Source organism: Mustelus asterias, chromosome 1, assembly GCF_964213995.1.
Source record: "Mustelus asterias chromosome 1, sMusAst1.hap1.1, whole genome shotgun sequence".
Classification (NCBI taxonomy): Eukaryota; Metazoa; Chordata; class Chondrichthyes; order Carcharhiniformes; family Triakidae; genus Mustelus; species Mustelus asterias.
Window position 1 is genome coordinate 3115398 of NC_135801.1, and position 135639 is coordinate 3251036.

Below are 135639 nucleotides of genomic sequence, written 5' to 3' on the forward strand. Positions count from 1 at the left end.
CGGTGTGTTCTATAGCAGTGAGGCGGTGTGTTCTATAGCAGTGAGGCGGTGTGTTCTATAGCAGTGAGGCAGTGTGTTCTATAGCAGTGAGGCGTTGTGTTCTATAGCAGAGGCGGTGTGTTCTATAGCAGAGGCGGTGTGTTCTATAGCAGTGAGGCGGTGTGTTCTGTAGCAGTGAGGCGTTGTGTTCTGTAGCAGTGAGGCGGTGTGTTCTATATCAGTGAGGCGGTGTGTTCTATAGCAGTGAGGCGGTGTGTTCTATAGCAGTGAGGCGGTGTGTTCTATAGCAGTGAGGCGGTGTGTTCTGTAGCAGAGGCGGTGTGTTCTATAGCAGAGGTGGTGTGTTCTGTAGCAGTGAGGCGGTGTGTTCTGTAGCAGAGGCGGTGTGTTCTATAGCAGAGGCGGTGTGTTCTGTAGCAGAGGCGGTGTGTTCTGTAGCAGTGAGGCGGTGTGTTCTATAGCAGTGAGGCGTTGTGTTCTGTAGCAGTGAGGCGGTGTGTTCTATAGCAGTGAGGCGGTGTGTTCTATAGCAGTGAGGCGGTGTGTTCTATAGCAGTGAGGCGGTGTGTTCTATGGCAGTGAGGCGGTGTGTTCTATAGCAGAGGCGGTGTGTTCTGTAGCAGTGAGGCGGTGTGTTCTATAGCAGTGAGGCGGTGTGTTCTGCAGCAGAGGCGGTGTGTTCTGTAGCAGTGAGGCGGTGTGTTCTATAGCAGTGAGGCGGTGTGTTCTATAGCAGAGGCGGTGTGTTCTGTAGCAGTGAGGCGGTGTGTTCTATAGCAGAGGCGGTGTGTTCTATAGCAGTGAGGCGGTGTGTTCTATAGCAGTGAGGCGGTGTGTTCTGTAGCAGTGAGGCGGTGTGTTCTGTAGCAGTGAGGCGGTGTGTTCTATAGCAGAGGCGGTGTGTTCTAAAGCAGAGGCGGTGTGTTCTATAGCAGAGGCGGTGTGTTCTATAGCAGAGGCGGTGTGTTCTATAGCAGAGGCGGTGTGTTCTATAGCAGTGAGGCGGTGTGTTCTGTAGCAGAGGCGGTGTGTTCTAAAGCAGAGGCGGTGTGTTCTATAGCAGAGGCGGTGTGTTCTGTAGCAGAGGCGGTGTGTTCTGTAGCAGTGAGGCGGTGTGTTCTATAGCAGTGAGGCGGTGTGTTCTGTAGCAGAGGCGGTGTGTTCTAAAGCAGAGGCGGTGTGTTCTGTAGCAGTGAGGCGGTGTGTTCTATAGCAGTGAGGCGGTGTGTTCTGTAGCAGAGGCGGTGTGTTCTAAAGCAGAGGCAGTGTGTTCTGTAGCAGAGGCGGTGTGTTCTATAGCAGAGGCGGTGTGTTCTGTAGCAGTGAGGCGGTGTGTTCTGTAGCAGAGGCGGTGTGTTCTAAAGCAGAGGCGGTGTGTTCTATAGCAGAGGCGGTGTGTTCTATAGCAGAGGCGGTGTGTTCTGTAGCAGTGAGGCGGTGTGTTCTATAGCAGTGAGGCGGTGTGTTCTGTAGCAGAGGCGGTGTGTTCTAAAGCAGAGGCGGTGTGTTCTGTAGCAGTGAGGCGGTGTGTTCTATAGCAGTGAGGCGGTGTGTTCTGTAGCAGAGGCGGTGTGTTCTAAAGCAGAGGCAGTGTGTTCTGTAGCAGAGGCGGTGTGTTCTATAGCAGAGGCGGTGTGTTCTGTAGCAGTGAGGCGGTGTGTTCTATAGCAGTGAGGCGGTGTGTTCTGTAGCAGAGGCGGTGTGTTCTATAGCAGAGGCGGTGTGTTCTATAGCAGAGGCGGTGTGTTCTATAGCAGAGGCGGTGTGTTCTGTAGCAGAGGCGGTGTGTTCTATAGCAGAGGCGGTGTGTTCTATAGCAGTGAGGCGTTGTGTTCTGTAGCAGTGAGGCGGTGTGTTCTATAGCAGTGAGGCGGTGTGTTCTATAGCAGTGAGGCGGTGTGTTCTATAGCAGTGAGGCGGTGTGTTCTATGGCAGTGAGGCGGTGTGTTCTATAGCAGTGAGGCGGTGTGTTCTATAGCAGAGGCGGTGTGTTCTATAGCAGAGGCGGTGTGTTCTGTAGCAGTGAGGCGGTGTGTTCTATAGCAGTGAGGCGGTGTGTTCTGCAGCAGAGGCGGTGTGTTCTGTAGCAGTGAGGCGGTGTGTTCTATAGCAGTGAGGCGGTGTGTTCTATAGCAGAGGCGGTGTGTTCTGTAGCAGTGAGGCGGTGTGTTCTATAGCAGAGGCGGTGTGTTCTATAGCAGTCAGGCGGTGTGTTCTATAGCAGTGAGGCGGTGTGTTCTGTAGCAGTGAGGCGGTGTGTTCTGTAGCAGTGAGGCGGTGTGTTCTATAGCAGTGAGGCGGTGTGTTCTATAGCAGAGGCGGTGTGTTCTATAGCAGAGGCGGTGTGTTCTATAGCAGTGAGGCGGTGTGTTCTATAGCAGTGAGGCGGTGTGTTCTATAGCAGTGAGGCGGTGTGTTCTATAGCAGTGAGGCGGTGTGTTCTATAGCAGTGAGGCGGTGTGTTCTATAGCAGAGGCGGTGTGTTCTATAGCAGTGAGGCGGTGTGTTCTATAGCAGTGAGGCGGTGTGTTCTGTAGCAGTGAGGCGGTGTGTTCTGTAGCAGTGAGGCGGTGTGTTCTATAGCAGTGAGGCGGTGTGTTCTATAGCAGAGGCGGTGTGTTCTATAGCAGAGGCGGTGTGTTCTATAGCAGTGAGGCGGTGTGTTCTAAAGCAGAGGCGGTGTGTTCTATAGCAGAGGCGGTGTGTTCTATAGCAGAGGCGGTGTGTTCTATAGCAGAGGCGGTGTGTTCTATAGCAGTGAGGCGGTGTGTTCTGTAGCAGAGGCGGTGTGTTCTAAAGCAGAGGCGGTGTGTTCTATAGCAGAGGCGGTGTGTTCTATAGCAGAGGCGGTGTGTTCTGTAGCAGTGAGGCGGTGTGTTCTATAGCAGTGAGGCGGTGTGTTCTGTAGCAGAGGCGGTGTGTTCTGTAGCAGTGAGGCGGTGTGTTCTATAGCAGTGAGGCGGTGTGTTCTAAAGCAGAGGCGGTGTGTTCTATAGCAGAGGCGGTGTGTTCTATAGCAGAGGCGGTGTGTTCTATAGCAGTGAGGCGGTGTGTTCTGCAGCAGAGGCGGTGTGTTCTGTAGCAGTGAGGCGGTGTGTTCTATAGCAGTGAGGCGGTGTGTTCTATAGCAGAGGCGGTGTGTTCTGTAGCAGTGAGGCGGTGTGTTCTATAGCAGTGAGGCGGTGTGTTCTGTAGCAGAGGCGGTGTGTTCTAAAGCAGAGGCAGTGTGTTCTGTAGCAGAGGCGGTGTGTTCTATAGCAGAGGCGGTGTGTTCTATAGCAGAGGCGGTGTGTTCTGTAGCAGTGAGGCGGTGTGTTCTATAGCAGTGAGGCGGTGTGTTCTGTAGCAGAGGCGGTGTGTTCTATAGCAGAGGCGGTGTGTTCTATAGCAGAGGCGGTGTGTTCTATAGCAGAGGCGGTGTGTTCTGTAGCAGAGGCGGTGTGTTCTATAGCAGAGGCGGTGTGTTCTATAGCAGTGAGGCGTTGTGTTCTGTAGCAGTGAGGCGGTGTGTTCTATAGCAGTGAGGCGGTGTGTTCTATAGCAGTGAGGCGGTGTGTTCTATAGCAGTGAGGCGGTGTGTTCTATGGCAGTGAGGCGGTGTGTTCTATAGCAGAGGCGGTGTGTTCTGTAGCAGTGAGGCGGTGTGTTCTATAGCAGTGAGGCGGTGTGTTCTGCAGCAGAGGCGGTGTGTTCTGTAGCAGTGAGGCGGTGTGTTCTATAGCAGTGAGGCGGTGTGTTCTATAGCAGAGGCGGTGTGTTCTGTAGCAGTGAGGCGGTGTGTTCTATAGCAGAGGCGGTGTGTTCTATAGCAGTGAGGCGGTGTGTTCTATAGCAGTGAGGCGGTGTGTTCTGTAGCAGTGAGGCGGTGTGTTCTGTAGCAGTGAGGCGGTGTGTTCTATAGCAGTGAGGCGGTGTGTTCTATAGCAGAGGCGGTGTGTTCTATAGCAGAGGCGGTGTGTTCTATAGCAGTGAGGCGGTGTGTTCTAAAGCAGAGGCGGTGTGTTCTATAGCAGAGGCGGTGTGTTCTATAGCAGAGGCGGTGTGTTCTATAGCAGAGGCGGTGTGTTCTATAGCAGTGAGGCGGTGTGTTCTGTAGCAGAGGCGGTGTGTTCTAAAGCAGAGGCGGTGTGTTCTATAGCAGAGGCGGTGTGTTCTATAGCAGAGGCGGTGTGTTCTGTAGCAGTGAGGCGGTGTGTTCTATAGCAGTGAGGCGGTGTGTTCTGTAGCAGAGGCGGTGTGTTCTGTAGCAGTGAGGCGGTGTGTTCTATAGCAGTGAGGCGGTGTGTTCTAAAGCAGAGGCGGTGTGTTCTATAGCAGAGGCGGTGTGTTCTATAGCAGAGGCGGTGTGTTCTATAGCAGTGAGGCGGTGTGTTCTGCAGCAGAGGCGGTGTGTTCTGTAGCAGTGAGGCGGTGTGTTCTATAGCAGTGAGGCGGTGTGTTCTATAGCAGAGGCGGTGTGTTCTGTAGCAGTGAGGCGGTGTGTTCTATAGCAGTGAGGCGGTGTGTTCTGCAGCAGAGGCGGTGTGTTCTATAGCAGTGAGGCGGTGTGTTCTATAGCAGAGGCGGTGTGTTCTGTAGCAGTGAGGCGGTGTGTTCTATAGCAGAGGCGGTGTGTTCTATAGCAGTGAGGCGGTGTGTTCTATAGCAGTGAGGCGGTGTGTTCTGTAGCAGTGAGGCGGTGTGTTCTGTAGCAGTGAGGCGGTGTGTTCTATAGCAGTGAGGCGGTGTGTTCTATAGCAGAGGCGGTGTGTTCTATAGCAGAGGCGGTGTGTTCTATAGCAGTGAGGCGGTGTGTTCTAAAGCAGAGGCGGTGTGTTCTATAGCAGAGGCGGTGTGTTCTATAGCAGAGGCGGTGTGTTCTATAGCAGAGGCGGTGTGTTCTATAGCAGTGAGGCGGTGTGTTCTGTAGCAGAGGCGGTGTGTTCTAAAGCAGAGGCGGTGTGTTCTATAGCAGAGGCGGTGTGTTCTATAGCAGAGGCGGTGTGTTCTGTAGCAGTGAGGCGGTGTGTTCTATAGCAGTGAGGCGGTGTGTTCTGTAGCAGAGGCGGTGTGTTCTGTAGCAGTGAGGCGGTGTGTTCTATAGCAGTGAGGCGGTGTGTTCTAAAGCAGAGGCGGTGTGTTCTATAGCAGAGGCGGTGTGTTCTATAGCAGAGGCGGTGTGTTCTATAGCAGTGAGGCGGTGTGTTCTGCAGCAGAGGTGGTGTGTTCTGTAGCAGTGAGGCGGTGTGTTCTATAGCAGTGAGGCGGTGTGTTCTATAGCAGAGGCGGTGTGTTCTGTAGCAGTGAGGCGGTGTGTTCTATAGCAGTGAGGCGGTGTGTTCTGTAGCAGAGGCGGTGTGTTCTAAAGCAGAGGCAGTGTGTTCTGTAGCAGAGGCGGTGTGTTCTATAGCAGAGGCGGTGTGTTCTATAGCAGAGGCGGTGTGTTCTGTAGCAGTGAGGCGGTGTGTTCTATAGCAGTGAGGCGGTGTGTTCTGTAGCAGAGGCGGTGTGTTCTATAGCAGAGGCGGTGTGTTCTATAGCAGAGGCGGTGTGTTCTATAGCAGAGGCGGTGTGTTCTGTAGCAGAGGCGGTGTGTTCTATAGCAGAGGCGGTGTGTTCTATAGCAGTGAGGCGTTGTGTTCTGTAGCAGTGAGGCGGTGTGTTCTATAGCAGTGAGGCGGTGTGTTCTATAGCAGTGAGGCGGTGTGTTCTATAGCAGTGAGGCGGTGTGTTCTATGGCAGTGAGGCGGTGTGTTCTATAGCAGAGGCGGTGTGTTCTGTAGCAGTGAGGCGGTGTGTTCTATAGCAGTGAGGCGGTGTGTTCTGCAGCAGAGGCGGTGTGTTCTGTAGCAGTGAGGCGGTGTGTTCTATAGCAGTGAGGCGGTGTGTTCTATAGCAGAGGCGGTGTGTTCTGTAGCAGTGAGGCGGTGTGTTCTATAGCAGAGGCGGTGTGTTCTATAGCAGTGAGGCGGTGTGTTCTATAGCAGTGAGGCGGTGTGTTCTGTAGCAGTGAGGCGGTGTGTTCTGTAGCAGTGAGGCGGTGTGTTCTATAGCAGTGAGGCGGTGTGTTCTATAGCAGAGGCGGTGTGTTCTATAGCAGAGGCGGTGTGTTCTATAGCAGTGAGGCGGTGTGTTCTAAAGCAGAGGCGGTGTGTTCTATAGCAGAGGCGGTGTGTTCTATAGCAGAGGCGGTGTGTTCTATAGCAGAGGCGGTGTGTTCTATAGCAGTGAGGCGGTGTGTTCTGTAGCAGAGGCGGTGTGTTCTAAAGCAGAGGCGGTGTGTTCTATAGCAGAGGCGGTGTGTTCTATAGCAGAGGCGGTGTGTTCTGTAGCAGTGAGGCGGTGTGTTCTATAGCAGTGAGGCGGTGTGTTCTGTAGCAGAGGCGGTGTGTTCTGTAGCAGTGAGGCGGTGTGTTCTATAGCAGTGAGGCGGTGTGTTCTAAAGCAGAGGCGGTGTGTTCTATAGCAGAGGCGGTGTGTTCTATAGCAGAGGCGGTGTGTTCTATAGCAGTGAGGCGGTGTGTTCTGCAGCAGAGGCGGTGTGTTCTGTAGCAGTGAGGCGGTGTGTTCTATAGCAGTGAGGCGGTGTGTTCTATAGCAGAGGCGGTGTGTTCTGTAGCAGTGAGGCGGTGTGTTCTATAGCAGAGGCGGTGTGTTCTATAGCAGTGAGGCGGTGTGTTCTATAGCAGTGAGGCGGTGTGTTCTGTAGCAGTGAGGCGGTGTGTTCTGTAGCAGTGAGGCGGTGTGTTCTATAGCAGTGAGGCGGTGTGTTCTATAGCAGAGGCGGTGTGTTCTATAGCAGAGGCGGTGTGTTCTATAGCAGTGAGGCGGTGTGTTCTAAAGCAGAGGCGGTGTGTTCTATAGCAGAGGCGGTGTGTTCTATAGCAGAGGCGGTGTGTTCTATAGCAGAGGCGGTGTGTTCTATAGCAGTGAGGCGGTGTGTTCTGTAGCAGAGGCGGTGTGTTCTAAAGCAGTGAGGCGTTGTGTTCTATAGCAGAGGCGGTGTGTTCTATAGCAGAGGCGGTGTGTTCTATAGCAGTGAGGCGGTGTGTTCTATAGCAGAGGCGGTGTGTTCTATAGCAGAGGCGGTGTGTTCTGTAGCAGTGAGGCGGTGTGTTCTATAGCAGTGAGGCGGTGTGTTCTATAGCAGTGAGGCGGTGTGTTCTATAGCAGTGAGGCGGTGTGTTCTGTAGCAGAGGCGGTGTGTTCTAAAGCAGAGGCGGTGTGTTCTATAGCAGAGGCGGTGTGTTCTATAGCAGAGGCGGTGTGTTCTATAGCAGTGAGGCGGTGTGTTCTGTAGCAGAGGCGGTGTGTTCTAAAGCAGAGGCGGTGTGTTCTATAGCAGAGGCGGTGTGTTCTATAGCAGAGGCGGTGTGTTCTGTAGCAGTGAGGCGGTGTGTTCTATAGCAGTGAGGCGGTGTGTTCTGTAGCAGAGGCGGTGTGTTCTAAAGCAGAGGCGGTGTGTTCTGTAGCAGTGAGGCGGTGTGTTCTATAGCAGTGAGGCGGTGTGTTCTGTAGCAGAGGCGGTGTGTTCTAAAGCAGAGGCAGTGTGTTCTGTAGCAGAGGCGGTGTGTTCTATAGCAGAGGCGGTGTGTTCTATAGCAGAGGCGGTGTGTTCTGTAGCAGTGAGGCGGTGTGTTCTATAGCAGTGAGGCGGTGTGTTCTGTAGCAGAGGCGGTGTGTTCTATAGCAGAGGCGGTGTGTTCTATAGCAGAGGCGGTGTGTTCTATAGCAGAGGCGGTGTGTTCTGTAGCAGAGGCGGTGTGTTCTATAGCAGAGGCGGTGTGTTCTATAGCAGTGAGGCGTTGTGTTCTGTAGCAGTGAGGCGGTGTGTTCTATAGCAGTGAGGCGGTGTGTTCTATAGCAGTGAGGCGTTGTGTTCTGTAGCAGTGAGGCGGTGTGTTCTATAGCAGTGAGGCGGTGTGTTCTATAGCAGTGAGGCGGTGTGTTCTGTAGCAGTGAGGCGGTGTGTTCTATAGCAGTGAGGCGGTGTGTTCTATAGCAGTGAGGCGGTGTGTTCTATAGCAGTGAGGCGGTGTGTTCTATAGCAGTGAGGCGGTGTGTTCTATGGCAGTGAGGCGGTGTGTTCTATAGCAGAGGCGGTGTGTTCTGTAGCAGTGAGGCGGTGTGTTCTATAGCAGTGAGGCGGTGTGTTCTGCAGCAGAGGCGGTGTGTTCTGTAGCAGTGAGGCGGTGTGTTCTATAGCAGAGGCGGTGTGTTCTGTAGCAGTGAGGCGGTGTGTTCTATAGCAGAGGCGGTGTGTTCTATAGCAGTGAGGCGGTGTGTTCTATAGCAGTGAGGCGGTGTGTTCTGTAGCAGTGAGGCGGTGTGTTCTGTAGCAGTGAGGCGGTGTGTTCTATAGCAGTGAGGCGGTGTGTTCTATAGCAGAGGCGGTGTGTTCTATAGCAGAGGCGGTGTGTTCTATAGCAGTGAGGCGGTGTGTTCTAAAGCAGAGGCGGTGTGTTCTATAGCAGAGGCGGTGTGTTCTATAGCAGAGGCGGTGTGTTCTATAGCAGAGGCGGTGTGTTCTATAGCAGTGAGGCGGTGTGTTCTGTAGCAGAGGCGGTGTGTTCTAAAGCAGAGGCGGTGTGTTCTATAGCAGAGGCGGTGTGTTCTGTAGCAGAGGCGGTGTGTTCTGTAGCAGTGAGGCGGTGTGTTCTATAGCAGTGAGGCGGTGTGTTCTGTAGCAGAGGCGGTGTGTTCTAAAGCAGAGGCGGTGTGTTCTATAGCAGAGGCGGTGTGTTCTATAGCAGAGGCGGTGTGTTCTATAGCAGTGAGGCGGTGTGTTCTGCAGCAGAGGCGGTGTGTTCTGTAGCAGTGAGGCGGTGTGTTCTATAGCAGTGAGGCGGTGTGTTCTATAGCAGAGGCGGTGTGTTCTGTAGCAGTGAGGCGGTGTGTTCTATAGCAGAGGCGGTGTGTTCTGTAGCAGTGAGGCGGTGTGTTCTATAGCAGTGAGGCGGTGTGTTCTGTAGCAGTGAGGCGGTGTGTTCTGTAGCAGTGAGGCGGTGTGTTCTATAGCAGTGAGGCGGTGTGTTCTATAGCAGAGGCGGTGTGTTCTATAGCAGAGGCGGTGTGTTCTATAGCAGTGAGGCGGTGTGTTCTAAAGCAGAGGCGGTGTGTTCTATAGCAGAGGCGGTGTGTTCTATAGCAGAGGCGGTGTGTTCTATAGCAGAGGCGGTGTGTTCTATAGCAGTGAGGCGGTGTGTTCTGTAGCAGAGGCGGTGTGTTCTAAAGCAGAGGCGGTGTGTTCTATAGCAGAGGCGGTGTGTTCTATAGCAGAGGCGGTGTGTTCTGTAGCAGTGAGGCGGTGTGTTCTATAGCAGTGAGGCGGTGTGTTCTGTAGCAGAGGCGGTGTGTTCTAAAGCAGAGGCGGTGTGTTCTATAGCAGAGGCGGTGTGTTCTATAGCAGAGGCGGTGTGTTCTGTAGCAGTGAGGCGGTGTGTTCTATAGCAGTGAGGCGGTGTGTTCTGTAGCAGAGGCGGTGTGTTCTAAAGCAGAGGCAGTGTGTTCTGTAGCAGAGGCAGTGTGTTCTGTAGCAGAGGCGGTGTGTTCTATAGCAGAGGCGGTGTGTTCTGTAGCAGAGGCGGTGTGTTCTAAAGCAGAGGCGGTGTGTTCTATAGCAGAGGCGGTGTGTTCTATAGCAGAGGCGGTGTGTTCTGTAGCAGTGAGGCGGTGTGTTCTATAGCAGTGAGGCGGTGTGTTCTGTAGCAGAGGCGGTGTGTTCTATAGCAGTGAGGCGGTGTGTTCTATAGCAGAGGCGGTGTGTTCTATAGCAGAGGCGGTGTGTTCTGTAGCAGTGAGGCGGTGTGTTCTATAGCAGTGAGGCGGTGTGTTCTATAGCAGAGGCGGTGTGTTCTATAGCAGAGGCGGTGTGTTCTATAGCAGAGGCGGTGTGTTCTATAGCAGAGGCGGTGTGTTCTAAAGCAGAGGCGGTGTGTTCTATAGCAGAGGCGGTGTGTTCTGTAGCAGAGGCGGTGTGTTCTATAGCAGTGAGGCGGTGTGTTCTATAGCAGAGGCGGTGTGTTCTGTAGCAGAGGCGGTGTGTTCTATAGCAGTGAGGCGGTGTGTTCTATCGCAGAGGCGGTGTGTTCTATAGCAGTGAGGCGGTGTGTTCTATAGCAGTGAGGCGGTGTGTTCTATAGCAGTGAGGCGGTGTGTTCTATAGCAGAGGCGGTGTGTTCTATAGCAGAGGCGGTGTGTTCTGTAGCAGAGGCGGTGTGTTCTATAGCAGTGAGGCGGTGTGTTCTATCGCAGAGGCGGTGTGTTCTATAGCAGTGAGGCGGTGTGTTCTATAGCAGTGAGGCGGTGTGTTCTATAGCAGTGAGGCGGTGTGTTCTATAGCAGAGGCGGTGTGTTCTATAGCAGAGGCGGTGTGTTCTGTAGCAGTGAGGCGGTGTGTTCTATAGCAGTGAGGCGGTGTGTTCTATAGCAGTGAGGCGGTGTGTTCTATAGCAGTGAGGCGGTGTGTTCTATAGCAGTGAGGCGGTGTGTTCTATAGCAGTGAGGCGGTGTGTTCTATAGCAGAGGCGGTGTGTTCTATAGCAGAGGCGGTGTGTTCTGTAGCAGTGAGGCGGTGTGTTCTATAGCAGAGGCGGTGTGTTCTATAGCAGTGAGGCGGTGTGTTCTATAGCAGTGAGGCGGTGTGTTCTATAGCAGTGAGGCGGTGTGTTCTATAGCAGAGGCGGTGTGTTCTATAGCAGTGAGGCGGTGTGTTCTATAGCAGTGAGGCGGTGTGTTCTATAGCAGTGAGGCGGTGTGTTCTGTAGCAGAGGCGGTGTGTTCTATAGCAGTGAGGCGGTGTGTTCTATAGCAGAGGCGGTGTGTTCTATAGCAGTGAGGCGGTGTGTTCTATAGCAGAGGCGGTGTGTTCTATAGCAGTGAGGCGGTGTGTTCTATAGCAGTGAGGCGGTGTGTTCTATAGCAGTGAGGCGGTGTGTTCTGTAGCAGAGGCGGTGTGTTCTATAGCAGTGAGGTGGTGTGTTCTATAGCAGTGAGGCGGTGTGTTCTATAGCAGAGGCGGTGTGTTCTATAGCAGAGGCGGTGTGTTCTATAGCAGTGAGGCGGTGTGTTCTATAGCAGAGGCGGTGTGTTCTATAGCAGAGGCGGTGTGTTCTATAGCAGTGAGGCGGTGTGTTCTATAGCAGAGGCGGTGTGTTCTATAGCAGAGGCGGTGTGTTCTATAGCAGAGGCGGTGTGTTCTAAAGCAGAGGCGGTGTGTTCTATAGCAGAGGCGGTGTGTTCTATAGCAGAGGCGGTGTGTCATGTGTTCTCTGCACATTTGCTGAGTGTTTCAGTATTTTCTGCAGGTTAAACGGATTAAAGGCTTGGCCCTTTCCTCTCTGCACTGTCTGAAACTCTGAGTACGGATTTTCTGAATATTCCAGCTTTCGCTATATTTTTGTTCTGTCGTCACTCAGTCACCCTCTTGCAAAAACCGATTTGTTGCTTCTCGCCTCCAACAAAAGCTTTGTGAAGGAAGTGGAACACTGAGTTCTGCAAACTTGGTCAACCTTCTCGCAATTGTTTTTCCACGTCTTTACTCTCGAGTTTATGGGGGGGATGGAACCAGCACAGTGGCTGATTCTGCAGCTCTGAGCTGACGCGAGCGCTACATGTTATGGAGAGAGTCACTTGTTGCTGTTAGTAACCTGGAATCACACAGGCTGCTGTTCCATTGTGCTCCCTCTGGCTCCTGGCCACCTGTCTGCTGTCCTTGTCTCTCACATTCGGTGAAGCACCACCCATGTCATCAAACTCATTCAGTATAATCAGAGGTTTAGTGTCACAGGACTCGAGGGATCTGACTGGCTCCACATTTAGTAATAAACAGCAGGCAGTGTGTCCTTCACACACGCACCAGTACAGGGACTCAGGAATGAGGAGACAGTTTGTGTTCTTTGGAAGATTAATGGTGTGCTTTGACAGTGGATGAGCTGGACTGGAGGAAATGTGTGTCACAGAACTGCTGGAGGTACAGTAACTAACTTTAGTGAAACCAATCTGAAATTCAGTAGCCCGGAATCACAGAAAGGGAGATTACTGCAGTGAGAATTGTGCTACAGAATTAAACTGCGGGGAGGGATGGTTAAAATCACTGTGAGAGACTCCGGAATAGTACTGGAAATAATTGAATGTGTAGTTTGCAAATTGGAGAATAAAACTGCAGAATAAATCGGTCTTCGGGAATTTAACTTAATTACCTGTAAAGACTCGCATTCCAACCATTATCTTGCAATTGTGTCTTTGTCTATATATGCCGTGTTTGTGAAACCTACCTCACCACTCACCTGAGGAAGGAGCAGCGCTCCGAAAGCTCGTGATTCCAAATAAACCTGTTGGACTTTAACCTGGTGTTGTGAGACTTCTTACTGTGCCCACCCCAGTCCAACGCCAGCATCTCTGCATTATGGCAATTTTCTGTTTAAGGAATTTGCCATTGGGACAATGTCACTTTGGGAACAGGCATGTTGGCAGTATTTTTTTTCTATCTGTTGAATTTTTAGAAATTTGATTTTAAATAATTGAAATTTCCAAACTTGGCACTTTGTTTTTCTGGATTTCCAAAATGAAGAGGTCTTGTGGCACAGAAACCACAAGAGCCAGAAACTGCGGGTTCAAGTCCCACCCCAGGACTTGCTGGTCGAGGAAGGAGCAATCATAGCGCTGCCAAACCAGTTGAGTGTCAACCTGCAAAATCCTTCCAAACACTCGCCAATGGCTGGCGGTAAGAGGAGAGAGTGTCATGGCTGGCCATGCTTGATGGAGAGTGGCTCCCTACAAGCTCTGGTGACAGACTAATGACCTGTTCCAGGAAAAATTCACTCTGGGAGGTCTGCCTTTGTACACCACCAGGTGCGGGAAGAGAAACAACAACAACCTTTCCAGCGACGAATCAATTTGAGCTCTTGTGCCATTGAATGAAATGTTATGAACTGTTGGGGATTCTAGAAGCAGGCAGCAGGAGGGCAGCGATATGATGAAGGAAGATGCCGAGGTTTAGACTGCATCAGAATGGTGTTTCGAACACACTGTGTCATTGGAAATTAATGAAGTTAGGGGAGATGGAGGTATTTAATAGAGGCTCTCGAAATGGTGGCTTTTGATAGAAGAAATATGGAGAAACTGGAAAATGGACAAGCAGAGGTCACAGATTGAAGGTAATTGGCAAAAGAGGGGGTGATGAGTTTTTTCATACAGAGAGTTGTTGTGATCTGGAATGTGCTGCCTGAAAGGGCGGTGGAAGAAGATTCAATAATAAAGAGGGAATTGGATAAATACTTGAAAAGGAAAGCAAAGAGATCAGGGCAATGGAGATAGAAACATAGAAACTAGGAGCAGAAGGAGGCCATTCGGCCCTTCGAGCCTGCTTGCCATTCATTATGATCATGGCTGATCATCCAATTCAATAGCCTGATCCCGTTTTCCCCCCCATATCCTTTCATCCCCTTTGCCCCCAGATTTACATCTAATTGCTTCTTGAAAACGTACAATGTTTTGGCCTCAACTACTTTCTGTGGTAACGAAGTCCACACATTCACCACTCTCTGGATGGAGGGAGGAGTGAGACATTAAAAACTTTGGACAGGAACCACATGTAGGAAGAAAGACTTGCATTTCTATCGCACCTTTCACAACCTCAGGACCTCCAAAGAGCCTCACAGACAATTAGGTATTTTTGAAGTGTTGCCACTGTCATAATGTAGGAAGCACAACGAACTGTGCACAGCAAGATCCCAAAAGCAGCTGCGTGATAATGACTCGATGATCTATTTTTAGAGATGTTGGTTGAGGGATAAGTATTGACCAGGACGACGAGGAGAACTCCCTCGCTCTTCTTCAAAGTGGTGCCCATGGGATCTTTTACATCTGGCTCAGAAGGCAGATGTTGCCTCAGTTTGAGGGATGCCCCCTCTGACAGTGCTGCACTCCCTATATTGCACTGTGAGTGCCAGCCTGGATGATGTGCTCAATTCCTAGCAGAGGTGTATAGCCTGTTGACACAGTCTTGTTGATGTTAGCTGTTTATGTAGGGGAATGTGTAGCTGTTTGTGTAGATGCTGGCTCTCATTCTCAACCAGTTACAGGGGTTGGCAACGTTGTTCTAGTTAGTTTCTCAGGATTCAAATCGATGCTGTGTAGAATGGGCAGCACAATGGCACAGTGGTTAACACTGCTGCCTCACAGTGCCAGGGACCCGGGTTCGATTCCCGGCTCGGGTCACTGTCTGTGTGGAGTTTGCACGTTCTCCCCGTGTCTGCGTGGGTTTCCTCCGGATGCTCCAGTTTCCTCCCACACTCCAAAGATGTGCGGGTTAGGTTGATTGGCCATGCTAAATTGCACCTTAGTGTCAGGGGGACTAGCAGGGTAAATATGTAGGGTTACGGGAATTGGGTGGGATTGTGGTCGGGGAAGACTCGATGGGCCGAATGGCCTCTTTCTGCACTGTAGGGATTCAATGAAATGCTGAACTTCAACTGACTGTCAGAAAACAATCTACGTGTGTTTAATTGTTAATGTGGGAGTTCATTATCACTTCTAATGATTTGTTCTAAACTATTAAATTATTCTTCCTCAGTCTCATATAACCCACCGACAAAAATAATCATCTTCCTTAGATTGATGCTGTTGTCATTCCTGCTGAGAGGAGTTGAGATTGCGAGGTGTTTTGGGGAATTATTCAGGGGAGGAGAGTTAAGTGTGACACGAAAGCAGAAACCTCATTCTCAACAACAACATAATCTGTTGTGCTGAGCTGTAAGAAAGATACTCGGGGTGTGTGACTGGAGTTTCAAGGTGTTGATGTCTGTAATTCCATCAAACTCTTTATAACAAAGCTCAGGTTCCTATTGTAGGAGCACATTCTGATCCAGTGACTGACAGGAACATGTTTCAAAACAGACATCATCGACATCTGAACAGTCCACACCGGTTGGTATCTGTGATATTCTACAAAGGCCAGACATTCTCATTCATTGTAACAGAGTGGCAAATCATCGATTCTTCCAAATGTGAAGCTAAACCTTGAAGCTCCTCGACTGTGAAACATCTCAAACCCCTAAAATTACTAAGACTCAAATTTCCAATACTCATCCTTGGATTCAAATCCCTCCATAGCCGCCCCTCCTCATCTCTGTGATCTCCTCCAGCGAACCTGACCTCCGAGATCTCTGCACTCCACCAATGCTGGCCCTTCTCAAACATTCCCGATGTTAATCATTCCACCAATGGCAGTTCTGCCTCTAGTTGTCTGGGGCCTAAGCTCTGGAGCTAGAGTCATAGAGTTATAGAGGTTTACAGCATGGAAACAGGCCCTTCAGCCCAACTTGTCCATGCCGCCCTTTTTTTAACGGCTAAGCTAATCCCAATTGCCCGCATTTGGCCCATATCCCTCTATAGACATCTTACCCATGTAACTGTCTAACTGCTTTTTAAAAGACAAAATTGTACCTATCTCTCCCGAATCATCTCCAGAAACCTCTCTGCCTCTACCTCCCTCGCTTCCTTTAAGACACTTCTTAAAATCTGCCTTTTTGACTAAGTTTCTGGTCCTAATGTCTCATCATTTAGTTCAGTATCCAAATTTTGACCCAATCAATGCATTTTGGGAGATGTTATTAAAATCTTTGTATAAGTGCAAGTTGTAATGTAAAGTTGAGACTTATATTTTGCTCTTTTCTTGTGGGTGGAGCTCAGAAACAGGAAGGGCGCAGTCACTATGTTGGGGGTGTACTACAGGTCCCCCAACAGCCCAAGGGAAGTGGAAGAATGGATATGTCAGGAGATAATGGATAGGTGCAGGAAAAATAGGGTTGTTGTAGTGGGAGACTTCAATTTCCCTGGTATAGACTGGAAATCGGGTAGGGCTGGGAGTCTGAATGGGGAGGCATTTGTAAAATGCGTACAGGAAGGTTCTTTGGAACAATATGTAGATAGCCCGACTAGAGAGGGGGCGATACTGGACCTAGTACTGGGGAATGAGCCCGGTCAGGTCTTCAAAGTTTCGGTAGGGGAACATATGGCAAATAGTGACCACAATTCTGTTAGCTTTAGGATAGTGATGGAAAAGGATAAGTGGTGTCCCAAGGGTAAGGTGTTGGATTGGGGCAAGGCTAATTTTAGTGGGATGAGGCAGAAATTGGCAGCTGTTGATTGGGAGAGGCTGTTTGAGGGTAAATCCACATCTGGCATGTGGGAGTCTTTTAAAGAACAGTTGTTGGGGCTGCAGGATAGGCATGTGCCTGTAAAAAAGAAGGATAGGAAGGGTAGGATTCGAGAACCGTGGATAACCAGGGAAATTGAGGGATTGGTCAAAAATAAAAGAGAGGCGTACGTTAGGTCCAGGCAGCTAAAAACGGAGGGAGCTCTGGAGGAATACAAAGAAAGTAGGAAAGAACTCAAACGAGGAATTAGAAGGGCAAAAAGGGGTCATGAAATGTCCTTGGCAGACAGGATTAAGGAGAATCCCAAGGCATTTTATTCATGTTAGGAACAAAAGGGTTGTCAGGGAAAAAATTGGACCTCTCAGGGACAAAAGTGGGGAATTATGCTTAGAGCCCAAAGAAGTAGGGGAGATCCTAAATGAATACTTTGTGTTGGTATTCACAAAGGAGAGGGATGTGTTGACTGGGAGTGTCTCGGAGGGGAGTGTTGACCCATTAGAGAAAATCTCCATTACAAGGGAGGAAGTGTTAGGTTTTTTAGGGAATATAAAGACTGACAAATCCCCAGGGCCTGATGGAATCTATCCAAGGCTGCTCAGGGAGACGAGAGATGAAATCGCTGGGCCTCTGACGCAAATCTTTGTCTCGTCACTGGACACAGGTGAGGTCCCAGAGGATTGGAGGATAGCTAATGTGGTTCCTTTACTTAAGAAGGGTAGGAAGGATAACCCAGGAAATTATAGGCCGGTGAGCTTGACGTCCGTGGTAGGGAAGTTGTTGGAGAGGATTCTTAGAGATAGGATGTATGCGCATTTAGAAAGGAATAAACTCATTAACGATAGTCAGCATGGTTTTGTGAGAGGGAGGTCATGCCTCACTAACCTGGTGGAGTTTTTTGAAGAAGTGACCAGAATGGTTGACGAGGAAAGGGCTGTGGATGTCGTCTATATGGACTTTAGTAAGGCGTTTGATAAAGTTCCTCATGGTAGGTTGGTGCAAAAGGTTGGATCTCATGGGATAAAGGGGGAGGTGGCTAGATGGGTGGAGAACTGGCTTGGTCACAGAAGACAGAGGGTGGTAGTGGAAGGGTCTTTTTCCGGCTGGATGCCTGTGACTAGTGGTGTACCGCAGGGCTCTGTTTGTGATTTATATAAACGATCTGGAAGAAGGTGTAACTGGGGTGATCAGTAAGTTTGCGGACAATACGAAAATGGCTGGACTTGCAGATAGTGAGGAACATTGTCAGAGGCTACAAAAGGATATAGATAGGCTGGAAATTTGGGCAAAGAAATGGCAGATGGAGTGCAATCCAGATGAATGCGAAATGATGCATTTTGGTAGAACTAACGTAAGGGGGAGCTATACAATAAATGGCAGAACCATAAAGGGTGTAGATACGCAGAGGGACCTGGGTGTGCAAGTCCACAGATCCTTGAAGGTGACGTCACAGGTGGAGAAGGTAGTGAATAAGGCACATGGCATGCTTGCCTTGATAGGATGGGGCATAGAGTATAAAAGTTGGGGTCTGATGTTGCGGTTGCATAGAACGTTGGTTCGGCCGCATCTGGAATACTGCGTCCAGTTCTGGTCACCACACTACCGGAAGGACGTGGAGGCTTTAGACAGAGTGCAGAGGAGGTTTACCAGGATGTTGCCTGGTATGGAAGGGCTTAGTTATGAGGAGAGATTGGGTAAACTGGGGTTGTTCTCACTGGAAAGACAGAGGATGAGGGGTGACCTAATAGAGGTGTATAAAATTATGAAAGGTATAGATAGGGTGAACGCTGGGAAGCTTTTTCCCAGGTCGGTGGTGACGTTCACGAGGGGTCATAGGTTCAAGGTGAGGGGGGGGAGGTTTAACACGGATATCAGAAGGACATATTTTACGCACAGGGTGGTGGGGACCTGGAATGCGCTGCCGGGCAAGGTGGTGGAGGCGGACACACTGAGAACGTTTAAGACTTATCTAGATAGCCACATGAAGGGAGTGGGAATGGAGGGATACAAAAGAATGGTCTAGTTTGGACCAGGGAGCGGCACGGGCTTGGAGGGCCGAAGGGCCTGTTCCTGTGCTGTATTGTTCTTTGTTCTTCTTTGTTCTTTGTTCTTTTAGCAAGGCATGGATTAAATTACATATCTTATTCAAATATATTAAATTTTTCTGCTAATTACAACAGCAACTACTTGTAATTAATACTGAAAGTTCCCCTGTAATTCACTCACCATCCTTCCCTGTCATTGGGTCAAAATCCTGGAGTTCCCTCCCTAACAGCACTGTGGGTGTACCTACACCACATGGACTACAGCAGTTCAAGAAGACAGCTCACGCCACCTTCTCAAGGGCAATGGCCCAGTCAGTTGCCCATATCCAGCGGATGAACAAATAAAACAATGGAACAAAATGACAATCTGGTCAGTCTCACATTGTTGCTTATGGGGGAGTCCAGAATTAGGGGGTCATAGTTTGAGGATAAGGGGTAAACCTTTTAGAACTGAGGTGAGGAGAAATTTCTTCACCCAGAGGGTGGTGAATGCGTGTAATTCACTCCCACAGAAAGTAGTTGAGGCCAAAACGTTGTCTGATTTCAAGAAGAAATTAAATATAGCTCTTGGGGCAAAAGGGATGAAGGGATATGGGAGGAAGGGGGGGATCAGGGTATTGAATTTGATGATCAGCCATGATCAAAGTGAATGGTGGAGCAGGCTCGAAGGGCCGAATGGCCTCCTCCTGCTTCTAGTTTCTATGTTATGCACCAGTTGGCTGCTACATTTTCTTTCTTCTTGGGCTGTCCATCAGGATCGAGGCTGGTTTGCTTCCAGTCCGGTTTGCTGGGTTCTGAGATGTCTGATAGGTTCAGTGTGTGATCTATAGATTCTGTCGCCTGTGGGGCTAGTGGTGTTCAGAGGGTCAGTTAGCTGATTGTTTGCAGGTTTGTGCGCTTCCTCCAATTCCCCAACTTCACCTCTTCCTGTCCCTGATGAAGTCTCTCTCCGTGTTTGGTGTCTTAATGAACCTTCTCCATTTTGGTTGCTTACAAGTCAGGGTCTCCTCAGAGTCAGCAGGGATGTTTGACCTCTTTGGAGATGCTTTGGGGAGTGTTTCTGCTCGTCTCCTGGGAGTCTCCTGCCATGACCTAGTTCCAGGTAAAGCAGCTGCTTTGGGAGTCCAATCCTGCCAAACGGGACTGGTTTTGAGTGATTGGCGCCTCGATGCTGGGTGTGTTGACCTGGGAGAGGGCGCTGCTATTAGACCATCCTTCTTGGCACCGAGATTTGGTGAATGCAGCAAAAGCGCTGCTGGCGGTATTTCTCTGGGTTTTCACGTGTCTGCTGTAGGTTGTCCAGTCCCTGAAAAATTGCATTGGGGAATCGCGGCTGCCAGCTAAAGCCTGACCTCAGTCTCGGCTTTGAGATCCTGGTCTTCAATACTCTTCCTCAATTGGTCAAAGGCTGAGTTGGCACATTGGAAGTGTTGATGAATTTAATAGGATCTGTAAAATGATGAAAATGTTCGATTGAGTAGATATGGAGATGGTTCCACTTGTGGGGGAGACCAGAACTAGGGGGTCAACAATATCAAATAGTCGCTAATAAATCCATTTGTGAATTCAGGAGAAACTTCTTTACCCAGGGAGTGGGGAGAATGTGAGAGTGGGACTCACTTCTGTGGGAGTGAGAGCCATATTCTCCCCACTCCCCGTGGGAGTGACTTCCACATTCTCCCCACTCCCTGTGGGAGTGAGTGCCACATTCTCCCCACTCCCCGTGGGAGTGAGTCCCACATTCTCCCCACTCCCCGTGGGAGCGAGTTCCACATTCTCCCCACTCCCTGTGGGAGCGAGTCCCACATTCTCCCCACTCCCCGTGGGAGCGAGTCCCACATTCTCCCCACTCCCTGTGGGAGTGAGTCCCACATTCTCCCCACTCCCTGTGGGAGCGAGTCCCACATTTTCCCCATTCCCTGTGGGAGCGAGTCCCACATTCTCCCCACTCCCTGTGGGAGCGAGTCCCACATTTTCCCCATTCCCTGTGGGAGCGAGTCACACATTCTCCCCACTCCCTGGGTAAAGAAGTTTCTCCTGAATTCACGACTGGATTTATTAGCGACTATTTGATATTCTTGGCCCCCTAGTTCTGATCTCCCCCACATGTGGAACCATCTCCATATCTACTCAATCGAACATTTTCATCATTTTACAGATCTCTATCAGGTCATTCCTCAACCTTTTCCTTCAGTGGATAAAAGCCCCAACTTGTTCAATCTTTCCTGATAGTTATAAGTTCTCAGTTCTGGATATCATCTTTGTAAATCTTTTATTTTGCATCTTGTCCAGTAATTGTTTTGTGATACCATGCTTTAAAAGTTTAACGTCCCTGCTTTCCAACTCTAACCCCGTAGAAATGAAGCAAAGTGCTGGGTTTGTACTTGACTGCATTGTAGAAAAAACTAAAATATATTTTAAAGTCACGTTGCATCTTAATGCTTTACTTCCAGCCCACAGACTGATGTGAATCCACATGGAGAAGTACGAACACCTGGGGCTGGTGGGAGAAGGGAGTTACGGAATTGTAATAAAATGCAGGAACAAAGAAAATGGAAGAATTGTTGCCATCAAAAAATTCCTGGAGGACGATGATGACAAAATGGTGAAAAAAATTGCCATGAGAGAAATTAGGTTGTTAAAGGTAAGCTACCTCCCACATGTCAGACCATAACCAACAGCCACCTGACAGCAATAAAGGATCAACTTTCCTGCGATATGCAAAGGCAGAATGAGCCGGCAGAGAGTGACGGGGTTCTGGATCCACTTCCCCCATCGGCCGAGACAATGGCAGATAATCAGGGGATTAGGGGATGCAGTGTGAGTTGCAGATTGCCAGAACTTGATGGCTGATTTGGCACATTCTGCCACTTCATAGAATCCTGGAATCCCTACAGTGCAGAAGGGGGCCATTTGGCCCATCGAGACTGCACTGACAACAATCCCACCCAGGCCCTATCCCCATAACCCCACATATTTACCCTGCTAATCCCCTTGACACTAAGGGTCAATTTAGCATGGCCAATCCACCCAAAACGCACATCTATCAACACTTACACCCCATCATTGTTAATAGACCGACTCTCCATCTCATTGGCGAAGAATTGAAGAAGCACTGAGGAACAACCTTCATTAACTGCCAGGAACCATGGAGATTTAGCCAGTACAAGATAAGAAAGAAATTGAAAGTAATAGTTAGCATTAAACCATCATGAGCTGAACAGAAAAAAGGTAATTATTCCTTTTTGTGGGCATAAAGAGACATTGAATTGGAACAAGTCTTGTTGCCGAGAATTACTTGGAGCGCAGAAACACCATCATTCAGCTCAGCTGGTCCCTCTGGTGTTGATGTACATTCTCCATCATGACCTATCAGCATCTCCTGCCCTTCCTCTCTGTCACAAGTGCCAGCCTCACTCTAAATACATCTAAAATATTCACCGTAACTAATCTGCCTGAGAGCAAAGATATAACTTGGTTAAAAGCAAATCTCAAATTGCTGTAATAACGACCGATGAGGTGAAGGGGGTGGGAGGAAGGTCTTTGGGAGCATAATGATGGACTAAATGGCCAGATTCTGTTCTGTAAATATGATGTAATTCTACATTTCCAACTGTGAATTTTACTGGGACACAGCTAATACCTCACACTCCACAATGCGAGCACGAAACCTGTGATGAAGCACAGTCTCGAGGGACTGTCAGAGGTTCAGTACTGAGGGAGTGCTGCACTGTCAGATGGTCAGTACTGAGGGAGTGCCGCACTGTCAGAGGGTCAGTACTGAGGGAGTGCCGTAGTGTCAGAGGGTCAGTACTGAGGGAGTGCCGCACTGTCAGATGGTCAGTACTGAGGGAGTGCTGCACTGTTCGAGGGTCAGTAATGAGGGAGTGCCGCACTGTCAGAGGGACAGTATCGAGGGAGTGCTACACTGTCAGAGGGTCAGTACTGAGAGAGAGCTATTGGAGGGTCAGTACTGAGGGAGTGCCGCACTGTCAGAGGGTCAGTACTGAGGGAGTGCCGTAGTGTCAGAGGGTCAGTACTGAGGGAGTGCGGCACTGTAAGAGGGTCAGTACTGAGGGAGTGCTGCACTGTCAGAGGGTCAGTACTGAGGGAGTGCTGCACTGTCAGATGGTCAGTACTGAGGGAGTGCCGCACTGTCAGAGGGTCAGTACTGAGGGAGTGCCGTAGTGTCAGAGGGTCAGTACTGAGGGAGTGCCGCACTGTCAGAGGGTCAGTACTGAGGGAGTGCTGCACTGTCAGAGGGTCAGTACTGAGGGAGTGCGGCACTGTCAGAGGGTCAGTACTGAGGGAGTGCTATTGGAGGGTCAGTATGTTCTGAGGAGGTGTTGCATTATTGGAGTTGCTGTATCTCAGGTGAGATATTAAACTGAGGCTGCACCTCTGCTCTGGTTAACGTTTAAAACAAATTCATATTCTTTATTTTTAACATTCATATTTTAAGGGTGGCACAGTGGCACAGTGGTTAGCACTGCTGCCTCACAGCACCAGGGACCTGGGTTCAATTCCCGGCTTGGGTCACTGTCTGTGCGGAGTTTGCACGTTCTCCCCGTGTCTGCGTGGGTTTCCTCCGGGTGCTCCGGTTTCCTTCCACACTCCGAAAGATGTACTGGTTAGGTGCATTGGCCGTGCTAAATTCTCCTTCAGTGTAACCCGAACAGGTGCTGGAGTGTGGCGACTGGAGGATTTTCACAGTAACTTCATTGCAGTGTTAATGTAAGCCTACTTGTGACATTAATAAATAAGCTAGAAATTTGTGGTTAAATCTTGCTATCCCAGTCCCTCAGCTACCACCCTTCCCTCCACAGGTGATCTTACTGGCCATACATTCACTTATTGTGTCTGGAACATTCCTGCGAGCGTGTTACCTGCTGTGTGTCTCCGTGTTCAGACAGTCCACTGCAATTCAAAATGGGATGGAATTTCTGCAGGATGGGCTGATGGAATATATAAATACAAAAATCTTAGTAGTGTACAAAAAATCAATAATTAATATGAGAAGGAGATTACAGGGCTATCAACTAATTGCAATTGAGGTGATGGGCTAATTGTAGCAAATAATTCTCACCCAGTCATACTATCCAGGACAGGACAGGTATATCAAATGTTAAACTCTCTTCTACAATATCAACTTCATATTATCAAAGCTGAGGTTTCTTTTTAGGAAGGGAGGGACATGTTTGTTTACTGCTTTGGGTTAAGTTGATTGATTCTGGTGATGAGTTATCATAATGACTGATGTAAAGGAATACTTACCTGACTGTGTGGCAATTAATTTTGAAATATGAATGATTCTGCAGAGAATGGCACAAAGATAACGCCAGCTCTGCAGCGGTTACAGAAGACATTTATCTAACATTCACATGATATTTAAGCACTGTTCTGAGATGAATGGACAAAGCTCCTCATGCACTTGTTGTGAAAAGATTATGCACCTTGTATCTGTTTCTAAGTATTGGAAAACAGCCTATTGTTCTATAATTACTGCTGCCAGTATCACTGACTGACGTAAGCAGGACATACAAAGATGATATGGAACATTATACTCTTCTGCTCTTTTCTGATATCAAGTCAAGCCAGAAGTTTGAATTGCCAAGTATTTATTTAGCCCTTGACTAACAGAACAATTAATTTGGTGAACCATGTCTATATCCTGAACATTGAGCTGTTCAGTTGAGAACTATAGGTTTTAGTATTAAAAATGTGAGATTGCTGAGTGGAATAGACCAGTTCACAGGATCACTGACCGACCGGTGTCCGCCATCAAGTGATAGGCAAGTGTTTACATGCAAGATCTTCATTCTAAAAGTTTTCATAGCAAGTTAAGTGTTGACATAAAAGTGTGACCTAAAATCTTCATGGAACATGTTACAAGATTTGGCACGGCGGCACAGTGGTTAGCGCTGCAGCCTCACAGCACCAGGGACCTGGGTTCAATTCCGACCTCGGGTCACTGTCTGTGCGGAGTCTGCACGTTCTCCCCGTGTCTGCGTGGGTTTCCTCCGGGTGCTCCGCTTTCCCCCCCACACTCCAAAGATGTGCAGGTTAGGTGGATTGGCCGTGTAAATGGCCTCTTAGTGTCAGGAGATTAGCAGGGTCAATATGTGGGGTCACAGGGATAGGACCTGGGTGCGATTGTTGTTGCAGACTCAATGGGCCGAATGGCCTCTTTCTGCACTGTAGCCATTCTATGAAGGTCTTGGTCATCTGGGCGATGCTGGAAATGTCACATTTATTGCCCATTCTTTTTTAAACCCAACCAATGTGTGACTCGTGTCGGCCATGGTTCAATCTCACAAAGTCAGAAAACAGCGGATTCAAGTGTCTTTCAGGACCTGAGCTCATAGCCAGGCTAATACTCTTGGAGAGGTACTGAGGGAGTGCTGCACTGTCAGAGGGTCAGTGCTGAGGGAGTGCCGCACTGTCAGAGGGTCAGTGCTGAGGGAGTGCCGCACTGTCAGAGGGTCAGTACTGAGGGAGTGCCGCACTGTCAGAGGGTCAGTACTGAGGGAGTGCCGCACTGTCAGAGGGTCAGTACTGAGGGAGTGCCGCACTGTCAGAAGGTCAGTACTGAGGGAGTGCTGCACTGTCAGAGGGTCAGTACTGAGGGAGTGTTGCACTGTCAGAGGGTCAGTACTGAGGGAGTGCTGCACTGTCAGAGGGTCAGTACTGAGGGAGTGCTGCACTGTCAGAGGGTCAGTACTGAGGGAGTGCCGCACTGTCAGAGGGTCAGTACTGAGGGAGTGCCACACTGTCAGAGGGTCAGTACTGAGGGAGTGTTGCACTGTCAGAGGGTCAGTACTGAGGGAGTGCCGCACTGTCAGAGGGTCAGTACTGAGGGAGTGCCACACTGTCAGAGGGTCAGTACTGAGGGAGTGCCGCACTGTCAGGGGTCAGTACTGAGGGAGTGCCGCACTGTCAGAGGGTCAGTGCTGAGGGAGTGGCGCACTGTCAGAGGGTCAGTACTGAGGGAGTGCTGCACTGTCAGAGGGTCAGTACTGAGGGAGTGCTGCACTGTCAGAGGGTCAGTACTGAGGGAGTGCTGCACTGTCAGAGGGTCAGTACTGAGGGAGTGCTGCACTGTCAGAGGGTCAGTACTGATGGAGTGCCGCACTGTCAGAGGGTCAGTACTGAGGGAGTGCTGCACTGTCAGAGGGTCAGTACTGAGGGTGTGCCGTAGTGTCAGAGGGTCAGTACTGAGGGAGTGCCGCACTGTCAGAGGGTCAGTACTGAGGGAGTGCCGCACTGTCAGAGGGTCAGTACTGATGGAGTGCCGCACTGTCAGAGCGTCAGTACTGAGGGAGTGCTGCACTGTCAGAGGGTCAGTACTGAGGGAGTGCTGCACTGTCAGAGTGTCAGTACTGAGGGAGTGCCGCACTGTCAGAGGGACAGTACTGAGGGAGTGCTGCACTGTCAGAGGGTCAGTACTGAGGGAGTGCCGCACTGTCAGAGGGTCAGTACTGAGGGAGTGCCGCACTGTCAGAGGGACAGTACTGAGGGAGTGCTGCACTGTCAGAGGGTCAGTACTGAGGGAGTGCTATTGGAGGATCAGTATGTTCTGAGGAGGTGTTGCATTGTTGGAGTTGCTGTATCTCAGGTGAGATATTAAATTGAGACTGCACCTCTGCTCTGGCTGATGTTTGGGGTTAAATCAAAGTGCTGCACTGTTACGGTTCAGTCTTTCAGACAAGATGTTAAACCAAGGCCCTGTTTGCTCTGTCTGTATTGGAGAAGAGCAGGGGTGTAATTCCTGTTGTCGTGGCCCATGTATATCCCTCAGTAAAGATCACAAAAATACTGAATCTGGTCAGAATCACTTTCACAGAATCATAGAATCCGGACAGTGCAGAAGGAGGCCATTCAGCCCATCGAGGCTGCACCGACCACACCAACCACCCAGGCCCAACCTCAAAACCCCACATATTTACCTTGCTAATCCCTCTAACATACACAGCCCGGAACACAAAGGGGCAATTCAGCATGGCCAAACAACCTAAACTAACCCGCACATCTTCGGACTGTGGGAGGAAACCGGAGCACCCGGAGGAAACCCACGCAGACACGGGGAGAACGTGCAAACTCCACACAGACAGTGACCCAAGCTGTGAATTGAACCCGGGTCCCTGGCGCTGTGAGGCAGCAGTGCTGACCATTGTGCCGCCGTGCCGCCCCACTTTATTGGTTGTGAAATCTGTGCCTAACTCAGCTACTGCGTTTAAAGATTAAAACAGCGAGGACACTTCAAGCAGGTTTTGAGATATTTAAAAGGTGGAGAGAGAGAGCGTAAAAACCTCAGATTTAATAGGAGCAGGAGGTGGCCATTCAGTCCATTGAGTCCTTCAATAAGATCATAGCCGATCTGAAATAGCCTTAACTTCACTTTCTCCTCCGTCTCTCCATAACCATCGATTCCTTTCTCGATCAAAAACCCCCCTAACTCAGCCTTGAATATATTCAGTGACCCACGGCCCACACTGCTCTCTGGGGGTGAAGGGAGAGAATTCCAAAGACTAACGACCCACTTTGAGAGAAAGAAAATCATCCTCATCTCAGCTTCTCAAAGCAAATTTGACGGGTTTAGGAATAATGTTTCAAATAGAAATTTAGATACTAAATATTAATCCTGCTCAATAATGTTTGATTTGATTTATTATTGTCACGTATTAACATACAGTGAAAAATATTATTTCTTGCGCTCTATACAGAGCATAATGTTCAGAGAGTACAGAATGTTACGTTACAGTCATAGCTAGGGTGTAGAGAAAGATCAACTTCATGCGAGGTAGGTCCATTCAAAAGTCTGACAGCAGCAGGGAAGAAGCTGTTCTTGAGTCGGTTGGTACGTGACCTCAGACTTTTGTATCTTTTTCCCGATGGAAGAAGGTGGAAGGGAGAATGTCCGGGGTGCGTGGGGTCCTTAATTAATCTGGCTGCTTTGCCGAGGCAGCGGGAAGTGTAGACAGAGTCAGTGGATGGGAGGCTGGTTTGTGTGATGGATTGGGCTACATTCACGACCTTTTGTAGTTCCTTGCGGCCTTGGCCAGAGCAGGAGCCCATACCAAGCTGTGATACAACCAGAAAGAATGCTTTCTATGGTGCATCGGTAAAAGTTGGTGAAAGTCATAGCTGACGTGCCAAATTTCCTTCGTCTTCTGAGAAAATAGAGGCTTTGGTGGGCTTTCTTAATTATAGTGTCGGCATGGGGGGGACCAGGACAGGTTGTTGTTGTAATGTTCTCGCTAATAAGTTATACAAACAATCAGTTGATAAGTTCCTCAAAGAGCTGGTACAAACAGAATCGCCAGAATTCTACCACCCCGCCCACCACGGAATCGGACCGGGGCGGCACGGTAGCACAGTGGTTAGCACTGCTGCTTCACAGCTCCAGGAACCTGGGTTCGATTCCCGGCTTGGGCCACTGTCTGTGTGGAGTTTGCACATTCTCCCCGTGTCTGCGTGGGTTTCCTCCGGGTGCTCCGGTTTCCTCCCACAGTTCAAAGATGTGTGGGTTAGGTTGATTGGCCATGCTAAAAAAAAATTGCCCCTTAGTGTCTTGGGATGCGTAGATTAGAGGGATTAGCGGGTAAAATATGTAGGGATATGGGGGTAGGGCCTGGGTGGGATTGTGGTCGGTGCAGACTCGATGGGCCGAATGGCCTCTTTCTGTACTGTAGGGATTCTATGATTCTTCTAGGATCCTAGGGGCGGACAACAGAAATGTCCGTTGGCCTTGGGCGGGAATTTCCGGTCTCGCTCGAGCGAAGCTGTAAAATCTCGCCCAATGAATCAAATGACCGCCTTCTGGACCGAACGATTCGATGAATCTGAAGATGTCAGATGTGGAAAGAAAATGAAGATGTTAATTGAAGGCAGCTGGATATAATGAATTTAACCTTTCCTTCTGTTAATAAGTGTTATAGTCCAGTTGAATTCACTTCATCGGTTGTTATGTAACGGCACTCTGCAGTAGTTTTAACGATCTTGTTTGTTAATGTGTTGTTGAAGTTATTTTAGTCTCTTTGTTTAAAGTGTTCTTGATCCTCTGGACAAGCCTGGACAAGCTTTGGAATGCAGTTTGCCTGCCGATAAAGTTTGGTGTCTGTACTGATTAAGGGCTTTCAGATCTGCTTCAGTTTATTTGCTCTGTTTGAAGGGCACTGATTCTAATTCAGGAGTTGGGAAATTTTGTTCTCCATCGTTGCAACAGACAGGCCATTCAGCCCAACTTCTCTAAACCATGTTGCTGTTCCAAACAATCCTCCTCACATCATATCTAAACTATTCACCTCAGCCACTCTACATTTCATCCTTCACCATCTTGGGAACTGGAGATTTCTTGGCTACGATGTTGATATTTCCAAAAATATATCTTATAAATTCAGAATTTGTCACATTAATCTGAACACAAAGGCGGCGATTGGTTTCCGAGCTGCTTATTAAACTTTCCTAGGCACCTAATTCTGCCTCCAATCTGGAACAAATAACAGAACGCTCACTCATTGTTAGTGAGAGCCGGCATTCTCACCCCATTGACAGCGAGACAGATAACAAAATCCGGTAATCCGGGGCAGCACGGTGGCACAGTGGGTTAGCACTGCTGCCTCACAGCACCAGGGACCCGGGTTCAATTCCAGCCTCGGGTCACTGTCTGTGTGGAGTTTGCACGTTCTCCCTTTGTCTGCATGGGTTTCCTCCGGGTGCTCCGGTTTCCTCCCACTCCAAAGACGTGTGGGTTAGGTTGATTGGCCATGCTAAATTGACCCTAGTGTCAGGGGGATTAGTGGGGTAAATGCATGGGGTTGGGGGAAATCGGGCCTGGATGGGATTGTGATCAGTACAGACTCGATGGGCCAAATGGCCTCGTTCTGTACTGTAGGGATTCTATGGATTCTATGATAAAGAGATACATAACTTCCAATTGAGAAAAAGAGTGTGAAAATCCAATTGATAAAGAGAAAATAGGAAAGGATGTTGAGTTTCAATTTTGGCCTATTGCTTAATTCTGATGGAGGTCAGAGACATGGATGTTAAGCTCGTCTTTTCTCTCCACACATCCTGACCGAGCGTAAAAAATAGGAGCAGAACTAGGCCACTCGGCCCATCGAGTCTGCTCCGCCATTCAATCATGGCTGATATTTTTCTCATCCCCATTCTCCTGCCTTTTCCCCATAACCCCTGATCCCCTTATTAATCAAGAACCTATCTATCTCTGTCTTAAAGACACTCAATGACCCGGCCTCCACAGCCTTCTGCAGCAAAGAGTTCCACAGATTCACCACCCTCTGGCTGAAGAAATTCCAGATCATGGCTGATCTGATTGTAGCCTTGACTCCACTTTCCTGTCTGTCCCCTGATAAGCCTCAACTCCCGTGTCGATCAAAGATCTGTCTAACTCAGCCTCGAATATATTCAGTGACCCAGCCCCAACTGCCCCCCGGAAAGAGAATGCCGCAGACCAACGAGGGTCGCGAAACCTCATTAAAAATGCATTTATACAAACAAGTCCAGGAAACCTGACGAGGAGACCCTCCAGACATCCCAACATCAAGCTCACAAAAAAACTAGTTTAAAGTTTATTTATTAGTATCACAATTAGGCTTACATTAACCGTGCAATGAAGTTACTGTGAAAATCCCCCAGTCGCCACATTCCAGCGCCTGTTCGGGTAACACTGAGGGAGAATTTAGCATGGCCAATGCACCCTAACCAGCACGTCTTTCGGACTGTGGGAGGAAACCGGAGCACCCGGAGGAAACCCACGCAGACGTGGGGAGAACGTGCAAACTCCCCACAGACAGTGACCCAAGCTGGGAATCGCACCCGACTAAATGAAACTGAAGCCCTGTTGTACCTTTTTTCACAGTAGGAAGTCACACAACACCAGGGTAAAGTCCAACAGGTTTATTTGGTAGCAAAAGCCACTAGCTTTCGGAGTGCTTTAAGACTTGATTACCTGTAAGACTTGCATACCAAACATTATTCATGTAAATTGAGATTGTGTCTTTATATGCCCTGTTTGTGAACAGAACTCCCACTCACCTGACGAAGAAGCAGCGCTCCGAAAGCTAGTGGCTTTTGCTACCAAATAAACCAAGACCTTAACCTGGTGTTGTGAGACTTCTTACTGTGTTTACCCCAGTCCAACGCCGGCATCTCCACATCGTACCTTTTTTTAACATACAAATATAAATATAAATTAAACTTAAAGTTATATTTTGTTGCTACCACTTCCTCCCAGAAAAAGAAATGAAAGGGCACCTTTGAGAAGCAGTTTTATTTTCGATTGCAATCGCTTCTTCCCACTGGGTGGAATTTTACCGACACGTCCGCCCGAGTTTTGTACAATCCCGCCCGAGGCCAACGGAGAATGCCGTTCTCCGAACCTGGCCCACCCGGCGTGCCGGTAAAATTCCAGCCGCTGTTTCTGTTTGTACAGATTTTACTCTATCAGAAACAGTGTATTTACATCAAATATACAAGGACTTTTGCATAAAAATCATATTCTACACAAATCCATTCTGATCACAGCACCCCAGTTCCTCCACATTTACTTTTGATAAAACATTGAGGATGATATTGCATCAAAGCAAATTACTGCGGATGCTGGAATCTGAAACCTTTGACAAAGGGTCATCTGGACTCGAAACGTCAGCTCTTTTCTCTCCTTACAGATGCTGCCAGACCTGCTGAGATTTTCCAGCGTTTTCTCTCTTGTCTCTTCTCACTGAGAGAATGACTTTTATGGTTTAGTTGTAGCACTAAACGCCAACAAAATAGCTTGATTTTTAATATGAAACTATGTCAGAAAGGTTAAAAGCTTATGTCTGTATAAATAACAATCACTGTGGAATTTTAGGATGTGTAGATTTCAAAATGTTATGGAGTGAACACATCTTTTTCCACAGTTGAATATTTCTGCTGGGAAGAATTTAACTTTCGAAAGAAGTAACAGACGATCCGCACCTGGTCCTCCTGTACTGAAGCTGCACCAACACACACGTCACTGCCAGCAAGTGCCAGCTTAAATGTGGCCATGATGTGGAGATGCCGGCGTTGGACTGGGGTGGGCACAGTAAGAAGTCTCACAACACCAGGTTAAAGTCCAACAGGTTTATTTGGAATCACAAGCTTTTGGAGCATTGATAACCTGATGAAGGAGCAGCGCTTCGAAAGCTCGTGATTCCAAATAAACCTGTTGGACTTTAACCTGGTGTTGTGAGACTTCTTACAGTTTAAATGGTTTAGTATAATTTGGTGCAACTAAAGCTGGTGTGGTAGTCTGCACAGCTTTCAAGTTCTCAAAAGTACTTTGACACTTCTTTGTCTGTTCAAATTTCTCGGCCCTCTGGGAGTTTCTAGGCCCTCTGGGAGTTTCTAGGCCCTGTCACACAGCCTGACCAAAGCAAATTCCTTTCGCTTTGGCAAATTAACTTTTTGCCAAGTTTATGACCAAATTGGCGCATTGTAACCAATCAAACAATTTGTGCAGATGTTGTAAATGTTTGTTCCAGGTTTAGCTAAACACTACCAAATCGTCAATATATACCCCACAGTGACATCACCCACCCTTCAACAACCTGGCTGCTTAATCCTTCAGAACTTTCTGGTTTATTTATATTCTGAAAGGCATGACTTTACATTAATAAAATCCACACAGGGTTAGGAAAGGTGATATTTCTTTGGCTGTGTCGATTAATTGAACTTGCCAATATCCCTTCAATAAATACATTTTAGTAATGAACATGGCCTGCCTAACCTCCTCACTACCATCTTCCAATCGTGAAATTGGATGTGAATCTGGCTTTGAAATCGCATTGACTCTGATGATAATCACTGTCTAATTGCTGGGACCAACCTGGGTGCAGTACCATTACAATAGGTGACCTCCAGTTACTGTGACTCTTTTAAAAAAATTATTATTGTCACATGTATTGGTATACAGTGAAAATTATTGTTTCTTGTGCACTATACAGACAAAGCATACCGTTCATAGAGAAGGAAAGGAGAGGGTGCAGAATGTAATGTTACAGTCATAGCTAGGTTGTAGAGAAAGATCAACTTAATGCAAGGTAGGTCCATTCAAAAGTCTGACAGCAGCAGGGAAGAAGCTGTTCTTGAGTCGGTTGGTACGTGACCTCAGACTTTAGTATCTTTATCCGGATGGAAGAAGGCGGAAGAGAGAATGTCTGGGGTGCGTGGGTTCAACAAGGTCATTTTCCATCACAAACTTGATTGCTTCCCTCACTCGGTCTATCCTCTCTGGATTGAGTCTGTAAGGATGTTGCATTATGGGTGACGCATCCCCCACATTGCCGTCATGTGTTGAGAAAGACCTTTCTCCTGGCCTATCCACACAAATTGGTTTATGAGTTTGTAACAGTTTTCATTTGTCACCGGGACAGTTTTCTGGAAGATATTTTTAAAATATATCTGTCTTACCCAAACTGATGATTGGAGGGTTGACGTTAGAATTTGTGGCTCCTGATTTATTCTCAGAGTGTTCTGATATTTTTATTTCACTCGCTACATTTTTTAACCACTGCGAATAAACTCCTGTCCTGACTATCACCCCTGTCATTATATTGCTTTAACTTATCAACGTGACACACACGCTGATTTTTCATCCTGTTGGAGAGCTCCTGAGATCATTTACATCATTGAGTTTCTTTTTGATTTGATGAGGTCGAGTGAACCTTGCTTTTAACGGTCTACCAGCGACAAGTAACACCATCACCACCTCCAATGACGACGTTGCGAGCTTTAGCATTTTTATCTGCTCTAACTTTCAATTGTGTGTGAGTGCTTTTCAAATGCCCTTTGGCCAACTCACATGCTTCAGTTAGACTTTCCTGGACATTTGCTCAAAGAAGGAGCAGAGAGTGAGACCATTATGATAAAGGACATAGAAAGGGAAATGAGAGACAATGGATTGGCCAACTTTCTAGAAAGTGTAAGGAGCTCAAGAAGGATAATGAATCTGGCATGGATGCCTCCCAAAGGATTTCACTGGTGACTTAGACATCTATTATGGGCTGAATGGCCTCTCTCTGGGCTGTAAATTAATAATTCTTTATTTCATTTTCACAGAAAAAAATCATGAAATGCGTGATGACAGAACTGCTTTATCCAAATGGAATAAAGTGTGATCTTCATAACACTTTTTATACCTTTATTGTATTCTGTATTTGTTTTGTGTCTATATGTGGATAGTGTGGGAAGGACAGTTATTACCTATCTTTAGTCACCCTGGAGATATCCTCTTTTCTTAGACACGTGCCCTCTTCACTTGTTGCACATTACGTGTAGCTGTGAGAAAATTCCAGAGTTTTCCCGGAAACCTGCAAAGAGTTCAGGAGAAACCGATCTCTTTTTCCTTCTTGTCTTCTCAGCAACTTCGACATGAGAACTTGGTCAATCTGCTGGAAGTGTGCAAGAGGAAGAAACGCTGGTACCTGATTTTCGAGTTTGTGGACCACACGGTACTGGATGATCTGGAGCAGTCCCCAAATGGATTAGAGTACGACAAAGTTCGGAAATATCTGATTCAGATCCTGCGAGGAATGACATTCTGTCACAGCCACAATGTGAGTGTGGTGTCTCACTGTTCTCTCAATCTTCATTAGAGAGGATTCGGTCTGAAAACAGGCAAAACTGGTCAAAATCAATCTTTGCAAACAAAACACACATCATTCAGAATAATCAGTGAACTCTTCTGTTACACTCAGTATAATCAGTAGGTTAATTAAAGTAACACTCAATCCCTCTCACAATGTGCAAACTAACTCACCTCCTGACTCCCCAAAGCCTGTCCACCATCTACAAGGTACAAGTCAGGAGTGTGATGGAATACTCCCACTTGCCTGGATGGGTGCGGCTCCAACAACTCTCAAGAAGCTCGACACCACCCAGGACAAAGCGACCGCCTAATTGACACCCCATCCACCCCCTTAACATTCACTCCCTCCACCACCAACGCACAGTAGCAGCCGTGTGGACCATCTACAAGATGCACTGCAGGAACTCACCAAGGCTCCTAAGGCAGCTCCTTCAAACCCACTACCTCTATCTGGATTTGATTTTTATACATTCACACATTCTGAGGTTATCACAGATGACATCAATTCAAGTTTAAAACTGGAACATGCTTCAGTTTGACCAATTGACCGTGAGGAGTGAAGTCTACCCAGTGAAGTAAACCGTGTGCAGGTGTTGAAGGGGGAGTTGGGCAGATAGATATCTGAGGGAGCGACAGTGGAATAATGAGCTACTGGAGTACTCCGCCTGTTTAAACTACCATCTGTTTGCTTCCAGATCATTCACCGTGATATTAAACCAGAGAATATACTGGTGTCTCACTCTGGGGCTGTTAAGTTGTGTGATTTTGGTTTTGCGCGAACACTTGCAGCCCCAGGGGAGATTTACACCGATTATGTGGCAACCCGCTGGTATCGGCCCCCTGAACTCTTGGTCGGAGATACCAAGTACGGCAAGTAAGTATTCCAGCTGGCTAACACTCTGAGCGAGGAGATCACTCTTAAACAACCACTGTCCAAAACACCGACCACATTCTCGCTTTCTGCCTCTCTTTCTTTATCTTGCTCAGCATTTAGATCAAAGGAGTGCAGCTGGAGGGAGGGGACAGATACCAAATGAACAAACATAGCTTCATGGAACCTTAGTTAGGCCTCACTTGGAATATAGTGTTCAATTCTGGTCGCCACACTACCAGAAGGATGTGGAGGCTTTGGAGAGGGTACAGAAAAGATTTACCAGGATGTTGCCTGGTATGGAGGGCATTAGCTATGAGGAGAGGTTGGAGAAACTTGGTTTGTTCTCACTGGAGCGATGGACGTTGAGGAGCGACCTGATAGAAATCTACAAGATTATGAGGGGCATGGACAGAGTGGATAGTCAGAAGCTTTTTCCCAGGGTGGAAGAGTCAATTACTAGGGGGCACAGGTTTAAGGTGTGAGGGGCAAAGTTTAAAGGAGATGTATGAGGCAAGTTTTTTACACAGTGAGTAGTGGGTGTCTGGAACTCGCTGCCTGGGGAAGTAGTGGAAGCAGATACGATAGTGACTTTTGAGGGGCATCTTGACAAATACATGAATAGATTGGGAATGGAGGGATACGGCACCCGGAAGGGTAGGGGGTTTTAGTTCAGTCGGACAGCATGGTCGGTGCAGGCTTGGAGGGCCGAAGGGCCTGTTCCTGTGCTGTAATTTTCTTTGTTCTTTTTTCTTTACAACAGTAGAAGGTTATTCAGCCTCTCAAGTCTATTCCACCATTCAATTAGATCAGGATTCATCTGTACCTTGAATCCATTTTATTGTGTCTTTGCTCCCCTTATCTCACTAAAATCTCTCTGTCAGTCTCGAAAGCTCCAAGTGATACCTCTAAGCTTCTGTGTGAGAAAGTGCTTCACTCTGAAACTACCTATCTAATTTTACCATTGTTGGGGGAGAGGGTGGTGTGCTGGTAATGTCACTGGACTAGTAATCCAGGCTCAGGCTAATACTGTGGGGTCATGAGTTCAAATCCCACCATGGCAGTTGGTGGAATTTAAATTCAATTAATAAACCTGGAATATAAAGCTGGTCTCAGTAAAGGCGCCGGCGTTAACGCCAGCGTCTCCACATCATGACTACCTCAGTAAAGGTGACCATGAAACTTTCATTGATTGTTGTAAAAATCCACCTGGTTCACTAATGTCCTTTAGGGAAGGAAATCTGCCGTCCTTACCCGGTCTGGCCTACATGTGACTCCAGAGCCACAGCAATGTGGGTGACTCTCAACTGCCCTCTGAAATGGCCGAGCAAGCCACTCTGTTCAAGGGTAACTAGGGGTGGGAAACAAACGCTGACCCAGCCAGTGACGCCCACATCCCGTGAAAGAATAAAAAGGAAGAATTGTTCCCTCCGACAACTTAACACGGGCTCCCCTTGCCCCCCCTCCCCCCCATCCAGCATTTACTCTATCAATCCCCTTAATATCATCTAAACAGCCAATCAGTTCACTCCTGAAATGAACGCACTCCTGGTTTGAAACCAGACCCACACTAACCCGAGCAAAGCTCTTCTCGTTACTGTCTGTAAAAAAATTGTTCCTAATAAACACTCAACATCAAATTACATTTGTGTAGTGCCTAATGCGGTTTATTGTTGATAAATTACTTTTGCAATGTTGTCGGTGCAGCTGTCAATTTGCAGGCAGCAAACTCCCATACACAGCCGTGACCCGAGAAACTGGTTCTTCAGATGGTGATTGAGGGATAGATTTTGGTCAAGACTCAGGGAGAACTCACCTGTTATTCTTCAAAACAGTGTCTTATTTTCAAATCTCTCCTTGGCCTTTGTAATGACTCAGGAAGACCGACTAGAAAGCAGCATTGTTTATTACAGAATATAAAGTAAAACCACCACCATCATGCACACACACTAGTCCCTGCCTGGGGGTGCAGTCCAGCAGGCCCAGTCCTGGGTCTGCCTTATAAAAGGCTCAGGTGATGTGTTCCAGCTGGGCAGCCCACTGCCTGTTACCAGGGGAACTCATACTCAATGAGCCGCACAGGGAGATTAAACAGTGACTTACCATGGACCACGTAGGGGTAATCACAGCTTTTCCCCTTACCCTATCTCTGTAACCTCCTCCAGCCCCCACAACTCTCTGTACTCCAATTCACATCTTTTGCACATTGCTGATTTTAATCACCCTACCACTGGAAACCATCTCCCTGGTCCCTAAGCTCTGGAATTCCCAAAACCTCTCTGCCTCTCTATTCTCCTTTCAGACTCTCCTTAAAACCTACCTCCTTCAGCAAACTTTTGTCCTAATCTTCATGTGAACATTTGATTGGTTAGGCTTTTGCAAAACATCTTGGGATATTGTACACTAATTAAAGGTGCTATATAAATAAAATTGTTATTGTTGCCTCCTTCTCCTTTTCTGTTACAAGTATTGGGAAGTGATTTTTTTTTTTACATTCAGCTGTGAGAGCAGACAGGGTCTCGGTTGGACATCTGAAAGGCAGCATTTGAGCCGTGCAGCACTCCCTCAGTACTGCTCTGGAAACATGGCTGCCTATATTGTGTTCCCAAGTCTCTTTGGGTGGAACCTTCTGACTCAGAACCGAGAGAGTTACCAACTGAAACACAGCTGACTCCCATTAGCATGAGCATTAACATAGGAACAGAGGAATTAGGAACAGAAGTCGGCAAATCCAGCCCTTTGAGCCTGCTCCGCCATTCAATCAGATCATGGCTGATCTCTCCCTGGTCTCAAATCCACCTCCCCACCTGTTCCCCATATCCTCTTATCCCATTTTTAAATTCGAAATATATCTATCTCCTTCTTGGAAACCATTCAACAATCCAGTCTCCATCGCTCTAAGGGGACACAGTGGTCAGCGCTGCTGCCTCACAGCTCCAGGAACCCGGGTTCAATCCCAGCGGCACGGTGGCACAGTGGTTAACACTGCTGCCTCACAGCTCCAGGAACCCAGGTTCAATTCCCGGCTTGGGTCGCTGTCTGTGTGGAGTTTGCACGTTCTCCCCGTGTCTGCGTGGGTTTCCTCCGGGTGCTCCGGTTTCCTCCCACAGTCTGAAAGACACGCTGGTTAGGATGCATTGGCCATGCTAAATTCTCCCTCAGTGTAACCTGAACAGGCGCCAGAGTGTGGCGACTGGAGGATTTTCACAGTAACTTCACTGCAGTGTTAATGTAAGCCTTACTTGTGACTAATAAATAAACTTTTTTTTTTACGGGGCAGCGAGTTCCACAATTTCTCCACCCTCTGCGAGAAGTCGTTCCTCCTCAGCTCAGTGTTAAATCTACCGCCTCTCAACCCATACCTGTGACCTCTTGTTCTAGATTGCCCCATAAGAGGAAACATTTGGTTTACATTTACTTTATCAATCCCTTTCAAAATTTTATTTCCCTCGATCAGATCCCCTCTCATCTTTCTAAACTCCAGCGAGTACAAACCCAAACTGTTTAATGTCCCCTGATACGTCAACCCTTTCATCCAACATGATAGGGTGTACCTGTTGAAGCCATCGCTTAGTAAGGGATGTTGTCAGGCTGCTGTTAAAACACTGTTAGAATATAATGGAGGGAATTTTATGATCTATTCACTGGTCTAATCTGAAGGGATGCTTTGATGCTGATACCCTGTCCTGTTTTCTGTATCTCTGAAACAAGAGAGACGGGATTGCCGAGTATCATAAATGAGAAAGTGTGGGGCACGATTTTACACTCTCGCTCATCCTGAAACCGCAAAATCCCGCCCGAGATCAGCGGACATTCCATGCTCCGCCCCTCACCCGCTCCGATTCCCGTGGGGGGGCGGGATGGTAAAGTTCCAGCCATGTCAGACTCTGAGAGATGCGACTGGATGATTGTAGCCTGGAATTGGTGAGGATTGTTGGAGGTTTGGTGGTTACAAATGCCAGGGAAGTGCCAGGTTGGTGCTGTGCCCCTCCCACGAACACTGAGCTGAGAAATGTGGGTTTTGAAAAGAATCAGCTGACTGCCCATGGACAGCAGAGAGTTTTTATCCTGTTATGGCATCTTGCAATCAAATCATAAAGGCACAGAATGTTCCCCAACAAAATAATTCAGCATGATACGCTCACTGCCCATTGTTCAGGTTTGATAACTCTCAGTTCCTCTCTGCTTTTCTATCTCTGAATCACTGGATTGATGCCAGTTTATTACTATCCTTCCCGAGAAAAAACATATTTGTATCTCCCACTGACTGGGCAGGAACTGTACTAAAACCAATGAAAAGGTAAACAGCCCTGTCCATTCAAATCAGGAACTGTGCTTAGTACTGCTAATTATCCTGAAAATCCACGTAAATAATCCCATTCCTTATTGAACAATCCCATATCCAGCTGATTTGATTTGGTTTGATTTATTATTGTCACATGTATTAACATACAGTGAAAAGTATTGTTTCTTACATGCTATACAAAGCATACTGTTCATAGAGGAGGAAAGGAGAGGGCGCAGAATGTAGTGTTACAGTCATAGCTAGGGTGAAGAGAAAAATCAACTTAATGCGAGGTAGGTCCATTCAAAAGTCTGACAGCAGCAGGGAAGAAGCTGTTGTTGAGTCGGTTGGTACGTGACCTCAGACTTTTGTATCTTTTTCCCGAAGGAAGAAGGTGGAAGAGAGAATGTCCGGGATACGTGGGGTCCTTAAAACTGGCTGCTTTGCCGAGGCAGCAGGAAGTGTAGACAGAGTCAATGGATGGGAGGCTGGTTTGCGTGATGGATTGGGCTACATTCACGACCTTTTGTAGTTCCTTGCAGTCTTGGGCAGAGCAGGAGCCATACCAAGCTGTGATATAACATTAAGACATTAAGAAGGACATTAAGAAAGAGGATGTGTTGGAAATTTTGAATAACATCAAGATAGGTAAGTCGCCGGTAAGTCGCCGGGACCGGGTGGGATGTACCCCAGGTTACTGTGGGAGGCGAGGGAAGAGATTGCAGAGCCTCTGGCGATGATCTTTGCCTCGTTGATGGAGACGGGAGATGTTCCAGAGGATTGGAGGATTGCGGACGTTTTTCTCTGGAGCATAAGAGGCTGAGGGATGATCTTATAGAGGTCTATAAAATAATGAGGGGCATAGATCAGCTAGATAGTCAATATCTTTTCCCAAAGGTAGGGGTGTCTAAAACTAGAGGGCATAAATTTAAGGTGAGAGGGGAGAGATACAAAAAGATCCAGAAGGGCAACTTGTCCACGCCGCCCTGTTTTTTAAAAATCCCTAAGCTAGTCCCAATTGCCCACATTTGACCCATATCCCTCGATACCCATCTTACCCATGTATCTGTCAAAATGCTTTTTAAAAGACAAAGCCTCTACTACTACCTCTGGCAGCTTGTTCCAGACACTCACCACCCTGTGTGAAAAAATTGCCCCTCTGGACACTTTTGTATCTCTCCCCTCTCACCTTAAACCTATGCCCTCTAATTTTAGACTCGCCTACCTTTGGGAAAAGATATTGACTATCGAGCTGATCTATGCCCCTCATAATTTTATAGACCTCTATAAGATCACCCCTCAGCCTCCTACGTTCCAGAGAAAAAAGTCCCAGTCTATCCAGCCTCTCCTTATAACTCAAACCATCAAGTCCTGGTAGCATCCTTGTAAATCTTTTCTGCACTCTTTCTAGTTTAATAATATCCTTTCTATCGTAGGGTGACCAGAACTGTACACAGTATTCCAAGTGTGGCCTTACCAATGCCTTGTACAACTTCAACAAGACGTCCCAACTCCTGTATTCGATGTTCTGACCGATGAAACCAAGCATGCCGAATGCCTTCTTCACCACTCTGTCCACCTGTGACTCCACTTTCAAGGAGCTATGAACATGTACCCCTAGATCTCTTTGTTCTGTAACTCTCCCCAACGCCCTACCATTAACTGAGTATGTCCTGCCTTAGTTCAATCTACCAAAATGATCATCTCACATTTGACTAAATTAAACTCCATCTGCCATTCGTCAGTCCACTGGCCCAATTGATCAAGATCCCGTTGCAATTCGAAATAACCTTCTTCACTGTCCACTATGCCACCAAGCTTGGTGTCATCTGCAAACTTACTAACCATGCGTCCTATATTCTCATCCATATCGTTAATATAAATGACAAATAACAGTGGACCCAGCACTGATCCCTGAGGTACACCGCTGGTCACAGGCCTCCAGTTTGAAAAACAACTCTCTACAACCACCCTCCTCGTGAGATGATGTAACTAGTGACTCTGATCTGTATTTGCTGTGGTTTTTTTTCAGATCTGTGGATGTGTGGGCTATTGGTTGCCTGGTAACCGAGATGTTGACGGGCGAGCCATTATTTCCTGGAGATTCCGATATTGATCAATTGTATCACATCACCAAGTGTTTTGGTGAGTGCAGTACTCTGACTCTCGAGATTGGATCATGTGAGGGAGCTGATAAGCCCACAAGGTGCTGCCCGATCGTGTCCTTTGATTTGAACCGGAGAGTATCACTAAAAACAATCAGGCAAATCACTTTCTTCACATTCACCCTCCTCTGATTATGACACTTCATATTTCTCGCAGTTTGTCCTCAGGATGTGACTGTCACTCGCTGACCAGCGTTTAATGTCCATCCCTAACTGCCCCTTGAGAAGATGGTGGTGAGCTGCCTTCTTGAACCGCTGCAGTCCATGTGGTGTAGGTACACCCATAGTGCTGTTAGGGAGGGAGTTCCAGGATTTTGATCCAGTGACTGCGAAGGAACGGCCGATATATTTCCAAGTCAGGATAATGAGTGGCTTGGAGGGGGACTTGCAGGTGGTGGTGTTCCCATTTATCTTCTGCCCTTGTCCTTCTAGATGGTACAGGTCATAGGTTTGGAAGGTGCTGTCTAAGGAGCCCTTGGTGAATTGCTGGAGTGCATCTTGTAGATAGTACACACTGCTGCCACTCTGCTTCAGTGGTGGAGAGAGTGAATGTTTAAGGTGGTGGATGTGGTGCCAATCAAGTGGGCTGCTTTGTCCTGGATGGTGTCGAGCTTCTTGAGTGTTGTTGGAGCTGCACCCATCCAGGCAAGTGGGGAGTATTCCATCACACTCCTGATTTGTGCCTTGTAGATGGTGGATAAACTTTGGGGAGTCAGGAGGTGAGTTACTCGCCGCAGTATTCCTAGCCTCCGACCTGCTCTTGTAGCCTCAATATTTATATAGCTGGGTCCAGTTCAGTTTCTGGTCAATGGTAACCCTTAGAATGTTGTTAGTGGGGAACTCAGCGATGGTAATGCCATTGAATGTCATGGGGAGACAATTGGATTCTCTTGTGTTGGAGATGTGATGTTACAACTTGGCATTTGTGTGTTATAAATCCTACATGTCAATCATCAGCCCAGTTTCTGCATATGGCCACAAATTCTGATTGATATTGAACATTGTGCAATCATCAGTGAACAGCCCCACTTCTGACCTTATGAAGGAAGGAAGGTCATTGATGAAGCAGCTGAAGATGGTTTGGGCCTTGGACACTCCCCTGAGGAACTCTTGCAGCGATGTCCTGGAGCTGAGATAATGGACTTCTAACCACCACAGCCATCTTCCTTTGTGCCGGGTGTGACTCCAACCAGTGGAGGATTTTTCCCCGATTCCCATTGACTCTGGTTTTGCTGGAGCTCCTTGATGTCACACTCAGTCCAATGCTGCCTAAATGTTGAAAGCGTTACTCCTCACCTCAGTTTACATTAAAAGTTGGGGTGGGGAAAGGGGTTTTGGTGCATGGGGTTTTTGTTAATAATGGGGTACAGTCAAAGACAACAGGGACGAGATCAAATGTGAGGTGGATTAAAGGTGTGATGGCCTGGGAGGAGTGAGAAAATGTGTCTGGAGGACAAATGGCTGCAGATTTCCCACTCTGATACAACATTTAAATCCTGTCTAAGTTTTTGTTTAGCCATTGACTCTCAAAGCGATGAAGAATAGTTGCACGGACAGACGGAGTATAGTTCCAGCCAGTATTTTGCAGGTGGTCTTTGGATTGATGGGGAGGGGGTTGAGGAATAGTTCAAGTGATGCTGATGTCCCCATCGCCCAGGCCCGAAGCCTGACATTCTGAGTCCTGTCCTTACACACAACTCACCCCATCCAGACGCGAGCTGTCCCAGAGAGGAGTGAGCACTCACAGAGTCATAGAAACCCTACAGTGCAGAAGGAGGCCATTCGGCCCATCAAGTCTGCACCGACCACAATCCCACCCAGGCCCTACCCCCACATATTTTACCCGCTAATCCCTCTAACCTACGCATCCCAGGACTCTAAGGGGCAATTTTTTTTTTTAAACCTGGCCAATCAACCTAACCCGCACATCTTTGGACTATGGGAGGAAACCGGAGCACCCAGAGGAAACCCACGCAGACACGGGGAGAATGTGCAAACTCCACACAGACAGTGACCCGAGCCGGGAATCGAACCCGGGTCCCTGGAGCTGTGAAGCAGCAGTGCTAACCACTGTGCTACCGTGCCGCCCTCGGTACATCGACTGGGAATACTCATCAGCACTTGGCAGCTGCAGGTTGGAGTGTGAACAATGAGACACTGTCAGAGAATGGTTGTTAGACTGTATTAAAATTACATTAGCCTTCATCAGCGTGCGTTGCCATGGATACAGCAACACAGGATTTTAACAAAACCATTTCCAGCCAACATTTGGCAGAAGTATTGGATTCCGAGGGCTTTTGTTTCGCTCGGTTTCAGCAGTTGAAATGCTTCCCAACTGTCGAGTCCTGTCCATGTAAGAAAGATTCCAGTGGGTTTCGGATTGGAGCCAGTGCTGTAATAATCCCATCGGCTTTACAGGAAAGCATTTGTAACATTGATATCCCACCAGACTTTCACCAAGGCTCCTAATTGTGACTTGGCTTTCATGGAGTGGATTGGAAGTCTGTGATGTACACACTCACTCTGCCATTGTTTTTATTCCAAAGCTAATTTGATCTTTTTGCATCGCTTGGTCATTCCTGAGTTCCCATCGTACTAACTGCTCGCTGACCTGTGAAATCAGTAACTGATGGCATGGGCATTCTCTAATAATTAGGATTGGCTTAGCGCTAATCTTCAGTTCTTTTGGTCATTTTTTGACCTTGTTAAGACAAAAAGAACTTGCATTTCTACAGACCTTTCACAATCTCAGCAAGTCCCAATGCGCTTTACAGCCAATGAAATACTTTTAAAGTGCTGTCACTGTTGTAATCTTGCAAACGTGGCAACCAATTGACACACAGTAAGATCCCAACAACAGCATTGACATAATGACCAGATAACCTGTTTCCGGTTGAGTTGTTAAACTGAGGCTCTCAGTCCTCCCTCCACTTGTCCTCCTGATGTTACTGCAGAAGAATTTCTGACAGAAGGGGATAAACTTTATGAAACATAGAAACTAGAAGCAGGACTAAGCCATTCGGCCCTTCAAGCTTGCTCCGCCATGCATTTTGATCGTGGCAATATCCTGATCCCCCCTTCTCCCCATATCCCTGATCCCTTTAGCCCCAAGAGCTATATCTAATTTCTTCTTGAAATCAGACAACGTTTTGGCCTCAACTACTTTCTGTGGTAGTGAATTCCACACATTCACCACCCTCTGGGTGAGAAAATTTCTCCTCACCTCAGCTCTAAAATCCTCAGACTATGACCCCTAGTTCTGGACTCCCCCCACCATTGGGAACATTCTTTCTGAATCTATCCTGTCTAATCCTGTTAGAATTTTATGAGTTTCTATGAGATCCCCTCTCGCTCTTCTAAACTCCAATGAATATAATCCTAACCGATTTAGTCTCTCCTGAATGTTTGACCCCAGACAATTTGGAAATTTGGAAGTCAGTATGTTGTAGTCCTGCCTCTCAAAATGAATAACCTGGACTGACCTCTTCGGAAAGACTCCTTACATTCTGATCCATTCTAATTTGCATGGCTGGCTCCCCCGGATTTTTGGTGTGTATCTTAATGAAAGAGTTTAATCCTTGCGATGCCTTTTCCTGCTCCAGGTAATCTAACTCCCAGACACCAGGAACTTTTCTACAAGAATCCACTGTTTACTGGACTGCATCTGCCTGTGATCAAAGAAACTGAACTTCTTCAGAATCGCTATCCCCAAATCCTCTTGCTGGTAATAGATTTGGTGAAGGTAAGTGATTGTGCTTGAGTGAGCAGGACAGAGGAATATCCGGTAATTAACAGCAATTAATCATTTTAACCTGGAGTGCTGGTCAAACTCTCAAGCTGAATAAAAAAACAACTTAAACTGTGGAGTTTCACTCCCACAAGTAGAAAATAGTTGTTTGAGATTTTTAAATAACGTCAAATGTAAGATTTAAAAATTTTCTCACTTTATCTTTCTTTCTCTCTCATTCCAATCTTTCTTTGCCTCTTTTTATTTCACACTCTACACCTGATTTGACTCTTAGTTCATCCAATTTCCTTCTCCCATCATTCCTCGGCACAGTGGCACAGTGGTTAGCCCCAAAGCCCCAGAGACCCAGGTTCGATTCCCGGCTTGGGTCACTGTCTGTGCAGAGTCTGCACGTTCTCCCCGTGTCTGCATGGGTTTCTTACAGGTGCTCTGGTTTCCTCCCACAGTCTGGAAGACGTGCTGTTTAGGTACATTGACCGTGCTAAATTCTCCCTCAGTGTACCCGAACAGGTGCCGGAGTGTGGCGACTGGGGGATTTTCACAGTAACTTCGTTGCAGTGTTAATGTAAGCCGACTTGTGACACTAATAAATAAATTAAACTTTTAAAACTCTGTTTCTCTCTCAATCCTTTAAATCTCATTGTTTAAGGAGATTGGCTGTTCACATTGAGGTCTCACTTGTCCTGTAATTCTCACCATGCCAATGGTCAGCTCACACTCCAGACACCTACGGGGAAGACCAGCCTTTAGCAGGAGGGTACAGGAGGGAGTCCCGCGGGGCCACTGGATGAGATGCCGGCTCTTCAGGAAGACCTGAACCCTGTGCTCCCCTGATCACCATAGCAACTGATGCCAAGGAAATAGCTACTTCCTCTTTTGATGAGACAGATGTTTCAGCAGCTGGAAGATTTGTATTTGTAATTTCATCCGAGATGCTTTAAAATGAGAATTGATTTTTTTCGCTAGTGGCACAGGTGAGTGTTCAGAGCAGATGGATTGTAGAGTTTACACTATTCCAAATTCCTTTTTTTCCAGAAATGTTTACAGATAGACCCCGATAAACGTCCATCCTGCGCTGAGTTGCTGGAACATGGTTATTTCACGTCAGATGGCTTTTCAGAAAGGTGAAGGAATGCAGAATGAAGATGAATTTGTGTTAATATCGGGGTTGCCAACTCTCCAGGATTGGCCTGGAGCCTCTGGAAATGAAAGATGTTTGAATGGCAATCAAGAATCCTCCAATCAACTCAAGATGTTTCCCTGTTTGGCCTTGGAAAGGATGATTGACATGTTGGGTGACCAATGACGGCACGATGGTTAGCACTGCTGCCTCACAATGCCAGGGACCCGGGTTCAACTCCGGCCCCGGGTCACTGCGTGTGCGGAGTCTGCACGTTCTCCCCCGTGGCTGCGTGGGTTTCTTCCGGGCGCTCCGGTTTCCTCCCACAGTCCAAAGATATGCAGGTCAGGTTGATTGGCCATGCTAACTTGACCCTAGTGTCAGGGGATTAGCAGAGTAAAGGCGTAGGGTTACGGGAATAGGGTCTGGGTGGGATTGTGGTCGGTACAGACTCGATGGGCCGAATGGCCTCCTTCTGTACTGTAGGGATTCTATGATTCTATGGGCCTGAGGGGAGCAGGGTGAGGTGGGAGGGGGTGAGGCAGTAACAGGCTGTGTGATGAAATCTATTCAACCAGAGTTGACAAACTTGCATTTGTCTAGCAACATATCCCATCCTCCAGCTGCTCGGAGATGCAGTGTGACTATTGAATGTTTACATTTGTAACGAGGTCACTTGAGTGCATTTTGAACTTGCACACTCCCTGTACTCATAGCGCCAGGGACCCGGGTTCAATTCCGGCCTTGGGTCACTGTCTGTGCGGAGTCTGCACATTCTCCCCGTGTCTGCGTGGGTTTCCTCCGGGTGCTCCGGTTTCCTCCCACAGTCCAAAGATGTGCGGGTTGGATGTTTTAGTCATGCTAAATTGCCCCTTAGTGTCCAAAGATGTGTAGGTTAGGTGGATTGGCCATGGGAAATGTGTGGGGTTACAGGAAACAGTCTGGATGGCATCCTCTGTTGGAGAGTTGGTGCACAAGCGATGGGCTGAATGGCCTCCTTCTATACTGTAGGGATTCTCTGACTCTCCTGTCTGACTCAGATACCAGAATACCACGAGCAGCTTGCGTTTGTCAGTGTTGTTATCAGGGGACCAGTTGGAGCATTGGAACAGGAGGAGGCCATTCAGCCCCTTGAACCTTTCCATGGCTGATTTGTGTCTTAACACCATCTTTCCAACTTGAGTCTGTAGTCTTTAATCCCCAACAAATCTCTGATTTTAAATTTCCAATAGATCCCAGACTCAAGAGTTCCAGACTTCCACTCCCCTGTGTGAGGAAATGCTTCCTGACATCCCTCTAAACAGCCTGGCTCTCAGTTTAAGATTCTTCCCCCTTCTCCTGGACACTCCCTCTCCACAGGGAATATCTCTATCTACCTCCCAATTCACTAAATAAAAACCTCAGTTACATCACTCCTCCACCTTCAACGCTCTGGGAGCCTAGTGTTCAAACCTGGCCGAGTACTTTAATTCCTTTAGCCCCGATATCAGTTTTAGGCAGATGCAGAGGAGTTAAGTTTGATTCCCTGTGTTCCATCTCCAATTGGATTTAATGATCGCAGCGCAATGGGACAGACAAGAACAGTCACCAGTTATTGGCTAAGCTGCATGCTTTCCTTTCCATTCCGTACCAGATACTATCCAAGGGTCAGCATCAAATCCACATTCCTGCCAGTGGACCTTACAGCACCTGTACAACAAGTACCATCTTCATGTAGCCCTTTAACATAATAGAAAGTTCCAACCCTCTTCACAGGAGTATTATAAGACAAATTAGTGTCTCACTGAATCACATATGGAGATATTAGGTCACATGTCCAAAACCTTGGTCACAGAGTAAGGTTTTAAGGGGCGTCTTTAAGAAGGAAAGTGTGACAGAGAGGCAGAGAAGCAGCGGAGTGGAGTGAGAGAGTTCCTCAGCCTGAGGGCTTGTCAACTGAACACACAATCAGTGCTGATGAGATAAACATCGGTGATATATAATAGGCCAGAATAAAAGGAAAACACATAACATGGAGGGTTGTCAGGTTGGAAGAGGTTACAGAGATAGGGAGGGGTGTAGGGCTGGAGGATGTCACAGAGACTGGGAATGGTGTAGGTGCTGGAGGAGGTTATCGAGATAGGGAGGGTTGTGTGACTGGAGGAACTTCCAGAGATAGGAATGGTGTAGGGCTGGAGGAGTTCTATTTTAAATTCATTTGTGGGACATGGGCGTCGCTGGCTGGCCAGCATTTATTGCCCATCCCTAGTTGCACGAGAGCAGTTGAGAGTCAACCACATTGCTGTGGCTCTGGAGTCGCATGTAGGCCAGACCGGGTAAGGATGGCAGATTTCCTTCCCTAAAGGACATTAGTGACCCAGATGGGTTTTTCCGACAATCGACAATGGTTTCATGGTCATCAGTAGATTCTTAATTCCAGATATTTTTTATTGAATTCAAATTCCACCGTCTGCCGTGGCGGGATTCGAACCTGGGTCCCCAGAACATGAGCTGAGTTTCTGGATTAATAGTCTAGTGATAATGCCATTAGGCCATCAACTCCCCTTCACAGAGATATGCAGGCGAATAGGGGCTGGAGGAGTTCATAGAGATAGGGAGGGTTGTAGGGGCTGGAGGAGGTTACAGAGATAGGTCTCTGGTTCATGGAGGTTAGACTGTGGGAGAGCAGCCGGGAATGTTGGAATAGTCGAGTGTGGCCGTGAATGTGGGTTTCAGAGAGAGGAGGAGCTGTGGCGCCCCGCCCCACCAACCCCACCCCCCTCCTCCCCACCGACCCCCCCCCACCACCCACCTCCTCCCCACTGATCCCCCCCCCCACCGACCCCCCCCACCACCACCCACCACCCACCTCCTCGCCACCAACCCCACCGACCCCCCCCCCCACCGACCCCCCCACCAACCCCACCCCCCCTCCTCCCCACAACCCATCACCCCCCTCCTCCCCCCCCCCCCCCTCCCCCAACACCCGCCGGGTAACATTAAGGAGTTGGAAATAGACGATCTTAGAGATGATGCAAAAGGTCAAAAGTTCATCTTCAGGTCAAACCTGGCGCCAGGTTTATGAAGAGACTGGCTTCACCTCAGACAGCCGCCAGGGACCGGGATGGAGTCAGTAATCGGGATATATCCTTAGCTTTCTGCACTCCTCTCATTCTGGCTGTTTAGGTATCTCTGATTTCAATCACTGCCTTTCAGTGTTTGGGCCCAGAGCTCTGGATTTTCCAACTTCCACCCCTGAGTCTCCCTTTACAGGGCTGCACAGTGGTTAGCGCTGCTGCCTCACAGCGCCAGGGACCCAGGTTTGATTCCCGGCTTGGGTCACTGTCTGTGTGGAGTTTGCACATTCTCCCCGTGTCTGCGTGGGTTTCCTCCGGGTGCTCCGGTTTCCCCCCACAGTCTGAAAGACGTGCTGGTTAGGTGCATTGGCAGTGCTAAATTCTCCCTCAGTGTACCCAAACAGGCGCCGGAGTGTGGCGACTAGGAGATTTTCACAGTAACTTCATTGCAGTGTTAATGTAAGCCTTACTTGTGACACTAATAAATAAACTTTACTTTAAAGTCACAGCTTAATACCAACCTCCCTGACCGAGCTTTTGGTCACCTGTCCTAACATCTCCCCATGTGGCTCCGTGTCATAGAACATAGAACATTACAGCGCAGTACAGGCCCTTCGGCCCTCAATGGTGCGCCGACCAGTGAAACCAATCTAAAGCACCTCTAATCTATACTATTCCAATATAATCCATATGTTTATCCAATAACCATTTGAATGCCCTTATTGTTGGCGAGTCCACTACTGCTGCAGGCAGGGCATTCCACGCCCTTACTACTCGCTGAGTAAAGAACCTACCTCTAACATCTGTCCTATATCTCTCACCCCTCAATTTAAAGCTATGTCCCCTCGTGCTAGCAATCACCATCCGAGGAACAAGGCTCTCACTATCCACCCTATCTAATCCTCTGATCATCTTGTATGCCACTACTAAGTCACCTCTTAACCTTCTTCTCTCCAATGAAAACAACCTCAAGCCCCTCAGCCTTTCCTCATAAGACCTTCCCACCATACCAGGCAACATCCTGGTAAATCTCCTCTGCACCCTTTCCAATGCTTCCACATCCTTCCTATAATGCAGTGACCAGAACTGTACGCAATACTCCAAGTGCGGCTGCACCAGAGTTTTGTACAGCTGCAACATGACCTCCTGGCTCCGAAACTCAATCCCTCTATCAATAAAAGCTAACACTCCATCCGCCTTCTTAACAACCCTATCAACCTGGGTGCCAACTTTCAGGGATCTATGCACATGGACACCGAGATCTCTGTTCATCCACACTACCAAGTATCTTACCATTAGCCCAGTACTCTGTAATCCTGTTACTCCTTCCAAAGTGAATCACCTCGCACTTTTCCGCATTAAACTCCATTTGCCACCTCTCGGCCCAGCTCTGCAGCTTATCTATGTCCCTCTGTAACCTGCAACAACCTTCCACACTGTCCACAACTCCACCGACTTTAGTGTCATCCGCAAATTTACTAACCTATCCTTCTATGCCCTCATCCAGGTCATTTATAAAAATGACAAACAGCAGTGGCCCCAAAACAGATCCTTGCGGTACACCACTAGTAACTGAACTCCAGGATGAACATTTCCCATCAACCACCACCCTCTGTCTTCTTACAGCTAGCCAATTCCTGATCCAAACCACTAAATCACCCTCTATCCCATGCGTCCGTATTTTCTGCAATAGCTTACCATGGGGAACCTTATCAAATGCTTTACTGAAATCCATATACACCACATCAACTGCTTTTCCCTCATCCACCTCTTTGGTCACCTTCTCAAAGAACTCAATAAGATTTGTGAGGCACGACCTACCCTTCACAAAACTGTGTTGACTATCCCTAATCAAATTATTCATTTCTAGATGATTATAAATCATATCTCTTATAATCCTTTCCAAAACTTTGCTCACAACAGAAGTAAGGCTCACTGGTCTATGATTACCTGGGGTGTCTCTACTCCCCTTCTTGAACAAGGGGACAACATTTGCTATCCTCCAGTCTTCTGGCACTATTCCTGTAGACAATGACGACATAAAGATCAAAGCCAAAGGCCCTGCAATCTCCTCCCTAGCCTCCCAGAGAATCCTAGGATAAATCCCATCCGGCCCAGGGGACTTATCTATTTTCACACTTTCCAGAATTGCTAACACCTTCTCCTTATTAACCTCAATCCCGTCTAGTCCAATCGCCTGTATCTCAGTATTCTCCTCGACAACATTGTCTTTTTCCGGCGTGAATACTGACGAAAAATATTCATTTAGCACCTCTCCTATCTCTTCGGACTCCACGCACAACTTCCCACTACTGTCCTTGACTGGTCCTAATCTTACCCTAGTCATTCTTTTATTCCTGACATACCTATAGAAAGCTTTAAGGTTTTCCCTGATCCTACCTGCCAAAGACTTCTCATGTCCCCTCCTGGCTCTTCTTAACTCTCTCTTTAGGTCCTTCCTGGCTAACTTGTGACTCTCAAGTGCCCTAACTGAGCCTTCACGTCTCATCTTTACATAAGTCTCCTTCTTCCTCTTCACAAGAGATTCAACTTCTTTAATAAACCACAGTTCCCTCGCTCGACCACTTCCTCCCTGCTTGACAGGTACATATTTATCAAGGACACGCAGTAGTTGCTCCTTGAACAAACTCCACATTTCAATTGTGCCCATCCCCTGCAGTTTCCTTCCCCAACCTATGCATCCTAAATCTCATCTAATCGCACCATAATTACCGGCACGGTAGCACAGTGGTTAGCACTGCTGCTTCACAGCTCCAGGGACCTGGGTTCGATTCCCGGCTTGGGTCACTGTCTGTGTGGAGTTTGCACATTCTCCTCGTGTCTGCGTGGGTTTCCTCCGGGTGCTCCGGTTTCCTCCCACAGTCCAAAGATGTGCAGGTTAGGTTGATTGGCTATGCTAAAATTGCCCCTTAGTGTCCTGGGATGCGTAGATTAGAGGGATTAGTGGGTAAAATATGTAGGGATATGGGGGTAGGGCCTGGGTGGGATTGTGGTCGGTGCAGACTCGATGGGCCGAATGGCCTCTTTCTGTACTATAGGGTTTCTATGATTCTATGATTTCTCTTCCCCAGCTATAACTCTTGCCCTTCGGAATATACCTATCCCTTTCCATCGCTAAAGTAAACGTAACCGAATTGTGGTCACTATCACCAAAGTGCTCACCTACCTCCAAATCTAACACCTGGCTGGTTCATTACCCAGTACCAAATCCAATGTGGCCTCGCCTCTTGTTGGTCTATCTACATACTGTGTCAGGAAACCCTCCTGCACACATTGGACAAAAACTGACCCATCTAAAGTACTCGAACTATCGCTTTTCCAGTCAATATTTGTAAAGTTAAAGTCCCCATAACAACTACCCTGTTACTTTCGCTCCTATCCAGAAACATCTTTGCAATCCTTTCCTCTACATCTCTGGAATTTTTCGGAGGCCTATAGAAAACTCCCAACATGGTGACCTCTCCTTTCCTGTTTCTAACCTCAGCCCATACTACCTCAGTAGACGAGTCCTCATCAAACGTTCTTTCTGCCACCGTAATATTGTCCTTGACTAACAATGCCACACCTCCCCCTCTTTTACCACCTTCCCTGCTCTTACTGAAACATCCAAACCCCGGAACCTGCAACAACCATTCCTGTCCCTGCTCTATCCATGTCTCTGAAATGGCCACAACATCGAACTCCCAGGTACCAACCCATGCTGCAAGTTCACCCACCGTATTCCGGATGCTCCTCGCGTTGAAGTATACACACTTCAAACCGCCTTCCTGCCTGCCAGTACACTCCTGCAACCTTGAAACCTTATCCATGACCTCACTACTCTCAACCTCCTGGACACTGGAGCTACAATTCAGGTTCCCATCCCCCTGCTGAATTAGTTTAAACCCTCCCGAAGAGCATTAGCAAATTCCCCCCCCCAGGATATTGGAACCCCTGGTTCAGGTGTCGATCATCCCGTTTGTAGAGGTCCCACCTACCCCAGAATGAGCCCCAATTGTCCAGGTATCTGAATCCCTCCCTCCTGCACCATCCCTGTAGCCATGTGTTCAACTGCTCTCTCTCCCTATTCCTCTCCTCACTATCACGTGGCACGGGTAACAAACCAGAGATAACAACTTTGTTCTAGCCCTAAGCTTCCACCCTAAATCCCTGAATTTCTGCCTTACATCCCCATCCCTTTTCCTACCTATGTCTTGAGTGCCTATGTGAACCACGACTTGGGGCTGGTCCCCCTCCCCCTTAAGGATCCCGAAAACACGATCCGGAACATCGCGGACTCTGGCTCCTGGGAGGCAACTCACCGACCGCGAGTCTCTCTCGCTCCCACAGAATCTCCTATCTATCCCCCTAACTATGGAGTCTCCAATAACTAATGCTCTATTCCTCTCCCCCCTTCCCTTCTGAGCAACAGGGACAGACTCTGTGCCAGAGACCTGTACACCATGGCTTACCCCTGGTAAGTAGCCCCCCCCCCGGCAACAGTATCCAAAACGGAATACTTGTTATACAGAGGAACAGGGGACCCAGGGGATCGCTGCTCTGACTGCTTCTTACCCCTTCTAGCCGTCACCCACGTATCATAATTTCTAGGAGTAGCTACCTCCCTGTAGCTTCTTTCTATAGCGGTCTCTGCCTCCCGAATGATCCTGAGTTCATCCAGTTCCAGCTCCAGATCCCTAACACGGTCTTCAAGGAGCTGGAATTGGGTGCACTTCCTGCAGGTGTACTCAGCCGGGACACTGGTGTCCCTCACCTCAAACATCCCTCAGGAGGAACATTGCACTGCCTGCACTGACATCACTGCTAACTTCCCTTAATAAGAAACAAAAGAGAGAAAGAAAACGCTTAGCTGCTCTCACTCTGAGACTTTTTTTTAGGTTAGAGGAGGGTGGAGGGTGGGAGACTCTTAACGTGTAGTCAGATTCTTTCATCCTGATGTTCAAAATCAAGAAGAGGCTGGAGAGAGCAGATAGGGAGAAACTGCTCCCATTCGTAAATGGACCGAGAATGAGAGGGCACAGATTTAGAGTGATTTATGATTTGAAATAGAGCCAGCTCAGACACGATGGGCCGAATGGCCTCCTTCTTCACTGTAACAATTCTGTGATTCTTTTGATAATCACTGCTGTGAAGCACCTTGAGATGTTTAACTTCATTAAAGGTGCTATGTAAATGTAAGTTGTTGTTTCATGGCCAATATCTCAAAGGGCAATGTGATAAGGGCCGGACATTTTGTTTTTGCTGATATTAATTGAGGGGTAGGTATAGACCGGCGAGCGAGGGAGAACTCCCCTGCCCTTTGGAATGGTGTCCGAGGGTCTTTGACATCCACTTGAGTGGGACCTCGTTTCAATGTCTCACCTTAAAGACATGAGGGCGGGAGAAATGGAACGGTGTCGATAAGGTGGGAGCGGCAAGAATAAACACTGCTGGGATCTGAGTGACCCGTTTCTGAGCTGTAATTTCTACATCATTCGATTTGATTTGATCTTGTGTTTGGAACTAGATTTACCCAGGGGAATATTCTTCACAATCAGAAGGAATCGAAAAATGATCTTCCACTCCCCAAGAGGACAAACATTAGCAAGAAGGATCTGGAGGAGATATCAGAAGAGCAGAAGTCAGGAGTGACGGTGAGTGTTTTCTGGCAGTGAATCTCTGCTGGGAACGTGTGAACACAAAACAAATCGTGTCACAAACAAAATGAAAGTCTTTTACTCCAACTTGTCTTCAATTCACCATCTTTAACGAGGAACTTTGGGCCTCTCTCCCTGTTGGAGAAAGACACGATTTTGTGGAACTTGAGGGGTTCCACATCAAACATAACGCAAGAAACCTGCACTCAACACAAAGGGGCAAATTTTCCCGTTCCGCCCACCACGGGGATCGTGGGAAAGGGGGGAGGGGGGGAGTGGACCATTCAAATGTCCATTGACCTCGGAGTGGGATTTTCCGGTTTTGGGACGAGCACGGCTGGAAAATCCCGCCCAAAATCTTTGCCTCGCTCGTCTTGATTCATGACCCTTGTTGAGGTCTGGCCTGGTTGGTTGTCTCATATCCACACAGAGGTTAAACACATGAGGAAAGAATGGGAGGTTAAACAAAGTGAGAGGGAAGAGGATGGTGTGGCCCCTCTTTCTCCTCCCACAATCCCCCCCCACCCCAACCCCACCCTGAGTTGATTAGTGGTCGGGGACTGGTGCAGGGTGAGGAGGCGGAACAACAGGGGTGGTGAAGTCTGAAGCTGCCACTCACTGTCCCGGCTCAGACATGCCACCTGCTGTTCCTCCTGCACAGAGTCAGGCACTGAATTCCACCTACTGCCTTCAGTGGATAATCATCGGGGCGGCTGAGCACTCAGTGTTAAAGGTGTTTCTGAGCTTAAAGAGCACTTTTGGGCTCACTGTCCACCCCTAGAGATGTGGCAGAAAGCAGCGAGTAAGACCAGTCCGTCTTGCCAGAGTCTCCTCTCCACAAACACCGTTATCACCTCGGGGCAGGAAGCCCCAAATGCTATTTCTGTGACCTCATTGGGAAGCCATGATGTGGAGATGCCGGCGTTGGACTGGGGTAAACACAGTAAGAAGTTTAACAACACCAGGTTAAAGTCCAACAGGTTTATTTGGTAGCAAAAGCCACACAAGCTTTCGGAGCCCCAAGCCCGTTCTTCAATGATTCTGCATTCTCGTGTGTCGTGAAGGCCACCTTGGAGGACGCTTACCCGAATATCAGCGGCTGAATGCCCGTGACTGTTGAAGTGTTCCCCAACTGGAATGGAACACTCTTGCCTGGTGTTCAAGAGTGTTCTCTTCCTGTTGGGGAGCACTTCAGCGGTCACGGGCATTCGGCCTCTGATCTTCAGGTAAGCGTTCTCCAAGGCGGCCTTCACGACACACGACAGCGCAGAGTCGCTGAGCAGAGACTGATAGCCAAGTTCCGCACACATGAGGATGGCCTAAACCGGGATCTTGGGTTCATGTCACACTATCTGTAACCCCCACAACTTGCCTGGGCTTGCAAGATCTCACGAACTGTCCTGGCTGGAGACAACACACATCTCTTTAACCTGTGCTTAACCCTCTATCCACTCACATTGTCTGTACCTTTAAGACTTGATTACCTGTAAAGACTCGCATTCCAACCATTATTTTGTAAATTGAGTTTGTGTCTTTATATGCCCTGTTTGTGAACAGAACTCCCACTCACCTGATGAAGGAGCAGCAAGCGCTCCGAAAGCTAGTGTGGCTTTTGCTACCAAATAAACCTGTTGGACTTTAACCTGGTGTTGTGAGACTTGTTATTGTGTTTACCTCATTGGGAACCCCGACCTTAATTACTGCCAAACAACCTCTCTGGTGCTGAAAACTAACTTTTAGAAATGTGGGCTAGAATACTCCCATCCCGCAATTTATACTGAAAAGTGTACAATCTGCATCCAAAGGCTATTTCAGTGTAATGGAACTGGTAAACAGGACGGCTGCTCCATAATTGTGGGTTGATTGTGGCTTCAATTACCAAAGAAAATGCAACCATTTGTTGTTCACGGAAAACAGAGAGTATCTGGAATTTTGGCGGACGGGTTGCGGAGAATGTGAAACCCCATTGACGGTCGGGTGGGAATTTCCGGCTTTTAGACCAGAGCGACCGGAGAATTCCACCCGTGGATTCTCATTCCATCAGGTTTTAATTGTTGTCGGTGATTTTAAAGAGTAAAATAATGGAAATTAAAAATCTTCTAACTTTTCTTTTGTGTCTCTTACCGCTCTATTAATCCTGACTTTTTTCCCCTTTATGGTTCTTTCTACAAATGTCTGAACATTGAATTAAATATTCAAACTGATACCATCTGGGAGCTCAGTAAGGATTCCACAACTTGATTCGTAAAGGGTACACACAGTTATTTATTCTGTTCACACGAGTTCCAGATTCCCGGGGTCTTCTGAATTTTTTAGATGCAGCAAGTTACAATGTAAAAACTCACAGAAAGTCTGTCAACATAAGCATTGAACAACAAAGGGGTGTCACGGTGACACAGTGGGTTAGCACTGCTGCCTCACAGCGCCAGGGACCCGGGTTTGATTCTGACCTTGGGTCACTGTCTGTGTGGAGTTTACACATTCTCCCCGTGTCTGCATGGGTTTCCTCCGGGTGCTCCGGTTTCCTCCCACAGTCCAAAGGTTTGTGGGTTAGGTGGATTGGCCATGTTAAAGTGTCCCATGGTGTGTAGGTTAGGGAGATTAAGTATACGGGTTATGGGGATGGGGTCTGGGTAACCCAGAGACTGGAGAGTCGGTGCAGACTCGCTGGGCTGAATAGCCTGCTTCTGCACTGTATGGAAGTTATTGTAGACCAATCCTTCTTGCTGTCTGCTGCAGTGTCCCGCACGGTCCTCTCTTAGCCGCGATGCAGTGAGATTGGGGAATGGAATAACATTTCCTCATCTTCTTGGAGAGCAGGGTGAAGATGTGGACTGGAGGAGCAAGGCTGACAGTAAACTCCCGAAGACAAGAGTGTCGAAGGTGGAGCTGGAGAAAGCTGCCAAACAAGTGAGAGCTTTGGAGGAGTTGCGTGAGGACCTTGTGGATGGTGGAACCTCCCGGGGCTTGGAGCCGAGTAAGGTCACACCTCAGGGACTGGGGAAAGAGCAAAAGTCCAGCTCTGAACATCCCAAGTCACCGACTGGCACCATCATCCCTCCCATTGCTGCAAACCCCACCAACCTCTTCAGCGCTGGCATCTCTGCCCAGCACACCCTCCGGTGAGTCCTGTCATCCTGACAACCAGATTGGCACCAATGTTGTTCTCTTCCCCATTAGGATGGAGTGGGAAGTGGGAGGAGTTCCCAAACTGGGAGCCAATAACCTGCCACTTCTCAGCATTGACCACAAGTGGTCATAGACCAAAGATCATAGAATCCCCACAGTGCAGAAAGAGGCCATTCAGCCCGTCAACTCTGCACCGACCACAATCCCACCCTGGCCCTATCCCCATAACCCCACATATTTACTCTAGCTCGTCCCCCTGACTCTAAGGGGCAATTCAGCATGGCCAATCCACCTAACCAGCACGTCTTTCAGACTGTGGGAGGAAACCGGAGCACCCGGAGGAAACCCACGCAGACATGGGGAGAACGTGCAGACTCCGCACAGACAGTGACCCAAGCTGGGAATCGAACCCAGGTCCCTGGCGCTGTGAGGCAGCAGTGCTAACCACTGTGCCAGCGTGCCGTCTGAGCCATGTTGCCTGTGGCATCGATAGGAGCCACACTCACTGGGGGTATTTTAATTTTGTGTGGGGGGGGGTGTGTAATGAGTCAGTAAGTGATTGAGTTCACAATCTGTCCTCCGCCTCCTCCTTGCTCTATTCCTGTTGAGGTCTAACGGGGGGGGAATGAGTTGTACCCTGACCCTGCAGCAACTCAGAATCAAGCTTCTGAAATTCCCGTGTCTCACAGGTGACAAAGGGCAGTGTCGGGACTGAGGGATAACTGATGATTCTCTCCTGACCGATGAGACTGTAAACCAGGATCTTTTCCCGTGTTTTTCCCATCAGGTTTCAGAGTAAGATGAAGAAGCCTGTAAATCCGTTGGGAATATTGAAGCAGCCTCTTACATCCAATTTCTTCAGCATTTATTTAAACAGCCAGGTATGTTTGACACAATCAAACCGAGCACTCACTCCATCACCGCAAACTCTTCCCTCTGTACCGGGAAGGGAATTCTGGGAGTTCACCAGAACAGCTTCTGGCCAATTCCCAGTACAGGATAATCCCTCCAGTGTGTGTTTTCTCAGTGGGGGTGTTACTGGCGGGATCAGTGTTGGTTTTCCATTCCAAATCTCCTTGAACTGAGTATCTCGCTCAGCCATTTCAGAGGGCAGTTCAGAGTCAACCACATTGCTGTGTGTCTGGAGTCACGTGTAGGCCAGACCGGGTAAGGACAGCAGATTTCCTTCCTTTCCATCCACCAACTTAAATATTCATTCCTTCCATCACCGACGCTCAGTGACAGCCGTGTGTACCATCGACAAGATGCACTGCAACAACTCACCAAGGCTCCTTAGACAGCAAATCCACTACCTCTTCCATCAAGAAGGACAAGGGCAGCGGATACCTGGGAACGCCACCACCTGCAAGTTCCCCTCCGAGCCACTCACCATCCTGACTTGGAAACATATCGCCGTTCCTTCACTGTCACTGGGTCAAAATCCTGGAATTCCCTCTCGAACAGCACTGTGGGTGTACCTACACAGTAAGAAGTTTAACAACACCAGGTTAAAGTCCAACAGGTTTATTTGGTAGCAAAAGCCACACAAGCTTTCGGAGCTCCAAGCCCCTTCTCTTGGACTGCAGCGGGTTCAAGGAGGCATCTCACCACCACCTTCTCAAGGGGCAATTAGGGATGGGCAATAAATGTTGGCCTAGCCAGCGACATCCCGTGAATAAATAAAAACCAGGGTGAACAATATGGGTTTTTTTTAATGCAGTCATTTTATGGCTGTTTTACTATTTACATTTTATTTAAATAACTGGATTTAAATTTCCTTGGCTGCTGCAGTAAGTTTCAAACTCGTGTTTCTGGGTCATTTGTCAGTGGCAACTTTTGGTGTGCAGGGTTCTTGGAGAATGAGTTGACCATTTAACCCCTCCACCTGCTGCTGCTGTTCCCCGGTGTATTGAATCATTCCAGTCTTAACTCGCAACCCGAGTCTGCCCCATTTATAACATGGACTCTGCTGCCACTTGCTGGCCAGATCCAGCAGTGCAGCCCCATAAACAAAATCCCTGTCTTGGGTCGACAGGTTCTGCTGAGTTCTTTCACGGGCATCAAGTTCTCAGGTGTGACTGCCTCAACAACCTGTATTTATATACCGTCTTTAACATAGTCCAGGTATTCCCAAACAGGAGGTACCATCAAACAGTGAGCCAGGTGAGGAGATATCAACACAGGTGATCAACCAGTTTTACAAGAGAGAGAAGCAAAGAGAATCATAGAATCCCTACAGGGCAGAAAGAGGCCATTCAGCCCATCAAAGAACAAAGAACAATACAGCACAGGAACAGGCCCTTCGGCCCTCCAAGCCCGTGCCGCTCCGTGGTCCAAACTAGACCATTCTTTTGTATCCCTCCATTCCCACTCCGTTCATGTGGCTATCTAGATAAGTCTTAAACGTTCCCAGTGTGTCCGCCTCCACCACCTTGCCCGGCAACACATTCCAGGCCCCCACCACCCTCTGTGTAAAATATGTCCTTCTGATATCTGTGTTAAACCTCCCCCCCTTCACCTTGAATCTATGACCCCTCGTGAACGTCACCACCGACCTGGGGAAAAGCTTCCCACCGTTCACCCTATCTATGCCTTTCATAATTTTATACACCTCTATTAAATCTCCCCTCATCCTCCGTCTTTCCAGGGAGAACAACCCCAGTTTACCCAATCTCTCCTCATAACTAAGCCTCTCCATACCAGGCAACATCCTGGTAAACCTCCTCTGTACTCTCTCCAAAGCCTCCACGTCCTTCTGGTAGTGTGGCGACCAGAACTGGGCGCAGTATTCCAAATGCGGCCGAACCAACGTTCTATACATCTGCAACATCAGACCCCAACTTTTATACTCTATGCCCCGTCCTATAAAGGCAAGCATGCCATATGCCTTCTTCACCACCTTCTCCACCTGTGACGTCACCTTCAAGGATCTGTGGACTTGCACACCCAGGTCCCTCTGCGTATCTACACCCTTTATGGTTCTGCCATTTATCGTATAGCTCCTCCCTACATTATTTCTACCAAACTGCATCGAGTCTGCACTGACCACAATCCCACCCAGACCCTATTCCCATAACCCCACATATTTACCCTGCTAATCCCCCTAACCTACACATCCTGAGACACCAAGGGGCAATTTAGCACGGCCAATGCACTGAACCCGCACATCTTTCGGACAGTGGGAGGAAACCGGAGCAGACACGGGGAGAATGTGCAAACTCCACACAGACAGCGACCCAAGCTGGGATTCGAACCCGGGTCCCTGGCACTGTGAGGCAGCAGTGCTAACCACTGTGCCACCGTGCTGCCCCAAAGAGGTTTAAGGAAGGAATTCCAGAGCTTGGGCCCAGGTAACTGGTTTCCAATGGTGAGGTGATTGAAATCGGGCTTTTTGAACAGGCCAGAGTAGCAGGAGTGCGGAGATTTCAGAGGGTTGTGAGGTCGGAGCCGGGGGAGGTTTTTTAAAGACTATTTCACAGGATTTGGGTTCCGTTGGCTGGACACCGCATTTTTATTGCTCACCCGAAACTGCCCTCGAGAAGGTGGTGGTGGAGGTTCTGGGGACGACAGAGATAGGGAGGAGTGAGGCATTCAGAGCCTTCAAATAGGGGAGGCGATGGCCTAGTGGTATTATCGCTAGACTATTAATCCAGAAACTCAGCTAATGTTCTGGGGACCCGGGTTCGAATCCCACCATGGCAGATGGTGGAATTTGAATTCAATAAAAATTATCTGGAATTAAGAATCTACTGATGACCATGAAACCATTGTTGATTGTTGGAAAAACCCATCTGGTTCACTAATGTCCTTTAGGGAAGGAAATCTGCCGTCCTTACCTGGTCTGGCCTACATGTGACTCCAGAGCCACAGCAATGTGGTTGACTCTCAACTGCCCTCGGGCAACTAGGGATGGGCAATAAATGCTGGCCAGCCAGTGACGCCCATGTCCCACAAATGAATAAAAAAATCCCTACAGTTCAGAAAGAGGCCATTCAGCCCATCGAGCCTGCACCAACAATAACCCCGCCCAGGCCCTATCCCCATAACCCTATAATTACCCTAGTTAGTTCCCCTGACACTAAGGGGCAATTTAGCATGGCCTATCCACCTAACCCGCACATCTTTGGAGGCCATGGAGGGATTTGAGGCCTTTCCGGTCTCTGGAGTTGGAGGAGGTGATTGTGAAACGTTGTCATTAACTTTGTGTGTGATGACAATGCCGTGAGCCAGCGTCTGCATTGTGGAGCCGGTCGCACTGAACAGGGTTTGACAGGATTCCCTGAGTATTTTGTTTAACTATATTGTTGTAAAATTTTTAAGGTGTTGATGATGGAAGAATGCAGTACCTTGTTCAGCCAGCAAGTGGCATCCAGACTCCAAATTATTGAAAATCAAATAACTGTGGACAACATACGGCACAGAAAGAGGCAATTGCGTCCATCATACCTGTGCTAGCCCTTTCCAAGAGTTATTCAATTAGTCCCACCCACCTCACTCTTTCCCACAAAGTCCTGCAGCTTTTTCCTGTTTGAGTATTTATCCCTTTAGAAAGTTATGATTCAATCAGATTCCGCCCCCCTTTCAGAACACAACAAGTCATTGGACAGAATGTTCTGGTGCCCCATTGGTGGGATTGGAGGTGTGGAGCAGGTGAAATGTGTAAAATTTCATCGCGGGCCTTCCCACCGCCCTCCCGGACCACCCTCCCCATCAACGCCCCCCCCCCCCCCCTCCCTCCCCGCCCGCCCCCACACCGGACCACCCCCAACCTGTCTGCAATTTCACAAGAGGCAGGCCAGGCCCAGCGTAACCCCCCTGACCTTTAACCCTGTGTCCAATTATTGGCTAATTGGGGGTCACTTCCCTCCCAGCTGCAATATTTCAATTGGCAAGTAAGGGTCAGAGTGAGGGTCAGGGTCAGGGTGAGGGTCAGGGTTCAGGGTGAGGGTCAGGGTTAGGGTGAGGGTCAGGGTTCAGGGTGAGGGTCAGGGTCAGGGTGAGGGTCAGGGTTAGGGTGAGGGTTAGGGATCAGGGTGAGGGTCAGGGTGAGGGTCAGGGTTAGGGTGAGGGTTAGGGATCAGGGTGAGGGTGAGGGTAAGGGTGAGGTTTTTGGGGTCGGACTGAGATAGGACATGTCCCCGGTTCCTCTTGCTCTGCCTCTTTTCATTTGGCTCACGTCCAATCCTTGTTGCCCCTGTGATGCTCTTGCCTTTAGATTGTGGCTTGTTGTCTTCTTGTCCCCCCCCGGAGCTTTTCCATTTTTATTCATGTTGGGTTAGGATTTAAAGTTTTAAAGTTCTTTTTTAAAGGTTATTTATCAGTCACAAGTAGGCTTATGTTTACGCTGCAAAGAAGTTACTGTGAAATTTCCCTAGTCGCCTGTTCAGGTCAATATCGTAGGATTAGTCTTAAGGTTAGGGTTAAGGTTAGCGTGAGGGTTAGAGTTAGCGTGATGGTGAGGGTAAGGGTCAGAGATGGGTAAGATTCAGGGTAAGGTTCAGGGTGAGGGGTCAGGGTCTAAGGGGAACAACCCCAGCTTCTCAGTCTCTCCACACTGGCTGAGGTCCCTCACTCCTGTCCCCATTTGAGTAAATCGCCGCAGTTTCTCTCGTTCCTGACACCTCGCTACGTGATCACAGATCCCCTGGTTTTGAACAGGTGCAGGGCAGTGTGTTAATGCTGGAATCAGTTAGCTGTAGTTTACTCCAGAGTTTGGGGATTCAGTGTGGAATATTCCGGAGGTACCGGTTTATAAACAACATTAACACAAGTCTGTTCTTCATTTTCTTAGCCTCAAACGGAGAAATCTGAGCGTTCCATCCATCTGGAGAGAACGGGAATAACAAGCAAAAAGAAACGGGAGACGTTTAAATGGGAAAAGGAGGATGTACATCTCCCGGAACTGAACAGCTGGAATCACCTCCCCGGGGTCAAAGCAACAGAAGGTAGCGATGGGAATTTACACTACATTGACTAGAACTCACCTTCGATCTCTGCCCTATCATCTCACTGTCTGTAACCTCACAACGACAGAGAATTTACTGCTCAGTAACAGGCTATTCGGCCCAGCTGCTCCATACTAGTGTTGATGCTCCACACAAGTCTCACCCCGATCCCTACATCTCACCCAATCACATCTCCTTCCATTCCTCTCTCTCCGTGTGTTTATTCAGCTTCCCCTTAACTATATCGATACTGTTCACCTCCCCCACTCCTGGTGGGCGCGAGTCCCACATTCTCCCCACTCCCGGTGGGAGCGAGTCCCACATTCTCCCCACTCATGGTGGGAGCGAGTCCCGCATTCTCCCCACTCCCGGTGGGAGCGAGTCCCACATTCTCCCCACTCCCGGTGGGAGCGAGTCCCACATTCTCCTCACTCCCAGTGGGAGCGAGTCCCGCATTCTCCCCACTCCCTGTGAGACCGAGACCCACATTCTCTCCACTCCCTGTGGGAGCGAGACCCATATTCTCCCAACTCCCTGTGGGAGCGAGTCCCACATTCTCCCCACTCCCCGTGGGAGCGAGTCCCACATTCTCCCCACTCCCTGTGGGAGCGAATCCCACATTCTCCCCACTCCCTGTGGGAGTGGATCCCACATTCTCCCCACTCACTGTGGGAGCGAGTCCCACATTCTCCCCATTCTCTGGGTAAATAAGTTTCTCCTGAATTGTCTGTTGGATTTATTAGTGACTATATTGTATTTATGGCTATGAGTTCTAGTCTCCCCCAGAAGTGGAAATTGTTCTGTGTTGTAAAGTAATGCATTGCTGTGTGTTTAGTCACATGATAGAATCTCTACTGTGCAGAAGAAGGCCATTCTGTCCATCAAGTCTGCACTGACAACAATCCCACCCAGGCCTTATTTCGTAACCCCACATATTTACCCCACTAATCCCCCCGACACTAGGGTCAATTTAGCATGGCCAATCTCCCTAACCCGCACATCTTTGGATTGTGGGAGGAAAACGGAGCACCCGGAGGAAACCCACGCAGATACAGGGAGAACGTGCAAACTCCACACAGACAGTGACCTGAGGCCAGAATTGAACCTGGGTCCTTGGTGCTGTGAGGAAGCAGTACTAACCATGGCTAACCGTGGTCACACGGTTGATGCGCTGTGACATCACTGTGGGCATTCACAGGATTTTATCTCTTCCATGTTGGACTTCAATTGGAGAACAGTTTGTAAATAAAGCTGCATTGGTTTGTTTGTAACCCATGGCGAGGCACCTCAGAAATCCCTTTTCCTTGTTGTCAAATCAGAACCCATTACACCTACACAACAAGGATAAAAACTGGCGACGAGGCTGGTTTTGAGTGAAAGTTGAGAGGATTCACAGGTTTTTCTTTTTAATCACCACATTGGTGTGAAACGGAACATCGACATCACGAAGACAGAAGAAAAACTCAGCGCCTCGACTCTGAAACAGATTGAAAAGCCGTGGCAAGGAAGAGTTTGCTTATTGTTTAGTGGCTGGGGAAACCTCCGAACGGTGGGGATCTCACAATGTGGGGGCTTCAGTAACTGGGCACTCGTCCTGATTAAAAAGAGAGAGAGAGAGAGAGAGCCTGAGCATTTTGAAAAAGGGAAGCCACTCCTCCCATCCATCAAACCAAGAGTCACTCAGGAATTACAACAAAAGTCTTCTTGTTTAGAGAAGAGAGATTGGCTACCAAAGAAGTAGTTTGAAAAAAAATCTTCCAACTAAAACGAAACAAATGACACAAATTCATGAGGAAGAGGCAAAAATAATAAGAAGGGAAGGAAAGAAATCTGATGATGCTGAAAATTTCCGAGAATGTACCAGACTCGGAAAGAGCCAAACACTGAAACTAAGTGTCTGTCCACAAAAGGTTCTGGGTTTATCCAAAGTTATGATGTGGAGATGCCGGCGTTGGACTGGGGTAAACACAGTAAGAAGTTTAACAACACTTAACACACTTTAACACAACGGCTTGGAGCTCCGAAAGCTTGTGTGGCTTTTGCTACCAAATAAACCTGTTGGACTTTAACCTGGTGTTGTTATCCAAAGTTAGACAGACAAGAAGTAAAGATGGAAGTAGATCTGGAAGCTGCTGTATGACTTGGCCCAGAAAACATATCCAATCAGGAGCTTAAACACTAAAACCTTCTAACATAACCCTGCGAATTTATCCTGAGGAAGAAGTTCCACGGAAGGGATATATTATGGTTCCAGTAGGAGTTAATGGTCAGTGAGCAGAATTGTCTCTGCACAGGGTGAGGGGAAATTTTCCTGCGCGCTTTGGAAGAGTGTGGTTATACACAAAAAAAGCTAAACTGGGGACCAATTAACCAGTTGGCTAACAGCAAGAACACACTACCAATACCTCTGGAGAAGAATAGGAAGGTGTGCAAGAATACTCTAGAATCTATGACTGGAGTGGAGACAAAGCTCAAAATCAAACCTGATAGCAACTCTAGATGCTTCAAGGCAAGAACTGTGCCAGGTGCAATTGAACCCAAGTTAAAAGTGGAACTAAAATCAACTTAGCCAAGGCTGGAGTGATTGGACCCATAACAACGAGTGAGTGGGCAACCCCAATCATCGCAGTTATTAAGTCTGATGGCTCTGTACGTATCTGCGGGGACTTTAAGACAAGGACAATCCAGTACATTAGCAAACTTGCTACTAATTGAGGTTGGCAACTGAGTCGCAAGCGTTAACGGGTGTTACCCACAAGGGATTGTTCTGGTATCAGTGCCGACTGTTCACCATAGGCGCTGGCCATACTCCAGAAACCAATGCAGCAAATCTGAACTGGCCTCAATGTTGTTGAGTGTTACTGGACAACATTCTAATCACAGACAGAACTAAACAGGAACATTCACACAACTTAGAGGAAACTCTGCAGCCTTTAAAGAAACACAACCTCCCCGTGAAGAAAGAAACCTGAATGTTTCCAAACATCCATCAGTTATGTCAGTCACCCAGAGAAGGATGTCCACCGCACAGAACCTAAGAAAATGACAATGATCGAGATGCGGCAAGACCCAGAATGTGTCGCAGTTGTGACCATTTTTAAGATTAATTCATTAATACGGGAAATTCATCCAAAACTTGCAACACTGAGAGAGTCACTTCATGCTTCATTGTGAGATAACCAGCGATGGGATTGGGTGAAACCAGGTGTCCTGTCCACAAAAGGTTCTGGGTTTACCCAAAGTTAAACAGTATCATTATTTTTATTTCTTTAGATACTATTGTGAAATTCCCCTAGTCGCCACACTCCCGTGTCTGTTCGGGTCAATGCACCCTTCCCAGCACGTCTTTTGGAATGTGGGAGGAAACCGGAGGAAACCCACGCAGACACGGGGAGAACGTGCAGACTCCACACAGACAGTGACCCAAGCCGGGAATTGAACCGGGGTCCCTGGCGCTGTGAGGCAGCAGTGCTAACCACTGTGCCACCGTGCCACTGTGCCGTGGATGAAGGAGTGTGAAAGTGTGTACAAAAGGACGTGCTTAAGTAATCCGAGGTACTGGTCCACTTTGACCCCGAGTTGAATATTTAACCAGTGTGTGACGCATCGTCCAATGGGTGGCTGCTGGTGTATCTCACGTTATGGTTACTCAGGAAGAGTGGCCAATAGCATTCGCATCCTGAACATTATCAAGCACAGAACAAAATTACACACAACTCGAGAAAGAATCGCTCAGCGTAATGTTTGGCACCAAACCATTTCACCAGGACTGGACGGCAGATGATTTACTTTGACCAATCGCAGGCCCTTAACAACCATGTTGTTTCTGTGCTGTATACCCTGTGCTGTATACCCTGTGCTGTATACCCTGTGCTGTATACCCTGTGCAGTATACCTTGTGCTGTATACCCTGTGCAGTATACCTTGTGCTGTATACCCTGTGCAGTATACCTTGTGCTGTATACCCTGTGCTGTATACCCTGTGCAGTATACCTTGTGCTGTATACCCTGTGCTGCATGCCCTGTGCAGTATACCTTGTGCTGTATACCCTGTGCTATATACCCTGTACTGTATACCCTGTGCTGTATACCCTGTGCTGTATACCCTGTGCTGTATACCCTGTGCAGTATACCTTGTGCTGTATACCCTGTGCAGTATACCTTGTGCTGTATACCCTGTGCAGTATACCTTGTGCTGTATACCCTGTGCTGTATACCCTGTGCAGTATACCTTGTGCTGTATACCCTGTGCTGCATGCCCTGTGCAGTATACCTTGTGCTGTATACCCTGTACAGTATACCCTGTGCTGTATACCCTGTGCTGTATACCCTGTGCAGTATACCTTGTGCTGTATACCCTGTGCTGTATACCCTGTGCAGTATACCCTGTGCTGTATACCCTGTGCTGTATACCCTGTGCTGCATGCTCTGTGCTATACACCCTGTACTGTATATCCTGTGCAGTATACCTTGTGCTGTATACCCTGTACTGTATATCCTGTACTGTATATCCTGAAAGAAGTTTAACAACACCAGGTTAAAGTCCAACAGGTTTATTTGGTAGCGGAAGCCACAAGCTTTCGAAGCCTTAAGCTCCTTCTTCAGGTGAGTGGGAGCTCTGTTCACAAACAGAGCTTATAAAGACACAAACTCAATTTACAAAATAATGTTTGAAATGCGAATACTTACAACTAATCAAGTCTTAAAGGTATAAACAATGTGAGTGGAGAGAGCATTAAGACAGGTTAAAGAGATGTGTATTGTCTCCAGACAGGACAGTCAGTGAGATTCTGCAAGTCCAGGCAGGTTGTGGGGGTTACAGATAGTGTGACATGAACCCAAGATCCCGGTTGAGGCCGTCCTCATGCATGCGGAACTTGGCTATCAGTTTCTGCTCAGTGACTCTGCGCCGTCGTGTGTTGTGAAGGCCGCCTTGGAGAACACTTACCCGAAGATCAGAGGCCGAATGCCCGTGACCGCTGAAGTGTTCTCCAACAGGAAGAGAACAGTCTTGCCTGGTGATTGTCGAGCGGTGTTCATTCATCCGTTGTCGCAGCGTCTGCATGGCTTCCCCAATGTACCATGCCTCGGGACATCCTTTCCTGCAGCGTATCAGGTAGACAATGTTGGCCGAGTTGCAAGAGTATGTACCGTGTACCTGGTGGATGGTGTTCTCACGTGAGATGATGGTATCTGTGTCGATGATCCGGGACGTCTTGCAGAGGCTGCTGTGGCAGGGTTGTGTGGTGTCGTGGTCACTGTTCTCCTGAAGGCTGGGTAGTTTGCTGCGGACAATGGTCTGTTTGAGATTTTGCGGTTGTTTGAAGGCAAGAAGTGGGGGTGTGGGGATGGCCTTGGCGAGATGTTCGTCTTCATCAATGACATGTTGAAGGCTTCGGAGGAGATGCCGTAGCTTCTCCGCTCCGGGGAAGTACTGGACGACGAAGGGTACTCTGTCCACCGTGTCCCGTGTTTGTCTTCTGAGGAGGTCGGTGCGGTTTTTCACTGTGGCGCGTCGGAACTGTCGATCGATGAGTCGAGCACCATATCCTGTTCTCACTCACCTGAATTCCCACTCACCTGAAGAAGGAGCTTAAGGCTCCGAAAGCTTGTGGCTTTTGCTACCAAATAAACCTGTTGGACTTTAACCTGGTGTTGTTAAACTTCTTACTGTGTTTACCCCAGTCCAACGTCGGCATCTCCACATCCTGTATACCCTGTGCCAGTGGTTCCCAAATGTTTTTCACTGGGCCGCACTTCCGGAATAAAAATTTGCTCGCGCCACACCGAATTTTTTATTGATAAGAAATACATTCAAAAACAAAAAAACGCAACTCCTAGCAGTGCTTGATTCATAACATAGAACACAACTACTTTATAATATGATCATGGGACATCCAGAAAGTATAAAACAATGCAGCGACATAAAAACATGATTCATTCCCAAAATATACTTATAGACGAGCCTCTTACATATGTGACCTTAAGTAAGTATACAAACTCAATGAGAGGTGTGAGCTTGTTTTTGTCGGGTAATCTCATTTATATTTGGTCTAATTTGAGACAAACAAACTCTCATCTCCTCATCAACACAAAGAAGCCTTTCTCTTTTCTGGTCTTTGGTATTTGTCAGAGCTGAAAATCCCTGTTCACAACAATATGTCGTGGAGAACTGTAGAAGAATAGCTAATGCTTTTGAAGAGATGCGTGGATACTGTTTCTGGTTGTATATCCAAAAAGAGTCCAGTGTCATACTCCCGTGTTTCATTTTCAAGGTGTGATCACTCGAAATGCAGGCCATTCCCCCCCCTCATCCAATGTCAGACCTGAACAGCTGGAATTCGCAGAGGGGTCTCTAACCCAGTCGAAATTTTCTGTAGACAACGATGGGAAGTCATGATCAATCTTTTCTACCAGTGTTGCAAGATGTTCCTGTATGAGGCCGTACAATTCATTGCTCGTTTTAAAACATTTTACCAGTGGGAACATTTCGAGATTATGTTGCATTGCTCTTCCGAGCCAGAGCTGAAGCTTTTTTTTGGAATGCAGTTAGTTTGTCTGTAGTTGTGAGGATATTGTCATTGCGGCCTTGCATACTGGCATTGAGCACATTCAACCGGGAAAAGATATCACCCAAATATGCCAGCTTTGCACACCAGTCATTGTCATCCAGTTGGTGGTACAATGGGTTCCCTTCTTGTTCCAAAAATTCTCTTAATTCGTTCTTCAGTTCCAACACCCTCGGGGACACCCAGCGAACCTCTGAGTGCAGAATTAGGCATTGATGTTTTGATTCCATGTCTTTGCAGAGTTGAGCAAATAACCGCGCCTTTAATGGTTTTGCTTTGAAGAAGTTCACACTGCGCACAGTCTGATCTAGAACCAACTTCAAATCAGCTACAAGGGTCTTGGTGATTAATGCCTCTGTGTAAAAAACAGTGAGTTGATATTACATCTGGATTTTTCTGTTTGATGAGTGCCGCCAAGCCTCTCACATTCCCTATCATACATGGCGCTCCATCCGTACAAATTCCAATACAAGAATCCCATGAAATCTCAACTTTTTCCAAATACTCAGACAAGGTTTGGAAAATATCTTGTCCTCTGGTACATTTTTCAAGTTCCTTGCAAAATAGAAACTGTGTGATTATTTCGTCATTGTGAATGAATCTGATATAGGCAAGCAACTGTGCTTTTCCACTAATGTCCGTCGATTCATCAACTTAAATGGCAAATTTGGAATTCTTCATGCTTTCGGAAACACGCTTCTCAATATTAGCTGACATATCAACTATTCTTCTGCGAATTGTGTTATCAGACAAAGAATTTCCATAACTTCTCACTCAGCATCATCACCAAACAAAGTTTTCACAATCAAGCTGCAGGCAGGCTGAATCAATTTTTCAGCTATTGTATGTGGTTTTGTCTGTTGAGCAATCAATTCAGCCACTTGGTAAGATACAATCTGCATCTTATCTGAGACTGTCATTCGTTTTTCGAAATATGATCATTGGCATTTCTGCTGTTCCAAAAGCCTTTCAAAATATTGAACATCCTTGTTTGCCAGATTTCCATGTTTTGACAACAGATGTCTTTTCATCTTGCTTGGGACCATATTGGAATTGGAAAGCTTCTCACCACAGATCAAACACATTGACCGAGGTACGTTTTCATCTCCAGTCCATGTGAAACCGGGACTCAGACAGCTATCCATATATTGTCGACAAACTTTCTTTTTTGGAGGTTTGCTTGGGCCTGCTACTGGTGTAGAATTAAACGACTCTTCTTCAGCACTCTGTTCGAACGGCAATTCTGGATCACAACGTGGACTCGGATCGTCCTCAGCATCACTTGATGCTCTTGCTCTCACTTTGGAAAAATATCTATCCATGTTTAAATGTTTCTTTGATTGTCCTTGAATCTTCCCCCCACACTTGCCATCCTCTCTCACTGCACCAGTGTGGCGCACCGCACTCTTTGGGAACCACTGCCCTGTGCAGTATACCCTGTGCTGTATAGCTTGTGCTGTATACCCTGTACTGTATACCCTGTGCTGTATACCCTGTGCAGTATACCCTGTGCTGTATACCCTGTGCAGTATACCCTGTGCTGTATACCCTGAGCTGTATACCCTGTGCTGTATACCCTGTGCTGTATACCCTGTGCAGTATACCCTGTGCTGTATACCCTGTGCAGTATACCCTGTGCAGTATACCCTGTGCTGTATACCCTGTGCTGTATACCCTGTGCAGTATACCCTGTGCTGTATACCCTGTGCAGTATACCCTGTGCAGTATACCCTGTGCTGTATACCCTGTGCTGTATACCCTGTGCAGTATACCCTGTGCTGTATACCCTGTGCAGTATACCCTGTGCAGTATACCCTGTGCTGTATACCCTGTGCAGTATACCCTGTGCTGTATACCCTGAGCTGTATACCCTGTGCTGTATACCCTGTGCTGTATACCCTGCGGAATCCTGTCCGGTATAAAATCTAACTGCAGAGCACGGACTCTTCAGAGGAAGTGAGCTGGTGGGTGAGACTGGAAGTGAGCTGGTGGGTGAGACTGGGAGTGAGCTGGTGGGTGAGACTGGGAGCAAAGGAACCAAACTGGGAGCAGTAGATTAGATGTTTTTACAATTCTCTGTGTTGATGAATTGTGAATTTGTGCAGAGCCTGTTTAATCTATTCACATTTTCACATCTCTTCGTATCTTCAGTGATGTTGTTGAGTTGCTCACATGTTTTTGTCCGGTGCTGGGTCAAACTGTGCGATTTGATCTTTTCCAGCTAAACATTCAAAAATCCGCAAAGAAAACAGGAAATTCTCTGAATCCAAAATTCCCACCCTGGCAGCCTTGGAACTAATTCAGCAACCCAGCCTAACCTCACAGGTAAGATCCATGGACACTAGAGATATTCACAGCCCCCTGTGTGTGTACCTTCCTCTAGCCTGTACATACACCCCTCCCAGTGCGCACATACACCCCTCCCAGTGCGCACATACACCCCTCCCAGTGCGCACATACACCCCTCCCAGTGCGCACATACACCCCTCCCAGTGCGCACATACACCCCTCCCAGTGCGCACATACACCCCTCCCAGTGCGCACATACACCCCTCCCAGTGCGCACATACACCCCTCCCAGTGCGCACATACACCCCTCCCAGTGCGCACGTACACCCCTCCCAGTGCGCACGTACACCCCTCCCAGTGCGCACGTACACCCCTCCCAGTGTGCACATACACCCCCGCGTACACACACAGGCATATACACTCCATCAACACACACATTCACCTGAGTGCACACGCACAGACTCCACTGTCCATACTTCAAAATATACACCATCACAACTCGTGCACAACCCCATGTATGCCCCCCTGCCTGCACCCACCTCCTATGTACAAACACACGCCACACACACACTCGCATGTTCTTACACCCTATGCATATACTCTTTTGCATGTTCACCCACATCACTCACACTGACATATGTACACAGACACACATGCAAACCTGTATATGCACGCATTGTCTTTCCCACCCTGCACACACACACACACAGACAAATATCGATGTCAGATTGTGAAGGATAAAATTGAATCCAATTTTTGCATACTTTTCCATTTATTTACAGAGTTGCACTTCACAAGCACAGACCTCCACGCCCAACACCACAGTTTCAGTCTGTGTCTATTTAAAGTTACACAAGTGAATCCCAGTTAATACCACCACCCACATGCAATTCATTACAATTAATATACAATTACCAGCAGGGAACACTCTGACACAAACACTCTCATAATTACACTCACATGTACACCCATGTTCTCATCCAGACACACAGTGAGTAACACAAAGTCAGGGTAACTCAGATACCACTTTGCACACATCAGGACAAAGCTGATTTTGACCAGTAACACAAAATGGTTAATTATGAGCCAACAGCTTCTGGTGGCACAGTGGTTAGCACTGCTGCCTCACAGTGCCAGGGTTGCGGGTTCGATTCCCGGCTTGGGTCACTGTCTGTGCGGAGTCTGCACGTTCTCCCCGTGTCTGCGTGGGTTTCCTCCGGGTGCTCCGGTTTCCTTCCACAGTCTGAAAGACGTGCATGGAATTTAGCATTGGCCGTGCTAAATTCTCCCTCAGTGTAACCCAAACAGGCGCCGGAGTGTGGCAACGAGGGGATTTTCACAGTGATTTCATTGCAGTGTTAATGTCAGCCTTAATTGTGACTAATAAATAAACTTAATCTTTACACGTACTGAGGATGAAGCTTATTTAGACCAGTAGCACTAAATGGCTTTTCTGTGAGACAGCAGCTTCATTAACCCAATGAATACCAGTGATAGAATTATTCATTTAAAACTGACCTTTAAAAATTATTTATTATTTCAAAATTGCATACTGACAAAAATTGATGTGAAAGGTGAGAGGCAGTGAAGGGTAGACGCAGATAAATTCAGTGTAAAATATCTGATACAATGCGCTTGGTAGGGGGGAGATTATGGGTGGCACTTTACGACCTCATTCATCCCGAAACAATAACATTTCCATGGTCTGCCCCTCGCCCGGTACCAGTCGCTCGAGGGTCTGTCAGCTGCATGGAATTGATCCCTGGGCTCCATTTTGATGTGGAGGTGCCGGCGTTGGACTGGGGTGGGCACAGTAAGAAATCTCACAACCACCAGGTAAAAGTCCAACAGGTTTATTTGGTATTACGAGCTTTCATGACTCACCTGATGAAGGAGCAGCGCTCCGAAAGCTCGTGATTCCAAATAAACCTGTTGGACTTTAACCTGGTGGTTGTGAGACTTCTTACTGCGCCGTTTTGAAGGGGAGAGGAGCAGTTCTCCCCAGTGTCCCGGTCAATATTTATCCTCAAACAACATCGCTCAAAAAGATCCCAGATTCTGCTGTGTGTGGGATCTTGCTGTGTGCAAATTGACTGCCGCATTTCCTGCAGTGGTTGCACTTTGAAAATAGTATTTAACTGTCTGTGGAGTAGGAAACACTGAGATTGTGAAAGACTCTGTGGAAATGCCAATCTTTCTTTTGTACATTGTGGGTTCGCTGTCTGAGTGAATGCTCTGTCCCCACCCTAACATTTCATCCCATTGTTTCCCCCTGTATTGAGAAACAAAAACTCTGCACAGACTGAGGCACTGGGTGACGTCAGCAGTTTACTTGTTGACTGTTTTGCTGATGCCATTGAGAGGTTGGAGTTTGGGGCTGGTCAGAGTGGCTGCGTACAGAGCAGCCGCTGTGTGTTTGTGTCACTGGCCTTGTGTATCTGGACGGAGGAGGAGAGGGAGGAGAACCTGCAAACCTGAAATGATTCAGATTTGATTCGATTTGATTTATTATTGTCACATGTATTAACATACAGTGAAAAGTATTGTTTCTTGCGCGCTATACAGACAAAGGATACCGTTCATAGAGAAGGAAATGAGAGAGTGCAGAATGTAGTGTTACAGTCATAGCTAGGGTATAGAGAAAGATCAACTTAATGCAAGGTAATTCCATTCAAAAGTCTGACGGCAGCAGGGAAGAGTGGGTTGGTATGTGACCTCAGACTTTTGCATCCTTTTCCCGAAGGAAGAAGGTGGAAGAGAGAATGTCCAGGGTCCATGGGGTCCTTAATTATGCTGGCTGCTTTGCCGAGGCAGCGGGAAGTGTAGATAGAGTCAATGGATGGAAAGCTGGTTTGCATGATGGATTGGGCTACATTCACAACCTTTTGTAGTTGATGAAGACTAATGCCTCTTCACTCTTTATCCCTCTCTAGAGCTCATTTGGTTCCCTGCAGGAGGGTTCTGAGGGCAACTTTCCTCGACTGAAACATTTCCCGTAGCATCTGAAGATTCCCGTCTGGACGTGGATCCTGCCATTCCTGCCATTCCACACATAATGGATCCCACCTGGATTCCCCCCCTGGCGACATCAAATATCCAGTTTCTTGGAGTTTCAATTCCTGCTCCCAGCTAACTGGATCACACAGGTTACTGAAGCTCCAATCACAATCCAGAGCTGGAGGCAGGCGATAAGCAGAAAATGTCACCAAGTGTCGCCACGGTGACCTGCCCCCATTCTCCCAACAACATATCACCCATATCGGGCCTACGCTCAACCAATCCGCCTTCGACGTATCTTATTAGGGGAAGAGTGTTCGTGAAGAAACAAAATGAAAAAGAAAGAAAGTGGATTTCTATAGCCCCTTTCACAACCTCATAATGTCCCAAAGCCAATCAGGCGCTTCGCTGTTGTAATGTAGGAAACATAATGGAATATATAATAAAATAATGGAATACTCCCCACTTGCCTGGATGGGTGCAGCTCCAACATCACTCAAGAAGCTCAACACCATCCAGGACAAAACAGCCGCTTGATCAGTTCCACATCTACAAACATCCACTCCCTCCACCACCGACACTCAGGAGCAGCAGTGTGTACTATCTACAAGATGCACTGCAGCAATTCACCAAGGATCCTTAGACAGCACCTTCCAAACCCACGACCACTTCCATCTAGAAGGACAAGGGAAGCAGATACATGGGAACATCACCACCTGCAAGTTCCCCTCCAAGCCACTCACCATCCAGGCTTGGAAATATATCGCCGTTCCTTTGCAGTCGCTGTGTCAAAATCTTGGAACTCCCTCCCTAATGGCATTGTGGGTCAACCCACAGCACGTGGACTGCAGCGATTCAAGAAGGCAGCTCACCACCACCTTCTCAAGGGCAACTAGGGATGGGCAATAAATGCTGGCCAGCCAGCGACGCCCGTGTCCCACAAATACATTTTTTAAAAAGTCAATCGATGCACAGCAAGATCCCACAAACACACGTGATCATGACCAGATCATCTGTTTTGTGTGGTGTCCGTTGAGGGATAAATATTGGCCAGTGTGCTGGGGCTAACTCCCATGCTCTTCTCCAACGTAGTGGCCGTACGTGTCCACATGAGAGGGCAGGCAGGGCTTTGATGTAACATCTTACCAGGAAGATGTCACCTCTGACGGGGCAGCACTCCCTCAGTGCTACTCTATGGTCTTCATCTAGGCTTTGGTGCCCTGGACACTGGACTGGGTGCTGACGTATATTTGATGTAGAAATTCTCACTTGAAGCAAGTGACAAAGCAGCTTTAGTACACGGACTTATCAAAAAGAATGATTATGTTAAACATTCAAATATAAACTTATCGACAGCATCATCCAATAAGAAGGAGCTGGAGGCCAGCAGAGGGAACAAGGTCATTGTAATGGACAGCACGATTATGGTAGGGTCAGTTGTGTTCTATTACTCAGAGGTATCTGTGACAGAGAATGTAAATCAGATTAGGTCAGGGCTTTTCAGCCCCTGAGCCTGGCGACACCATGGCAACATTAAGAATCCTTGCAGGAATAATTTACCCTCTCCGTGAGGAGTGGGATAAACTCGATCGCACACCATTCACAGAACCAAGTGTTTTCATTCTCAGTGTGAGAAAATAGTCAATGCACAAAGCAGTCTCCAACACCTTGTCCAGTATCGGACTCACTAACACATTAGCTGCTATTTAAAATTCTCCTCCGACTTTTCAAATTCCTCAATGACCTCACACTTCCCTATCTCTGTAACCTCCTCCAGCCCGAAACCCCCTCCTTATCTCTGTAACCTCCTCCAGTTCCCACAACCCTCCCTATCTCTGTAACCTCCTCCAGCCCCTACAACCCTCCCTATCTCTGTAACCTCCTCCAGCCCGAAACCCCCTCCTTATCTCTGTAACCTCCTCCAGTTCCCACAACCCTCCCTATCTCTGTAACCTCCTCCAGCCCCTACAACCCTCCCTATCTCTGTAACCTCCTCCAACCCCTATAACCCTCTGAGTTCTCTGCCAATTCGCACAAATCTGTTTTTAATCACTTCACCATTCAGCTGCCTGGGCCCCAAGTTCTGGAATTTTCTCCCGAAACCTCTCCACCTCTTTCTCTTCTTCTAATGTCTTCTTCAGTGCCTCAATGTCAAGTTTTGCTTTTGATAATGGCTCCTGTGAAGCATCATGGAACAGTTTGCAATTGGTTATTAATTATGGGAGTGATGATTGTAGGTATGAAGTATGGGGGGGTTAAAACAGGAGTGTATTGAAGCCAGCGAGGCGGAAATTGGAACTGAGACTTATGGGGATTGAGCCAAGTGTTAAGTGTTGGGCTGGGGGAGAGTCAGTTGAGAAATTCCCAAATGGATGGCGTGAGAGGTCAGGACAGGGGGTCATGGGGATGTATAGGAGACCTGAGGGTTCCTGCTCACTCCATTCGACAACCAAACTGTACTTAGTTCAATCTCTGCTTCTATTTGCCACATTTTTCTGCCCAGGGTGACATTACACAAGGCCCTCACCTCCCAATGTCTTTGCTTAAATCATTAAAATCTTCTAAAGAGAATCTCCCTCATGTGAAGTGGCATGGTGGCACAGTGGTTAGCACTGCTGCCTCACAACGCCAGGGACCCGGGTTTGATTCTCGGCTTGGGCCATTGTCTGTGCGGAGTTTGCGTGTTCTCCCCGTGGGTGGGTTTCCTCCGGGTGCTCCGGTTTCCTCCCACACTCCAAAGATGTGCGGGTTAGAGGGATTGGCCATGGTAAATTGCTCTTTAGTGTTAGGGGGACTAGCTAGGATAAATACATGGAGTTATGGGGATAAGGCCTGGGTGGGATTGTGGTCGGTGCAGGCTCGATGGGCCAAATGACCTCCTTCTGCACTGTAGGGATTCTATGATCTCACACCTCACTTGCCCCCTTGCTTGTCATTCCTTTGCTTGCCCCCTCTCCTGCCCCCTCGCTCACCCACTCCCACTTGCCCCCTATCCTTCACCCCCCCCCCCCCCCCCCCACTCTCTCCAGTAGCAGAAGCCTGGGCCAACCATAAGCTGGATAATGTAAGGCATTGCAGAAACAGTGCAACCTGAGGATCATAACTTCTTCAACTCTCTCTCTGCCCTTCCCTCTGGGTCAGAGGGAGTTAACAGTGATCCCATGTTGATAACACAAAGCACTAGACATTTAGCAGGGATTGAAATGATTACAAGAGCAAACACCACATTAGTGGTGAAGAAACATTAAGCCAGGTATCTAATCTAATAGGATCACTTTTACATGATTACAATCATCATGTTAATGATTATATTACTGTGGGAAAGAGGTAATTGTATCTTATTACCGTAATTCATCTGAATCGACACAGCCTTCTCTCAGTCAATTATACTTTAACTGAAGTTATATTTACAGGCTTACCGGTCTGTGATTGAGTTAATCCAAGTTTGAATTGAGTTTGCTTCAAGTTATTTTTTAATATTAGTTGTTGGCACCGACAAGGCTTTAGTTTATCATTGACTGAGTTTCCCCAGGACTGTCAACAGAAGGTTGATGACACTGGAGAAATTAACTCCACAAAGGACTAGAACTCTTTAAAACAAGCTTCAACCCTGCAACAACTAACCAGGTTGGAGGCAACTTTAAAAAGAGACAAGAAGCAAACAACATCGCAAGTGAACTTTAAACTCCAAACATTGTACCTGTACCACCAACATCACACCCAGTGTAATATCACTTGTAATTATCTGCAAACTAATGTATTGCTTAGAGTTGAAATCAGAGCACTGTAAGGAATTCTATAATGATATTATTATACAATAGCAATCTATGGTTATAGCCACTTGCATTTATATAGCACCTTTAACGTAGTGAAAATATCCCAAGCTATGACTTCACGGGAAAGCTATCAAACAGTTTGAGTTATGTAAGGAGACATTAGGACAGGTGACCAGAAGCTTGGTCAGAGAGGGAGGTTTTAATGAGCGTCTTAAAGGAAGAGAGGGAGAGATGGAGAGAATTTCAGAGCTTAGGGCCCAGTAGCAAAAGGCACAGCTGGCAAGAGAGCAGAAATGGAGGGTGGAGAGATTTAGGAGGGTGTGTAGGGTCTGGTGAGGAAAACAGGATTGGAGATACATGCTGGAATTTTATTGTCCCGTCCACCCTGAGAATCGGAGCGGGCGAGGGGCGGACAATGGGAAGGTTCATTGACCTTGAGCTGGATTTTACAGTTTTGCCACGAGCGAGGCTGTAAACTCCCGCCGACAATGTCAATCAGTTTCCCCCCCAAGTTCCCTGGCTGTTTTACTTCGATTAGGGGGAGGTTATGGGGCTGGCGTTTGCTGTTACATGGCCTGTGTCTCCCAGGGGAGTTTCCGAATACAGAATTTCCTCCATTGCGTAAGTGGATCCTGACAAACGAAGGATTTTCATTACACTAAAAGTTGGATAAAGCTATCAGTTGACAAATTGTTGAAATGATCAGTATATTTGCAACTGGACACTTCAGCTGAAGACAGAGAGACATCCAGATAGCCACTCATTCAATCCCTGAGTGAGGGGTTTGGAAAATTAAAGACTTGATAATGTTGACGCTGTTCCTTTCACTCTGTTCTTGCTGAGTAACTGCTCCTCTGATAGCACAGTGAAAGCAGCTGCAATAGTAGTTTTTACAATGGAGTTGAATAAATAGCTAAAACAGAGAAGTTTGCAGGGTCATGGGGAAAGAGTTGGGTGGAGTGAGAATAACTGGATAGTTCTTTCAGGGAGCTGACACAGGCACGATGGGCTGAATGGTCTCCTTCTGAGCTGTAGATTTCTATTATCCTATCATTTATTATCCTCCAGTTCTGATGAGATGTTAACTTTCCCGCTCTCAGTGCAAACATTGCCTGATGTGTAGAATATCAGAGAATCAGAGAATCCCAAAAGTGCAGGATGTTTCCAATATTATTTTATTTTTGTTTCTTCTTCAAATCTGTTTCCTTTCGGAAAAATCCTTTGGCAAAATGGGGGGTGTTTGTTCTTGCTATCTAACGCTGTGTTCCTAGGGTACAACAACTGGCCCCCATCCAATCATCATTCCCCTTCACTGTCGCCAAATCCAGAAAACAACTTGATAAAGCGAGGGCAGACCTCCTTGGGGAGGTGATGGCCTAGTGGTATTATCGCTAGACGATTGATCCAGAAACTCAGCTAATGTTCCGGGGACCTGAGTTCGAATCCCACCACAGCAGATGGAGGAATTTGAATTCAATAAAAAAACTGGAATTAAGAATCGACTGATGACCGTGAAACCATTGCCAATTGTCGGAAAACCCCATCTGGGTCACTAATGTCCTTTAGGGAAGGAAATCTGCCGTCCTTACCTGGTCTGGCCTACATGTGGACTCCAGGGCTACAGCAATGTGGTTGACTCTCAACTGCCCCCAGGCAACTAGGGATGGGCAATAAATGCTGATGTGGAGATGCCGGCGTTGGACTGGGGTAAACACAGTAAGAAGTTTAACAACACCAGGTTAAAGTCCAACAGGTTTATTTGGTAGCAAAAGCGACACAAGCTTTCGGAGCCTTAAGCCCCTTCTTCAGGTGAGTGGGAATTCTGTTCACAAACAGGGCATATAAAGACACAAACTCAATTTACAGAATAATGGTTGGAATGCGAATACTTACAGCTAATCAAGTCTTTAAGATACAAACAATGTGAGTGGAGAGAGCATCAAGACAGGCTAAAGAGATGTGTATTGTCTACAGACAGGACAGCCAGTGAAACTCTGCGGGTCCAGGCAGGCTGTGGGGATTACAAATCGTGTGACATGAACCCAATATCCCGGTTGAGGCCGTCCTCATGTGTGCGGAACTTGGCTATCAGTTTCTGCTCAGCGGCTCTGCGCCGTCGTGTGTCGTGAAGGCCGCCTTGGAGAACGCTTACCCGGAGATCAGAGGCCGAATGCCCATGACCGCTGAAGTGCTCCCCAACAGGAAGAGAACACTCTTGCCTGGTGATTGTCGAGCGGATTGTCGAGCAGAGTTTCACTGGCTGTCCTGTCTGGGGACAATACACATCTCTTTAGCCTGTCTTGATGCTCTCTCCACTCACATTGTTTGTATCTTAAAGACTTGATTAGCTGTAAGTATTCGCATTCCAACTATTATTCATGTAAATTGAGTTTGTGTCTTTATATGCCCTGTTTGTGAACAGAATTCCCACTCACCTGAAGAAGGGGCTTGGGGCTCTGAAAGCTTGCGTGGCTTTTGCTACCAAATAAACCTGTTGGACTTTAACCTGGTGTTGTTAAACTTCTTACAATAAATGCTGGCCACCCAGCAACGCCCATGTCCCACGAATGTGTAAACAAAATTCCGAAAGTTGTTATTTTCTCAGACAGCAAGTGATCACCCAAAGCAACAGGAATGACGCAACATGTTTGAGAGTGCCCTGAATAACCTCACAGCCAATATTGTGTAGTCTGTGCGTGGGTAAAAATATGCAGCAAGACCCCAGGGTGAGAGGAATGATTAAATCTGTCTTTGAGGATGTCGACTAAGAGAAGAATGATCATCTTCATCCTTCATCAATAGTGACGTGGGATCTTTTATCTTCACTGGCACAGGGCAGATGGGGCCTTTGTTCGACATCTCACTGAAAGACGGCACCTATGACAGTGCAGGACTCCCTCAGTGCTGCCACTGAGAATGTCAGCCTTTACTAGATTGTGCCTCTTTGTGTTATATTTGGTTAATTATCTTAAGCTAAAATTTCATAGCTCTCCAATCTTTTTTTAAAAATGAGTGTGTATTAGGTTACAGGAGAATTGAAGAAAGAGTTAGGGGCCCGGTGTATCAGCTTGTTAAACTTAGATTGCTCCAGTGTCTTGCAAGCAAAGCACATAAGCAAAGGGATAATGAGCACATTGCATTAGTAAGTGATGAGTGGGCAACGAGTTAAAGAGTACCTGGAGTAAGAATAGTGTTTTTAATTACAGCATCCACGTCAAATTATTTCTGTCTACAGGGGCAGAATTTCCTGATGTCAAACTTCTCTCTGTCATTTCACAATGATCACTGCCCAGTCTCTTTTGAAACAGATTTCTGTTAATGGAGAGGAGTTCTGTCCTTGAAACTGCATCAATCCGACTCATTGGTCTTTGATTTGAACTCGTGTTAGCAGAGTTTGCGATTGTCAGCAAAACATTAACACTTCTTTCACTTTAAATAAAAGAATCACAAAATTGGGAGTGGGATTCATTCAAAGCTAATGAACAGTAAGAAGTCTCACAACACCAGGTTAAAGTCTAACAGCTTTATTTAGAATCATGAGCTTTCGGAGCGCTGCTCCTTCACCAGGTGAGTGGAGAGGTAAACCTGTAAAGACTCACATTCCAAACATTCTCTTGCAATTGTGTCCCTGTCTACAAATGCCGTGTTTGTGAAACCTACCTCTCCACTCACTCCGAAAGCTCCTGATTCCAAATAAATCTGTTGGACTTTAACCTGTGTGTTGTGAGACTTCTTACTGAGCCTACCCCAGTCCAACGCCGGCATCTCCACATCGAAGCCAATGAAGCTAGAAGTTCAAAACAAGACTTTGCGCCCAATTTGAAAATGGTCTCAAGACCATCATTTGACTGTGGTGGTTGAAGTGGTGGATTGAAGAAAGATCTTGCATTTCTATTGCGCCTTTCACCACTTCAGGACACCCCAATGCTTTCCAACCAAAGGTTGGGAAACGCAGTAGTCAAATTGCGCGCAGCAGGTTCCCAACAAAGAGTAGGACGAGGAGTCCAAAACAAGGGGGAATGATCTTAAAATTAGAGCCAGGCTGTTCAGGGTGATGTTAGGAAGGACTTTTTCACACAATGGTTGCGGGGGGAGAGAAGTCTGGAACCCTCTTCCCCCAAAAGCCCATTGAGGTTGGAGACCAATTGAAAATGTTAAGATGGAGATTGATAGATCTTTGGAGGGAATTAGGGAACCAAAATGTGATTCAAGATACAAGATCAGCCATGGTCTATCTGAATGCTGGAACAGGCTTGTGTGGCCAAATGTCCTTTAGGGTGCTCATTGATGGACCCGAAGAATAGCGGGCAGGGAGTCACGTGCATGCTCTGGATGGCTGGGAAAATAACTCGGCTCAAGAAAACTTAGAGAAAGAAATTTTAAAAAACATACTGGATAATTGGATTAGTCAATAAGGTAAGACTGACTGGAGATGGACATTTGGATGGTTCTAGCGATGGAGATTGCTATTGGATTAACAGCAACTCGTGATCCTAACTGAGGTAAAGTAGACCATATAAAAAGGTATTAGTTATGGAGAGCAAAGATGGTTTCATATTTCCAGCATATTTCCAGAATATTATAAGAATATTATAAGGACAGATTAAGAATGGAAATGAGAACTCATCATGAAATAAAATGTGTTTCTTTGTTTGGAAATGAAGACGATGAAGACTGGACAAAGACCCTTGCTTCAAAATACCACGCATTAAGGCATCCAGTTCAAATTGAATCCTGGACCAGGGGACAGAGCTCAATATAAAACCTCACAAATGACCACGCTGTCCTCTTTCTGTCTTATCTTCCTGCATTTCAATAGGAACATCAGACTCAAGAGCAGGAATCGGCCATTCCGCACTCGGAGCTCATTCTGACATTCGATGAGATCATGGCTGATCTGGTTGTGTCTCAGCTTCACTTTCCTGACTGTCCCCCATATCCTATGGTTCATTAGTCTCTCTAAAACCTGTCTCACTCCCGCCTTGAATCAATTCAATGACCCAGCCTCCATTGCCCTCTGGGGAAGGGAGATCCACAATCTACCCAACATCTGCGAGTAAACTCTCCTCTTCATCTCTGTCTTAAACTCTTATTCTTAAACTGTGTCCCCTGGTTCTAGTCTCACTCACAAGTGGAAACATCCTCCCAGCATCCACCCTATCAAATCCCCTCTGGATCAATAAGATCACATTGATCTAAACTCCATGGCCCAACCCATTCAACCTTTTTGTTTATTTGTTCATGTAGACTAGCTGCTTACTTACAGAGTGTTGCTTCTAGATTGTTCTCTGAGAGTCTCTTACCACATGACTACATTCATCACACCGTGGGCAGTGTCACTGTCTGGTCCCATATTAACTCTTGCTCTGCCGGGCAATATTATGTTATAATGCACACAGGCACATATCTCCACATGGGCTGAATGGACTGTTCTCTGAGGCTCAGTCGCTGCTGTGAAGAAAGCTAGTGAAAGAGATCATAGAAATCATAGAAACCCTACAGTGCAGGAGGCCATTCGGCCCATCGAGTCTGCACTGACCACAATCCCACCCAGGCCCTACCCCCATATCCCTACATATTTACCCGCTAATCCCTCTAACCTACACATCTCAGGACTCTAAGGGGCAATTTTAGCATGGCCAATCAACCTAACCCGCACATCTTTGGACTTCTTGTATTTTGGAGAAATTCTGCCTTTTCATCAACTGCTCCAAAGTTCAACTCCTGTTGAACCCCGCCCCCCGCCCCCAGCTCATCAACTGAACAATTAAATCTTCCCTCCCCTCCACTCAACAACTCTCCTAAACTCCAAATCTGAGGCATTAAATTAGGGTCACAGCAGGAAAAGGTTTTTGATGCACTGATCTAGAAAGACAATGGTAGCAGGTGCATGAGAACATCACTACTGCCTGATTTGGAAACGTATCGCCGTTCTTTCACTGTCACTGGTTCAAAACCCTGGAACTTCCTCCCTAACAGCACTGTAGGTGTACCTACATCACACGGGCTGCAGCTATTCAAGAAGGCAGCTCAGCACCACCTTCTCAAGGGCAAGAAAGGATGGACAATAAACGCTGGTCTAGCCAGCGACACCCACATCATTTAAACTAATACAAAATTAAAATAAATAGACAAATATTGCTTTCGAAGGAGCTATCCAGTTAGTCCCATTCCCCTTCCCTTTTCCCATAATCCCAAATGTTCTCCTTTCAAGAATTTATCCAATTCTTTTTTGAAAGTTCCTATTGAATCTGCTTCCACCGCCCTTCCAGTCAGCACCTTCCAGATTACAACAACTCACCCCGTTAAAAAAAGTCACCTCATCTCCCCCTCTGATTGTTTTTTGACAATGACCTTAAACCTGTTGCTGAGTTGAGCTGAGCTGTGGAGTTGTGATCTGCTCCAATAATGGAAGAACAAAAAGTTTCAGTGTAGAGTGTGAATGAGTGATTTTACATAATAAACTCCGACATCTTAATTAGAAACAATTCCCCAACATCATTATCAAACCTGTGAGCGGTTTATGCCTCGTGGCTTAAGATGATTCAACAAAAGGAGCTGTTTGATTATGACATTTATTCAGACCAATAACAATTCAACATATTTTCTTTAAATTCCCTAAATTTAACAATTCACTGTAGTAATCTGCTGTTTCTCTTACATCTAACTATTAAGAAATTTTCTGTTAAAGACTTGTCTGCCTGTAGTGTAAGGATGTATCAAAACATTCTGTTAGGTAATATCAAGGTGTCGTTATCAGCTTGGAGGCATGTTTCTATGTCGCTGTCACTGTTAGAAAGAGACTGACTGTCTGGCTCTCACGGTGGAATCATTGCTGTCTTTCCTCAATGATGTCCAATCCATTTGTCTTTTTCCCTTCGGAATGTCTCCCCCAGTATTTGTGTTGAGGCGTTAGACTATCTTTAGACTCGTTAACCTCCCTGTGTCTATGATCAGGTTGCCCTCTTGTTCGGGGAAGTTCAGTTGCTCCCCATCATTAACCGCCTTCTCCCAACTCCCTCCCCTGAAATCTCCAGCCTCAACTCTGACACAAAATCACAATCATTCTGGACCCATCTCTCTTCCTGAATTCAAAAGCTTCCATTTGGTCATTACCATCCTTCATTACTATCCACTTGCTGGCCGATGGGCCAAACGGCCTCTTTCTGTGCACTATGATTATAGAGTTCTATGATCCATAATTGGAAGATGTGGGTGTTATTGAAGTACAATTGTGACCATGAGGGCCTGACTATGGAAAGTGTCACATCAACCTTCCCAGCAACACCAACGGTGGGAGGCACCTCATTTCTTCACTAAACATCTTCCCAGGGAGGCAATGGTCACTATTGTGGTGCTATTGTCACTGGACTAGTAATCCAAAGACTCATGGTAATGCTCTTGGGACCTGGGTTCAAATCCCACCACAGCAAATGGTGAATTTTAAAAACTTAATAAAAATCTGGAATAAAGAATCTACTGATGACCATGAAGCCATTGTCGTAAAAACCCATCTGGTTCACTAATGTCATTTAGGGAAGACTTCTCAAAGCCTCACTCCTCATTTAAGACTTTCTTTAAAACCTATGGTTGGAATTCTCCAGCCGCGCTCGCCCCAAAACCGGAGAATCCCACCTGAGGTCAATGGACCTTTGCGCGGTCTGCCCCCTGCTCACTACGATTCCCGGGATGGGCGGGATGGGAGAACTCCCCCCTATATCGTTGTCTGAGCTGCTGGATGTCGATCCTAATGCTTCCCCATGTGGTCAGGGTCAAATATTGTCTGGTAATCACTCCCACAAAGCACTGTGTCTGTGCTTTGCTGCATGAAAAGTGCTATATAAATGCAAGTTGTTGTAAAGTGACCAGCCAACCAACTCAACAAAATCTACTGTTTTTCACACTTTTATACAGAACACTTTGCGGCGACAATAATCTCTCCCTCAATGTCAACAAAATGAAGGAGATTGTCATCGACTTCAGGAAGCGTAAAGGAGAACGTGCCCCTGTCTACATCAATGGGGACAAAGTAGAAAGGGTCGAGAGCTTCAAGTTTTTAGGTGTCCAGATCACCAACAACCTGTCCTGGTCCCCCCCCATGCCGACACTATAGTTAAGAAAGCCCACCAACGCCTCTACTTTCTCAGAAGACAAAGGAAATTTGGCATGTCAGCTACGACTCTCACCAACTTTTACAGATGCACCATAGAAAGCATTCTTTCTGGTTGTATCACAGCTTGGTAAGGCTCCTGCTCTGCCCAAGACCACAAGGCACTACAAATGATCGTGAATGTAGCCCAATCCATCACGCAAACCAGCCTCCCATCCATTGACTCTGTCTGCACTTCCCACTGCCTTGGCAAAACAGACAGCATAATTAAGGACCCCACGCACCCCGGACATTCTCTCTTCCACCTTCTTCCTTCGGGAAAAAGATACGAAAGTCTGAGGTCACGTACCAACCGACTCAAGAACAGCTTCTTCCCTGCTGCCATCAGACTTTTGAATGGACTTACCTTGCATTAAGTTGATCTTTCTCTACACCCTAGCTATGACTGTAACACTACATTCTGCACCCTCTCATTTCCTTCTCTATGAACGGTATGTTTTTGTCTGTATAGCGCGCAAGAAACAATACTTTTCACTGTACGCTAATACATGTGACAATAATAAATCAAATCAGATCAAACCAAGAAGAATATTTCAAACCAAGTTGTTTAAGTTTGAATATGTACAATTTGTGTAGATGTGTGGACATGCGATTACAAAACTGCCGTGATGTATGAATTACTGCAGATTTAAGATAAGCCTAACAATTACCTCCTGGAACAGTCTAGACTCTGTTGCCACACCAATAGGGTGTCAGAGAAAGGCACAGTAGATATTAAAGATCGGAGTCAGCTCTGGGGAAGGAGGGTAACAATAGTATTTTGGATTTTTGTGGAACAGTCCAGGAATTTCGCCTTTGGGTGAAAATTTGTCGTTCAAAACAGAACTTAGTTTATGTGAATGATGAGCTTAAATTGCCCCATGGAATCTCAGTGAATGCTCAGTTTCTGCTGATGTTTCCCACTTTGATGGATAATTAAAGCAGAATCGGTGGGGGAATGGTTCTGGTTGCTAGATGTCGATCATTGTGTTAAATATACATTCAAATTTTAACACAGATGAACTTAATGTTAACTCAATTGTTGGTGTAAAGTGGCTCATATTCAATAGATACTGGAGGGAATTAAACCTGCAAGGCTACAGGGAGAGCACCATGGAATGGAACTGACTGCTAGCATAGATTCGATGGGCTAACGGCCTCCTTCTGTGCTGTAAAAATTCTGACTCCATGTTGAATTGATCACCTCTGTAGATCTCGTTCAGCACCAAGACCAATAGAGATAGAATCATAGAATCCCTACAGTGCAGAAGGAGGCTATTCAGCCCATCGAGTCTGCACTGACCACCCGTGCCCTATTCCCGTAACCCCACATATTTACCTTGCTAATTCCCTGACATTAGGGTCAATTTAGCATGGCCAATCAACCTAAACCCACACACCCTTTAGACTGTGTGAGGAAACCGGGGCACCCGGAGGAAACCCACACAGACACGGGGAGAACATGCAGACTCCGCACAGACAGTGACCTGAGGCTGGAATTGAACCCAGGTCCCTGGCGCTGCGAGGCAGCAGTGCTAACCGTTGTGCCACCGTGCTGCCCACTTTTGTGGGAATGTTTACCAGACCATATGGTTCAAATCCCACGGGGGATTTCCATTCTGATTAGGAACTCCCTCAGATCAGCTCTCTATTGGATAATCACGGAAATGGCCAATCAGGGATTAATATACAAGCCCGGGGCCGCATTTCTTTAGCTTATTTCTGGTTTGTTAATGGAGCAGTTGAAGGGATTGTGCTAAACTCCACATTAAACTGTCAATGAAACAATGTGTGTGATGGTTTTTCAGAGCTCGCAACACCCCAGAGTTAGTCAGATTTGGAACAACAACAACAACTAGTATTTATATAGCACTTTTGTTGCATTTTTTAACCCTAACCTTACCCCTCCCCACACTGTGTTTTCCAGCAATGGAGCTGGCTCATCATTGGCCATTGGCACCTCTTCCAGTTCTGCCAAACTCTATGATGTTATGTATAGCTCATCTGCTCCGCCACCAGTGAACCTGTCCTGGGGGGCTCCACTTCAGTGGTACAGGAATATTGGAGAGGGACAGAAACTCCCACCCTAAGTCTTTACTCGTTAACCTAAGGAACCTACTAATGTCTTTATATAACTTTATGCTTCCAGCTACACAACTTGCAGTTCTGTCTATCATTATGTCATTGGGAAACTGGGATACGTAGCTTTTTGTACTGACATCTGAGTCACTAATAAATACGGTGAATGGTTGTGGCCCCAACCCAGGAGATATCAGACGGCCCGCAAATTCACGCCCAACGTCAATGGAAGTTTGTCTGCCACATCGAAGTTCCCGTCCCACCAGCGACAGGTCCCACCCCGGCAGACTGGAAAGTTCAGGACACTGTTGTCACACCCTGTCAATTAAGGTTCGCGCCCATTACTCCTGTCTCCTGTCTCCTGAGCTAACTTTCTAACCAGGTCAATAATTTCCCTTCAATTCCCTGAATTTCAGCTGTAGCTAACAGTTTCTTATGAAGGACTTTATCAATTGCTTTCGAAAGTTCACATTTATAACATCCATGGACATTCCGCTGCCCACTGCTTTAATCATCTCCTCAGAAACTCCAATCGAGTCGATCAGGCCTGACCTCCCCTTTACAAATCCATGCTGCATCTCTCTGCTCAGCTGAAAATTCTCCCAGTGTTCAGTCGCCCGATACTTAATGATAAATTCTGCTAGCTTTTAGTAACTTCCCAGCCACCGATGTTACGCTGACTGGTTTATAATTCCCTGGTTTTCCCGCCTCCCCGTTCTTAAATATCAGAGAGACGCGCACAATTTTCCAATCTAAAGAACTCTCAAATTGAGAACTTTAGAACATTGCACTTTTGGCAACCTCACTAAATGATTTGGAGGAAGATGTAGCTGGTGTGATCAGTACGTTTGCGGACAACACAAAGATTGCTGGAGTTGCGGATAGTGATGAACATTGTCAGAGAATACATCAGGATATAGGGCGGCACGGTAGCACAGTGGTTAGCACTGCTGCTTCACAGCTCCAGGGTCCCGGGTTTGATTCCCGGCTTGGGTCACTGTCTGTGTGGAGTTTGCACATTCTCCTCGTGTTTGCGTGGGTTTCCTCCGGGTGCTCCGGTTTCCTCCCACAGTCCAAAGATGTGCGGGTTAGGTTGATTGGCCAGGTTAAAATTGCCCCTGAGATGTGTAGGTTAGAGGGATTAGCGGGTAAATATGTGGGGGTAGGGCCTGGGTGGGATTGTGGTCGGTGCAGACTCGATGGGCCGAATGGCCTCCTTCTGCACTGTAGGGTTTCTATGATTTCTATGAGATAGGCTGGAAAATTGGGCGGAGAAATGGCAGATAGAATTTAATCCAGATAAATGCGAAGTGATGCATTTCGGTAGATCTAATGTAAGGGGGAGCTATACAATAAATGGCAGAACCACCAGGAGTATAGACACACGGAGGGACCTGGGTGTACAAGTCCACAGATCCTTAAAGGTGGCAGCACAGGTGGAGAGGGTGGTGAAGAAGGCAATTATTGGGCGGGGCATAGAATATAAAAGTTGGCATATGATGTTGCAGCTGTCTAGAACGTTGGTTAGGCCACATTTGGAATACTGCGTCCAGTTCTGGTCGCCACACTACCAGAAGAACGTGGAGGCTTTGGAGAGAGTACAGAAAAGGTTTGCCAGGATGTTGCCTGGTATGGAGGGTCTTAGCTATGAGGAGAGATTGGGTAAACTGGGGCTGTTCTCCCTGGAAAGACGGAGGATGAGGGGCGACCTAATAGAGGTGTATAAAATTATGAAGGGCATAGATAGGGTGAATAGTGGGAAGCTTTTTCCCAGGTCGGAGGTGACGAACACAAGGGGTCACGGGTTCAAGGTGAGGGGGGCAAGGTTCAACACAGATGTCAGAGGGACGTATTTTACACAGAGGGTAGTGGGGGCCTGGAATGCACTGCCAAGCAAGGTGATTGAGGCAGAAACACTGGGATCGTTTAAGACTTATCTAAATAGCCACATGAGTGGGAATAGAGGGATACAAGCAAATGGTCTAGTTAGGCACATGAGTGGTGCAGGCTTGGAGGGCCGAAGGGCCTGTTCCTGTGCTGTATTGTTCTTTGTTCTTTGTTCAATGTTCAATGTTCTCTCAGTTCTCCAAAATCCTGGTGCGGACACCCTTTGGACCTGAGGCTTTGTCTTTAGTCTTTGTCTTTAGTGACATTATTTTCTTCATTCCTTTCATTTTACTTAAATTTATTTTGTTGAGTCTCTGATTCAGTATGAGTTTCTTTGGGATGTCTGGTGGCTCAGTGGCACAGTAGTTAGCACTGCTGCCTCACAGTGCCAGGGACCCGGGTTCAATTCCCGACTTGGGTCACTGTCTGTGTGGAGTCTGCATGTTCTCCCCGTGTCTGCGTGGGTTTCCTCCGAATGCTCCTGTTTCTTCCCACAGTCCAATGACGCGTGGGTTGGGTGGATTGGCCATGCTAAATTTGCCCCTGAGTGTCAAGGGGGACTAGCTAGGGTAAATGCATGGGGTTATGGGGGATAGGGCCTGGGTGGGATTGTGGTCGGTGCAGATTCGATGGGCCGAATGGCCTCCTTCTGCACTGTAAGATTCTATGATTCTATGCTATTCTACTGGAAATACTGACTCCATGTCATTAAAATGTCTGCCATGGCGGCACAGTGGTTAGCACTGCTGCCTCACAGCACCAAGGACCTGGGTTTGATTCCCGGCTTGGGTCACTGTCTGTGTGGAGTCTGCACATTCTCCCCATGTCTGTGTGGGTTTCCTCCGGGTGCTCCGGTTTCCTCCCACAGCCCGAAAGACATGCTGGTTTGGGTGCGTTGGCCATGCTAAATTCTCCCTCAGTGTACCCGAACAAGCACCGGAGTGTGGCGACTAGGGGATTTTCACAGTAACTTCATTGCGGTGTTAATGTAAGCCTACTTGTGACACTAATAAATAAAGTTTGAACTTTATTTCCTTTTCTTCATTGACAAGGTCCCCATTATAAAATCTAGGAGGTCCACGTTGTTTCTGACCACCCTCTTTCCCTTAATATAATTGTAAATATTTTTTGTGATAATCTTTGCAAGTTTCTTCTTGTTCTGCCTTCTTTGTATTTGTTATTATCAGTTTTGCCACTCTTCTCTATTCTTTGTGTCACTCCTATTCGCCGTGCTGGATCTGTACCATTTTTTGAATTTTTTTAGCAAGTGGAGCTTTTCCCCTTTGGGGTGTACGTTGGTTCGGAATCATATTACATCTTTGATCAGAGAGGTAGGTTTTAATGAGTGACTTGTAGGGGGAGAGAGAGAGAGAGAGAGAGTTAGAGAGGTTTAGGGAGGGAATTCCAGAGCTTAGGAGCCCAGGCAGCTGAAGGCACGGCTGCCAAAGGTGGGGCAATTAAAAACGAGGATGCACAAGAGGCCAGAACTGGAAACTGGAAGAGTGCAGAGACCTTGGAGGGTTGTGGAGCTCGAGGAGGTTACAGAAATAGGGCAGGGTGAAACAAAAACAGAAAATGCTGGAAAATCTCAGCAGGTCTGACAGCATCTGTGGAGAGAGAATAGAGCCAACGTTTCGAGTCTGAATGACCCTTCGTCAGAGCTGAGAGCAAAGAGAATCAGACAAGATTTATACTATGGGGCGGGGGGGGGGGGGTGGTGCTGGAATTGGACAAAAGGAATGTAAATGAGGATGAAGAAGGCTGAGAAGGTGCTAAAAGTGCCCATTAAGTGATCAGAATGTGTGGATGGCAGAACAGGGGTGCAGCTTGTTAAGAGACTGCCTGAGGAATGTGGCAGTTGTCCTGAGGGGAAGGGGGTTCGGTATGATGGTTTGGAGACAAAGTTAGCTCCATTCTCTCTCCGCAGACGCTGTTGTATCTGCTGAAATTTTTCAGCTTTTACCGTTTTTGTTTCAGATTCCAGCATCTGCAGTATTTTGCCTTTATAGAACCATAGAAAATTACAGCTCAGAAACAGGCCTTTTGGCCCTTCTTGTCTGTGCCGAACCATTTTTTGCCTAGTCCCACTGACCTGCACTTGGATCATATCCCTCCACACCCCTCTCATCCATGAACCCGTCCAAGTTTTTCTTAAATGTTAAAAGTGTTTTTTATTATTTTTATCTTAGGGGAGGGTGAAGATTTGTAAACAGTGATAAGAATGTTAACATCAAGACATTGCTGTACTGGGACGCAGTGTGGGTCAGTGAACTCAGACTAAACTAGTAAGCTTGATAGTGGAGAAACATTGTCAATGATTAAAGTACAGGGACCTAATCAAACTTTCACCAATCAGAAGCTAAGACTCCAGAGGCATGTACTTTCTATGGGGGATATTAACAGTAAAGAAATGTAGAGAGTCAGAAAAGCCCAGCTTGTACTGATGATTCCAGAACTGAGAGGTTCAGGACAGGCGGAAGCTCTTCACTGTAGAAGAGATTAGGCTGGGATGACCTGATGGACGTCTTTCGATGAAGGAAAATTGTCAATTGTTTCGATAGAGTAAATGCCTTTGGAGTTTTAGCTTCCAATTGGCAATAATTTGATCAGTTCCCATGTACTTAGTCGTTGATAATGTTTCGATAGAGTAAATGTGGAGAAAATGTTTCTCCTTGGTACCATGGGAACACCACCACCTGGAGGTTCCCCTCCGAGCCACTCACCATCCTGACTTAGAACCTTATCGCCGTTCCTTCACTGTCACTGGGTCAAAACCCTGGAATTCCCTCCCTAACAGCACTGTGGGTGTACCTACACTGCATGGACTGCAGCGGTTCAAGAAGGCAGCTCACCACCACCTTCTCAAGGGCCTAGCCAGTGACACCTACATCCTGAGAAATAATAATAAAAAAGTGTAGGGAGACCAGAACTTGGAGTCCTAAATATATACAGTCACTAATAAAACTAACATGGAATTCAGGAGATGTTTCTTCATCCAGACGGCGCTGAGAATGTGGAACTCACTCCCATGAAGTGTAGATAAAGTGAAGAGTATTGAAGAGATAAACCCGAGGGGAAAAGGACTATACAATGGTATCCTGATCAGGTGAGATGAAGAGGGGGTGGAAGGGGGTGGTTCACTAATGTCCTTTAGGAAAGGAAATCTGCCGTCCTTACCCGGTCTGGCCTACATGTGACTCCAGACCCACAGCAATGTGGTTGACTCTCAACTGCCCTCTGAAATGGCCTAGCAAACCACTCATTCAAGAACAACTAGGGAGGGGCAATAAATGTTGGCCAGCCAGCGACACCCATGTCCCATGACTGAATTTTAAAAAAGGAGATATGGAAAGGAAACACCAGTACAGACCAGTTGGGCCGAATGGCCGCTTTGCGCTGTACATTCAGTTTAATTCTATGCAATAATAGTGAGTTCTAAATTCAGGAAAGTTCTCAGTGTGTGAGTGGAGAGGACGTGTTGAGGAAAGTGTAGCTGAGACAATAGTGGGTTTGGCAGTGAGTAGCAGAAATGAAGACAGGAGGAAAAAGTGGGTTCACCATCGAGAGCTATGAGCCAAAGTCACGCGCCTCCGTCAGTTAAATGCATTGCTGCAATGCTGTGTAATTACACATTGAGAAGAACAAGCTGTGGAGTATCACCACAAGTTGAAATTAAGATGTTAACATTGATTGTGTATGTTAATAAAGTGTCTGCCTATCGCTGCCTGGAGCAGTGAGCACATATGAGTCATCGGGTAGAATGGGCCAATTGGTGCAGGCTCGATCTCATTAAGCGTGTGGTTAGTACGTTAAAGGTGTCTCGGCAGCTGCATTACTCTGGGTGTGTTCTGACTGAGTCTTTAGCTCAGCATTTGTCTGGAGCAACAATTTGCAATTACAAACACGCCTTCAATGGCAAAAAACATCCCCAAGTGCTTCAGAGAAGCAAAATCAGACATTGGGAACTGGGATAATGGTGGAGATGTCGTATGAGGAACGGTTGAGGACTCTGGGTCTGTACTCATTGGAGTTCAGAAGATTGAGGGGGGATCTTATTGAAACTTACAGGATACTGCGAGGCCTGGATAGAGTGCACGTGGAGAGGATGTTTCCACTAGTTTGAAAAACTAGAACCAGAGGGCACAACCTCAGGCTAAAGGGACGATCCTTTAAAACAGAGATGAGGAGGAATTTCTTCAGCCAGAGAGTGGTGAATCTGTGGAACTCTTTGCCGCAGAAGGCTGTGGAGGCCAGGTCATTGAGTGTCTTTAAGACAGAGATTGACAAATGCGAGGTCATTCACTTCGGAGGAAATAATAGCAAATTGGATTATTATCTAAATGGAAAAAAATTATAACATGCTACTGTGCAAAGGGACCTGGGGGTCCTTGTGCATGAGACGCAAAAACCCAGTCTGCAGGTGCAACAGGTGATCAAGAAGGCAAATGGGATGTTGGCCGATATCGCAAGGGGGATAGAATATAAAAGCAGAGATGTCTTGCTGCATCTGTACAGGGCATTGGTGAGGCCGCAGCTGGAATATTGTGTGCAGTATTGGTCCCTTTATTTGCGGAAGGATATATTGGCCTTGGAGGGAGTGCAGAGAAGGTTCACCAGGTTGATACCAGAGATGAGGGGTGTTGATTATGAGGAGAGACTGAGCAGATTGGGTTTGTACTCGTTGGAATTTAGAAGGCTGAGGGGGGATCTTATAGAGACCTATAAGATAATGAAGGGGCTGGATAGGGTAAAGGTGGAGAGATTCTTTCCACTTAGAAATGAAGCTAGAACTAGAGGGCACAGCCTCAAAATAAAAGGGTGTCAGTTTAGGACAGAGTTGAGGAGGAACTTCTTCTCTCAGGGGGTGGTGAATCTCTGGAATTCTCTGCCCACTGAAATGGTGGAGGCTACCTCATTGAATATGTTTAAATCACGGATAGATGGATTCCTGATCGGTAAGGGAATTAGGGGTTATAGGGATCAGGCGGGTAAGTGATCCACTTCAGATCAGCCATGATCTTATTGAATGGCGGGGCAGGCTCGAGGGGCTAGATGGCCTACTCCTGCTCCTATTTCTTATGTTCTTATGATAGGTTCTTGATTAATAAGAGGATCAGGGGTTATGGGGAAAAGGCAGGAGAATGGGGATGAGAAAAAAATCAGCCATGATTGAATGGTGGAGCAGACTCAATGGGCCGAGTGGCCTAATTCTGCTCCTATGTCTTATGGTCTCATGGTCTTATGTCGGGGTGGTCAAGCACTTGGGTCAAAGAGGTGGATTTTATGAACGGTCTGAAAAGAGTAGAAAGATGTGGAGATGCCGGTGGACTGGGGTGAACACAGTAAGAAGCCTCACAACACCAGGTTTACCCAACAGGTTTATTTGGTATCACGAGCTTTCAGAGCTCACCTGATGAAGGAGCAGCGCTCCGAAAGCTCGTGATACCAAATAAACCTGTTGGACTTTAATCTGGTGTTGTGAGACTTCTTACTAAGAGTAGAAAGGAGTAGAGATGCAAAGTGGTTTGAAGCAGGAATCCCAGTGCTTTGGAGCCAGGTAGCTGAAGGCAGGATGGTGAGACAAAGGGAATGAGAGACACATTGCTTCGTCAGCATGGTTAGAATGACCTGGGGACTGGCAGGTTGGTTTGAATGTCCTTCAATAAATAATTGGGAACAGAGAGGCTGAATAGAGGGAAGCTATTTCCACTGGTTGGGGAATAAGAACAGAAAATGCTGATTAACCTCAGCAAGTCTGGCAGCATCTGTGGAGAAACAGTTAACGGGCAAGATTTTCCAGCCATGTACGTCCCAAGACCGGAAATTCCTGCCTGAGGTCAACTGATCTTTAAATGATCTGCCAAATATTTTGTCCCTCTGCTACATCTCCTGTGGAGGGTGGCACCAGATAATTTACCCCGATGTTTTGAGTCCAATATAACTCAGAGCTGAAGACTTAAATCCTATTCTCTCCACTGTAAACAAACAGCCCCTGTTGCTGCTGCTCTCCTGTGTCCCTCCAGTGAGAGTACGTAAGCAACATTGAAGTCCCAGAACCAATACAGAGTGGACAAACAGAATTTGTGCATTGCTAATCAACCAGAGTCCACTTGCCAACCAATCAGCACTCTCTTCTCATGCAGTGTAAATTGTTGTTCCCTTTACATTTGGTATTTTTGTGAATTGCCCTGATGAGTGCAAGATGAAAAGCTTCAACAACATATGCCTTTTGTCAGCAATGCTCCAATGCCTTGAAAATTCAATAGACTACAGCACCAACATCTTAATAATCTTTTTCATGAACATTCTTGTTCAGGCCAGCCAGCTTCTTAGAGCAATTCCATTTTCCGTATCACTTTGGTGTTCCAACCACATCAATGGACAGTGACATTTATTTTATTCATTTACTGGGTGTGGGCACTGCTCGCTAGACCAGCAATTATTGTCCATCCCTAGTTGCCTTTGAGAAGATGGTGGTGAGCTGCCTTTTTGAACCGCTCCAGTCTCTGTGCTGTAGGTACACCAACAAGTTAGGGAGGGAGTTCCAGGATCTTGATCCAGCGGCTGCGAAGGGACGGCAATATATTTCCAAGTGAGGATGGTGAATGACTTGGGGGAAACCTCCAAGTGGTGTGTTCCCATGTATCTGCTATTCAGGTCCTTCTAGATCGTTGTGGGTTTGGAAGGTGCTGTCTAAGGAGCTTTGGTGCAGTGCATTTTGTAGATGGTACACACGGCTGCTACTGAGCGTCGGTGGTGGAGGGAGTGGATGTTTGTGGAAGGGGTAGCAATCAAACGGGCTGCTTTGTACTGGATGGTGTTGAGCTTCTTGAGTGTTGTTAGAGTTCTACTCATTCAGGCAAGTGGAGAGTATCCCATCACACTCCTGGCTTAGACCATAAGGCCATAAGACATAGGAGTAGAATTAGGCCACTCGGCCCATCGAGTCTGCTCCGCCATTCAATCATAGCTGATATTTTTCTCATCCCCATTCTCCTGCCTTTTCCCTATAATCCTTGATCCAATTATCAATCAAGAACCCCCCACAGTCCAAAGATGTGCGGGTTAGGTTGATTGGCCATGCTAAAAATTTACCTTAGTGTCCTAAGATGCGTAGGTTAGTGGGATTAGTGGGTAAATATGTAAGGATATGGGGGTAGGGCCTGGGTGGGATTGTGGTCGGTGCAGGCTCGATGGGCCAAATGGCCTCTTTCTGTACTGTAGGGTTTCTATGATTTCTATGATTTCTATCTATCTCTGTCTTAAAGACACTCAATGACCCGGCCTCCACAGCCTTCTCCGGCAAAGAGTTCCACAGATTCACCACTCTCTGGCTGAAGAAATTCCTCCTCATCTCTGTTTTAAAGGAGCGTCCCTTTAGCCTGAGGTTGTGCCCTCTGATTCTAGTTTTTCCAACTAGTGGAAACATCCTCTCCACGTCCACTCTATCCAGGCCTCGCAGTATCCTGTAAGTTTCAATAAGATCCCCCCTCATCCTTCTAAACTCCATCAAGTACAGACCCAGAGTCCTCAACCGTTCCAAGGCTTGTGCTTATAGATGGTGGACAGGCTTTGGGGAGTCAGGAGGTGAGTTTCTCGTCACAGGATTTCCAGCCTCTGACCTGCTCTTGTAGCCACAGCATTTATATGGTTGGTTCAGTTCAGTTTCTGGTCAATGGCAACCCCAGTATGTTGATAGTGGGGGATTCAGTAATGATAATGCCATTGAATGTCAAGGGGCGATGGTTAAATCCTCTCTTGTTGGAAATAGGCATTGCTTGGCACTTGTGTGGCACGAATGCTCATATTAATGCCAGTTTTGGAGCTGTAGTTAAAATGGCAGTTGGTGAGTTCTTGGTGGGACGGGGCACTTATGAGGATTTTAGGTGTTCACTTATCTGTTCAATAAGGTTAATATCCAAGCCCTCACTGTTTGCCATTGTTATAATTAACGGGAATAAACACTGCTGGAATTTCATGTTCTTTCTACAACTCCACAATTGATGTGTTAACAAAACCCCACGAAATGCAAACTAATCACCTGGGGCTTTAAGCACAGTGTAAGCAGCCACCCTGGGACATGTTGGCAACCAATAACATCTGCAATAAAGCTCGAGCTAATCTTCAACCCATAAAGAGTGTGAATGAAGAGTCAGAGCTGTGATGTTCGTCAAAACTACAATCTGTTCCACATCTTCCCAAACAACAAATCTGCCTCCAAACAGCTGGAGCACAGCATCACCATGGTTACAGAAATAATGAGTCACTGAATTGTTACGGTGCAGAAACAGGCCATTCAGCCCATCGTGTCTGCACTGGCTCTCCAAATGAATGCTATGACTTAGTGCCACTCCCCTGTCTTTTCCCCCTATCCCTGCACATTGTTTCCATTCAAATAATCATCTAATTCCCACTTGAATCCTCGGTTGAACCTGCCTCCACCGCACTTCCAGGCAGAACAATTCAGACCCCAACCGCTCGCTGTGTGAAAACATTTTTTCTCACATCACGTTTGCTGCTTTTGCAAATCACTTAAAATCTGTGTCCCTCTCATTCTCGATTCTTTTATGAGGGGCAAAAGTTTCTCCCTATCTACTCTGTCCAGCACCCTTGTGGTTTTGAACATCTCTATCAAATCTTCTCTTAGTCTTCTTCTCTCCAAGGAGAACAGTCCCACATTTCCCAATCTACCCTCGGAACGGAAGTTTCTCATCCCTGGAACCATTCCTGTAAACCTCTCCCTCTCTCTCTCCAATGCCTTCACATCCTTCCTGGAGTGTGGTTCCCAGAACTGTACATGATACGTCTACTCTTCTTTCAGTGGATACCTGAAAAAAAATGTGACCAATTGGATAGCATTATTGTCTTGGATTTTAAGAAGATATTTAATATTCGCCGGACCGTTATTAAGAATAACAACTCATGGAATCAAAGAACGATTAGATAAATGGCTTTTCAAATAGGGACAAATGGACAGGTCACTTGCTGCGGTGAGATGGCTGCGAGAGTTAGAGAGATGTTTCCTCGAGATTCTATTTACAATAAAGTGAAGATCACATCAGCTGACACCTAGCTGTGTGGACAGGTGATCAGTTTGCTGACATTTGGTTGCATTCAGAGAGAGCTTTCCAGCTCCTGTTTACTCCTTCACCTTATGGCTAATCACTTCCCAAGTGCAACTGAAATGAGATCAGACTAAGTGTGCAGGGAGTGAGCAGGCAAATTAATGTCCCACGACTCTTTGACACAGCTTACTGGTGCTTGAAGGAATTGCATTGTTGCGTGTAAACAGTCATCTATTTCTAAACCTGCGTGAAGCTGGCTTGGTTCAAGTATAATCATTAAAGCGGCTTCTAGAAGATGGTGGAAACAGTGGCCATTTCCAGGGTCTAAGCCAATAGCCCAGAGGCTGTGAGTTAATTCACTGTGACAGTTATTTGCGAAATTGGATTAAATAAATCCATTTATTTGTCAGATGCCACAAGAAAATAATGGGTGGAATTGTCCCAAAATTTGTCAGAGGGTGGAATTTTCCCATCCTGTCCGCCGCGGGAATCGTAGGGGGCAGAACATGGACCATGCAAAGATCCATTGGGCTTGGATGCACTTTTCCAGCATTGGGGCGAGCGCAGCTGGAAAATCCCGCCCAGAGTGTCAGCTTCAGACTGAAAGCCGGTGTGTATCTCTCCAGCTGCACAGCCGAGTTTTCTCTCCAGATTTTCAGGCACTCAGTTCACAGAGATTCTGAGGGTATGGCAGGATGGGGTCTGATAGAGGCCACAACACCGGCTCCACAGAGATCGGGTTCCCCAAGGACCTGAACCTGCACTGCCATCCTGGCACTGCCACCCTGGCACTGCCACCCTGGCACTGCCATCCTGGCACTGCTGGGGACAGTGGCAGGGCACTGCCTGGGCATGTCCCTCACCACCTGGGGGCTATACGTACCTGTGAACCCCCGGCATGGTCATCACGACTGGTTTTTGATTTTGAAAGCCAGCAGTGATTCTCGCCGGCATGACGTCACAGCAGCTGGGTGGGGCGATACGGTGAGGGCAGAATTAGCGATGTCAAGCCTGATAATTATATTATAATATATGCAAATCAGTGTCACACCCTTCCTGCGTGTCACCTGATCATGTCAATGGAAGGGGGGAAGCTGGGTGGGGAAGATCCCACACAGAAATCTCATCAGCGCAAACCCTGTTCTTGGCCTCTCGAGAGATTTAGCGGCCACTACGGGACCTTTTTGGACACTAAATGGTGGCCAATGACTTGAAGGACAAATATGAAGAGAAATGTCTTCATTCAGAGGACCTTTGGAATTCTCGAGCCCAGGAAGCTGTGAATGTTCAGTTGTTGAGTACATTGAAGACTCAGATCAGAAAATGACAAATGGGATAGTGTGTGGAGGTGGGGTTGAGATAGAAGATCTGCCATGATTTTATTGAATTGAGGGGCTGAATGGCCTACTCCAGCTCCTAGTTCTTCTGTAACATTGTGAAAGCAGACGGAATTTCATTTCAAAACTCAACTTGTTTGCTAATCTTGTTCTGGGATCTGCATGGGAAAAGAAGGAGTTTAATTTATGTAATACCTTTCACAACCTTAGACCTTCATAGTAAGAAGTCTCACAACACCAGGTTAAAGTCCAACAGGTTTATTTGGAATCAATGGTGATTAGTGATCAGTGATACCAAATAAACCAGTTGGACTTTAACCTGGTGTTGTGAGACTTCTTATTGTGCCCACCCCAGTCCAACGCCGGCATCTCCTCATCATCAGAACTTCATAACCAATGAAGGACTCATTGAAGTGTGCTCACTGGTGTAAGAACAGTCAATCTACACACAGCAAGATCCCACAAACACCGCTGAGATCAATGACCAGATGTGCTGGTTGAAAGATAAATATTGGCTGGGAATAGGTGTGTGGGAGGTGGGGAGGGAGGTGGGGGTTGTGTTGGGGAAGTGGCGGGTGACATTTAATTCATTCAGAGAAAGTCGGGATGAGTAATAAATGGTACTTCTCTCAGTGTTAGTCACAAAATGAAAAGCCAATCCTCTGCTGGCAGGTGCTGGTGGGAAGGTGTGGCACATTTTAAACCCATGATTTCCAACCCATTCATTTAAGAGGATTGAAAATGATGTGTTTTGGATGTGTGATTCCCTGACACACTCTCTCTGTGGCTGGCTCTCTGGGAGAGACTGTCGTTGAATAATCCGAGAAACATTGTGGAACTCTACAGCTGGATGGAGGCCATTCAACCCATCATTTCTGTGCTAGCCCCCTGAGAGAATTATCCATTAGGTTCCAGTCACCTGCCCATTCCCCTTAATATTTTAATTTCTTCAATTTTAATCCATTTTCATTTAAACATTGACATTAACAGGTATTTAAGTGAAGTTAAATTCAGTCTGTGCAATTGGTAACGCATTCAATGTCTGTGTAAAATAATCATCCTCGCTGTGTTTTTGTGCTGATCTTGCATTTATGCCTAACTGACCTTTGGAAACAGTTCTTACCAAACATGTAACTAATCAAAACCCATTATATTTTGGATCATTTCTCGCAGATCTCCTCAGAACCTGAATTCTGTAGGAAAAGACCCTGGTTTCAATCATTCTCCCTGTAACTAAAGCTGCTCAAATAGTTTCATTAAAGGCAAATCGCTCTTGCTGCAACTATGATGGCTTAACAGGCAGGATTTTCCAGTCACGTCCATCCCGAGACCGGGAATTCGTGACCAAGGTCAATGGACCTTATAAATAATCAGGCAAATTATCCGGCCCACCGGCAGCGGTTCCCGCAGTGGGCGAGGCTGGAAAATTCCTCAGCAGCTTTCCTGAAGAAAAGTGGTCAAAGCTGGGTAAACCTTTAACTGCAGCTTGAGCAATGAGCTGCCCAGTATTATCATTTGCCCTGCGCTCTGTTTATAGAACCTCATTTTGCAAAATACTCTTTTTAAAACCTTGTGCAGCTCCCCCAATGCTCTCCTCATCTCCTTGAATTTCAGTTCATCCAAACCTCTCCGGTTATTTCCTAATTCACATTGATTCCCATTCACCCATCACGCCTGTTCCTGCTGATTTCACTCCTGCTCCGCCAGTGCCTCAGTTTTAAACACTCATCCTTGTCTTTAAATTCCTCCTATTCCTTGTCCCTCCAAACCTCTGTAATCACCTACGCATCCGCAGACCTCCAATTACCCCTGTCTTGCCTTTAGCTATGATGTGGAGATGCCGGCGTTGGACCGGGGTGGGCACAATAAGAAGTCTCACAACACCAGGTTAAAGTCCAACAGGTTTATTTGGTAGCACAAGCTTTCACTCATCTGATGAAGGAGCAGCGCTCCGAAAGCTCGTGATTCCAAATAAACCTGTTGGACTTTAACCTGATGTTGTGAGACTTCTTACTGTGCCTCTAGCTGCCTGGACCCTAAACTCTGAAGCCCCCTTTTCACCTTTCTATTCCCCTCTTCTCTTTTTAGTTGCTCTTTTGTCCTCGAACTCTCCCTTGAAATGTATCTACAACATTAAAGATGTTATATAAACGCAAGATGTTGCACTCATTTCATTTTTAAAAATTTATTAGTGTCACAAGTAGGCTGACATTAACACGGCAATGAAGTTACTGGGAAAATCCCTGAGTCGCCACACTCCGGCGCCTGTTCGGGTACACTGAGGGAGCATTTAGCACGGCCAATGCACCCTATCCAACACGTCTTTCGGACTGCAGGAGGAAACCGGAGCATCCGGACGAAACCCACGCAGACACGGGGAGAACGTGCAGACTTTGCACAGGCAGTGACCCAAGCCAGGAATCGAACCCGGGTCCCTGGCGCTGTGAGGCAGCAGTGCTAACAGCACTGTGTAAATCATGCTGTCTGCTTTTAGAGGTGTGTTTTTTAAATTCTGTCTTGGGTTGTGGGTGTCGCTGGCTTGGCCAACATTCATAGAGCATCCCTAATTGCCCTTGAGAAGATGGTGGGGGCGAGCCATCTTGTTGAACAGCTGCAGATCGGGTGGTGTGGGTATCTGGGCCCATTATCCTTCTCTTGTCTTCTCAGCCCTTTGAATAGCTTGTGCATTTTGTGTACTTGCTCTAAATCTCTGACTGGGAGCTCAGTGCTGAGCCCAGTACCCAGCACATTCCCTCTGAAACTCCCCATGGTGTGATCTGGAGGAACATCTTAATTAACAAGCCCAGAAGAGCATGCACCATTCATCCATGCAGTGCAGCCCATTGGACATAAGACTAAGTAACCCATGGTAACAAGGGCTCCAGTGCAAGTACTCGAGAGCCCAGGTTGCCTTGAGTACAACAGAACACATTAACATTTTGTCCTTTCAACTGTGGGACCAGAACTCAGCCCAAGACCTCTGAGTAACAAATGATAATTCAGCTCAATGTACTTAACCTACGCAGAACAGCCAGTCTGCTCTAACCTACCTAATAGCAGTGCTTCAGGAAAGATCCCATTATTGATATTTAGGCATTCTCTTAACTGTTCTGCTTCCAGATTTAATAGCTTAATCTTCTGTAATCTTATTTCATAAACCCATCCCTTTTAAGAAACTTTAAATTATTTCTAGGGCTGTGAATTATTTACAGTTGGCATCTGTGATTAATGTGACGGTCAATGGTTTGTTTCATCTGTGTTTGATTATGCTAGTTTGCTAACTGATCACTGTACATTTGTATGATTGTTTAAGCCTTTGGGGGAGTGAGAGAATTAAGAAATTTGAGGAAATTCCAGAAAGGATCTGGGTGAGTTGAAATTCCTGTAAGTTCTGAGATGTTTTAAAGTCTAGTAAATAAATGTTTCAATTTACAACTGAGTCATTTCTACATTGTTCTGAGATATAGAGTAACCCAGTTAACTAAAGTGTTGCAAATTTATTTCACAGATGTTAATTCGGGAAGTTGAAGTGAATAGTATATATTTGATGCACATGACGGAGAAAGGAATCGAAGAGTACACTGAAAGGGGTGATGATTGGAGGCCATTCAGCCCAGACACTTGTGTGGCATTTGCTACCAAATAAACCTGTTGGACTTTAACCTGGTGTTGTTAAACTTCTTACTGGATTTACAGATAGCAATGAGGATCATCAGAGGATACAGCAGGATATAGATCGGTTGGAGACTTGGGCGGAGAGGTGGCAGATGGAGTTTAATCCGGACAAATGTGAGGTAATGCATTTTGGAAGGTCTATTACAGATAGGACATATACAGTAAATGGCAGAACCCTTAAGAGTATTGATAGGCAGAGGGATCTGGGTGTACAGGTACACAGGTCACTGAAAGTGGCAATGCAGGTGGAGAAGGTAGTCAAGAAGGCATATGGCATGCTTGCCTTCATTGGCCGGGGTATTGAGTTTAAAAATTGGCAAGTCATGTTGCAAATTTATAGAACCTTAGTTCAGCCGCATTTGGAATATAGTGTTCAATTCTGGTCGCCACACTACCAGAAGGATGTGGAGGCATTGGAGAGGGTACAGAAAAGATTTACCAGGATGTTGCCTGGTACGGAGGGCATCAGCTATGAGGAGAGGTTGGAGAAACTTGGTTTGTTTCACTGGAACAATGGAGGTTGAGGAGTGACCTGATAGAAGTCTACAAGATTATGAGAGGCATGGACAGAGTGGATAGTCAGAAGCTTTTTCCCAGGGTGGAAGAGTCAATTAGTTGGGGGGCACAGGTTTAAGGTGCGAGGGGCAAGGTTTAAAGGAGATGTACGAGGCAGAATATTTACACAGAGGGTGGTGGATGCCTGGAACTCGTTGCCGGGGGAGGTAGTGGATACGGTAGTGACTTTTAAGTGGCGTCTTGACAAATACATGAATAGGATGGGAATAGAGGAATATGGTCGCGGAAAGGTAAAGGATTTTAGTTAAGTCGGGTAGAATGGTCGGTGCAGGCTTGGAGGGCTGAAAGGCCTGTTTCTGTGCTGTAATTTTCTTTGTTCTTTGTCTTTCAGACTGTGGGAGGAAACCGGAGCACCCGGAGGAAACCCATGCAGATACAGGGAGAACATACTGACTCCGCACAGACAGTGACCTAAGCCGGGAATCGAATTCGCTGTGAGGCAGCAGTGCGAACCACTGTGCCACCGTGAAGGGTAATGTAGGAAACATAGCAGCCAATTTATACACAGCAGGATCCCACAACAGCTGTGTAATCATACCTCAGGAACCGGATTTAGTAATGTCTGTTGAGGATTAAAATTAGCCAGAATACCGGAGATAATTTCCTCACTCTTCATTGAAGCGGAGGTCGTGGAATCTCAAACTGAGCAAGAAAACTGGGCGTCAGTTTAACATCTCATCTCAAAGTGGCTTTGACAGTGCGGCACTCCCTCAGTACTGACCCTCTGACAGTGCGGCACTCCCTCAGTACTGATACTCTGACAGTGTGGCACTCCCTCAGTACTGACCCTCTGACAGTGCGGCACTCCCTCAGTACTGACCTTCTGACAGTGCGGCACTCCCTCAGTACTGACCCTCTGACAGTGCGGCACTCCCTCAGTACTGACCCTCTGACAGTGCGGCACTCCCTCAGTACTGACCCTCTGACAGTGTGGCACTCCCTCAGTACTGACCCTCTGTCAGTGCGGCACTCCCTCAGTACTGATCCTCTGACAGTGTGGCACTCCCTCAATACTCACCCTCTGACAGTGTGGCACTCCTCAGTCCTGACCCCGACAGTGCGGCACTCCCTCAGTATTGACCCTCTGACAGTGCGGCACTCCCTCAGTATTGACCCTCTGACAGTGCGGCACTCCCTCAGTACTGACGCTCTGACAGTGCAGCACTCCCTCAATACTGACCCTCTGACAGTGTGGCACTCCTCAGTCCTGACCCCGACAGTGCGGCACTCCTTCAGTACTGACCCTCTGACAGTACAGCACTCCCTCAGTACTGACTCTCTGACAGTGCGGCACTCCCTCAGTATTGACCCTCTGACAGTGCGGCACTCCCTCAGTACTGACCCTCTGACAGTGCGGCACTCCCTCAGTATTGACCCTCTGACAGTGCGGCACTCCCTCAGTACTGACCCTGTGACAGTGCAGCACTCCCTCAGTACCGACCCTCTGACAGTGCAGCATTCCCTCAGTACTGACCCTCTGACAGTGCGGCACTCCCTCAGTACTGACCCTCTGACAGTGCTGTACTCCCTCAGTACCGACCCTCTGACAGTGCAGCACTCCCTCAGTACTGACCCTCTGACAGTGCGGCACTCCCTCAGTACTGACCCTCTGACAGTGCTGTACTCCCTCAGTACCGACCCTCTGACAGTGCAGCACTCCCTCAGTACTGACCCTCTGACAGTGCAGCATTCCCTCAGTACTGACCCTCTGACAGTGCAGCATTCCCTCAGTACTGACCCTCTGACAGTGCGGCACTCTCTCAGTACTGACCCTCTGACAGTGCGGCACTCCCTCAGTACTGCAGTGGGAGTGTCTCTCAGGTGTACGTTCTCTGTGTTTGGAGTGAAACTTGAATCCACGCCATCGGATACCGTTGTGAGATTGATGCCGGTGATGTCACTGCTGATAGTGGGGAGGAATTTGGGATTTTCCATTGGCTGATGGTATCCCGGATTTAACATTGGACTCTGTACAGTAAAAAGCTGTAAGCAGGAGGTATGGTTCTGTGAAAGACGTCTGACAAAGCTTCAGCAATTAGAACATGGTCAGAGTTTATTCAGAATAATTTAAAGCAGTTGAGAATGAATGAATAATGACTTGGTGTGTTTATTGGTGGAATATCTGAGACACAGAAAATGTTACTCATTAGACAATCCCAGACTGGGTGATACAATTTCCCTCAGTATCCCTGCTTCAGGATCAGGAGAATTTGCCACAATTCCTGCTGCTGATCCTCTGGGCCACGTTCCACCTGTGAACATCTGGACAGATGACAGGTGGGGCTAAGACTGGGCTGGGTTTGTTATTCAACTGACAGCTCTGGTGAGGCTCATAGAATCCTACAGTGCAGAGGAGACCATTCGGCCCATCGTGTCTCCACCGACCACAATCCCACCCAGGCCTCATCCCCATAACCCCATGCATTTACCCTTGCTAGTCCCCCTGACACTAAGGGGCAATTTATCATGCCCAATCCGTCTAACCCACACATCTTTGGACTGTGGGAGGAAATTTCTATGAAAGCTTCTCTCAATGCCATTGAGTCTTTCTCGCCAAGAAGCTGATATGGCGGCAAAATGCATATCTCGATGAGATAAGCATTTTTTTAAAAAGTCACACGGTGGCACAGTGGTTAGCACTGCTGCCTCACAGCACCAGGGACCTGGGTTCGATTCCTGGCTTGGGTCACTGTCTGTGTAGAGTTTGCATGTTCTCCCCGTGTCTGCGTGGGTTTCCTCCGGGTGCTCCGGTTTCCTCCCACAGTCCAAAGATGTGCGCGTTAGGTGGATTGGCCATGCTAAGTTGCCCCTTAGTGTCAGGGGGACTAGCTGGGTAAACGCATGGGGTTATGGGAATAGGGCCTGGATGGGATTGTGGTCGGTGCAGACTTGATGGGCCAAGTGGCCTCCTTCTGTACTGTAGGGATTCTATGATTCTCTGACTCCATGAAACCGGAGCACCCGGAGGAAACCCACGCAGACACGGGGAGAACGTGACAGACAGTCGCCCAAGTCTGGAATCAAACCCGGGTCCCTGGCGCTGTGAGGCAGCAGTGCTAACCACTGTGCCTCCGTGCTGCTCAAAGAGGAGCAGTAGACATTTAGGGACAGAGTTTCTGTGAGGAACACCTTAATTCTCCTCTATAAACCTTGCCAGAAAAGGTGAAGAAATCCTGGGTTAGTGGCAGGAAATCCAGGCATGCTGTTACTTTGGGACTGTTCCAGCTCATCTGTTAATATAACAGAGAATCGAGCCACTGAAAATCACCCTGGCAGCACACTCCGAGCTCCCACAACTACTGCTTTCTGATAGAAAAAAAAAGGAATGTCTGTTTTCTTATGCAGGTATTCCATGGACAGGAACGATCTGTTCCTCCTCGCTGAGGGCCCAATTACCAGTTGGCACAGATTTGAGGCAATTGACCCCTTTTGGTCGAAGGATTAGAAGGGACTTGGGGGGAAAAGTGTTTGCACCCAGAGGGTGGTAGGTGTCTGGAACTCACTGTCAAAGTTAATGGTTGAAGTTGGAACGCTCAACTCATTTAAAACTTTCTTGGATCTGCATCTGAAGTGCTGGAACCTGCAGGATACAGACCAGGTGCTGGAAAATGGGATTAAAATGAGCAGCTAGTTTCTTTTTGCTCTTTTTTGGCTAGCACAGACATAATAAGCTGAATGGCCTCTTGTACAGTGGCACAGTGGTCAGCACTGCTGCCCCACCTAATAGAGGTGTATAAAATTATGAAAGGCATAGATAGGGTGAACGGTGGGAAGCTTTTTCCCAGGTTGGTGGTGACGTTCACAAGGGGTCATAGGTTCAAGGTGAGGGGGGGGAGGTTTAACACGGATATCAGAAGGACGTATTTTACACAGAGGGTGGTGGGGGCCTGGAATGCGCTGCCGGGCAAGGTGGTGGAGGCGGACACACTGGGAACGTTTAAGACTTATCTAGATAGCCATATGAACGGAGTGGGAATGGAGTGATACAAAAGAATGGTCTAGTTTGGACCAGGGAGCGGTGCGGGCTTGGAGGGCCGAAGGGCCTGTTCCTGTGCTGTATTGTTCTTTGTTCTTTGTTGTTCTCACAGTGCCAGGGACTCGGGTTCGATTCCTGGCTCGGGTCACTGCCTGTGCGGAGCCTGCAAGTTCTCCCCGTGTCTGCATGGGTTTCCTCCGGGTGCTCCGGCTTCCCCCCCACAGTCCGAAAGGCGTGCTGGTTAGGGTACATTGGCCATGCTAAATTCTCCCTCAGTGCACCTGAACAGGCACCAGAGTGTGGCGACTAGGAGATTTTCACAGTAACTTCATTGTAGTGTTAATGTAAGCCTACTTGTGACTAATTAATAAACTTTAAAACTCTGCACTATAGCTTTTCTATTGTTCTATCACTCACATAACACAGAAAACTGGAACAAAAATATACATGGGATCTCCAAAAGCTTTATTGGCATTACACTGAGAGATCTATAAGAGTATCCAAGTAATCAGAGATAACAATATGGAGGAAACAAACAGACACTCTCCACCATTTTCTCTTTACATTAAAAAACAGTATACATTAAGAAATGAAAAGTAAGGTAAGGAAAGAACATCAGGCCAGTCAATAGTTACTTGCACTTTAACACAGAATCATACAGCACAGAAGGAGGCCATTCAGCCCACTGTGCCTGTGTTGTCTCCCTGAAAGAGTTATCCAATAAGACCCACTCCCCTGCTCTTTCCCCATAGCCCTGCTATTTTTTTCCTTTCCGAATATATATCAATTCCCATTTTAAAAGTTAGTAAATTTCCTTCCTTTCCAGGTCATAAAATTTGAAGCTAAATTCAGAAATGACTGTTAACCTCACATGAGGACAATGAATAACAAAACGTCCCATAAATGCACAGTTCTCAGTAGCTACAGCTGCTCATTTATGAGACTTTTACACTGAAAATTACAGTTTGCATGTCTTTTTGCAAACTAAACATTTTTGCAATGAAAATGGACCATAGAAAAATTTACTTTCTCACTTGTAAAAGCAAATACACTGTTCCCCAAAGTGTAGTGATTGCATGTTCTTGCATATTAATGACTTGTATATGATATCGCTTTGTATGTACAATCCTTTGACAGCTGAATGACACTAGGACATTGAGAACAGCTTTTAAACTTGGTATTACCAATATACCACGTTTTCTAATACTTGCCCAAGGAATCTGTGCCAGAATAGAAACCGTGCCCATATTATCTGAACTGAACTAACTGACCTGGTAGAAATAAATCCCATTCAGGTAAACTAATTTGGTTGACAGCTCGCGTAAACTAGGTATAATACAAGTTTAACATTAACTGTGTGACTTCCACTGCTGTCTGGGGTTAAGTTTTAGTTTAACACTAGTTCAGGAGCACAACACTGTACTCTAGGTTGTGATAATTAACAGGTGCAGCACAATTTCTCCGAGTATGGACAGGCTGGTTATCCGCGACACATTATCAATCTGAAACTAATACTGTTAACCCCCTGATTGGTCTGGTTCAGATTTCAGTATACCATTCAATATAAAAATATTGGCGTCTGCATAAACAGTTTACCGGTTCAACCGCATAACAATTCAGGTACCTGCCCAGAGTAGAAGCAAAATGACATAATGACAGTATAAAGTAATGGTACAGAATTGTGCTTTGACCCAAAGTTCTGTTCCCACTTTGACGTGCATGTGCTTACTAATCCTCTTAAATCTTCCAGTATTGACTTTTTCTTTTCAGAAACTAATTACCAGTGAAGACAGCAAATAAGAAATCAAGGATTTGCATTGGCAACTGGATAATCATGACAGCTGGAATCTAAACTAACTGAAAGGGGCAAGGGGGAGGGGGGGGGGGGTATGAATTAAAATTTTTTTTAGTTCTTTTTCCCAATGAGGCGGTACCTGTAGTTTGGATGGAGTCTGCGATAATGCAGCTTTTTGATGGCAGGGGTAACAACCTGATCTGAAGTGATTTCCCTTTTCATATAATGCCTTTTCTGTGATTCTGTAGCAAGCATGGAGCTACCTATTTTGTTATTGCCATATGGATCATTCCCATTGCCATTTGACCCTTGACCCTTTTGTCCATTTCCATTTGACCCTTGACCGTTTTGTCCATTTCCATTTGACCCTTGACCGTTTTGTCCATTTCCATTTGACCCTTGACCATTTTGTCCATTTCCATTTGATCCTTGACCATTCCCATATTGATCATACCAATTCCCATTTGACTCTTGTCCATTTTGGCCATTTCCATTTGACCCTTGACCGTTTTGTCCATTTCCATTTGACCCTTGACCATTTTGTCCATTGCCATTTGACCCCTGACCATTCCCATATTGATTATACCAATTCCCATTTGACTCTTGTCCATTTTGGCCATTTCCATTTGACCCTTGACCGTTTTGTCCATTTCCATTTGACCCTTGACCATTTTGTCCATTGCCATTTGACCCCTGACCATTCCCATATTGATTATACCAATTCCCATTTGACCCTTGTCCATTTTGGCCATTCCCATTTGACCCTTGACCGTTTTGTCCATTTCGATTGCCATTTGACCCCTGACCATTTTGGCCATTTCCATTTGACCCCTGACCATTTCCATATTGATCATACCAATTCCCATTTGACTCATGACCGTTTTGTCCATTTCCATTGCCATTTGACCCTTGACCATTTTGGCCATACCCATTGCCATTTGACCCTTGACCATTTTGGCCATTCCCATTGCCATTTGACCCGTGACCATTTTGGCCATTCCCATTTGACCACTGACCATTCCCAAATTGATCATACCAATTCCCATTTGACCCCTGACCATTTTGGCCATTCTCATTGCCATTTGACCCTTGACCATTTTGGCCATTCCCATTTGACCCCTGGCCATTTTGGCCATTCTCATTGCCATTTGACCCTTGACCATTTTGGCCATTCCCATTTGACCCCTGGCCATTTCCATATTGATCATACCAATTTCCATTTGACCCTTGACCATTTTGGCCATTCCCATTTGACTCCTGACCATTTTGGCCATTCCCATTGCCATTTGACCCCTGACCATTCCCAAATTGATCATACCAATTCCCATTTGACCCCTGACCATTTTGGCCATTCCCATTGCCATTTGACCCCTGGCCATTTTGGCCATTCCCATTGCCATTTAACCCCTGACCATTTTGGCCATTCCCATTGCCATTTGACCCCTGACCATTTTGGCCATTCCCATTGCCATTTGACCCCTGGCCATTTTGGCCATTCCCATTGTCATTTAACCCCTGACCATTTTGGCCATTCCCATTGCCATTTGACCCCTGACCATTTTGGCCATTCCCATTGCCATTTGACCCCTGACCATTCCAGAATTGATCAAACCAATTTCCATTTGACCCTTGACCATTTTGGCTATTCCCATTGCCATTTGACCCTGCACTATACTCATCTTCATCATATTCATTGTTGTTTGATCCTTGACCATTTCCATTTTGTCCATTCCCATTGCCATTTGACCCCTGACCTATTTGTCCATTCCCATTGCCATTTGACCCCTGACCATTTTGTCCATTCCCATTGCCGTTTGACCCTTGACTATTTTGTCCATTCCCATTGCCATTTGACCCCTGACCATTTTGTCCATTCCCATTGCTGTTTGACCCTTGACTATTTTCATCTTCATCATTCTCATTGTTCTCCAATTCCTCACTATCCTCATCTGCCTCATTCCCATTGCTGTTTGATCCCTGATTAGTCTCATCTTCATTCTCATTGTTGTTTGACCCCTGACTATTTTGGCCATTCCCATTGCTGTTTGACCCCTGACCATTCCCATTCTGGCCATTCCCATTACTGCTTAATCCCTGACCATTCCCACTTTGGCCATTCCCATTGCTGCTTAATCCCTGACCATTCCCATTTTGGCCATTCCCATTGCTGTTTGATCCCTGACCATTCCCATTTTGGCCATTCCCATTGCTGTTTGATCCCTGACCATTCCCATTTTGGCCATTCCCATTGCTGTTTAACCCCTGACCATTCCCATTTTGGCCATTCCCATTGCTGTTTCCTCCCTGACTGTTGCTATTCTGACCATATCCATTGCCTTTTGTTCCTTGACCATTGCTATAAGCATCATATTCAGTGCCAAATATCCATTCCCAACCTTTGGGTCCAGTTATAGAATCATAAATGCTTGATATTCCTTTGCTATTGGAAGCTCCTTGGTGTATTCCACGTTTTTGGCCTGCGTAAAATGACCTGCCAAATGGGCAGCGACGGGACCTTGATCGAAGTGAATTGTAAAAGCTGGTTCCTTTTTCTAGCCCTGTGGAATAAAACAGTTGGAATGAATGTAAGACCAATGTAGATAATTCATTATCTACTCTTTCATATTTTAACCTGTTGTCAGCTGTCATCAGTGGATTATATCAATCATGCAATAAAGTAAAAGAGAGGGTTGATGAAAGTAAAAGAATAGATGTAATATATCTGGACTTTAAAAAGACATTTATAAAGTAATTCATAACAAATTATTTGGAAAATATAGCACAATATTATTTAAAACAGCAATGGAAATTAGGGTATAGAATTGGCAGAAGGATAGGAGCTAGAGAATGATGGTGAATGGATGGCTTTCTAACTTATTTTATTCATTTATGAGATGTGGACATTGCTGGCTGGGCCACGATATATTGCCCATCCCTAGTTTCCCCTCGAGAAGGTGGTAGTGAGACACCTTCTTGAACCGCTGCAGTAGGTACACTCATAGTGCTTTTGGGGCAGGAGTTCCAGGATTTTGACCCAGCGACAGTGAAGGAACGGTGATATATTTCCAAGTGAAGATGGTGAGTGGCTTGGAGGGGAACCTCGAGGTTGTCGTGTTCCCACGTATCTGCGAAGAAACATCCAGTGATGTCCCTTCCCCAAGGATTAGCATTGGGACCATTGCTTTTCCTGTTATATATAAGGGACCTGGACTTGGGTATAGGATTGCAATTTTGAAATTTGCAAATTGTACACACTTGGCTTTGCGGTAACTAGTGACCAGGACAGCAGCAGAATTCAGGAGGATAGAGACAGACGGGTGAAATAGGTAGATACACGGCCAATGCAATTTAAAGTGAATTAGTACAAAGTGATGCATTCTGGAAGAAACTGGGATTGGTTTCCTTTGAGCAGAGAAGGTTAAGGGGATACTAAATGGAAATATTCAGAACAGTGAGGCGTAAAGGGTGGCAGGGTGGCACAGTGGTTAGCACTGTTGCCTCACAGTGCAAGGGATCCGAGTTTGATTCCTGGCTTGGGTGACTGTGCAGAGTCCAAAGACGTGCTGGTTAGGTGCATTGGCCACGCTAAATTATCCCTCAGTGTACCCGAACAGGTGCCGGAATGTGGCGACTCGAGGATTTTTACAGTAATTTCATTGCAGTGTTAATGCAAGGCTACTTGTGACACTAATAAATAAACTTTAAACTTTTGATTGAGCGAGTTGGAATGAACTATTTTTCTGCCAAATGCAGAAGTCATAGTTTTAAAATAATTGGGGAAAAGAACTAATGGGGAATGAGTAGAAATGTCTTCACACAGAGAGTTGATGAAATCTGGAATGCAGAATCTGAAAGGGAGGTGAAATCAGACTCCATAGAAACTTGCAAAAAGCATGCAGGCAAAGTCTTGAAGAGGACTAATTTGCACAGCTATAGGGAAAAAGTGTAGTTTTGGGGCTAAATAATGTCATGCAAAGTCTTCAGCAAAGGACTCACATGTAGGTCAGACCAGGTAAGGATGGCAGATTTCCTTTTCTAATGTCCTTTAGGGAAGGAAATCTGCCGTCCTTACCTGGTCTGACCTACATGTGACTCCAGGTAGGTCAGACCACAGCAATGTGGTTGACTCTCAACTGCCCTCCAAAGGCAACTAGGGATGGGCAATAAAGCCGGCCAACCAGTGATGCCCATGTCCCACGAAAGAATTTTTAAAAATTGGTTCAATTCCTGCCATTTACACCAAGCTGTGTCAGGAATGCAAAGGATGAACATTTACCCTAACTGAGCCAAGAAGAGAAGAGATTCTGTCAAATAAAACACATCTGAACCATCTAAGCTGACAACACCAAATCTGGATTAATAAAATGACCAGGTAATCACTGATTCCAGTCCGCATCACTCCAAGTTCTGTTACAAAACTTAAAGCATTGCAATGACTGGCCTGAGATGAGTTGGTGTATCTCCAAACTCCTCAACAACCAGCAACGATACAGGCGATAGTTCAGTTCAGGTTTACATACTTTGCCCCGTTGGTGTGTTGCTTCGAGCCTGCTGGCAATCTGGATGCTCTGGATTGTTCAAGCAGTTCTTATCGTCAGGATGAATTGTGACATCATGGTTCACAGCTGAGAAAAAGAGAAAAACTTTTATTTAATGAGGACAATTTCAAGGGACTCCAAGCCAGTAAGAGATATTTGGAGAGGTGATCAAAACATTGTTGAAAGAGGTAGGCTTGAAGGAAGTTGTGGGAGGAGAGTGCGAAAAATAAACATAAAAGTTTAAGTAAAGCATGATGTGGAGATGCCGGCGTTGGACTGGGGTGGGCACAGTAGAAATCTCACAACACCAGGTTAAAGTCCAACAGGTTTATTTGGAATCACGAGCTTTAGGAGCGCTGCTCCTTCATCACTCCGAAAGCTTTTGATTCCAGATAAACCTGTTGGACTTTAACTTGGTGTTGTGAGACTTCTTACTAAGTAAAGCGTGGTCTCCAATGATGAAGTGAATGGGATGGTTCTCTCTGCATGAACGACGTGCTAATATGAGAAGACTACATCTCTGCAGCAGGATCTACAGGCTAAGCCTAACAGATCGACAGTATAGGAGAAGATGTGCGGGTTAGGGGGATTGGCCATGCTAGCTTGCCCCTTAGTGCCCCAATATGTGTAGGTTAGCGAGGTAAATATGTGGGGGTTACAGGGATAAGGCCTGGGTAAGGTGCTTTGCTGGAGGGTCAATGCAGACCCGATGGGCCACATGGCCTCATTCTGCACTGTAGGGATTCGATGATTAAAGATCTCTGTTGAGGGATTTACAGAAGCTTCCGAAAAGTAGAACAAGAATAAAATGCTGGAAACTATTGATGATGATATTAGCAAACAAACATTCCTTGTACCCCCTCATCCCCCAACATTCGCAGTGTCATCTGCAGTGTTAACTAGTTTAAGATATATGTGTGTCATCCTTGCACATGCCACCCTCCATAAACTTCAGTTTATCCAAACCTCTGCCACTCCTATCCTATTTTGCAGCAAGTCCCATTCACCATCGCCCTTGTGCTCATTAACCTATTTTGGCCCAGGTTGAATAATGCCTCCATTTTTAAATCCACATTCCTGTTTACAAATCCCTTCCTAGTCTTGCTCCCTCCCTATCGTTATGACTTCCTCCAGGCCATCAGCCCTTTGAAATACCTTTTGCCTCTTGCACCTGCCCACTGTTCAGCGTTCCGTCATTGACGACTGGGTTCCCAGCTCTGGAATTCACTTCCTGAAACTCTCCACCTCTCTGATTCTCTCCTCCAATTAGTTGCTCCTTAAAACCTATCTCCTTGTCCAAGCTTCTGATTATCTGTCCTGATGTCAACTGTATGCAGCCAATTGTCAAATTCTATCTGACAGCACACCTGTGACGCATCTTTGGCTGGTTTTACCAGGTTATTATATAAATACAATGGGTGCAATCTTACCGCCCGTTCACGCCACGCTTCCGTTGCAGCAAAGACGGAAACTTTGGTGACAAGTCAAATCTCCATTCACTGCAGCAGGATGGGAAAATCCCACTGGTGTGAATGTTCAGAAAATTCTGGCTATTGTGTCATTGTTCATATCTCCTTTAGTCTAGTGATAGGAGACTGATCAAGCAAACATATTTTCTGCCAATATCGGGGTAATGATGCAGATAGATCACTTTGGTCATTTGAGCCAGTGCATACATTGCAAATGAGCACATTTCCACTCACCCGCCATTTTCTACCCATTATCCTGAGCGGATTGGTGGATTGGGAAATGGACAATCTTGTGATTTGTGTTCCTTGCATTCAGGAGAATTCATTCCATAACTGACTGTAAATTCTAACCTGCGACCCAATGCTCTGTGCATTTAAGGGAAGCTACAGGAACACATGAGGGTGAAAGGGATAGAAGGATAGGATGATAAATGGAGATGAGGTCAGGCTGGAGGAGGTTCTTGTGGAACAGAAACGCCAGCAAGGAATAGCTGAGCCGAATGGCCTGCTTCTGTGCTGCAAATTCCATTCAATGTATTGTACATAATTAGAACAACTAAACCTCTAATGTTACAAGGGTTACATTAACATTTCCACATCAAAATATATAACAAGGTAATTATTACAGTGCCTGGTCTAATCTATCTTTGAACATCATTCTCTCAGCAGTGAATCATTATATCATACACAGAGAAGGAGGCCATTTAGCCCATTGTGCCTGTGTTAGCTCTTTGAAAGAGCTATCCAATTGGTCCCGCCCCCCCTTTCCCCCATGGCCCTGGATAAACAAGTGTTTATCCATTTCCACTTTTGGAAGTTGTTGAAACTGTTTCCATTGCCCTATCGTGCAACACATTCCAGATCATAACAACTAGCTATGTCAAAACAATTGCCGTCATCTCCCCTCTGAGTTCACAGAATTGTTACAACTCAGAAGGAGGCCATTCGGCCCATCATGACTGCACTGGCTCGCCAAATGAACATCATGATACAGTGCCATTCTCATTCCTTTTTCCTCATACTCCTGCACATTTTGCCAATCACTTTCATTTTTTTGTCCTCTGGTTACCAACTGTTCAGTGTTATAAAACTTACAAAATACATTTTTTTCCAGGTATATCAGGAAGTTAGGATGCTCTGTAGATGTCTTACACATTAAAGGTTATTTAAAATTTCTAATATTTGTAAATTCTTTTAGAGTATATTTGAAAATAAAAGTTTAAGTTTATTTATTAGTGTCACAAGTAAGGATTACATTAACACTGCAATGAAGTTACTGTGAAAATTCCCTAGTCACCACACTCCAGCACCTGTTCGGGTACACTGAGGGAAAATTTAGCACGGCCAATGCACCTAACCAGCACGTCTTTCAGACTGCGGGAGGAAACCGGAGCACCCGGAAGAAACCCACGCAGACACGGGGAGAACGTGCAGACTCTGCACAGACAGTGACCCCAAGCTAGGAATCGAACCCAGGTCTCTGGTGGCTCTGTGAGGCAGCAGTGCTAATCACTGTGCCACCGTGTCGCTGTGAGGCAGCAGTGCTAATCACTGTGCTACCGTGCTGGCAACTGGTAAAGAAACATCAGAAATTCAAAGCAATGTTACAAAGAATAGCTGGCTGCTGTGACCTTGAAATGAGAAACTTACCCTTAGCGGTAGACAGTTGTAAAACGACAAAGCTGCAGATTGCGAATGCGAGTGCTTTACCAGCCATGGCTGCAGCAGCTGTCAGGACAGTCAGCAACTGGTGTTTGAGTGCTACAGAGTGCGACTTATATTACCCTCGCAAGGTGAAAGTAAACCTGTAATTACAGCTTCGAGTCACCCACCACACCAACGCAGACACTGCAATTTAGTTGAGAGGGTTGTACTTTCTCTGAAAAAGTCAAATCTTCACAGCTCACAGCCATGAATAATGCCTGATTGAGCCATTAAATCAGTATTCATTTTTGCCTTTAATTGGAAAGGAACCTTGTGGCTTTTTTCCACATAGGTCAACACTTTGGGAGATTGAACGTGTGCAGGCCATCAACACTCATTTAAATCAACCTTTTAATGAAGATAAATATCCCAAAGCATTTTACCAGCACACAACCGTAACATTAAATAGGGGGCTTTAGGAGCAGTGACCAAAAGATGTTGGTCAAAGGGATGGGTTTTAAGGAGGGTCTTACAAGAGGTGAGAGGTGGTGGGGTTAGGGGAGGGAGTTGGAGGTGGTGACGCTCTCTGCATTTCAACAGTGACTACTCTTCAAAAGTGCGTCATGGGCTGCAAAGCGCTTTCAGACATCCATTGCTCGTGAAACGTGCTGTGTAAATGCCAGCTTCTTTCTCGGCAGCTGAAGATTAGGGTTAGGGAGTTGCTATTGGTACGGTGGGGAAAGCAGAGATGTGGAAGAGGCAGGGGAGTGGAGGGTTTGTGAGGGAGGGCTGGAGGAGGTTGCAGGGATAGGGAGGAGCCAATTTAAAGATGAAAATTTAAATTGTTGAGGGGGGGGGTGGTTGCGCTGCAGTGAGGATTCAATATAGATCGGAGAGGACATGAATAATTGGTGAGTGGATTTGGTACAGGATAGGATATTAATAACTGAATTCTAGATAAGCTGAAGTATATTGTTCAATAGGGCATATACTCTGTGGCTTTAGTTGTTTGTTTTTTATTTATTCCTGGGATGTGGGGGTTGTTGGCTCAGCCAGCATTTATTGCCCCTCTCTAATTGCCCTTGAACTGCAAGGCAACTTCACGGGGAAGTTGAGAATCAACCACAAAATCTGGAATTAAAAGTCTAACAGTGACCATGAAACTATTGTCGATTGTTGTAAAAACCCAGCTGGTTCACTAATGTCCTTTGGGGAAGGAAATCTGCCCTCCTTACTTGGTCTGGCCTACGTTTGCACATTCTCCCCGTGTCTGCGTGGGTTTCCTCGGCCTGCTCTGGTTTCCTCCCACAGTCCAAAGATGTGGAAGTTAGGTGGATTGGCCATGGTGAACGCACAGGGATAGGGATAGGGAGAGCCTTGGTAAGATGCTCTTTCAGAGTGTGCAGACGTGATGGGCTGAATGGCCTCCTCCACAGGAATTCTACGATATCTATAAACTATTTTAAGATTTTGGGTGGTTAACATTATATAGTTTTTTGTTTTTTTGTTTCAAAGAAAGACTTGGATTCCTGTAGCCCATTTCACATCCTTGGACCTCAAAGTGCTTCATAACCAATTCATAGCTTTTTGAAGTCTATTTGCTGCTGTTTTTTGCAGACCTCATCTTTGCAACAATGACAGGAAGACTGACTAATTAATCTGTTCTGTGCACCTCTATTTTTTGTGCACCCTCCATCACTCCACCACTGGTGGCTGTGAATTCAACAAAGCCTGTGTCCTACACTCAGGAATTACCTCATAAATCTCTCTGATTCAAATCTTCTGCTCCCTGGATTGTTAGATGTCACATAGGGAATGCATCCTTCACAAAGAACATCACCACTGACGAACCCTAACCCTAATGAAGCACTCCCATTGACACAGGATCTCAAATAAAAATCCTAAACATGTTTCTGAAATCCCATAGTCCCTACTAGGATACACTCCACACCCTAAAAAACGATGACAGTCCCATCTCTCGCTAGCCCACCTGGTTGACTGCAAACATCACCAACCATAACCTGCTAACTGACCCAAGTGGCGAAATTGCAGGTTCCAAACTTCCACAGAAAATCTGGACAACCACTTGAGGGCCGGACCACAGGTGGAAAGTGAGGATCAGCTAAAATTGTGGCTGGTATCCAAGTCAGACCATTGTCTCCGCACTGAACTTCTGCCCTGAGAGATCCGCTCCTAATCGCATCACAACACGGTTACCCTGCGTCAGCTGAGGCTGCTGGGTCAGTTGTTAATCTCAACATCAAACTATTAACTGCTTCCCCAGCCAAACAATTCATCAAAAATACACGGTGGCCAGAATTTAATGCTCCTCCCCAGTGGGTTCTGATGAGATGGAGATGCCGGTGTTGGACTGGGGTGGGCACAGTAAGTAGTCTCACAACACCAGGTTAAAGTCCAACTGGTTTATTTGGCATCATGAGCCTTTGAAGCACTGCTCTTTCATCAAGTCCTGATGAAGGTCCTCAAGGTCCTTAAAGTGGCAACTTAATGGCCTTTTCTCACCCAGCCTCAATTTTCAGGCTGATGGGTGACTAATGACTGAGGGTGGGAAACTTCAAAAGGTTTTCACCCTCGATCTCGAGCAGGAAGTGTGGAGGCATATGTCATTCAGAAGGCCTCTTCCGATGGGAGGGTGTCCTCCCTTCAGGGACCTGGAGGTTTCAGCCCTCCCTCTATCCCATGCCTACCTATGGATGATATTGGAATAGTGTAGATTAGAGGGGCTTTAGATTGGTTCCACTGGTCGGCGCAACATCGAGGGCCGAAGGGTCTGTACTGCGCTGTAATGTTCTATGTTCTATGTTCTGCCCCCTCCCGCCCCCAGCCAGGGCACCCAGGTACTTACCTGAAGTGCGGTCCAGAGATTCAGGCTGGAATTTTACTGCCCGCAGAACAGAATTCTCCGGTGGCCTCGGGTGGAATCTTACAAGCCCCGGGCGGACAAGGTTCTAAAATACTGGCCTTAGTCTCAGTCACGGCGCTGCAGTACCTCTTCCGGCCTCTGCAGCACTGTGCCTGGTGTGGACTGGGGAGCTGTCAGCCAATCTGATTGGTTGAGGGCTCACCAAAGCCGGACTTACATCCAAGTGTGGACAGAGGTCCCGCCTGCTGCTAATCAATGCTCCATTGAGTGGAAACTGACAGCGGCTCTGTCAGAATCGGCAGGGGGTATGTCCCCTGCTCATTCTCAGGATGCCAGGTGCCCAGCGCTCGCCATCCTGAAATTTCAGGCCAGCAGTTATGACAATGAAATCACCAGATTGTCATTAAATCCCCGATAATTCCCTAATGTCTGTTAGGGAAGAAAATCCTTAGCTGGTCTGGCCTACGTGAGAACATTTTTACTCAGCGAGTGGTAATCGCTCATCGCTTAGGATGGTGGTGGAAATAATAAATTGATTCAACAAAGGAAATTGGATGGGCACTCGAAGAAAATAAACTTGTTGAGCGACAGGGATCGAGTGGGCTGACTGGATTGCTCTGTGAAGAGTTAGTATGGCCTCCTTCTGTGACGTAAGTGTCTCTAGGACGTTATATGTGATTCCAGACCCATAAATTAACCCTTAACTGCTCTCTGAAATGGCCTAGCATGGCAAGGGGTTCTCAAAGGCAAGTGGGCAATACACACTGTCCTTTCCCTGTGATGCCCATGTCTTGTGAATGAATACAAATCATTGTGAATGTTTCAGCAAAATGAACGGCTGACTGTATGTTTTAAGAGTGAGGGTGAAGCCAATTAAAGGTAGACTGCTTTATCATATAACCTGGAAGCTCAGGGGACAAGTTAATGAAAGGCCCCATCAAATTACCTTTCCCACACCGTAATTATCACATTGCAGAAGATATTGGAATTTGACTCACTATTTTGGTCGGCTCTCGCTTAGATCCACAAGTCTAGTTGAGTCGAGTTGTGAGCTGTGTAAGCAGTTTGTTAGAAGCTGAGACATTTGCGAATGTAATCTTGTTATAAACTGCGAAAGGGAAGCCTCGATGTTGGCGTTAGGCCGTGTGCCATGAATCTTCTCAGATTTGAAGGCAGGAAAATGAAAAGGAGTTGAAAGTTTGCCCGGCATTTTCTTAATTCCACAAATTGCTGTAATTTGCACCGACAGTAACAACATCACCTTATATTTATATAGCACCTTTAACATCCCAAGGCACTCGGATTAAATTCAAAGAAAGTTTGGGGGGAACAGATATCAGACGGGTTGCTGACTCATCATTGTCCACTTTATGCAACATTCCAAAGTCAATGGGTGGAATTTTCCTATTCCCGCTTGACACGGGAATCGTAGTGGGCGGGGGGCGGACCATGCAAAGGTCCACTGATCTTGGGCAGGATTTTCCGGTCTTGGGGTGAGTACAGCCGGAGAATCCCACCCGATATCTCCCCGATCGACGGCAATGGAAAGTCTGCTTGGGTTGGGAGCAGGACAAGCTGTCAATCTAATCCTATCAGCTCCCAGTCTGGAGTTAGTCACACAGAGAAGAGTCATTGCCACGTAACTCTCTTCATTCATTATACTGTGTGGAAATGGAAATGACTTGGAATGGAAAGGGTTTTACACATGTTTATGGCTTGTCACATTTGTGGTCAAACATTGAGAGATTATAATGAGCGATGTGTGCTGTTCTGAAAGGATGTGGAGATGCCGGCGTTGGACTGGGGTGAACACAGTAAGACGTCTCACAACAACAGGTTAAAGTCCAACAGGTTTATTTGGTAGCAAATACCATAAGCTTTCGAAGCAATGCTCCTTCGTCACGAAGGAGCTCTGCTCCGAAAGTTTATGGTATTTGCTACCAAATAAACCTGTTGGACTTTAACCTGGTGTTGTGAGACTTCTTACTGTGTTCTGAAAGGAAGCAGGGCTCACAGACAGAGGATGTGAAACGGGGGCTCTGTAGTGCCTGATGTTTCGTTGATGTGGCTGCTTTTTGGCACCAAAATAATGTCCTCGCCATGTGAACACATTTCAGGCTTGATCACCATCTTGATGAGTGGCGCGGGTGATTATTTATTAGTGTCACAAGTGAGCAATGTTGGTATAGTGGTGAGCATAGCTGCCTTCCAAGCAGTTGACCCGGGTTCGATTCCCGGCCATCGCAACGATAATTTCGGGCAGCACGGTAGCACAGTGGCTAGCACAGTGGCTAGCACTGCTGCTTCACAGCTCCAGAGACCTGGGTTCGAATCCCGGCTCGGGTCACTGTCTGTGTGGAGTTTGCACATTCTCCCTGCATCTGCGTGGGTTTCCTCCGGGTACTCCGGTTTCCTCCCACAGTCCAAAGATGTGCGGGCTAGGTTGATTGGCCATTCTAAATTGCCCCTTAGTGACCCGGGATGCATAGGTTAGGGGGATTAGTGGGTATATATGTAGGGATATGAGGATAGGGCCTGGGTGGGATTGTGGTTGGTGCAGACTCGATGGGCCGAATGGTCTCTTTCTGCACTGTAGGATTCTATGATTCTAAGTAGGCTTACATTAACACTGCAATGAAGTTACTGTGAAACTCCCCTAGTCGCCACACTCCGGTGCCTGTTCGGTTACACTGAGGGAGAATTTACCATGGCCAATGCACCTAACCAGCACGTCTTTCAGACTGAGAGAGGAAACTGGAGCATCCGGAGGAAACCCATGCAGACACGGGAAGAATATGCAAACTCCACACAGACAGTGACCCAAGCCGGGAATCGAACCTGGGACCCTGGCGCTGTGAAGCAGCAGTGCTAACCACCGTGCCTCCGTATGTAAGAGCGGACAGATTGTATCATCAGTCAGCGCTGATGCTGATTTGATGCCAACACTGCCATTTTCAAACTCGCCGCTTCATCGAACACGCTCACTAATACCCTCACTAACACCCTAACTCCCTCTCTAACCCTCGCTGACACTCTCTCTAACACCCTCGCTCACACCCTCTCTAACCTTTTCTAACACCCTCTCTAACCCTCGCTGACACTCTCTCTAACACCCTCTCTAACATTTTCTAAAACCCTCTCTAACCCTCGCTGACACTCTCTCTAACACCCTCTCTAATACCCATGTGTTCAGCAGCAGCAGGAGGAGGGAGCTCCCACCAACATTATTGAGAAGGATTGGGAGAGTGCCATGCTGTCGGAAAGGGGCAGCTCTTTTGAGTGTGATGTTAAACCAAGGCATGAATGATCTCACAACCACTGTTTCAAAGAAGAACAGGAGGCACTGCTCCATGTCATGGCCAATCTTCATCACACAACCAACACATCAAATAAATGTTTAAAATAAATCAGTTCTGACCAAGGGTCATCCAGACTTGAAAGGTTGCCTCTATCCTCTCTCCACGGATGCTGTCAGACCTGCTGAGATTTTCCACCATTTTCTGTTTTTGTTGCAGATTCCAGCAGCCGTAATATTTTGCTTTTAACATAAAATAAATTATTTGGTCATTATCACATTGCTGTTGGCGGGATCTTGCTGTGTGCAAATGGTACAATACATAAATGGCTACATTTCAAGAAGCATTTAATTGGCTGCAAAGTGCTTGAGGGACATCTGGGGTGGCTGAGGGGTGGGTGGAGGGGGTCTTGAAACGTTTTATACAAATGTAAGTCTTTTTCATTTCAACGAATAGAAGGTCATGGGCGTTGTTGGCTGAAGGGAGTTGAATTGCGGTTGTTGTTGTGGCTTTTTCCCCCATTAGTGTAGCTTGCTAAGCTGCAGTAATTCTAACCAGATTTATCCTGGCAACAACAGCTTTGTGTTTGTTTAGCTTTCTGACCACAGTGAACTTCCCAAGTTTACAACAACGTAAATCAGACAGAATTTGATATTCAGTCGCTGAAGGAGATATTAGTACAGGTGACCAAAGGCTTGGTCCAAAAGGTAAGTTTATAGGTACCGCTGAAGAGAGGACAGAGAGGCGGAGCAGGTTACAGGAGAAAATTCTAGAATGGGTAGCAGAAGGCACAACCACCAATGGTGGAGCAATTAAAATGAGGTGGTGACCAAGAGGCCAGAATCAGGTGAGCATTAGCGATCTGAGGGTGGCACGGTGGCACAGTGGCACGGTGGCACAGTGGCACAGTGGTTAGCACTGCTGCCTCACAGCACCAGGAGCCCGGGTTCAATTCTGGCCTTGGGCCACTGTCTGTGTGGAGTTTGCATGTTCTCCCCGTGTCGGCGTGGATTTCCTCCGGGTGCTCCGGTTTCCCCCCCAGAGTCCAAAAGATGTGCAGGTTGGGTGGATTGGCCCCGCTAAATTGACCCTTAGTGTCCCAAGATGTGTAAGTTAGGTGGATTGGCTATGCTAAATGTGTGGGGTTACGGGGATAGGGTGAGGAGAGAGCCTGAGTATGATGCTCTATCAGAGCGTTGGTGCAGACTCGATGGGCTGAATGGCCTCTTCTGCGCTGTAGGGATTCTATGAAATTGGAGGGTTGTAGGGCTGGAGGAGATTATGGAGAGAGCGACGGGTGAAGCCATGGAGGGAATCTGAACAAAAGGACAGAATTTTTAAATCAAGTCGCTTATGACTGGGAATGATGAGCACAGAGGGGACCAGGCGAATGAATCGGTCGGTTAAGACACGGACAACAGAATTCCCAGCAACCAGGCAGTGTGATAAGTACGATATTTAAGCACTGACATTACTTATCTGTATCGACCCTAGCCACGTTAGACCAACCATTGTGTAGATCAGGCAGGTCGTGCTTGCATGAACGTGGCCATTAAGTTTAGTGTGAACTTCAGGTGTAACGGGGAGGGGGAGGGGGTGGGGGGGTGGGGGGGGGGGGGGGGGGGGAGTGTGAATAAGGTTCAAAAAACGGCAGGGGAGAAATCCTAATTTCCACGGCCATGGAATATTTCACAACTCTGCTCCCGGCTGGAGAAGTGCTTTCTTTTTGCATAATTCTTTTCCACAGATTGAGAATCATATCCAGTGCATTTAGCGGTTAGGTATTATCACAAACAGCCGTCTGTAAGCCTTTTTAGAGATTCATTTCCTCTCTGAGGAACAGCTGAGTACACAGTAACAGCAAAGAGGTTTACTAACATAGTAACCGTAAGGTAGCAATTTGACAACTGTCTAACCAAAATGCTACAGGTAGCTAAAACCATCCCATTTACAGACATGCCCCTGTCCCCAAAATACTTCTCCGTCAGCACGACTACCCTCTGTAATGAGAGGGTTTCAGAATGTATATCATGACAGGGTTGAAGGATAGATTTATTTGTGAAGACTATTACCTAAACCCTAATTGAACAATAGCATTGTTGATTATTGCTGGAAAGTGGGACATGTTTTGTGCTCATCGAGACAAACACAAGAATGCCAAAATTCAAACGATCAGAGGCTAACCAGAGTCAAGCTGCCAAGCAACCAACACCTTGTTTTCCCTGTGGTATAAATTGTTGAGATTGTTTGAAATTTTTGCAGTTCTTGCACTTTCCTGATGACTACAAGATGAAAAGTTTCAGTAACAGGTTTTCCTTTTCAGTGATAACAGACTTGTTCCACAGGAATAGGGATACAATGTCCTCACCTGTTTTACTTCAATTTTAAAATTCTCACCCCTGTCTGCCTCAATGGCCATGCCCCCTTCCTCTCTCCACAATGCCGCCCAGTCCTAAAACCCTCCAAAATCTCTGCACTCCTCTAATTCTGGCCTCTTAAACATTCCCAAGTTTAATTAGAGTCATAGAGGTTTACAGCATGGAAACAGGCCCTTCGGCCCAACTTGTCCATGCCGCCTTTTTTTTTAACCCCTAAGCTAGTCCCAATTGCCCGCATTTGGCCCATATCCCTCTATACCCATCGTACCCATGGAACTGTCTAAACGCTTTTTAAAGGACAAAATTGTACCCGCCTCTACTACTACCTCTGGCAGCTTGTTCCAGACACTCCCCACCCTCTGTGTGAATAAATTGCCCCTCTGGACACTTTTGTATCTCTCCCCTCTCACCTTAAACCTATGCCCTCTAGTTTTTACTCCCCTACCTTTGGGAAATGATATTGACTATCTAGCTGATCTATGCCCTTCATTATTTTATAGATCTCCCAGCCGGGAGCAGTGTTGTGAAATATTCCATGTCCATGGAAATTAGGATTTCTCCCCTGCCATTTTTTGAACCTTATTCACACTCCCCTGTCCCCCCCCCCGCCCCCCCAGCCTTCTACGCTCCAGAGAAAAAAGTCCCAGCCTCTCCGTATAACTCAAACTGTCAAGTCCAGGTAGCATCCTAGTAAATATTTTCTGCACTCTTTCTAGTTTAATAATATCCTTTCTATAATAGGGTGACCAGAACTGAATTGATCCACTGTTGGCAGCTGTGCCTTCATCTACTGAGGTCCTAAGATTTGCATTTTGCTTCCTGAACCTCTCCAGCTTGCTGCTCCTCCCTCGCCGTTAAGGCATTTCTAAAAGCCTTCCCCTTTGACCAAGTCACCTGTCCTCATATCTCCTGTGGCTCCATGTCAAATATTGCTTGATAATGGGCCGAAGGGCCTTTTCTGCATTGTACAACTCTATGAATGCTCCTGGGAAGATTTGGGATTATTTACAAGTTAAAAATGCTATAAAAGTATAAGTTGTTGGCACTGTGAAACACTAGAACATCCTGAGGACATGAAAGACACTATAAACTTCATTTAAAGAAAAACTTTATTATAATAATTTTAATGACATTGTAGATAATACATTCATTCTTCCTCAAAGCGAACAGCTGCTCGCCCATATACTGATCTCAACTTACATCTAAGCACTTGTGTAGAGAACACACTGCGCAAACAGCAGTGTAACCATAAGATTTTAAGGCAAAGGTGCAGCATTAGACCACTCGGCCCATCGAGTCTACTCCGCCATTCAATCATGGCTGATATTTTTCTCATCCCCATTCTCCTGCCTTTTCCCCATAATCCCTGATCCCCTTATTAATCAAGAACCTATCCATCTCTGTCTTAAAGACACTTAATGACCTGGCCTCCCCAACCTTCTGCAGCAAAGAATTCCACACATTCACCACTCTCTGGCTGAAGAAATTCCTCCTCATCTCTGTTTTAAAGGATCGTCCCTTTAGCCTGAGGTTGTGCCCTCTGGTTCTAGTTTTTCCTACTACTGGAAACATCCTCTCCACGTCCACTCTATCCAGACCTCGCAGTATCCTGTAAGTTTCAATAAAATCCCCCCTCATCCTTCTAAACTCCGAGTACAGACCCAGAGTCCTTGACTGTTCCTCATATGACAAGCTCTTCATTCCAGGGATCCTTCTAAACTCCAACAAGTACAGACCCAGAGTCCTCAACCGTTCCTCATACGACAAGCTCTTCATCCCAAGGATCATTCTTGTGAACCTCCTCTGGACCCTTTCCAAGGCCAGCACATCCTTCCTTAGATATGGGGCCCAAAACTGCTCACAGTACTCCAAATGGGGTCTGACCAGAGCCTTATACGTGTCTGTTTGCACTGTTTGAGAACAGATATCCACTCCATCTGACGAAGGAGCTGTGCTCCGAAAGCTTATGGTATTTGCTACCAAATAAACCTGTTGGACTTTAACCTGGTGTTGTGAGACTTCTTACTGTAACTATTGACCAGACATTGAACTGGACCAGCTATATAAATACTGTGGCTACAAGAGAAGGTCAGAAGCTGGGAATTCTGTGGTGAGTAACTTGCCTCCTGACTCCCCAAAGCCTGTCTGACAATAGGTAAGACTGGCTGAAATCAAAATCATAAATCATTCAAAATAATTAGTCAGTTCATGAGAGTAACACACAATCTCTGTCTCTATGTACAAACTAACTCACCTCCTAACTTTCCAAAGCCTGTTCCCCATCTACAAGGCACAAGTCAGGAGTGTGATGGAATACTTCTCACTTGCCTGGATGGGTGCAGCTCCAACAACACTCAAAAGGCTCAAAAGCAGCCAGGACAAAACAGCCCCGCTTGATTGGCACCCCATCTACCACCTTCAAAATTCATTCCCTCCACCACTGACACATAGTGACAGTCGTGCATACCATCTACAAGCTGCAGTACAGCAACTTGCCAAGGTTCCTTTGGCAGCACCTTCAAACCCACGACCTCTGCCACCTAGAAGGGTCATGATGTGGCGATGCCGGCGTTGGACTGGGGTGAACACAGTAAGAAGTCTCACAACACCAGGTTAAAGTCCAACAGGTTTATTTGGTAGCAAATACCATAAGCTTTCGGAGCACTGCTCCTTCGTCAGATGGAGTGGAAATCTGCTCTCAAACAGGGCACAGAGACACAAAATCAAGTTGCAGAATACTGATTAGAATGCGAATCCTACAGCCAGCCAGGTCTTAAAGGTACAATGTGGGTGGAGGGAACATTAAACACAGGTTAAAGAGATGTGTATTGTCTCCAGACAGAACAGCTAGTGAGATTCTGCAAGCCCAGGAGGCAAGCTGTGGGGGTTACTGATAATGTGACATAAATCCAACATCCCGGTTTAGGCCGTCTTCATGTGTGCGGAACTTGGCTATCAGTTTCTGCTCAGTGACTCTGCGCTGTCGTGTGTCGTGAAGGCCGCCTTGGAGAACGCTTACCTGAAGATCCAAGGCTGAATGCCCGTGACTGCTGAAGTGCTCCCCCACCTAGAAGGGTAGCAGACCTATGGGAACACCACGACCCCATATACAAAGGCTGAAATAAAAACAGCAAATGCAGGAAATACTCAGCAGGTCAGGCGGCACCTGTGGAGAGAGAAACAGTTAACGATTTGGGCTGTGTTCTTCACACTTGAATCTGACCAGTGAAAGGCTAATTCTAGGAGTTCATTAATGGAAGGAAAATCCCGTTTGTAGTTGCACTGTCACTTTTGTATTCATCCCCGCGGTTTGAGGTGTGCATCTAGTATTTGTACCTCAGTGAGTTGTTGCGATCAGGACGGTGCTGCCTGAGAGGGTGGAGGAAGAAGATTCAATTGGAACTTGCAAAAGGGAATTAGATAAATACTGCAAAAGAATACATTTGCATGGACTGTGGGAGCAGGGGGAGTGTGACTAATTGGAAAGTTCTTTCAAAGAGCTGGCAAAGCACAATGGACCGAATGGTCTCCTTTGCTGTACAATTCCATCATTGCTGGTGAAATAATGATCTGTAAAGTGTTCCACACTAACAATTCTAAACTGAGACTTATCCATAAACCCTATCATTCACAAACTGCCATGTTCTGTTGAGTGTTTGTGACTATACTTACCCTTACAACCTTCAAACCCAACTTAAAAACAAATAATTATGTCTCTTTTTCAAATTTCATCCGTATTTTATTTGTTGAAGCTATTTTGCTTTAGCGCAATTGAGAAGTAAATCTCCCGGCCTCTAATCTTGCTTGGGGTTTGTTAAGTCAGTTTGCTTTTGTGAATTTTGATTTGCAATGTGTCAGTAATACATAGTAAGGAGTCTAACAACACCAGGTTAAAGTCCAACAGGTTTATTTGGTAGCAAACGCCAAAGTGGCGTTTGCTACCAAATAAACCTGTTGGACTTTAACCTGGTGTTGTTAGACTCCTTACTGTGTTTACCCCTGTCCAACGCCGGCATTTCCACATCAGTAATACGTTCCAGATGTGCCCTTACTTCCTCAGAAAATAAAATCTGAAAATGCGATGACAGCATCATTAACCCCAGGCCCTAACTCAGATTGAACATGTGTTATTTTAGAAATTGTTAGAGAACCTCTTGAAAAAGCTTTCTGAATGAAAAGTTTTAATAGATTGTGTCCGGAAATAAATAAATCATTTGAGATCACAAATTCACGCCAGCTAACCACAACTTGAGTTAATCCACTGATTTGGACCAAGCATGATGGCACGGTGACACAGTGGTTAGCACTGCTGGCTCCCAGCACCAGGGATCCAGGTTCAATTCCAACTTCGGTTGACAGTCTGTGCGGAGTCTGCACCTTCTCCCTGTGTTTGCGTGAGTTTCCTCCGGGTGCTCCGTTTTCCCCCTGCAGTCCAAAGATGTATGGGTTCGGTTGATTGGCCATGCTAAATTGCCTTAAATCAAATTTTATTTTGATTTGATTTATTATTGTCACATGTATTAGTATACAGTGAAAAGTATTGTTTCTTGCACGCTATACAAAGCATACCGTTCATAGACAAGGAAACGAGAGAGTGTAGAATGTACAATATAAAGGGAAAGTGATGAGTACAATATAAAGGGAAAGACTCTTAGTACTGTAGAGGATCAGAAGGACCTTGGGGTCCGGGTCCATAGGACTCTGAAATCGGCCCCGCAGGTGGAGGAGGTGGTTAAGAAGGCGTATGGTGTGCTGGCCTTTATCAATCGAGGGATTGAGTTTAGGAGTCTGGGGTTAATGATGCAGCTATATAAGACCCTCGTCAGACCCCACTTGGAGTACTGTGCTCAGTTCTGGTCGCCTCACTATAGGAAGGATGTGGAAAAGATTGAAAGGGTGCAGAGGAGATTTACAAGGATGTTGCCTGGATTGAGTGGCATGCCTTATGAGGATAGGCTGAGGGAGCTCGGTCTTTTCTCCTTGGAGAGACGTAGGATGAGAGGAGACTTAATAGAGGTGTATAAGATGTTGAGAGGCATAGATCGGGTGGACTCTCAGAGGCTTTTTCCCAGGGTGGAAATGTCTGCTACAAGAGGACACAGGTTTAAGGTGCTGGGGGGTAGGTACAGGGGAGATGTGAGGGGTAAATTTTTCACACAGAGGGTGGTGGGCGAGTGGAATCGGCTGCTGTCAGTGGTGGTGGAGGCGAACTCAATAGGGTCTTTTAAGAGACTCTTGGATGAGTACATGGAGCGTAATAGGATGGAGGGTTATAGGTAGGTCTAGAAGGTAGGGATGTGTTCGGTACAACTTGTGGGCCGAAGGGCCTGTTTGTGCTGTAGTTTTTCTATGTTTCTAATGTAGTGTCATAGCTAAGGTGTAGAGAAAGATCAACTTAATGCAAGGTAAGTCCATTCAAAAGTCTGACAGCAGTAGGGAAGAACCTTAGTGTCAGGGGGATAAGTAGGATAAATATGTGGGTTTATGGGGATAGGGCATGGGTGGAATTGTTATTGGCGCAGACTTGATGGGCTGAATGGTCTCCTTCTGCACTGTAGGGAGTTTATGACTTTCCCGTGTCAAATACATAAGTAACAGTTTCTAAACGTTTCTTCAAAATATTGGGATATCTATAAATATTGTAACAGCACACATACCCACGCCAGAATCACAATGCATCCAAAACCTTTTGAGTTTTGATGAGGTTAACCTGATTTTATCTCTCTCACGTCCGTGGACTGGCCTGAACATTTTGCACTATCAGCACTTTTTTCAGTTTTAAAAAAAATTATTTGGGAGGACAATGAAGGAGAAGACTGAATCATAAGATTTTAAAATGAGATGTGGAGCAAAGAGAATAGGAGCACCAGACATTGAAATGTTAGAAAATAGGAAGGCCAGTTGATGAAGTTGTAAAAATGCAGATAAGACGGGAAGTTTTATGAATAAGGATCTGAATGCACCCAAACACTTTGGTCAAGACTTTGGCCACTGCCTCTTAAAATGTGCAATGCTTGTTCTCCCTTTATTTCTGTATATGTCTCTGTGAAGCTTTTCTACATTAAAAATCTATGAATGCATGTTGTTACAATGCTGATCCTATACAAATCATTAAGAACATAAGACACAGGAGCAGGAGAAGGCCAATGAGGGCCCTTGAGACTGCTCTGCCATTCATCATTTACCTGAACTCCACTTTTCTGCCCTATCACATATTGTTTAGTTAGACCATAGTTGGGAATATTGCCTCAATATTCAGGTGTCCTATACTAGGAAGGATAACAAATCCATGGAGAAAACACAGATAAAATTCACTAAGGTGACAACAGAGATCGATGAGGAAGGAATCAGAGATATAACATCTCTTTTCGTGCGGGCAAAAAAAGTTGAGAAGAATTCGTAGGGCATCTGATCAGGTAAATTCCCACTGATTAGTGAGTTAATACCAAAAGGGAGTATTTCATTCAATTTATAAATTAAATGGTGGCTCACAAAGCATGGAGAAAATGTGACAACAAGAAGTCAAGTTGTGCACAGATGCAAGATTTTATAACACATAAACAGTGCATAACCAGAAGCATTTGTAACAAGGAAATATATCTGATTATCATTTGGAACCAAGCCTTTGAGAAACAGCATTCAAACACAATATCAGAAATCTTGTTCAGGAAGCAACAGACTGTTAATAAAACCAGGACCCTGTATTATACAATCCTCAGTGGCAGGGTTGGGCAGCCTCTATGGGTACAGAAACAGAGTTAACCGGCATGATCTTACCAGGCATTCACCCTCACTGTGCTGCAAGTGAGGATGGAACATCTGGCACTCAGCCAAATATCTGTTCATTGCAGTGGGACCAGAAAATCCGCCGGCGTGAATGGCCAGATGATTCCATCCTCAGGTCTGTGTTCTAATGAAAGATTATTGAACTAAAACATTATCTCAGTTTCTCTCTCCACAGATGCTGCCAGACCTGCTGAGTATTTCCAGCATTTTCTCATTTTATTCATGGCCAATTTGTGATCTAACTCTACTTGCAGGGGTTTTAAGCTCTAAACTATTATCTTCCTCCCTCCATAGATACGGTCTGACCCACTCAGTCTGTCCATTATTCAACATGGCAGCAAGGAGCATAGCGGTTAGCACTGCTGCCTCACAGCACAAAGGACCCAGGTTCAACTCCGGCCTCGGGTCACTGTCTGTGTGGAGTTTGCATGTTCTCCCCGTGTCTGCATGGCTTTCCTCTGGCCCTCCCACAATCCAAAGATGTGCAGGTTAGATTGATTGGCCATGCTAAATTGCCCTTTAGTGTTCCAAGAGGGGTGAATACATGGGGTTATGAAGATAGGGCCTGCATAGGATTGTGGTCAATGCAGACTTGATTTTTATTATTCATTCATGGGACATGGGTGTCGCTGGCTGGCCAGCATTTATTGCCCATCCCTAGTTGTCCTTGAGAAGGTGGTGGT

General features: G+C 46.7%; 1 protein-coding gene and 1 non-coding gene across 2 annotated transcripts; both read left to right on the forward strand.

Moving 5' to 3' along the window:
* The first annotated feature begins 20657 nt into the window (after positions 1–20657).
* LOC144501411 (cyclin-dependent kinase-like 2) lies at positions 20658–75127 on the forward strand. Its single transcript, XM_078225141.1, has 12 exons — positions 20658–20825; positions 33589–33783; positions 34511–34689; positions 41004–41116; positions 44739–44878; positions 45920–46008; positions 54588–54714; positions 57457–57839; positions 58634–58727; positions 63638–63791; positions 72582–72685; positions 74951–75127. The coding sequence occupies exons 1-12, from the start codon at positions 20658–20660 to the stop codon at positions 75125–75127; spliced, it is 1923 nt and encodes a 640-aa protein (XP_078081267.1).
* A 49543-nt stretch (positions 75128–124670) lies between these two features.
* trnag-ucc (transfer RNA glycine (anticodon UCC)) lies at positions 124671–124742 on the forward strand. Its single transcript has one exon. It is a non-coding gene; the product is annotated as a tRNA-Gly (tRNA).
* The last annotated feature ends 10897 nt before the right edge of the window (positions 124743–135639 follow it).

Excerpts from the sequence above, each read along its gene's own strand:
- LOC144501411 (XM_078225141.1), top strand. The coding sequence starts at position 20,658 with ATGGAGAAGTACGAACACCTGGGGCTGGTGGGAGAAGGGAGTTACGGA. Across the intron at positions 41,117-44,738 it reads TCACATCACCAAGTGTTTTG|GTAATCTAACTCCCAGACAC; the intron begins GTGAGTGCAGTA and ends TTCCTGCTCCAG. Across the intron at positions 72,686-74,950 it reads AACCCAGCCTAACCTCACAG|ACTGAGGCACTGGGTGACGT; the intron begins GTAAGATCCATG and ends AACTCTGCACAG.